Genomic DNA, 125,362 nt, shown 5'->3' with positions numbered 1-125,362 from the left:
GATCCCCTAAATCCACATTTGGGGTTTTTGGGGCTTTTAGGGTCGCAGCAGAGGTGTCGGCGTGGATTGGTTATTTTGGGGTTTTTGGGGTTTTTGGGGTTTTGTTATTTTGGGGGTTTTGGGGTTTTTGGAGTTTTTTAAAATGGGAAATGGCCCCAAAATTGGGTTGGGGATGGGAGACCCCAAAAGTCACATTTGGGGTGGGGGGGGACGGGACAGGGACCACAAAATTGGATTTGGGGTTTTGGGATCCCCTAAATCCCGCAGGGAAGCCCAAATCCACATTTGGGGTTTTGGGATCCCCTAAATCCTACAGGGAAATTTTGGGATCCCCTAAATCCACATTTGGGGTTTTCAGATCCTCTAAATCCTATAGGGAAGATTTGGGATCCCCTAAATCCACGTTTGGGGTTTTGGGGACCCCTAAATCCACATTGGGGCCTTTTGGGGCTTTTGGGGTCACCCCGAAACCTTTGGGGTCACCCCCGTTGTCCCTTTGTGCGCGCGGTGTCCCCAAAAGGGACTTTTTGTGTCCCTTTTTGTGTCCCTTTTTGGGTCCCTTTTTGGGTCCCTTTTTGTGTCCCTTCTTGGGTCCCTTTTTTGGGGACAAGGAACAAATGCGAGGTGGCAGCAGCAGCGGTGTCGGCGTGGATTTATTTTGGGGTTTGGTTATTTTGGGGTTTTGGGGTTTTTGGGGTTTGTTTTAATGGGAAATGGCCCCAAAATTGGGGTGGGGATGGGAGACCCCAAAAGTCACATTTGGAGTTGGGGGAACGGGACAGGGACCCCAAAATTGATTTGGGGTTTTGGGATCGCCTAAATCCTATAGGGAAAATTTGGGAACGCCTAAATCCTACAGGAAAGTTTTGGGATCCCCTAAATCCACATTTGGGGTTTTCGGATGCCCAAATCCACATTTGGGATTTTGGGAACCCCCAAATCCTACAGTGAAGTTTTAGGATCCCCTAAATCCACATTTGGGGTTTTGGGATCCCAAATCCACATTTGGGGCCTTTTGGGGCTTTTGGGGTCACCCCGAAACCTTTGGGGGCGCCCCCGTTGTCCCTTTGTGCGCGCGGTGTCCCCAAAAGGGACTTTTTGTGTCCCTTTTTGTGTCCCTTTTTGTGTCCCTTTTTGTGTCCCTTTTTGTGTCCCTTTTTGGGTCCCTTTTTGTGTCCCCGAGCGTTTGGGGACAAGGAACAAACGCGGGGTGGTGGCAGCAGTGGTGTCGGCGTGGATTTATTTTGGGGTTTGGTTATTTTGGGGTTTTTGGGGTTTTTGGGGTTTTTTAAATGGGAAATGGCCCCAAAATTGGGTTGGGGATGGGAGACCCCAAAAGTCACATTTGGGGTGGGGGGGGACAGGACATGGACCCCAAAATTGGATTTGGGGTTTTGGGATCCCCTAAATCCTATAGGGAAGCCTAAATCCACATTTGGGGTTTTGGGATCCTTGAAATCCACATTTGGGGTTTGGGAACCCCTAAATCCTACAGGGAATTTTTGGGGATCCCAAATCCACATTTGGGGTTTTGGGAACTTCCAAATTCCACATTTGGTGTTTTGACATCCCCCCAAATCCTACAGAGAAGATTTGGGATCCCCTAAATCCCACAGGGAACCCCTAAATCCACATTTGGGGTTTTGGGATGCCCCAAATCCTACAGGGAAGTTTTAGGATCCCCTAATTCCACATTTGGGGTATTGGGATCCCCTAATTCCACATTTGGGGTTTTGGGATCCCAAATCCACATTTGGGGCCTTTTGGGGCTTTTGGGGTCACCCCGAAACCTTTGGGGGCGCCCCCGTTGTCCCTTTGTGCGCGCGCGGTGTCCCCAAAAGGGACTTTTTGTGTCCCTTTTTGTGTCCCTTTTTGGGTCCCTTTTTGGGTCCCTTTTTGGGTCCCTTTTTGTGTCCCCGAGCGTTTGGGGACAAGGAACAAACGCGAGGTGGTGGCAGCAGCGGTGTCGGCGTGGATTTGTTAATTTGGGGTTTGGTTATTTTGGGGTTTTTGGGGTTTTTGGGGTTTTTTAAAATGGGAAATGGCCCCAAAATTGGGTTGGGGATGGGAGACCCCAAAGTCACATTTGGGGTGTGGGGGCCAGGGGGGGACGGGACAGGGACCCCAAAATTGGATTTGGGGTTTTGGGATCCCTAAATCCTATAGGGAAGATTTGGGGATCCCAAATCCACATTTAGGGTTGTGGGATCCCCTAAATCCACATTTGGGGTATTGGGAACCCCAAAATCCTACAGGGAAGTTTTGGGATCCCCTAAATTCACATTTGGGGTTTTCAGATCCTCTAAATCCTAAAGGGATGATTTGGGATCCCCTAAATCCACATTTGGGGTTTTCGGATGCCCAAATCCACATTTGGGATTTTGGGAACCCCTAAATCCTACAGGAAAGTTTTAGGATCCCCTAAATTCACATTTGGGGTTTTGGGATCCCAAATCCACATTTGGGCCTTTTGGGGCTTTTGGGGTCACCCCGAAACCTTTGGGGTCGCCCCCGTTGTCCCTTTGTGCGCGCGGTGTCCCCAAAAGGGACTTTTTGTGTCCCTTTTTGGGTCCCTTTTTGTGTCCCTTTTTGGGTCCCTTTTGTGTCCCTTTTTGGGTCCCTTTTTGTGTCCCTTTTTGGGTCCCTTTTTGGGTCCCTTTTTGGGTCCCTTTTTGGGTCCCTTTTTGGGTCCCCGAGCGTTTGGGGACGAGGAACAAACACGGGGTGGTGGCAGCAGCAGCGGTGTCAGCGTGGATTTGTTATTTTGGGGTTTGGTTATTTTGGGGTTTTTGGGGTTTTTGGGGTTTTTTTATTATGGGAAATAGCCCCAAAATTGGGTTGGGGATGGGAGACCCCAAAAGTCACATTTGGGGTGTGGGGGCCAGGGGGGGATGGGACAGGGACCCCAAAATTGGATTTGGGGTTTTGGGATCCCCAAATCCTACAGGGAAGTTTTGGGGTGCCCTAAATCCTATAGGGAAGATTTGGGATCCCCTAAATCCACGTTTGGGGTTTTGGGGTGCCCTAAATCCTACAGGAAAGTTTTAGGATCCCCTAAACTGAAATTTGGGGTTTTGGGATCCCAAATACACATTTGGGGTTTTGGGGACCCCTAAATCCTATCGGAAAGTTTTAGGACTCCCCCAAATTCCACATTCGGGGTTTTGGGATCCCCTAAATCCACATTTGGGGTATTGGGAACTTCCAAATCCCACAGGGAAGTTTTGGGAACCCCTAAATCCCACTGGGAACTTTTGGGGACCCCCAGATCCACATTTGAGGTTTGGAAACCCCTAAATCCTACAGGGAAGTTTTAGGATCCCCCAAATCCTATATGGGGTTTTAGGAACCCCTAAATCCACATTTGGGGTATTGGGATCCCAAATCCACATTTGGGGTTTTTGGGGTTTTTTAAAATGGGAAATGGCCCCAAAATGGTGTTGGGGGACCCCGAAGTGTGGGGTGGGGATGGGAGACCCCAAAAGTCACATTTGGGGTGGGAAAGGGACCCCAAAATTGGATTTGGGGTTTTGGGATCCCCTAAATCCTACACGGAAGTTCTGGGGTGCCCTCAATCCTATAGGGAAGATTTGGGATCCCCTAAATCCACGTTTGGGGTTTTGGGGTGCCCTAAATCCTACAGGAAAGTTTTAGGATCCCCTAAACTGAAATTTGGGGTTTTGGGATCCCAAATACACATTTGGGGTTTTGGGAACCCCTAAATCCTATAGGGAAGTTTTAGGATCCCCCAAATCCTCTATGGGGTTTTAGGAAGCCCTAAATCCATATTTGGCGTTTTGGGGTCCCCTAAATCCTACAGGGAAGTTTTAGGATCCCCTAAATTCACATTTGGGGTTTTGGGATCCCACAAATCCCACAGGGAACTTTTGGGGACCCCCAGATTCACATTTAGGGTTTTGGGATCCCCCAAATCCTACAGGAAAATTTAAGGAACCCCCAAATCCACATTTGGGGGTTTGGGATCCCAAATCCACATTTGGGGTTTTTGGGTTTTTTTTTTGTAATGGGAAATGGCCCCAAAATGGTGTTGGGGGACCCCAAAGTGTGGGGTGGGGATGGGAGACCCCAAAAGTCACATTTGGAGTTGGGGGAACGGGACAGGGACCCCAAAATTGATTTGGGGTTTTGGGATCGCCTAAATCCTATAGGGAAGATTTGGGATCCCCTAAATCCACATTTGGGGTTTTGGGATCCCCTAAATCCACATTTGGGGTTTTGGGAACTTCCAAATTCCACATTTGGGGTTTTGGGAACCCAAATCCACATTTGGGGCCTTTTGGGGCTTTTGGGGTCGCCCCGAAACCTTTGGGGTCACCCCCGTTGTCCCTTTGTGTGCGCGCGGTGTCCCCAAAAGGGACTTTTTGTGTCCCTTTTTGTGTCCCTTTTTGTGTCCCTTTTTGTGTCCCTTTTTGTGTCCCTTTTTGTGTCCCTTTTTTGGGTCCCTTTTTGGGTCCCTTTTTGGGTCCCTTTTTGGGTCCCCGAGCGTTTGGGGACGAGGAACAAACGCGAGGTGGCAGCAGCAGCGGTGTCGGCGTGGATTTATTTTGGGGTTTGGTTATTTTGGGGTTTTTGGGGTTTTTGGGGGTTTTTAAAATGGGAAATGGCCCCAAAATTGGGTTGGGGATGGGAGACCCCAAAAGTCACATTTGGGTTGTGGGGGCCAGGGGGGGATGGGACAGGGACCCCAAAATTGATTTGGGGTTTTGGGATCCCCTAAATCCTATAGGGAAGCCTAAATCCACATTTGGGGTATTGGGATCCCCTAAATCCTACAGGAAACTTTTAGGATCCCCTAAACTGAAATTTGGGGTTTTGGGATCCCAAATCCACATTTGGGGTTTTGGGGACCCCTAAATCCTATCGGGAAGTTTTAGGACTCCCCCAAATTCCACATTCGGGGTTTTGGGATCCCAAATCCACATTTGGGGTTTTGGGATGCCCAAAATCCTACAGGGAAGTTTTGGGATCCCCCAAATCCACATTTGGGGTATTGGGATCCCCTAAATCCACATTTGGGGTTTTGGGATCCCAAATCCACATTTGGGGCTTTTGGGGCTTTTGGGGTCGCCCCGAAACCTTTGGGGTCACCCCCGTTGTCCCTTTGTGTGCACGCGGTGTCCCCAAAAGGGACTTTTTGTGTCCCTTTTTGGGTCCCTTTTTGTGTCCCTTTTTGGGTCCCTTTTTGTGTCCCTTTTTGTGTCCCTTTTTGTGTCCCTTTTTGTGTCCCTTTTTGGGTCCCTTTTTGGGTCCCTTTTTGGGTCCCTTTTTGTGTCCCCGAGCGTTTGGGGACGAGGAACAAATGCGAGGAGGTGGCAGCAGCAGCGGTGTCGGCGTGGATTTATTTTGGGGTTTTTGGGTTTTTGGGGTTTTTTAAAATGGGAAATGGCCCCAAAATGGTGTTGGGGGACCCCGAAGTGTGGGTTGGGGATGGGAGACCCCAAAAGTCACATTTGGGGTGGGAAAGGGACCCCAAAATTGGATTTGGGGTTTTGGGATCCCCTAAATCCCGCAGGGAAGTTTTAGGATCCCCTAAATTCACATTTGGGGTTTTGGGATCCCCCAAATCCTATAGGGAAGATTTGGGATCCTTGAAATTCACATTTGGGGTTTTGGGAACCCCCTAAATCCTACAGGAAAGTTTTAGGATCCCCTATATCCACATTTGGGGTTGTTAGGACCCCCCAAATTTGACATTTGGGGTTTTGGGATCCCCTAAATCCACATTTGGGGTTTTTGGGGCTTTTAGGGTCGCAGCAGCGGTGTTGGCGTGGATTGGTTATTTTGGGGTTTTTGGGGTTTTTGGGGTTTTTTAAATGGGAAATGGCCCCAAAATTGGGTTGGGGATGGGAGATCCCAAAAGTCACATTTGGAGTTGGGGGAACGGGACAGGGACCCCAAAATTGATTTGGGGTTTTGGGATCCCCAGATCCACATTTGGGGTTTTGGGATCCCCCAAATCCCACTGGGAACTTCTGGGGACCCCCAGATTCACATTTGGGGTTTTGGGATGCCCCAAATCTTACAGGGAACTTTTGGGGATCCCAAATCCACATTTGGGGTATTGGGGTCCCCAGATCCACATTTGGGGTTTTGGGATCCCCCAAATCCTACAGGGAAGATTTAGGATCCCCCAGATCCTATAGGGAAAATTTGGGGATCCCAAATCCCACACTGGGAATTTTTGGGACCCCCCAAATCCTATTTGGGGTTTTGGGAACCCCCAAATCCCATTGGGAACTTTAGGAACCCCCAAATCCTGTATGGGGTTTTTAGGACCCCCCAAATTCCACATTTGGGGTTTTGGGATCCCAAATCCACATTTGGGGTTTTGGGAACCCCAAAATCCTTTAGGGAAAATTTGGGGATCCCAAATCCTATTTGGGGTTTCGGGAACCCCCTAAATCCACATTTGGGGTTTTAGGACCCCCCCTAAATCCACATTTGGGGTTTTGGGATCCCAAATCCACATTTGGGGTTTGGGAACCCCCAAATCCCATTGGGAACTTTAGGAACCCCCAAATCCTTTGTGGGGTTTTTAGGACCCCCCAAATTCCACATTTGGGGTTTTGGGAACCCTCTAAATCCTACAGGAAAGTTTTAGGATCCCCTAAATCCTACAGGGAAGTTTTGGGGATCCCAAATCCATATTTGGGGTTTTTAGCACCCCCAAATCCAATTTGGAACTTTTAGGAAACCCCAAATCCACATTTGGGGTTTTGGGAATCCCTAAATCCTATAGGAAACATTTTAGGACCCCCCAAATCCTTTTTAGGGGATTTTAGGATCCCCCCCAAACCCCACTGGGAACTTTTAGGATCTCCTCCCCCAAACCCCAAAATAAAAACCCCAAATCCCTTTTAGGAACCCCCCAAAATCCCAAATCCAACCCTAAAATTTGGGGGGTTTTGGGGGTTTTTTTGGGGGTTTTGGGTTTTTTTGGGGGGGTTTTTGGGGGTTTTTGGGGGTTTTTTGGGCTTTTTTTAGGTTTTTTTTGGTTTTGGGGTGGCCCTTTATGGGGGCGGGGCACCCCAAAATCCCAAATCCACCCCTAAAATTTGGGGGTTTTTCGGGGGGGTTTTTTGGGGTTTTTTTGGGGTCTTTTGGGGTTTTTTGGGGGGTTTTTTGGGGGGTTTTTTGGGGGGTTTTTTGGGGTTTTTTTTTAGGGTTTTTTTGTTTTTGGGGTGGCCCTTTATGGGGGCGGGGCACCCCAAAATCCCAAATCCACCCCTAAAATTTGGGGGGGTTTTGGAGTTTTTTGGGTTTTTTTTGGGGGGGTTTTTTGGGGTTTTTTTTGGGGTTTTTTGGAGGTTTTGGGGTTTTTTTGGGGGGTTTTTGGGGTTTTTTTTTGGGCTTTTTTTGGGCTTTTTTTGTTTTTGGGGTGGCCCTTTATGGGGGCGGGGCACCCCAAAATCCCAAATCCTCCCCTCCCCCCCCGGTCCCGATCCTATTTCGGGCCGCGGCAGCTGCAGGGAAAGGTCAGAGCTCGTGGGGTGACCCCAAAAAAGCCCCAAAAAACCCCAAAAAAACCCCAAAAAAAACCCGGGAAAGGGGGCGGTTATAGGGGAAGGGGCGGGGCCTTTTTGGGGTTTTTTTGGGGTTTTTTTGGGGTGCTGGAAGGGGCTGATAAGGGGCGGGGGTTGGGAAAGGGTGGGGCGGCCCTAAAAGGGGCCCGGGGAGAATTTGGGGGATCCTAAATGGGGAATTTGGGGGGTCCTAAATGGGGAATTTGGGGTGAAAATAGGGGAATTTGGGGGATCTTAAATGGGGAATTTTGGGGGAATTTGGGGGATCCTAAATGGGGAATTTTGGGGGAATTTGGGGGATCCTAAAAGGGAAATTTGGGGGAATTTGGGGGGAAAATGGGGGAATTTGGGGATCCTAAATGGGGAAATTGGGGGGAAATTTGGGAATTTGGGGGATCTTAAATGGGGAATTTTGGGGGAATTTGGGGGATCCTAAATGGGGAATTTGGGGGGGAATTTGGGGGATCCTAAATAGGGAATTTGGGGGAAAATGGGGGAATTTGGGGGGATCCTAAATGGGGGAAATTGGGGGAATTTGGGGGGATCCTAAATAGGGGAATTTGGGGGAAATTGGGGGATCCTAAATGGGGAATTTGGGGGGGAAATGGGGGAATTTGGGGGATCCTAAATGGGGGAATTTGGGGGGATCCTAAATGGGGGAATTTGGGGGGATCCTAAATGGGGAATTTGGGGGAATTTGGGGGAATTTGGGGGAATTTGGGGAATCCTAAATGGGGAATTTGGGGAAATTTGGGGGATCCTACATGGGGAATTTGGGGGATCCTAAATGGGGAATTTGGGGGGAAAAAGGGGGAATTTGGGGGATCCTAAATGGGGAATTTGGGGTGGAAATGGGGTTTGGGGTTTTGTCGTTTTAGGGGATCCTAAATGGGGAATTTCGGGGATCCTAAATGGGGAATTTGGGGGGAATTTGGGGGATCCTAAATAGGGAATTTGGGGGATCCTAAATGGGGAATTTGGGGGGAATTTGGGGGATCCTAAATAGGGAATTTGGGGGGATCCTAAATGGGGAATTTGGGGGGGCAATGGTGTAATTTGGGGGGATCCTAAATGGGGGAATTTGGGGGAATTTGGGGGATCTTAAATAGGGGAATTTGGGGGGGAAATGGGGAATTTGGGGAATCCTAAATGGGGAATATGGGGGGAAATGGGGTTTGGGGTTTTCTTATTTTGGGGGATCTTAAATGGGGGAATTTGGGGGATCCTAAATGGGGAATTTGGGTTGGAAATGGGATTTGGGGGAATCCTAAATAGGGGAATTTGGGGAAAATGGGGTTTGGGGTTTTCTCGATTTGGGGGATCCTAAATAGGGAATTTGGGGGGGAAATTGGGTTTGGGGTTTTGTCATTTTAGGGGATCCTAAATGGGGAATTTACAGGAAAATTTATGGGGTTTGGGGTTTTCTCATTTTGGGGGGAAAATGGGGTTTGGGGGATCCTAAATGGGGGAATTTGGGAGATCCTAAATGGGGGAATTTGGGGAAAATGGGGTTTGGGGTTTTCTCATTTTGGGGGATCCTAAATGGGGGAATTTGGGGGCGAAAATGGGATTTATGGGGTCTCTGATGGGGGATTTATGGGGTCCCAAATGGGGTGGGGTCTATGAGGTCCCTTAATTTTGGGGGGGGTCTGTAGGGACCCCCAATTATGGGGTCCATAGGATCCCTAAATTTAGGGGTGGTCTATGGGGTCCCTAATTTTGGGGGGGGTCTATGGGGTCCCTAATTTTGGGGGGGTTCTATGGGGTCCCCTAATTTTGGGGGGGTTCTATGGGGTCCCTAATTTTGGGGGGGGTCTATGGGGTCCCTGATTTTGGGGGTTCTGTGGGGTCCCTAATTTTGGGGTGTCTCTATGGGGTCCCTGATTTTGTGGTTTTGTGGAATCCCGAATTTTGGGGTTCCCTTTGGGGTCCCCCATTGGATCCCAAACGGGCGAATCCATCCGGACCCCCCAAAAAAGGGGGGGGGAGCGCGGTTCCCCCCCCCCCCGCCCCCGCCGCATTTTGGACTCTCCCGGCCACGCCCCTTGCGCCCTCATCCAATCAGCTCCGCGTGGGGCGTGGCATCCCCTGATTGACAGCTGGCGGGGGGGGCGTGGCCAGCGCGGGCGCGGCGGTTGGAGCCGCTGGGGGGCGATGTGAGCGGGGAATTGGGGACAATTGGGGACAATTTGGGGACAATTTGGGGACATTGGGGACCGGGGGGGGGGGTCTGGGGTCCCCAAATTCCTTCATGCCCCCCTCCCCGTGCCTCGCCACCCGCGTGTCCCCAACCCGGGCGGTGGCGCTGGCCCGGTGCCACCCCCGTGCCACTGTCACCAGTGCCCGGTGCCCGTTGTCACCAGTGCCACCCCCGTGCCCGGTGCCACCCCTGTCCCGCTGTCACCAGTGCCACCCCCTGTCCCGCTGTCCCCTGCCCTGTGCCCGTTGTCACCTGTGCCACCCCCGTGCCAGTTGTCCCCTGCCCCGTGCCACCCCTGTCCCACTGTCACCAGTGCCACCCCGCGATTCCCAGTGTCCCCAATGCCACCCCTGTGCCCTGTGCCCGTTGTCGCCGGTGCCACCCCTTTCCCAGTGTCCCGGTGCCACCCCCGTGCCCTCTGTCCCCGCTGCCACGTGCCCATTGCCGGTGCCACCCCTGTCCCCGTGCCCTCTGTCCCCGCTGTCCCCGCTGCCACGTGCCCATTGCCGGTGCCACCCCCGCTCACGGTGTCCCTGTCCCTGTGTCCCGGTGCCACCCCTGTCCCTGCTGTGCCCCTTGTCCCTGCTGTGCCACCCCTGTCCCTGTGTCCTGGTGTCCCTGTCCCTGTGTCCCGGTGCCACCCCTGTCCCTGCTGTGCCCCTTGTCCCTGTGTCCCTGTCCCTGTGTCCCGGTGCCACCCCTGTCCCTGTCCCTGCTGTGCCACTCCTGTCCCTGTGTCCCTGTCCCGGTGCCACCCCTGTCCCTGTCCCGGTGCCACCCCTGTCCCTGTCCCGGTGCCACCCCTGTCCCTGCTGTGCCACGTGCCCGGTCCCAGTGTCCCCTTCCCGGTGCCAGCCCCGTTCCCGGTGTCCCCATCCCGGTGTCCCCATCCCGGTGTCCCGTTCCCGGTGTCCCCGGTGCCGGTGCCAGTCCAGTTCCCAATGTCCCCATCCCTGTTTGTCCCCATCCCGGTGTCCCCTCCCCGTGCCAGCTGTCCCCGGTGCCAGTCCCGTTCCCGGTGCCCCATTCCCGGTGCCAGTCCCGTTCCCAGTGTCCCCATTCCCGGTGTCCCCATCCCGATGTCCCTTCCCTGTGCCCGCCCCGTGCCACCTGTCCCCGGTGCCGGTGCCAGTCCCATCCCTGTTTGTCCCATCCCTGTTTGTCCCCATTCCCGTGTCCCTTTCCCTGTGCCACCCCCTGCCCGGTCCCGGTGCCATCTGTCCCCGGTGCCGGTGCCAGTCCCGTTCCCGGTGTCCCATTCCCGGTGTCCCATCCCTGTTTGTCCCCATTCCTGTTTGTCCCCATTCCCGGTGTCCCTTTCCCTGTTTGTCCCCATCCCTGTTTGTCCCCATTCCCGTGTCCCTTTCCCTGTGCCATCCCCCTGCCCGGTCCCGGTGCCATCTGTCCCTGGTGCCGGTGCCGGTGCCACTCCCGGTGTCCCATTCCCTGTTTGTCCCCGCTCCCGGTGTCCCCGTCCTGGTGTCCCCTTCCCGGTGCCACCCCATTCCAGCTGTCCCCAGCCCCATTCCCGGTGTCCCCTTCCCTGTGCCACCCCCGTTCCCCGGTGCCGGTGCCACTCCCATTCCCTGTGTCCCATTCCCGGTGTCCCCATCCCTGTTTGTCCCCGTTCCCCGGTGCCACTCCCGTTCCCGGTGTCCCCATCCCCGTGTCCCCATTCCTGTGTGTCCCCATCCCGATATCCCCATTCCTGTTTGTCCCCATTCCCGGTGTCCTTTTCCCTGTTTGTCCCCGTTCTCCGGTGCCACTCCCATTCCCTGTGTCCCATTCCCTGTTTGTCCCCATTCCCGGTTCTCCCTTCCCTGTTTGTCCCCATCCCGGTGTCCCCATCCCTGTTTGTCCCCGTTCCCTGGTGCCGGTGCCACTCCCATTCCCGGTGTCCCATTCCCAGTGTCCCATCCCCGTTTGTCCCCGTTTGTCCCCGCTGTCCCCTCCCCCGGTGCCCATTGCCCCCGGTGCCCATTGCCCCCGGTGCCCATTGCCCCCCCGTGCCCATTGCCCCGTGCCCATTGTTGTCCCGTGCCCATTGCCCCGGTGCCCGTTGCCGCCCCGGGCCGGTTGCCGCTCGCTGTCCCGTGCGCGGTCCCGCCCCGGTGCCCGTTGCCCTTTGCCCGTTGCCGTTGCCGCCCGTTGCCGTCGCTGCCCCGGCCCAGGGAGCGCCCGGGGGGAACTTTCGGGGTTACCGGGGGCGGCCCCGGGGGTGCCGGGGCGGTGTCGCCCCCATCCCGTCCCTCCCCATTGCCCCGGGAGCGCTGTCGCGATTGTCCCGGGTTGTCCCGGTCCCTCCCCGTTGCCCCGGGAGCGCTGTCGCGATTGTCCCGGGGTGTCCCCCGCTCCCTCCCCGCTGCCCCGGGAGCGGTGTCGCGATTGTCCCGGGTTGTCCCGGTCCCTCCCCGATTGTCCCGGGTTGTCCGGGTCCCTCCCCGCTGCCCCGGGGGCGGTGTCGCGATTATCCCGGGCTGTCCCCCGGTCCCTCCCCGCTGCCCCGGGGGCGGTGTCGCGATTGTCCCGGGGTGTCCTGGTCCCACCCCGATTATCCCGAGTTGTCCCGGTCCCTCCCCGCTGCCCCGGGGGCGCTGTCGCGATTATCCCGGCTTGTCCCGGTCCCTCCCCGCTGCCCCGGGGGCGGTGTCGCGATTGTCCCGGCTTGTCCCGGTCCCTCCCCGCTGTCCCGGGGGCGGTGTCGCGATTGCCCCGGGCTGTCCCCCGGTCCCTCCCCGCTGTCCCGGGGGCGGTGTCGCGGCTGTCCCGCGGTGTCGCCGGGGGTGATGCGGGCGCTGAGGGCGCTGCGGCCCCGCAGGCTCCTGGCGATGGCGGCGGCGGCGGCGGCGGCGGCCGCGGGGTCGGCGGGGGCGCGGCGGGGCCCGGTGCTGACCCCCGAGTCCATGAACCCCGCGGTTCGGCGCGTGGAGTACGCGGTGCGCGGCCCCATCGTCATCCGCGCCATGGAGATCGAGCAGGAGCTGCGCAAGGTACCGGGACTAAAAGGAAAAAACTGCCCAGAAGTAGCCAAAAATTACCCGGGATAAAAACCCCAGCGGGGCAAAACACGAGGGGAGAGGGGCAAAAACCGGAGAGGGGCAAAACCCGAGGGGAGAGGGGCAAAACCCGAGGGGAGAGGGGCAAAAACCCGAGCGGGGCAAAAACTCGAGCGGAGAGGGGCAAAACCTGAACGGAGAGGGGCAAAAACCCGAGCGGGGCAAAAACCGAATGGAGAGGGGCAAAACCCGAGCGGGGCAAAACCTGAACGGAGAGGGGCAAAACCCGAGCGGGGCAAAACCGAGCGGGGCAAAAACCCGAGTGGAGTGGGGCAAAACCTGAACGGAGAGGGGCAAAACCCGAGCGGGCTGGGGTAAAAACCGAGGGGAGAGGGGCAAAATCCCGAGCGGAGAGGGGCAAAACCCGAGGGGAGAGGGGCAAAAACCCGAGCGGGGCAAAACCCAAGCGGGCTGGGGCAAAACCCGAGCGGAGAGGGGCAAAACCCGAGCGGAGAGGGGCAGAACACGAGTGGAGAGGGGCAAAAACCCGAGGGGGGCAAAGCCCGAGCGGGGTGGGATAAAAACCCGAGCGGAGAGGGGCAAAAACCGAGGGGAGAGGGGCAAAAACCCGAGCGGAGAGGGGCAAAAACCGAGGGGAGAGGGGCAAAAGCCGAGCGGGGCAAAACCCGAGGGGGCAAAACCCGAGGGGGCAAAACCCGAGCGGAGAGGGGCAAAACCTGAACGGAGCGGGGCAAAACCCGAGCGGGGCAAAACCGGAGCGGGGCGGGACAAGGCGGGGGGGAAATGGGGACGGAGCCCCGGGGAACGGGAGCGAGCAGAGCGGGAGAAGGGGACAGGGGAGCGGGAAATGCCCCAAAAACCGGGAAATGCCCCCAAAAACCGGGAAATGCCCCTAAAAACCGGGACAGGGGAGCGGGAATTGCCCCTAAAAACCGGGAAATGCCCCTAAAAACCGGGACAGGGGAGCGGGAAATGCCCCAAAAACCGGGACAGGGGAGCGGGAAATGCCCCCAAAACCGGGAAATGCCCCCAAAAACCGGGACAGGGGAGCGGGAAATGCCCCCAAAAACCGGGAAATGCCCCCAAAAACCGGGACAGGGGAGCGGGAAATGCCCCCAAAACCGGGAAATGCCCCCAAAAACCGGGACAGGGGAGCGGGAAATGTCCCCAAAAACCGGGAAATGCCCCCAAAACCGGGACAGGGGAGCGGGAAATGCCCCCAAAAACCGGGAAATGCCCCCAAAAACCGGGACAGGGGAGCGGGAAATGCCCCAAAAACCGGGAAATGCCCCCAAAAACCGGGAAATGCCCCAAAAACCAGGACAGGGGACCGGGAAATGCCCCCAAAAACCGGGACACTCAGTCCTGGAGCGGGAAATGCCCCCAAAAACCGGGACACTCAGTCCTAGACCGGGAAATGCCCCTAAAAACCGGGACAACCCGTCCCGAAGCGGGAAATGTCCCCAAGAACCGGGACAGCCCGTGCTGGACCAGGAAATGTCCCCAAGAACGGGGGCAGCCAGTCCGGGACCGGGAGATCCCGCCCCGGAACCGGGATAACCCCCCCGGAACCGGGATAACCCCCCCTAAAACCGGGATAACCACCCCTAAAACCGGGATATCCCGACCCAAACCGGGATAAGCCCCCCAAAACCGGGATAACCCCCCTAGAACCGGGATATCCCCCCTAAAACCGGGATAACCCCCCTAAAACCGGGATAACCCCCCCGAACCGGGATAACCCCCCCGGAACCGGGATAACCCCCCTAGAACCGGGATAACCCCCCCTAAACCGGGATATCCCCCCCTAAACCGGGATATCCCCCCCTAGAACCGGGATAAACCCCCCTAAAACCGGGATAACCCCCCCAGAACCGGGATAACCCCCCCTAAAACCGGGATATCCCGACCCCAAACCGGGATAAGCCCCCCAAAACCGGGATAACCCCCCCAGAACCGGGATATCCCGACCCCAAACCGGGATAAGCCCCCCAGAACCGGGATAACCCCCCTAAAACCGGGATAAGCCCCCCTAAACCGGGATATCCCGACCCCAAACCGGGATAACCCTCCCAGAACCGGGACCTCCTTCCCAAACCCGGGAATTCTCCCCAAAATGGAGAAAATTCCCCCAAAATCGGAACCCCCCCCCCCAAAATCGGGACCCCCCCCAAACCCCAAAATCGGGACCCCACCCCAAATTCGGGACCCCCCAAAATCGGGACCCTCCACCCCAAAATCGGGACCCTCCCAAACCCCAAAATCGGGACCCCCAAAAATCCCAAAATCGGGACTCCCCCAAACCCCAAAATCGGGACCCCCAAAATCGGGACCCTCCAACCCCAAAATCGGGACCCTCCCAAACCCCAAATTCGGGATCCCCCCCAAAAATCCCAAAATCGGGACCCCCCCTCAACCCCAAAATCGGGACCCCCCAAAATCGGGACCCCCCCCAAAATCGGGACCCCCAAAAATCGGGATCTTCCAACCCCAAATTCGGGACCTCCCAAAATCGGGACCCACCCCCCAAAATCGGGACCCCCCCAACCCCAAAATCGGGACGCCCCCAAACCCCAAATTCGGGACCCCCCAAAATCGGGATCTTCCAACCCCAAATTGGGACCTCCCAAATTCGGGACCCCCCAAATTCGGGACCCCCCAAACCCCAAAATCGGGACCCCCAAAAATCCCAAAATCGGGACCCCCCAAACCACAAAATCGGGACCCCCCCCCTCCCCAAAATCGGGACCCCCCAAACCCCAAAATCGGGACCCCCCAAACCCCAAATTCGGGACCCCCCAAAATCGGGATCTTCCAACCCCAAATTGGGACCCCCCCAAATTCGGGACCCTCCAACCCCAAATTCGGGACCCTCCCAAACCCCAAAATCGGGACCCCCCAAACCCCAAATTCGGGACCCCCAAAAATCCCAAAATCGGGACCCCCCAAACCCCAAAATCGGGACCCCCAAAAATCCCAAAATCGGGACCCCTCAAACCCCAAATTCGGGACCCCCCCCCCCCAAACCCCAAATTCGGGACCCCCCAATCCCGGGTTTCCCTTCCTGCCCCCGCCCCCGCCAAATGGGGCACCCCAAATTCGGCCCCTCCCGCCCCAAAAATGGGGGGTTCACCCCCAAAAAATGGGATTAAATCCCCCCCCAAAAATGGAGTTTTCCCTCAAAAAATGGGATTTTATCCCCCCCCAAAAATGTTTTCCCCCCAAAAAATGGAGTTTTCTCCCAAAAAAAGGGATTTTTTTCCCCAAAAAATGAGATTTTTTTTCCCAAAAAATGGAATTTTTATCTCCCCAAAAAAGGGGTTTTATCTCCCCAAAAATGGGATTTTTTCCCCAAAACAGGAATTTTTTCCCCCAAAAAAAAGTGGTTTTTTCCCCAAAAAAAGGGAATTTTTATCCCCCCAAAAATGGGATTTTTTTTCTACAAAAAAATGGATTTTTTTCCCAAAAAATGGAATTTTTCCCCCGAAAAAAGGGGTTTTATGCCCCCCCAAAAAAGGAATTTTTTCCCCCCAAAAAAAAGGATTTTCCCGCCAAAAAATGTTTGTTACCCTAAGGGCACCCCCAAAATCCCGGGACCCCCCTAAACCAGGGTGTCCCCACCCCCCCCCAATGTCCCCCAGTGTCCCCCCAGTGTCCCCCAATGTCCCCTCAATGTCCCCTCAGTGTCCCCTCAGTGTCCCCCAGTGTCCCCTCAATGTCCCCTCAATGTCCCCCAGTGTCCCCTCAGTGTCCCCTCAGTGTCCCCTCAATGTCCCCTCAATGTCCCCTCAGTGTCCCCCAGTGTCCCCCAATGTCCCCTCAATGTCCCCTCAATGTCCCCTCAATGTCCCCCCAATGTCCCCTCAATGTCCCCCAGTGTCCCCTCAGTGTCCCCTCAATGTCCCCTCAATGTCCCCTCAATGTCCCTCAATGTCCCCTCAATGTCCCCTCAGTGTCCCCTCAATGTCCCCTCAATGTCCCCTCAGTGTCCCCTCAGTGTCCCCTCAATGTCCCCCAATGTCCCCTCAGTGTCCCCTCAGTGTCCCCTCAATGTCCCTCAATGTCCCCCCAGTGTCCCCTCAATGTCCCCTCAGTGTCCCCTCAATGTCCCCCAATGTCCCCTCAGTGTCCCCCCAGTGTCCCCTCAGTGTCCCCCAATGTCCCCTCAGTGTCCCCCCAATGTCCCCTCAGTGTCCCCTCAGTGTCCCCCAATGTCCCCCAATGTCCCCTCAGTGTCCCCCAATGTCCCCCAATGTCCCCTCAATGTCCCCTCAGTGTCCCCTCAGTGTCCCCCAGTGTCCCCTCAATGTCCCCTCAATGTCCCCTCAGTGTCCCCCCAATGTCCCCTCAGTGTCCCCTCAATGTTCCCCCAGTGTCCCCTCAGTGTCCCCCCAGTGTCCCCTCAATGTCCCCTCTGTGTCCCCTCCCCCGATGACACTGGGCGGTGCCGGGGTCAGCCGGGGACACCGCGGGTGACACGGGTGACACAGGTGACACCACAGGTGACACTGCAGGTGACACTGCAGGTGACACTGCAGGTGACACTGCGGGTGACACCGCGGGTGACACGGGTGACACTGTGGGTGACACTGCAGGTGACACCGCGGGTGACGCAATCGGGGCGGTGCCACCCGGGGCAGAGTCCGCGGTGGCCAAAGTCCGGCCCGAGCGGGGGTGGGGACGTCACTGCCGCCCTGCCCCGTGTCCCCAATGTCCCCAATGTCCCCAATGTCCCCGGTGTCCCCAATGTCCCCGGTGTCCCCGAGGCTGCGGCCACTCCCAGGACAGGGGACATTACGGGGGTGGTGGCGCCACCGCCCTGGCGGTGACAGCGGGGGTGGCCCTGGGTGGGGACAAGAGCCCTGACCGGGTTTTGTCCCCATCCCTGTCCCCGTTCCTGTCCTTGTCCCTTGTCCCTGTCCCCATCCCTGTCCCCGTTCCTGTCCTTGTCCCTGTCCCTTGTCCCTGTTCCTGTCCCCTGTCCCTGTTCCTGTCCTTGTCCCTGTCCCCATCCCTGTCCCCGTTCCTGTCCCCTTTGTCCCTGTCCCCTGTCCCTGTCCCCGTTCCTGTCCCTGTCCCTGTCCCCGTCCCTGTCCCTTGTCCCTTGTCCCTGTTCCTGTCCCCTGTCCCTGTTCCTATTCCCATCCCTGTCCCCTTTGTCCCTGTCCCCATCCCTGTCCCCTGTCCCTGTCCTCATTCCTGTCCCTTGTCCCTGTCCCCATCCCCATCCCTGCTGTCCCTGTCCCCAGTTCCTGTTCCTGCTGTCCCCATCCCTGTCCCCTGTCCCTGTCCCTTTTCCCCATCCCTGTCCCCATCCCTGTCCCCGCTGTCCCCATCCCCATCCCTGTCCTCATCCCTGTCCCCATCCCTGTCCCCTTTGTCCCTGTTCCAATCCTGTGTCCCCATCCCCATCCCTGTCCCCGTCCTCGTCCCCATCCCCGTCCCTGTCCCCATCCCTGTCCCTGTCCCCCCATCCCTGTCCCCTCATCTCTTGTCCCCATCCCCATCCCTGTCCCCTTGTCCCCACCTGTGTCCCCACCGTCCCCTCCTCCCTGTCCCCAGGGTGTCCCCACTGTGTCCCCTCATCGCTGTCCCTTTGTCCCCATTGCCATCCCCTCATGGCTGTCCCTTTGTCCCCACCTGTGTCCCCACCTGTGTCCCCTCATTGCTGTCCCTTTGTCCCCACCTGTGTCCCCTCATCCCTGTCCCTTTGTCCCCAGGGTGTCCCCATCACCATCCCCTCATCCCTGTCCCTTTGTCCCCAGGGTGTCCCCTCATGGCTGTCCCCTTGTCCCCATGGTGTCCCCATCACTGTCCCCTCATCCCTGTCCCTTTGTCCCCAGGGTGTCCCCATTGCTGTCCCCTCATGGCTGTCCCTTTGTCCCCAGGGTGTCCCCACCTGTGTCCCCTCATTGCTGTCCCTTTGTCCCCAGGGTGTCCCCACCTGTGTCCCCTCATCCCTGTCCCTTTGTCCCCACCCATGTCCCCATTGCCATCCCCTCATGGCTGTCCCTTTGTCCCCACCTGTGTCCCCTCATCCCTGTCCCCTTTGTCCCCAGGGTGTCCCCACCTGTGTCCCCTCATCACTGTCCCTTTGTCCCCATGGTGTCCCCACCTGTGTCCCCTCATTGCTGTCCCTTTGTCCCCAGGGTGTCCCCACCTGTGTCCCCTCATTGCTGTCCCTTTGTCCCCACCTGTGTCCCCTCATGGCTGTCCCTTTGTCCCCAGGGTGTCCCCATTGCCGTCCCCTCATTGCTGTCCCCTTGTCCCCAGGGTGTCCCCACCTGTGTCCCCTCATGGCTGTCCCTTTGTCCCCAGGCTGTCCCTTCATTGCTGTCCCTTTGTCCCCATGGTGTCCCCACCTGTGTCCCCTCATGTCTGTCCCTTTGTCCCCAGGGTGTCCCCAAGCCCTTCTCGGAGGTGATCAAGGCCAACATCGGTGACGCCCACGCCATGGGCCAGCAGCCAATCACCTTCCTGCGCCAGGTGCGGCCCCGGGGTCACCGCGGGGTCACCCCCGGGGTGCCACCGCCACCTCCACGGCCCCGGTGTCCCCGCGTGTCCCCGGTGTCACCGCGGTGTCCCCGGGCAGGTGGCGGCGCTGTGCCTGTGCCCGGAGCTGATGAAGGACGAGTCCCTGCCCAGCGACGCCAAGGAGCGCGCGCAGCGCCTGCTGGGGGCCTGCGGGGGACAGAGCGTGGGTGGGTGACACCCCAAAAAACCCAAAAATCCCAAAATCCCAAACCAAACAAATCCCAAATCCCAAAATCCCAAAATCCCAATCCAAACAGACCCCAAAATCCCAAAATCCCAAATCCCAAAATCCCCAAATCCCAAGGAGCGCCCAGCGCCTGCTGGGGGCCTGCGGGGGACAGAGCGTGGGTGGGTGGCGCCCGAAAATCCCAAAATCCCCAAAATCCCAAAATCCCGATCCAAACAGACCCCAAAATCCCAAAACCCCAAATCCCCAAATCCCAAAATCCAACACACCCCAAAACCCCACAAAAATCCCCCAAATCCCAAGGAGCGCGCGCAGCGCCTGCTGGGGGCCTGCGGGGGACAGAGCGTGGGTGGGTGGCACCCCAAAAAATCCCAAAATCCCCAAAAAATCCCAAAATCCCTAAATCCCAAAATCCCAAAATCCCCAAATCCCAAGGAGCGCGCGCAGCGCCTGCTGGGGGCCTGCGGGGGACAGAGCGTGGGTGGGTGCCACCCCAAAAAACCCCAAAATCCCAAAATCCCAAAATCCCAATCCAAACAGACCCCAAAATCCCAAATCCCAAATCCCAAAATCCCCAAATCCCAAACCAAACAGAGCCCTAAATCCCAAAATCTCCAAATCCCAAAACGCCAAACCCCAAAATCCCAAAACCCCAAAATCCCAATCCCCAAATCCCAAAACCCCAAATCCCAAAATCCCAAACCCCAAAATCCCCAAAATCCCAAAATCCCAAACCCCAAAACCCCAAATCCCAAGGAGCGCCCAGCGCCTGCTGGGGGCCTGCGGGGGACAGAGCCTGGGTGGGTGGCACCCAAAAAACCCCAATATCCCAAAATCCCAAAATCCCAAAATCCCCAAATCCCAAATCCCAAACCAAACAAACCCCAAAATCCCAAATCCCTAAATCCCACAAGCCTCCAAGTCCCAAATCCCAAAATCCCACAAACCCCAAAACTCCAAATCCAACATCCCCAAACCCCAAAATCCCACAAACTCCAAAACCCCTAATCCCAAAATCCCAAATCCCAAATCCCAAAATCCCAAATCCCAAAATCCCCAAATCCCAAGGAGCGCGCGCAGCGCCTGCTGGGGGCCTGCGGGGGACAGAGCGTGGGTGGGTGCCACCCCAAAAAAATCCCTAAATCCCAAAATCCCAATCCAAACAGACCCCAAAATCCAAAAATCCCAATCCAAACAGACCCCAAAACCCCAAAATCCCAAATCCCAAGGAGCGTGCCCAGCGCCTGCTGGGGGCCTGCGGGGGACAGAGCGTGGGTGGGTGCCACCCCAAAAAACCCCAAAATCCCCAAAATCCCAAAATCCCAATCCAAACAGACCCCAAAATCCCAAAATCCCAAATCCCAAAATCCCAAACTCCAAAATCCCCAAATCCCAAGGAGCGCGCGCAGCGCCTGCTGGGGGCCTGCAGGGGACAGAGCGTGGGTGGGTGGCACCTGAAAATCCCAAAATCCCAAAGTCCCAAAAATCCCAAAATCCCGATCCAAACAGACCCCAAAATCCCAAATCCCAAAATCCCCAAATCCCAAAATCCCAAACCCCAAAATCCCAAATCCCAAAATCCCCAAATCCCAGCATCACAAAACCCCACAAAAATCCCCAAATCCCAAGGAGCGCCCAGCGCCTGCTGAGGGCCTGCGGGGGACAGAGCGTGGGTGGGTGGCACCCCAAAAAAACCCCAAAATCCCAAAAAAATCCCAAAATCCCAAAATCCCCAAAATCCCAAAATCCCAAACCAAACAGACCCCAAAATCCCCAAAACCCCAAAATCCCCAAATCCCAAACCCCAAAATCCCAAACCCCAAAATCCCAAATCCCCAAAATCCCAAACCCCAAAATCCCAAAACCCCAAAATGCCAAACCCCAAAATCCCAAAATCCCAAAACCCCAAAATCCCAAAACCCCAAACCCCAAAACCCCAAAACCCCAAAATCCCAAAATCCCAAAATCGCAAAATCCCAAAACCCCAAACCCCAAAATCCCCAAAATCCCAAACCCCAAAATCCCCAAAATCCCAAAATCCCAAACCCCAAAATCCCAATGCCCAAATCCCAAAACCCCAAAACCCAAAATCCCAAAATCCCAAAATCCCAAGCCCCAAAATCCCCAAAACCCCACAAAAATCCCCAAATCCCAAGGAGCGCCCAGCGCCTGCTGGGGGCCTGCGGGGGACAGAGGCTGGGTGGGTGCCACCCCTGAAAATCCCAAAATCCCCAAAATCCCAAAAATCCCAAAATCCCAATCCAAACAGACCCCAAAATCCCAAATCCCAAAATCCCCAAATCCCAAGGAGCGCGCCCAGCGCCTGCTGGGGGCCTGCGGGGGACAGAGCGTGGGTGGGTGCCACCCCAAAAAACCCCAAAATCCCCAAAATCCCAAAATCCCAATCCAAACAGACCCCAAAATCCCAAAATCCCAAATCCCAAAATCCCAAACTCCAAAATCCCCAAATCCCAAGGAGCGCGCCCAGCGCCTGCTGGGGGCCTGCAGGGGACAGAGCGTGGGTGGGTGGCACCTGAAAATCCCAAAATCCCAAAGTCCCAAAAATCCCAAAATCCCGATCCAAACAGACCCCAAAATCCCAAATCCCAAAATCCCCAAATCCCAAAATCCCAAACCCCAAAATCCCAAATCCCAAAATCCCCAAATCCCAGCATCACAAAACCCCACAAAAATCCCCAAATCCCAAGGAGCGCCCAGCGCCTGCTGAGGGCCTGCGGGGGACAGAGCGTGGGTGGGTGGCACCCCAAAAAAACCCCAAAATCCCAAAAAAATCCCAAAATCCCAAAATCCCCAAAATCCCAAAATCCCAAACCAAACAGACCCCAAAATCCCAAAATCCCAAATTCCCAACCCAAACAGACCCCAAAATCCCAAAATCCCAAATCCCAAAATCCCAAAATCTCAAGGGGCGCGCGCAGCGCCTGCTGGGGGCCTGCGGGGGACAGAGCGTGGGTGGGTGGCACCTGAAAATCCCAAATCCCCAAAATCCCAAAATCCCGATCCAAACAGACCCCAAAATCCCAAAATCCCAAATCCCAAAATCCCCAAATCCCAAACCAAACAGAGCCCTAAATCCCAAAATCTCCAAATCCCAAAACCCCAAAATCCCCAAAATCCCCAAAATCCCCAAAATCCCCAAAATCCCCAAATCCCAGCATCACAAAACTCCAAACCCCAAAATCCCAAAATCTCAAAATCCAAAAACCCCAAATCCCAAAACCCCAAAATCGCAAAATCTCAAAATCCCAAAACCCCAAACCCCAAAATCGCAAAATCCCCAAAATCCCAAATCCCAAAATCCCCAAATCCCAAAATCCCCAAATCCCAAAATCCAACACACCCCAAAATCCCAAAATCCCAAAATCCCCAAAACCCCACAAAAATCCCAAAACCCCAAAACCCCAAAAAAACCCCAAGTCCCAAAATCCCTAAATCCCAAATCCCTAAATCCCACAAACCCCAAAGCTCCAAATCCAACATCCCAAACCCCAAAATCCCACAAACTCCAAAACCCCTAATCCCAAAATCCCAAATCCCAAATCCCAAAATCCCAAACCCCAAAACCCCTAATCCCAAAATCCCCAAATCTCAAATTCCAAAATTCCAAAATCCCCAAAACCCCAAATCCCCAAATCCCAAAATCCCCAAATTCCAAAATCCCCAAAATCCCAAAATCCCCAAAATCCCAAACCCCAAAATCCCAAAATCCCAAAACCCCAAACTCCAAAATCCCCAAAATCCCCAAAACCCTACAAAAATCCCCAAATCCCAAGGAGCGCGCAGCGCCTGCTGGGGCCTGCAGGGGACAGAGCGTGGGTGGGTGGCACCCAAAAAACCCCAAAATCCCCAAAAAAACCCCAAACCCCAAAATCCCAAAATCCCAAACCCCAAAATCCCCAAATCCCAAAATCCCAAAACCCCAAAATCCCACAAAAATCCCAAAATCCCAAGGAGCGCGCGCAGCGCCGGCTGGGGGCCTGCGGGGGACAGAGCGTGGGTGGGTGGCACCCCAAAAAATCCCAAAATCCCCAAAAAATCCCCAAATCCCAAAATCCCAAACTCCAAAATCCCCAAAATCCCAAAATCCCAAACCCCAAAATCCCAAAATCCCAAAACCCCAAAACCCCAAAATCCCAAAACCCCAAACCCCAAAACCCCAAAATCCCAAAATCGCAAAATCTCAAAATCCCAAAACCCCAAACCCCAAAATCCCAAATTCCAAAATCCCAAAATCCCAAACCCCAAAATCCCCAAAATCCCAAATCCCAAAATCCCCAAATCCCAGCATCACAAAACCCCACAAAAATCCCAAAATCCCAAGGAGCGCGCCCAGCGCCTGCTGGGGGCCTGCGGGGGACAGAGCATGGGTGGGTGCCACCCCAAAAAATCCCAAAATCCCCAAAATCCCAAAACCCCAAAATCCCCAAAATCCCCAAAATCCCCAAATCCCAGCATCACAAAACTCCAAACCCCAAAATCCCAAAATCCCAAAACCCCAAAATCCCAAAATCCCAAAACCCCAAACCCCAAAATCCCAAAATCCCAAAATCGCAAAATCTCAAAATCCCAAAATCCCAAAACCCCAAATCCCAAAATCCCAAAACCAACAAATCCCAAAACCAACAAATCCCAAAACCCCAAAATCCCAAAAACCAACAAATCCCAAAACCAACAAATCCCAAAACCCCAAAACCCCAAAATCCCAAAATCCCAAAATCCCAAAATCCCAAAACCCCAAAATCCCCAAATCCCAAAATCCCAAAACCCCAAACCCCAAAATCCCAAATCCCAAAATCCCCAAAACCCCAAATCCCAAAATCCCCCAAGGACCAAATCCCCAAATCCAAGAAACCCCAAAATCCCCAAATTCCAAAATCCCGCAAGCCCCAAAATCCCAAATCCAGCGCCCAACTCCACCCATCCCCCACCCCTGGAATGTCCCCAATGTCCCCCCAATGTCCCCAATGTCCCCCAATGTCCCCAAATGTCCCCAAATGTCCCCAGTGCTCCCAATACCCCCCCAGTGTCCCCAATGTCCCCAATGTCCCCAGTGTCCCCGCAATGTCCCCAGTGCTCCCAATACCCCCCCAGTGTCCCCAATGTCCCCAGTGTCCCCATTTCCCAACATCCCCAATGTTCCCAATGTCCCCAAATGTCCCCACTGTCCCAAATATCCCCAATGTCCCAAATGTCCCCCAGTGCCCCCCAATGTCCCCAACATCCCCCCGATATCCCCACTATCCCAAATGTCCCCAAATGTCCCCAATGTTCCCCAATGTCCCCAATGCCCCCCAATGCCCCCCAATGGCCCCCAATGGCCCCCAATGCCCCCCCATGTCCCCAATGTCCCCAACGTCCCCCCGATATCCCCAATGTCCCCAATGTCCCCAACATCCCCCCGATATCCCAATGCCCCCCAATGTCCCCAACATCCCCAACGTCCCCAATGTCCCCAAATGTCCCCATCATCCCCCCGATATCCCCAATGTCCCCAACATCCCCAACATCCCCAATGTCCCCAACGTCCCCCTGATGTCCCCAATGTCCCCATTTCCCAACATCCCCAAATGTCCCTCCCCAAAAGTCCCCAACATCCCCCCGATATCCCCAATGTTCCCAATGTCCCCAACATCCCCCCAATGTCCCCAGTGCCCCCCAATGTCCCCAATGTCCCCAAATGTCCCCCAATGTCCCCAATGCCCCCCAATGTCCCCAACATCCCCCCGATATCCCCACTATCCCCCAATGCCCCAATGCCCCCAATGTCCCCAATGTCCCCAATGCCCCAAATGCCCCCCAATGTCCCCCAATGTCCCCAACATCCCCAATGCCCCCCAATGTCCCCAAATGTCCCCAACATCCCCAATGTCCCCAATGCCCACCAATGCCCCCAGTGTCCTCAACATCCCCCCGATATCCCCAATGTCCCCAGTGTCCCAATATCCCCAATGTTCCCAACGTCCCCCAATGTCCCCAAATGTCCCCAACATCCCCAACGTCCCCAATGCCCCCAGTGTCCTCAACATCCCCCCAGTGTCCCCAAAGTCCCCAATGTCCCCAACATCCCCCCGATATCCCAATGTCCCCGCAATGTCCCCGCAATGTCCCCAGTGCTCCCAATGCCCCCCAGTGTCCCCATTTCCCAACATCCCCAAATGTCCCCCGATGTCCCCAGTGTCCCCAATGTCCCCAAATGTCCCCAATGTCCCCAAAGTCCCCAATGCCCCCCAATGTCCCCCCAGTGTCCCCAGTGTCCCCAGTGTCCCCTCAACGATGTCCACACCACCTGCTGAGGTGCCACCACTCGGGGGGAGGTGACAGTGTGGCTGTCCCCAGTGTCCCCAATGTCCCAGACATCCCCCCAATATCCCAATGTCCCCCCAATGTCCCCCAATATCCCAATGTCCCCATTTCCCAATGTCCCCAATGTCCCCCAATGTCCCCAATGTCCCCGCAATGTCCCCAGTGCTCCCAATACCCCCCCAGTGTCCCCAATGTCCCCAGTGTCCCCATTTCCCAACATCCCCAAATGTCCCCAACGGCCCCCAATGGCCCCCAATGCCCCCCAATGTCCCAAATGTCCCCAAATGTCCCCAACATCTCCAATGTCCCCGATGCCCCCCAATGCCCCCCCAGTGTCCCCAACATCCCCAATGTCCCCCCAACATCCCAATGTCCCCAATGCCCCCAATGTCCCCACTGTCCCAAATATCCCCAATGTCCCAAATGTCCCCCAATGCCCCCCAATGTCCCCAACATCCCCAATGTCCCCAACATCCCCAATGCCCCCCAATGTCCCCAACATCCCCAATGTCCCCAACATCCCCAATGCCCCCCAATGTCCCCAACATCCCCGATGCCCCCCAATGTCCCCAACATCCCCAATGTCCCCGATGCCCCCCAATGCCCCCCCAATGTCCCCAACATCTCCAATGTCCCCAATCCCCCCCAATGCCCCCCAATGTCCCCACCCCCCCCGCTGTCCCCTGTCCCCTCCCCGCTGTCCCCATGTGCCCCCGCGCGGGGGAGGTGACATTGTCGCTGTCGCCAGGCGCGTACAGCGCCAGCCCCGGGGTGCAGCTGGTCCGCGAGGACGTCGCGCGTTACATCGAGCGCCGCGACGGCGTCCCCGCCCAGCCCGACAACATCTTCCTGTCCACGGGCGCCAGCGACGCCATCGTGGTACGGCCGCGACACGGGCGCGACATCGGGCGCGACATCGGGCACCACCCCCTGCCCCGCCCCGCCACGCCCCGGGGACACCGAGGGGACACCAGTCCCACCACCCCTGTCCCGCCCCGCCACGCCCCGGGGACACCGAGGGGACAGGGGCCACCACCCCTGTGACATTCCTGGGACACCGAGGGGACAGGGGCCACCACCCCCGTGACATCCCAGGGACACGGAGGGGACAGGGGCTACCACCCCCGTGACATCCCGGGGACACCGAGGGGACAGGGGCCGCCACCCCCGTGACATCCTGGGACACCGAGGGGACAGGGGCCACCACCCCCGTGACATCCCGGGGACACCAATGCCACCACCCCTGTCCCGCCCTGCCACATCCCGGGGACACCGAGCGCGGGGCCACCACCCCTGTGACATCCTGGGGACACTGGTGCCACCACCCCCGTGACATCCTGGGGATACCGAGGGGACAGGGGCCGCCACCCCTGTGACATCCCGGGGATACCGAGGGGACAGGGGCCACCACCCCCGTGACATCCTGGGGACACCAATGCCACCACCCCTGTGATATCCTGGGGACACCGATGCCACCACCCCCCCTGCCCCGCCACATCCTGGGGACACGGAGCGCGGTGCCACCACCCCTGTCCCATCACATCCCGGGGACACCAATGCCACCACCCCCGTGACATCCTGGGGACACCGAGCGCGGTGCCACCACCCCCCCTGCCCCTCCACATCCCGGGGACACCGAGGGGACAGGGGCCACCACCCCCGTGACATCCCGGGGACACCAATGCCACCACCCCCCTGCCCCGCCACATGCCAGGGACACTGGTGCCACCACCCCTGTGACATCCTGGGGACACCGAGCGCGGTGCCACCACCCCCGTGACATCCTGGGGACACTGGGCTCGGTGCCACCACCCCTGTCCCGCCATGTCCGGGGACACCGAGCGCGGTGCCACCACCCCCATCCCGGGGACACCGATGCCACCACCCCCGTGACATCCCTGGGACACCGATGCCACCATCCCCCTGTCCCGACACATCCCGGGGACACCGAGCGCGGGGCCACCACCCCTGTGACATCCTGGGGACACCGGGCTCGGTGCCACCATCCCTGTCCTGCCACATCCCGTGGACACCGATGCCACCAGCCCCTCATCCCGGGGACACGGAGCGCGGTGCCACCACCCCCATGACATCCCTGGGACACCGATGCCACCACCCCTATCCCGGGGACACGGAGCGCGGTGCCACCACCCCCATCCCGACACATCCCGGGGACACCGAGCGCGGGGCCACCACCCCTGTGACATTCTGGGGACACCGATGCCACCACCCCCATCCCGCGACATCCCGGGGACACCGGGCTCGGTGCCACCCCCCGGGCTCGGTGCCACCCCCGGGCCGTTCCCACGGCGGGCGGTGACAAAGGGACCTTTGTGTGGCTGGAGGAGGGGGCGGTGGCGCTCGGGGTGGTGGCGCTCGGTGTCCCCACGCCCGCCCTGGGGACAGCGCCAGCTCCCCGCGGTGTCGCCGGGGCCGCGTGGTTGCCGTGGCGATGGTGGCGCTGCCCTGGGGACAGCGCGGCCGTGTCACCTCCGTGTCCCTCGTGTGCCACCGCTGTGGCACCGTGTCACCTCCCTGTCCCTCGTGTGCCACCGTCCGGTTGTCCCCGGGCTGTGCCCCCTCCAAGCTCCTCTGTCCCCTCATTGTCCCCACCGTCCTGTCCGCTGTCCCTGCTGTCCCCTGTGCTCACTGTCCTGTCCCCTCATTGTCCCCATGGCCACCCCAACCCTGTCCCCATCCTGTCCCCTCATTGTCCCCATGGCCACCCCAACCCTGTCCCCGTGATGTCCCCTCATTGTCTCCACGTCACCCCAACCCTGTCCCCATCCTGTCCCCTCATTGTCCCCATGTCACCCCAACCCTGTCCCCATCCTGTCCCCTGATTGTCCCCATGGCCACCCCAACCCTGTCCCCATCCTGTCCCCTCATTGTCCCCATGCCACCCCATGTCCCCTCACTGTCCCCTCATTGTCCCCACCGTCCTGTCCGCTGTCCCCGCTGTCCCCTGTGCTCACTGTCCTGTCCCCTGATTGTCCCCATGTCACCCCAACCCTGTCCCCATCCTGTCCCCTCACTGTCCCCATGGCCACGCCAACCCTGTCCCCATCCTGTCCCCTCATTGTCCCCATGGCCACCTCATTGTCCCCATGTCACCCCAACCCTGTCCCCGTGATGTCCCCTCATTGTCCCCATGGCCACGCCAACTGTGTCCCCGTGATGCCCTCTCATTGTCCCCATGCCACCCCATGTCCCCTCACTGTCTCCTCAATGTCCCCACAATGTCCTGATCGCCACCGCAGCCATGTCCCCTCACTGTCCTCTCAATGTCATGACTGCCACCACAACCCATCCCCTGATTGTCCCCACAATGTCCCCTCTATGTCCTAATTCCCACCCCAGCCTGTCCCTTCACTGTCCCCTCAATGTCCCCTCAATGTCCTGACTGCCACCACAACCCATCCCCTGATTGTCCCTTCACTGTCCCCTCACTGTCCCCTGATTGTCCCCTCAATCTCCTGATCTCCACCCCAACCATGTCCCCTCAATGTCCCCTCATTGTCAGCACGACCACCCCGACCATGTCCCCACAATGTCCCCTCCATGTCCTGATTCCCACCCCACTCTGTCCCCTCATTGTCCCCTCACTGTCCCCTCCATGTCCACATCCCAGACCCTGACTGTCCCCTGATTGTCCCCTCCATGTCCCGATTCCCATCCCGTGATTGTCCCCTCCATGTCCCCCTCCATGTCCTCATTCCCACCCCACTCTGACCCCTCAATGTCCCCTCCATGTCCCGATCCCACTCACTGATTGTCCCCTGGCTGTCCCCTCCATGTCCCCTCCATGTCCTGATCCCCATCCTGTGATTGTCCCCTCTCTGTCCCCTCCATGTCCCGATTCCCACCTCAACCCATCCCCTCTCTGTCCCCTCTCCGTTCCCTCGCTTCCTCCTCCATGTCCCGATTCCCACCCCACTCTGACCCCTCAATGTTCCCTCTCTGTCCCCTCCTTGTCCCCCATCCTGCCCCCTGATTGTCCCTTCTCTGTCCCCTCCATGTCCCGATTCCCACCCCACTCTGACCCCTCAATGTCCCCTCAATGTCCCCTCCTTGTCCCAATCCCCACTCACTGACTGTCCCCCGATTGTCCCCTCCATGTCCCCATCCCTACCCCCTGGCTGTGCCCTGACTGTCCCCTGATTGTCCCCTCCATGTCCCGATCCCCCCCCCGACTGTCCCCTGGCTGTCCCCTCTATGTCCTGATCCCCACTCACTGACTGTGCCCTGATTGTCCCCTCCATGTCCTGATCCCCACCCCCTGGCTGTCCCCTGATTGTCCCCTCCATGTCCCCATCCCCACTCACTGACTGTCCCATCTATGTCCCCTCCATGTCCCGATCCCCATCCCATGATTGTCCCCTCTCTGTCCCCTCCATGTCTCAATTCCCACCTCAACCCATCCCCTCTGTTCCCTCGCTGTCCCCTCAATGTCCCGATTCCCACCTCACTCTGACCCCTCAATGTCCCCTCAATGTCCCCTCCTTGTCCCCCATCCCGCCCCCTGATTGTCCCCTCTCTGTCCCCTCCATGTCCTGATTCCCACCCCACTCTGACCCCTCAATGTCCCCTCTCCATCCCCTCCATGTCCCGATCCCCGTCCCCTCACTGTCCCCTGGCTGTGTCCTGACTGTCCCCCTGATTGTCCCCTCCATGTCCCGATCCCCACCCCGTGACTGTCCCCTGGCTGTCCCCTGGCTGTCCCCTGGCTGTCCCCTGGCTGTCCCCATCCCTACCCCCTGGCTGTCCCCTGGCTGTGCCCATCCCGCCCCCTGGCTGTCCCCTGATTGTCCCCTGGATGTCCCCTGGCTGTGCCCTCCATGTCCCGATCCCACTCACTGATTGTCCCCTGGCTGTCCCCTCCATGTCCCCTCCATGTCCCCATCCCTACCCCCTGGCTGTCCCCTGGCTGTCCCCTGGCTGTGCCCATCCCGCCCCCTGACTGTCCCCTGATTGTCCCCTGGATGTCCCCTGGCTGTCCCCTCCATGTCCCCTCCATGTCCCCATCCCACCCCCTGGCTGTCCCCTGGCTGTGCCCCTCCCGCCCCCTGACTGTCCCCTCCCTCCCAGAACATTCTGAAGCTGCTGGTGTGCGGCTCGGGCTCGTCGCGCACGGGGGTGCTGATCCCGATCCCGCAGTACCCGCTGTACTCGGCGGCGCTGGCCGAGCTGGAGGCGGCGCAGGTCAATTATTACCTGGCCGAGGAGCGCTGCTGGGCGCTGGACGTGGCCGAGCTGCGGCGGGCGCTGGCCGAGGGCCGCCGGCGCTGCAACCCCCGGGCGCTGTGCATCATCAACCCCGGCAACCCCACCGGTAACGCCGCGGGGACGCCGGCGCCGGGGGGCCGGGGGGCCGTGGGGTTTGTGGGGATGGGGGGATGTGGGGTTTGTGGGGTCTGTGGGGCTGTGGGACACGGGGGGTTCGGTCTGTGGGGCTGTGGGTTCTGTGGGGCTGTGGGACACGGGGGGTTCGGTCTGTGGGGCTGTGGGGCTGTGGGTTCTGTGGGGCTGTGGGGGATGTGGGGATGTGGGGCTGTGGGGATGTGGGGTCTGTGGGGCTGTGGGGCTGTGGGGGTTGTGGGGCTGTGGGGGCTGTGGGGTGTGTGGGGGCTGTGGGGATGTGGGGATGTGGGGCTGTGGGGGCTGTGGGGCCGTGGGACACGGGGGGTTCGGTCTGTGGGGCTGTGAGGCTGTGGGGATGTGGGGTCTGTGGGGTTTGTGGGGTTTGTGGGGTTTGTGGGATCGTGGGGCTGGGGGGCTGTGGGGGTTATGGGGCTGTGGGGTTGGACACGGAGGATGGGGTCTGTGGGGCTGTGGGGATGTGGGGATGTGGGGTCTGTGGGGCTGTGGGGGCTGTGGGGTGTGTGGGGGGCCATGGGGATGTGGGGTTTGTGGGGTCCGTGGGGCTGTGGGGCTGTGGGGTTTGTGGGGATGTGGGGTTTGTGGGGGCTGTGGGGCTGTGGGGCTGTGGGATGGGACATGGGGGGTGGGGTCTGTGGGTCTGTGGGGTTTGTGGGGTGGGATCCATGGGATCCATGGGGTGGCACCCATGGTGTATCTTGGGTGAGATCCATGGCACCCATGGTGTATCTCAGGTGGGATCCATGGGACCCATGGTGTATGTCGGGTGGGACCCATGGTGTATCTCGGGTGGCACCCATGGTGTATCTCAGGTGGGATCCCTGTGGTGGCACCCATGGTGTATCTCGGGTGGCACCCATGGTGTATCTCAGGTGGGATCCATGGGGTGGCACCCATGGTGTATCTCGGGTGGCACCCATGGTGTATCTCAGGTGGGATCCATGGAGTGGCACCCATGGTGTATGTCGGGTGGCACCCATGGTGTATCTCGGGTGGCACCCATGGTGTATGTCGGGTGGCACCCATGGTTTATCGCGGCTGTCCCAGGCCAGGTGCAGAGCCGCGAGTGCATCGAGCAGGTCATCAAGTTCGCCTACGAGGAGAAGCTCTTCCTGCTGGCCGATGAGGTGGGCGGGGCCGAGGCGACCTGGGTGCGTCCCCCATTCCCGGGAAAAGCCGGGAATTCCCGGTGACATCCCGGGATGTCCCCGCGCCAGGTGTACCAGGACAACGTCTACGCCGAGGGCTCGGCCTTCCACTCCTTCAAGAAGGTCCTGATGGAGCTGGGGCCGCCCTACGCGGACTCGGTGGAGCTGGCCTCCTTCCACTCCATCTCCAAGGGATTCATGGGAGAGTGAGTGCTGGGAACGCCGGGGGGATGGACGGGCCACCAGCACCCCATGGATCTGCTGGGGTGGGATTGGGGATGGAGAGGCCACCACCACCCCATGGATCTGCTGGGGTGGGACTGGGGTCATGGACTGGGGATGGATTGGGGATGGAGGTGCCACCATCACCCCACGGATCTGCTGGGGTTGGGGTCATGGATTTGGGATGGAGAGGCCACCAGCACCCCATGGACCTGCTGGTGTTGGGGTCATGGATTGGGGATGGAGGTGCCACCACCACCCCATGGATCTGCTGGGGTTGGGGTCATGGACTGGGGATGGAGAGGCCACCATCACCCCATGGATCTCCTGGGGGTGGGGTCAGAGTCATGGATTGCCATGGATGTCATGGATGGGAGATGGAGAGGCCACCACCCCATGGATCTCCTGGGGTTGGGGTCATGGACTGGGGATGGAGAGGCCACCACCCCATGGATCTGCAGGAATTGGGATTGGAGTCATGGATTGCCATGGATGTCATGGACTGGGGATGGAGAGGCCACCACCATCCCATGGATCTGCTGGGGTGGGACTGGGGTCATGGATTGGGGATGGATTTGGGATGGAGAGGCCACCATCACCCAATGGATCTGCTGGGGTGGGACTGGGGTCATGGATTGGGGATGGATTTGGGATGGAGAGGCCACCACCACCCCATGGACCTGCTGGGGTTGGGGTCATGGATTGGGGCTGCCACCACCACCCCACGGATCTGCTGGGGCAGGGATGGAGGCGATGTAGGGTGGAAGTGCCACCACCCCATGGATCCCCTGGACTGGGGTTGTGGGTGGCACTGGATGCAGATGTTGGATGGATGAGATTCCATGGATGACACGTTTGATCCATGGATTCCCATCCCAGACCCCCACCCATGGGTGGGTCCTGCTCCATAGGTTCCCATCCATGGGTCCCACCCATGGGTGCCTCTCCAATGGTTCCCATCCATGGATCCCATCCCTGGGTGCATCTCCAATGGTTCCCATCCATGGTTCCCATCCATGGGTCCCACCCATGGGTGCCTCTCCAATGGTTCCCATCCATGGATCCCATCCATGGGTCCTTCTCCATGGATTCCCATCCCAAACCCCATCCATGGGTGCCTCTCCATAGGTTCCCATCCATGGTGTATCTCAGGTGGATCCATGGTGTGGCACCCATGGTGTATCTCAGGTGGGATCCCATCCCAAACCTCCATCCATGGCTCTTCACCCATGGATCCTTCTCCATGGATCCCATCCCAAACCTCCATCCATGGATCCCATCCATGGGTGCCTCTCCATAGATTCCCACCCACATCTCCCATCCACGGGTGCCTCTCCATAGGTTCCCATCCATGGATCCCATCCATGGGTGCCTCTCCATAGGTTCCTATCCATGGATCCCATCCCAAACCCCATCCATGGCTCCCACCCCCATCTCCCACCGCCTGGTTCCCCGTCCCCATTCCCGGCATTCCCGGCGTGTGATCCCGCAGGTGCGGCCTGCGGGGCGGCTACATGGAGGTGGTGAACCTGCACCCCGAGGTGAAGGCCGAGCTCTCCAAGCTCGTGTCCGTCCGTCTGTGCCCGCCCGTGCTCGGACAGATGATCCTGGACACCATCGTGGACCCGCCCAAGCCCGGAGAGCCGTCCTACGAGCGCTTCCAGGCGGTATGGGGCCGCGGGACTGGGATCCATGGGATTGGGATTGGGATCCATGAGATTGGGATGGGAGCCGTCCTACGAGCGCTTCCAGGCGGTATGGGGCCGCGGGACTGGGATCCATGGGATTGGGATCCATGGGATGGGATCCATGGGATGGGATTGGGATCCTTGGGATTGGGATTGGGATTGGGATGGGATCCATGGGATTGGGATGGGATCCATGGGATTGGGATGGGATGCATGGGATGGGGATCCATGGTCATGGACCCGTCCAAGCCCGGAGAGCCATCCTACGAGCGCTTCCAGGCGGTACGGGGCCGCGGGATTGGGATCCTTGGGGTTGGGATCCATGGGGTTGGGATCCATGGGATTGGGTTTGGGATGGGATGGGATCCATGGGATTGGGATGGGAGCCGTCCTACGAGCGCTTCCAGGTGGTACGGGGCCGCGGGATTGGGATCCATGGGATTGGGATGGGATCCATGGGATTGGGATCCATGGGATTGGGTTTGGGATCCATGGGATTGGGATGGGATCCTTGGGATCCTTGGGATTGGGATTGGTGTTGGGATTGGGATTGGGTTTGGGATTGGGATGTGATCCATGGGGTGGGACTCATGGTCATGGATCTGCCCAAACTTGTCCTACAAGCACTTCCAGGTGGTATGGGGCTGCAGGATTGGGGTTGGGATTGGGATTGGGATTGTGATTGGGATGGCATTGGGATTGGGATGGGATGGGGTCCATGGGATGGGATCCATGGTCATGGATCTGCCCAAACCTGTCCTACGAGCGCTTCCAGGCGGTACGGGGCTGCGGGACTGGGATCCATGGGGTTGGGATCCTTGGGATTGGGGTTGGGATGGGATCCATGGGATTGGGATCCATGGGATTGGGATCAGAATCCTTGGGATCCTTGGGATTGGAGTTGGGGTTGGGATTGGGATGGGATCCATGGGATGGGATCCATGCCTGGATTGGGATTGGGATGGGATCCATGGGATGGGATCCATGGGATGGGATCCATGGTCATGGACCCGCCCAAGCCCGGAGAGCCGTCCTATGAGCGCTTCCAGGCGGTACGGGGCCGTGAGATTGGGATCCTTGGGATTGAGATGGGATCCATGGGATTGGGATGGGAGCCGTCCTACGAGCGCTTCCAGGTGGTACGGGGCCGCGGGACTGGGATCCATGGGATTGGGATTGGGGTCCATGGGATTGGGATCCATGGGATTGGGATCCATGGGATTGGGATCCATGGGGTGGGATCCATGGGGTGGGATCCATGGTCATGGGATCCACCCAAACCTGTCCTGTGAGCCCTTCCAGGTGGTATGGAGCAGTGGGACTGGGATTGGATTAGAATTGGGATAACGGGATAACGGGATAACGGGATAATGGGATAATGGGATAACGGGATAATGGGATGGGAAGGGATGGAATGGAATGGAATTGGGATGGGATAATGGGATAACAGGATAACGGGATAACAGGATAACGGGATAATGGGATAATGGGATAATGGGATAATGGGATAATGGGATAATGGGATGGGAAGGGATGGAATGGAATGGAATGGAATTGGGATGGGATAATGGGATAACAGGATAACGGGATAACAGTATAACAGGATAACGGGATAACAGGATAACGGGATAATGGGATAATGGGATAATGGGGTGGGATAACGGAATGGGGTGGAATGGAATTTATTTTGGGTGAGATAATGAGGTAATGGGATAATGAGATAATGGAATTGGGATGGGATAGTGGGATAATGAGGTAATGGGATAATGAGATAATGTGGTAATGGAATAATGGGATAATGGAATTGGGATGGGATGGGATAGTGGGATAATGAGGTAATGGGATAATGGGGTAATGGGATAATGCAACAATGGGGTGGGATAATGGGGTAATGGGATGGGATAATGGGATAATGGATAGGGACAATGGGATGGGATAATGGAATTGGGATGGGATAATGGGATAATGGGACAATGGGATGATGGGATGGGATGAGATAATGGGATAATGGGGTAATGGAATAATGCAACAATGGGGTGGGATAATGGGGTAATGGGATGGGATAATGGGATGGGACAATGGGATGGGGTAATGGAATTGGGATGGGATGGGATAATGGGACAATGGGATGATGGGATGGGATGAGATAATGGGAGAATGGGGTAATGGGATAATGCAACAATGGGATGGGATAATGGGGTAATGGGATGAGATACTGGGATAATGGATAGGGACAATGGGATGGGATAATGGAATTGGGATGGGATGAGATGGGATAATGGGATGGGATGAGATAATGGGATAATGGGGTAATGGAATAATGGAGTAATGGGATAATGGGACAATGGGATGGGATAATGGGATAATGAGTAGGGACAATGGGATGAGATGGGATAATGGGATGGGATGAGATAATGGTGTAATGGGGTTTTGGAATAATGGAATAATGGAGCAATGTGATAATGGGACAATGGGATGGGATAATGGAATTGGGATGGGATGGGATGATGGGATGGGATAATGGGGTAATGGGATAATGGGATAATGGGATATTAGGATAATGGAATTGGGATGGATGAGATGGGATGAGATGGGATAATGGGATAATGGGGTAATGGAATAATGGGGTAATGGGACAATGGGACAATGGGATAATGGGACAATGGGACAATGGGACAATGGGACAATGGGGTAATGGGACAATGGGACAATGGGGTAATGGGACAATGGGACAATGGGACAATGGGACAACGGGACAACGGGACAACGGGACAACGGGACAATGGGACAATGGGATAACGGGACAATGGGACATCCTGGATCAGACCTGGGTGCGTTTTTCCGGCTGCAGGAGAAGGAGGCGGTGCTGAGCGCGCTGGCGGAGAAGGCGCGGATGACGGAGGAGATCTTCAACCGCACGCCCGGGATCCACTGCAACCCCGTGCAGGGCGCCATGTACTCCTTCCCCCGCATCGACCTGCCGCCCCGCGCCGTGGCCGCCGCCAAGGTCCGGGAACCGCGCCGGGACACACACACCGGGAATGGGCGGGAGGCACACCGGGAACGGCAGGGAGACACAGCGGGAATGGGAGGGAGACACACTGGGAATGAGGGAATGGGAGGGAGACACCCCGGGAATGAGGGAATGGGAGGGAGGCACAGTGGGAATAGGAGGGAGACACGCCGGGAATGGGAGGGAGACATAGCGGGAATGAGGGAATGGGAGGGAGACACAGCAGGAACGGGAGGGAGACACCCCGGGAATGAGGAAATGGGAGGGAGACACAGCAGGAACGGGAGGGAGACACCCCGGGAATGAGGAAATGGGAGGGAGACACAGCGGGAATGCGGGAATGGGAGGGAGACACAGTGGGAACACAGGGATGGGCGGGAGACACCCCGGGAATGCGGGAATGGGCGGAAAACACACCAGGAATGTGGGAAGTGGAGGGAACCACAGCGGGAATGAGGGAACAGGCAGGAGACACCCCGGGAATGGGGGAATGGGAGGGAGACAGCGGGAACGGGGGAACGGGAGGGAGACACAGCGGGAATGAGGGAACGGGAGGGAGGCACAGTGGGAATGTGGGAATAGGAGGGAAACACCCTGGGAATGTGGGAATGGGAGGGAGACACAGCGGGAATGGGCAGGAGACACCCCGGGAATGAGGGAATGGGCGGGAGGCACCCCGGGAATGTGGGAATGGGAGAGAAACACCCTGGGAATGTGGGAATGGGAGGGAGACACAGCGGGAACACGGGGATGGGCGGGAGACACAGCAGGAATGGACGGGAGACACAACAGGAATGTGGGAACGGGAGGGAGACACCCCAGGAATGAGGGAACAGGCGGGAAACACACCAGGAATGTGGGAATGGGAGGGAGACACAGCGGGAATGAGGGAACAGGCAGGAGACACCCCGGGAATGCGTGAATGGGCGGGAGACACAGCGGGAGATGTTGGGATGGACGGGATCGCAACTGGGAGATGAGGGGATGGGAGGGATCCCAACTGGGATGGATGGGATCCCAGCCTGGAGATGTGGGAACAGACATGATACAAACTGGGAGATGTTGGGATGGACGGGATCCAAACTGGGATGGATGGGATCCCAACTGGGAGATGTTGGGATGGACGGGATCCCAACTGGGAGATGTGGGGATGGGCAGGATCCCAACTGGGAGATGTGGGAATGGATGGGATCCGAACTGGGAGATGTGGGAATGGATGGGATCCAAACTGGGAGATGTTGGGATGGACGGGATCCAGACTGGGAGATGTTGGGGATGGGCGGGATCCAAACTGGGAGATGTTGGGATGGATGGGATCACAACCAGGAGATGTGGGAATGGATGGGATCCCAACTGGGAGATGTTGGGACGGACGGGATCCCAACTGGGATGGATGGGATGCGCACCAGGAGATACGGGGATGGGCGGGATCCAAACCAGGAATGTGGGGGTGGGCGGGATCCCAACTGGGACGGACGGGATCCAGACTGGGAGATGTTGGGATGGACGGGATCCCAACTGGAATGGATGGGATCCCAACCAGGAACACGGGAAAGGGCGGGATCCAAACTGGGATGGATGAGATCCCAACTGGGAGATGTGGGAATGGATGGGATCCAAACTGGGAGATGTTGGGGATGGATGGGATCAATCCCGATCCATGTGGGACTCATTGGGATCAATCCTGATCCATGTGGGACTCATTGGGATCAATCCCGATCCATGTGGGACTCATTGGGATCAATCCCGATCCATGTGGGACTCATTGGGATCGATCCCGATCCATGTGGGGCTCGTGGAGACCAATCCTGATCCATGTGGGACTCATTGGGATCGATCCCGATCCATGTGAGATTCATTGGGATCAATCCCGATCCATGTGAGATTCATTGGGATCAATCCTGATCCATGTGGGACTCATTGGGATCAATCCTGATCCATGTGGGACTCATTGGGATCAATCCTGATCCATGTGGGACTCATTGGGATCAATCCCGATCCATGTGGGACTCATTGGGATCAATCCCGATCCATGTGAGATTCATTGGGATCAATCCCGATCCACGTGGGACCCATTGGGATCAATCCCGATCCATGTGGGACTCATTGGGATCAATCCCGATCCATGTGAGATTCATTGGGATCAATCCCAGGAGTTGTGGGATCCATGGGGATCGATCCTGATCCACGTGGGACTCATTGGGATCGATCCCGATCCATGTGGGACTCATTGGGATCAATCCTGATCCATGTGGGACTCATTGGGATCGATCCTGATCCACGTGGGACTCATTGGGATCGATCCTGATCCACGTGGGACTCATTGGGATCAATCCCGATCCATGTGGGACTCATTGGGATCAATCCTGATCCATGTGGGACTCACTGGGATCGATCCCGATCCATGTGGGGCTCATGGGGATCAATCCCGATCCATGTGGGACTCATTGGGATCAATCCCAATCCATGTGGGACTCATTGGGATCGATCCTGATCCATGTGGGACTCACTGGGATCAATCCTGATCCATGTGAGATTCATTGGGATCAATCCCGATCCATGTGGGACTCATTGGGATCGATCCTGATCCATGTGGGACTCATTGGGATCGATCCTGATCCATGTGGGACTCACTGGGATCAATCCTGATCCATGTGAGATTCATTGGGATCAATCCTGATCCATGTGGGACTCGTGGGGATGGATCCCGATCCACGTGAGATTCATTGGGATCAATCCTGATCCATGTGGGACCCATGGGGATCAATCCCAGGAGTTGTGGGACTCATTGGGATCAATCCCGATCCATGTGGGACTCGTGGGGACCAATCCTGATCCATGTGGGACTCATTAGGATCAATCCCGTTCCATGTGAGATTCATTGGGATCGATCCTGATCCATGTGGGACTCGTGGGGATCAATCCTGATCCATGTGGGACTCATGGGGATCAATCCCGATCCATGTGGGACTCATTAGGATCAATCCCGATCCATGTGAGATTCATTGGGATCAATCCTGATCCATGTGAGATTCATTGGGATCGATCCTGATCCATGTGAGATTCATTGGGATCAATCCCAGGAGTTGTGGGACCCATGGGGATCAATCCCGATCCATGTGGGACTCATGGGGATCAATCCCGATCCATGTGGGACTCATGGGGATCAATCCCGATCCATGTGGGACTCATTGGGATCAATCCTGATCCATGTGGGACTCATTGGGATCGATCCCGATCCACGTGAGATTCATTGGGATCAATCCTGATCCATGTGGGACTCACTGGGATCGATCCCGATCCATGTGGGGCTCATGGGGATCAATCCCGATCCATGTGGGACTCATTGGGATCAATCCCAATCCATGTGGGACTCATTGGGATCGATCCTGATCCATGTGGGACTCATTGGGATCAATCCTGATCCATGTGAGATTCATTGGGATCAATCCCGATCCATGTGGGACTCATTGGGATCGATCCTGATCCATGTGGGACTCATTGGGATCGATCCTGATCCATGTGGGACTCATTGGGATCAATCCTGATCCATGTGAGATTCATTGGGATCAATCCCGATCCATGTGGGACTCATTGGGATCGATCCTGATCCATGTGGGACTCATTGGGATCAATCCCGATCCATGTGAGATTCATTGGGATCAATCCTGATCCATGTGAGATTCATTGGGATCGATCCTGATCCATGTGAGATTCATTGGGATCGATCCTGATCCATGTGAGATTCATTGGGATCAATCCCAGGAGTTGTGGGACCCATGGGGATCAATCCCGATCCATGTGGGACTCATGGGGATCAATCCCGATCCATGTGGGACTCATTGGGATCAATCCTGATCCATGTGAGATTCATTGGGATCAATCCCGATCCATGTGGGACCCATGGGGATCAATCCTGATCCATGTGGGACCCATGGGGATCAATCCTGATCCATGTGGGACTCACTGGGATCAATCCCGATCCATGTGGGATTCATTGGGATCAATCCTGATCCATGTGGGACTCACTGGGATCGATCCCGATCCACGTGGGACCCATGGGGATCAATCCCGATCCATGTGGGACTCGTGGGGATCAATCCCGATCCACGTGGGACCCATTGGGATCAATCCCAGGAGTTGTGGGACCCATGGGGATCAATCCCGATCCATGTGTTACCCATGGGGATCAATCCTGATCCATGTGGGACTCATGGGGATGGATCCCAATCCATGTGAGATTCCTTGGGATCAATCCCGATCCATGTGGGGCTCATGGGGATCAATCCTGATCCATGTGGGACTCATTGGGATCAATCCCAGGAGTTGTGGGATCCATGGGGATCGATCCCGATCCATGTGGGACTCATTGGGATCGATCCCGATCCATGTGGGACTCATGGGGATCAATCCCGATCCATGTGAGATTCATTGGGATCGATCCCAATCCATGTGGGACTCATTGGGATCAATCCTGATCCATGTGGGACTCACTGGGATCAATCCTGATCCATGTGGGACTCATTGGGATCAATCCTGATCCATGTGGGACTCATTGGGATCAATCCCAGGAGTTGTGGGATTCATTGGGATCGATCCCAATCCATGTGGGACTCATGGGGATGGATCCCGATCCATGTGGGACTCATTGGGATCAATCCCAGGAGTTGTGGGATTCATTGGGATCGATCCCGATCCATGTGGGGCTCATTGGGATCAATCCCAATCCATGTGAGATTCATTGGGATCAATCCCGATCCATGTGGGACTCATTGGGATCGATCCCGATCCATGTGGGACTCATTGAGATCAATCCCAGGAGTTGTGGGATTCATTGGGATCGATCCCAATCCATGTGGGACTCATTGGGATCAATCCCAATCCATGTGGGACTCATTGGGATCAATCCCGATCCATGTGGGACTCATTGGGATCAATCCCAATCCATGTGGGGCTCATTGGGATCAATCCCAATCCATGTGGGACTCATTGGGATCAATCCCGATCCATGTGGGACTCATTGGGATCAATCCTGATCCATGTGGGCCTCATTGGGGATGGATCCCGATCCCCGTGGGGTGTGTGGGACGAGCCCTGCGGGGCTGGATCCCCGTTTTTCCGACCCTGGGATTGCGTCCCGAATTCCCAGGAGAAGAAGCAGAGCCCGGACATGTTCTTCTGCATGCGGCTCCTGGAGGAAACCGGGATCTGCGTCGTCCCCGGCAGCGGCTTCGGACAGAAGGAGGGCACCTACCACTTCCGGTGGGTCCCGGGAGATCCCCCGCCCCAAATTCCCTGTTCCTGATAAATCCCACCCCGAATTCCCTGTTCCCGATAAATCCCATCCCAAATTCCCTGTTCCTGGGACCCCCATCCCAAATTCCCTGTTCCCAGCAGATCCCACCCCAAATTCCCTGTTCCCGATAAATCCCACCCCGAATTCCCTGTTCTTGGGGAGGATCCCACCCCGAATTCCCTGTTCCCAACAAATCCCACCCCGAATTCCCTCTTCCTGATAAATCCCGCCCCAAATTCCCTGTTCTTGGCAGATCCCACCCCGAATTCCCTGTTCCTGGCAGATCCCACCCCAAATTCCCTGTTCCTGACAAAATCCCACCCCAAATTCCCTGTTCCCGATAAATCCCACCCCGAATTCCCTGTTCCTGGCAGATCCCACCCCGAATTCCCTGTTCTTGGGACCCTCATCCCAAATTCCCTGTTCCTGACAAATCCCACCCCGAATTCCCTGTTCCCAACAAATCCCACCCCAAATTCCCTGTTCCTGGGGAGGATCCAATCCCAAATTCCCTGGTTTTGGCAGATCCCACCCCAAATTCCCTGTTCTTCGGATCTCTCATCCCAAATTCCCTGTTCCTGACAAATCCCACCCCGAATTCCTTGTTCCTGGCAAATCCCATCCCAAATTCCCTGTTCCTGGCAGATCCCATCCCAAATTCCCTGTTCTTGGAGAGATCCCATCCCAAATTCCCTGTTCTTCGGATCCCTCATCCCAAATTCCTGTTCCTGGCAGATCCCATCCCAAATTCCCTGTTCCTGGGAAATCCCACCCCAAATTCCCTGTTCCCGGGAAATCCCACCCCGAATTCCCTGTTCCTGGGATCCCTCATCCCGAATTCCCTGTTCTTGGGACCCTCATCCCGAATTCCCTGTTCTTGAGAGATCCCCACCCCAAATTCCCCATTTCTGGGAGATCCCACCCCGAATTCCCCGTTCCCCACAAATCCCACCCCAAATTCCCTGTTCCTGGCAGATCCCATCCCAAATTCCCTGTTCTTGGGACCCTCATCCCAATTTCCCTGTTCTTGGCAGATCCCATCCCAAATTCCCTGTTCCCGGCAGATCCCACCCCAAATTCCCTGTTCCCGGGGAGGATCCCACCCCAAATTCCCTGTTCCTGGGATCCCCCATCCCAAATTCCCTGTTCCCAGGGAGAATCCCATCCCAAATTCCCTGTTCCTGACAAATCCCATCCCGAATTCCCTGTTCCCGGCAGATCCCATCCCAAATTCCCCGTTCCTGGGAAATCCAATCCCAAATTCCCTGTTCCTGACAAATCCCACCCCAAATTCCCTGTTCTTGGGACCCTCATCCCAAATTCCCTGTTCTTGAGAGATCCCCACCCCAAATTCCCCATTTGTGGGGGATCCCATCCCAAATTCCCTGTTCCTGGGATCCCACCCCAAATTCCCTGTTCCCGGGAGATCCCATCCCAAATCCCCAAATCCTCCCACCCCAAATCCCCAAATCTCCCATCCCAAATCCCCAAATCTTTAAATTTCCAAATTCCCAAATCCCCCCATCCCAAATCCCCAAACTCCCTGTTCCCCCATCCCAAATCCCCCCATCCCAAAATCCCAAATCCCCAAATCCCCCATCCCAAATCCCCAAATTTTTAAATTTCCAAATTCCCAAATCCCCATACCCCAAATCCTCAAATCTCCAAATCCCCAAATCCTCCCACCCCAAATCCCCAAATCCCCCAAATCTCCAAATTTTTAAATTTCCAAATTCCCAAATCCCCAAATCCCCCATCCCAAATCCCGAAATTTTTAGATTTCCAAATTGCCAAATCCCCCCATCCCAAATCCCCAAATCCCCAAATTTTAAAATTTCCAAATTCCCAAATCCCCAAATTTTAAAATTTCCAAATTCCCAAATCCCCCCATCCAAATTCCCTGTTCCCCCATCCCAAATCCCCAAATTTTAAAATTTCCAAATTCCCAAATCCCCCCATCCCAAATCCCCAAATCCCCAAATTTTTAAATTCCCAAATTCCCAAATCCCCAAATTTTTAAATCCCCAAACCTCCAAATTTTAAAATTTCCAAATTCCCAAATCCCCAAATTTTAAAATTTCCAAATTCCCAAATCCCCCCATCCAAATTCCCTGTTCCCCCATCCCAAATCCCCAAATTTTAAAATTTCCAAATTCCCAAATCCCCCCTTCCCAAATCCCCAAATCCCCAAATTTTTAAATTTCCAAATCCCCAAATCCCCAAACCCCCCCAAATCCCCAAACCCCCCCAAATCCCCTCCCTTTCCCTCGGCCCCAACTTTTGCCGATTCCTGCGCAAAACCGGGGGCGGGAAAAAAAATTTGAATTTTTGTTTTGGGAATTTTTTTTAATTATTTTTTTTGCCTCCTGCCGGAATTTTCGAGGGCGGGAATTTTGTGAATCGTTTCCCCAAATTTTCACAAATTTTCGCCAAATTTCCCCAATTTTTTCCTGAATTTTCCGAAATTTCCCCAAATTTCCCCCAAATTTCCCCAAATTTCCCCAAATTTTCCCGAATTTCCCAAAATTTTCCCATTTTCCCCAAATTTCCCCCAAATTTCCCCAAATTTTCCCAAATTTTCTGAAATTTCCCCAAATTTTTCCGCAAATTTTCCCCAAATTTCCCCCAAATTTTCCCGAATTTCCCCCAAATTTTCGCCAAGTTTTCCCAAATTTTCCCGAATTTCCCCAAATTTTTCCCGAATTTTCCCAAATTTCCCCAAATTTTCGCCAAATTTCCCCAATTTTTTCCCAAATTTACCCAAATTTCCACCAAATTTTCCCAAATTTTCCCGAATGTCCACCAAATTTTCCGAATTTTCCCCAAATTTTCCCATTTTTTGCCAAATTTTCCCATTTTTTCGCCAAATTTCCCAAAATTCCCCAAAATTTTTCCCGAATTTTCCCAAATTTTCCCAAAGTTCCCCAAATTTTCCCAAATTTCCCCGAATTTCCCCCAAATTTTCTGAAATTTCCCGAAATTTCCCCGAATTTCCCCAAATTTTCCGAAATTTCCCCAAGTTTTCCCAAATTTTCCCCAAAGTTCCCCAAATTTTCCCAAGTTTTCCTGAATTTTCCCGAATTTTCCCAATTTTTTCAAAAATTTTCCCAAATTTCCCGAAATTTCCCCAAATTTCCCCAAATTTCCCCCAATTTTTCCCAAATTTTCTGAAATTTCCCCAAATTTCCCCAAATTTCCCGAAATTTCCCCAAATTTTCCCCCAAATTTTCCGAAAATTCCCCAAATTTTTCCCGAATTTTCCGAAATTTCCCCAAATTTCCCCAAATTTTCTGAAACTTCCCCAAATTTCCCCGAATTTTCCCAAATTTCCCCCAATTTTTCCCAAATTTTCTGAAATTTCCCCAAATTTTCCCCAAATTTTCCCCAAATTTTTCCCGAATTTTCACCAAATTTCCCCAAGTTTTCCCAAATTTTCCCCAAATTTCCTCGAATTTCCCCAAATTTCCCCAAATTTCCCCAAATTATCCTGAATTTCTCCAAATTTTCCCAAATTTTCCGTGAATTTCCCCAAATTTCCCCAATTTCCCCCCAAATTTCCCCAATTTTTTCCAAATTTTCCCGAATTTTCCCAAATTTCCCCAAATTTTCTGCAAATTTCCCAGAATTTTCCCAAATTTTCCGGAATTTTCCCAAATTTCCCCAAATTTTCTCAAATTTCCGAAATTTTCCCAAATTTTCGCCAAATTTTCCCCAAATTTCCCCAAATTTCCTGAAACTTCCCCAAATTTCCCCAAATTTTTCCCAAATTTTCCCCAATTTCCCCGAATTTTCCCAAATTTCCCCAAATTTCCCCAAGTTTTCCCAAATTTCCCCAAATTTTCGCCAAATTTCCCCAAATTTTCCCAAATTTCCCCAAGTTTTCGCCAAATCTTCCCCAAATTTTTGCCAAATTTCCCCAAATTTTCCCCAAATTTCCCCAAATTTTCTGCAAATTTCCCCAAATTTTCCCCAAATTTCCCGCAAATTTTCCCAAGTTTTCCCCAAATTTCCCCAAATTTTCCTGAATTTTCCGCAAATTTTCCCAAGTTTTCCCCAAATTTTCGCCAAATTTTCCCGAATTTTCCGAAATTTCCCCAAATTTCCCCAAATTTTCCGAAATTTCCCCGAATTTCCCCAAATTTTCCCCAAATTTTCCCCGAATTTTCCCCCAAATTTCCCCAAATTTTCTGCGAATTTTCCCAAATTTCCCCCAAATTTCCCCCAAATTTCCTGAAAATTTTCCCAAATTTCCCCCAAAATTTTCCCAAAATTTTCGCCAAATTTCCCCAAATTTTCCCCAAATTTCCCCAAATTTTCGGCGAATTTTCCCAAATTTCCCCCAAGTTTCTCCAAATTTTCTGCAAATTTTCCCAAATTTCTCCCAAAATTTTCGCCAAATTTCCCCAAATTTTGCCAAATTTCCCCAAATTTTCCCCGAATTTTCCCCAAATTTTCCCCGAATTTTCCCCAAATTTCCCCCAAATTTCCCCAAATTTTTCCTGAATTTTCCCAAATTTCTACAAATTTTCCCCAATTTTCCCAAATTTCCCCAAGTTTTCGCCAAATCTTCCCCAAATTTTTGCCAAATTTCCCCAAATTTTCCCCGAATTTTCCCCAAATTTCCCCAAATTTCCATTTTTTCCATCGTCCCCCCCTGCCCCTGCCCAGGATGACGATCCTGCCGCCCCCGGAGAAGCTGCGGATCCTTCTGGACAAGCTCAGCTCCTTCTACACCAAATTCGTCCAGGAATTCTCTTAACCGGGGGGGGGGGCGGTGGCCACGCCCCCTTTGTCCCCTCCCTTTGTCCCCTCCCTGTCCCCTCCCTGTCCCCTCCCTGTCCCCTCCCGTGTCCCCCGGGCGCCTTTTTCCGTTTTTTGGGAATGGCGGGGCAGGTCCCCCGCCCCTCCCGTGTCCCCAAATAAAGGACAGTGACCGGCGGTGGTGGCACCCGTGGGGGGGGTGGTGGATTTTGGGGGGATTTTGGGGAGTTTTGGGGGATTTTGGGGGATTTTGGGGGAGTTTGGGGGGATTTTGGGGGAGTTTTGGGGGATTTTGGGGGGATTTTGGGGAATTTGGAGCGGGGGGAGAATTCCGGCGGGTGTTGGGTGTGGAGCAGCGGCGGGGGCAGCCTGGGGGTAAAGCCCAAATCCTGGAATGCCAAAGTCCCCAAATCCAAGAGGATCCTGAAATCCCAGGGTGCTGAAATGCCCAAATCCTGAAATGCCCAAAGTCTGAAATCCCAAAGTCCCGAAATCCCCAAATCCGGAAATCCCCAAATCCGGAAATCCCAAATCTTCCAAATCCCAGCATCCCCAAATTCAAGAATATCCTGAAATCCCAGTGTCCCAAAATCCCCAAATCTCCAAATCCCCAAATCCCCAAGTCCTGAAATCCCCAAATCCTGAAATCCCAAATCTTCCAAATCCCAAATCCCCAAATCCCAGCGTCCCCAAATTCAAGAATATCCTGAAATCCCAGGGTCCTGAAATGCCCAAAGTCTGAAATCCCAAGGTCCCGAAATCCCCAAATCCTGAAATCCCAAATCCCGAAACCCCAAATCTTCCAAATCCCAGCATCCCCAAATTCAAGAATATCCTGAAATCCCAGTGTCCCAAAATCTCCAAATCCCAAATCCCCAAATCTCCAAATCCCCAAGTCCTGAAATCCCCAAATCCTGAAATCCCAAATCCCAAAACCCCAAATCCCAGCGTATCCTGAAATCCCAGTGTCCCAAAATCCCCAAATCTCCAAATCCCCAAATGCAAAAATCCCCAAATTCTGAAATCCCAAATCCCGAAACTCCAAATCCCAACATTCCAAAATCCCAGCGTATCCTGAAATCCCAGTGTCCCACAATCCCCAAATCCCCAAATCTCCAAATCCCAAAGTCCCCAAATCCTGAAATCCCAAATCCCAAAGTCCCAAATCCCAGCATCCCCAAAATCAAGAGTATCCTGAAATCCCAGGGTCCTGAAATCCCCAAATCTCCAAATCCCTAAATCCTGAAATCCCCAAATTCTGAAATCCCTAAATCCCGAAATCCCCAAATCCTGAAATCCCAAATCTCCAAAGTCCCAAATCCCAGCATCCCCAAATTCAAGAGTATCCTGAAATCCCAGGGTCTTGAAATCCCCAAATCCCCAAATATCCAAAGTCCCAAAATCCCCAAATTCTGAAATTCCAAATTTTCCAAATCCCAAATCCCAGCATCCCCAAATTCAAGAGTATCCTGAAATCTCAGTGTCCCCAAATCCCCAAATCCCCAAATCCCCAAATATCCAAATCCCAAAGTCCCAAAATGCCCAAATTCTGTAATCCCAAATCTCCAAATCCCCAAATCCTGAAATCCCAAATCCCCAAATCCCAAATCCCGAAACCCCAAATCTCCAAAGTCCCAAATCCCAGCATCCTCAAATCCAAGAGTATCCTGAAATCCCAGGATCCCAAAATCCCCAAATCTCCAAATCCCCAAATCTCCAAATCCCTAAATCCTGAAATCTCCAAATCTCCAAGTCCCCAAATCCCAAAATCCCAAAGTCCCAGAATCCCCAAATTCTGAAATCCCAAATCCCTAAATCCTGAAATCCCCAAATCCTGAAACCCCAAATCCCAGCATTTCAAAATCTCAGCGAATCCTGAAATCCCAGGGTCCCAAATCCCCAAATCCCCAAATCCCCAAAAAGTCCCAAAATCCCAACATCCAACAAGCCCAAAACCCAAAATCCAACAGGCCCAAAATTCCAGCACTCAACATCCCAAAACCCCACAATCCCAAAATTCCAACACTCAACATCCCAAACCCCAAAATCCCAACATCCCAATTCCCAACATCCCAAAATTCAAACACAACCCAACACCCCAAAATCCCAAAATCCAACATCCCAAAATTCCAGCACTCAACATCCCAAACCCCAAAATCCCAAAATCTCAACATCCCAAAATCCCAAAATCCCGAAATCCAACATTCCAAATCCAACATCCCCAACATCCAAAAATCCCAACATCCCAGAATTCCAGCACCCAACATCCCAAAACCCCACAATCCCAAAATTCCAGCGCTCAACATCCCAAAATCTCAAAATCCCAAAATCCAACATTCCAAATCCAACATCGCCAACATCCAAAAATCCCAACATCCCAGAATTCCAGCGCTCAGCATCCCAAAATCCCCAAATCCCAAAATCCAACATTCCCAACATCCCAAAATCCAACATCCCCAACATCCAAAGATCCCAGCATCCCAAAATTCCAGCACTCAACATCCCAAAATCTCAAAACCCCACAATCCCAAAATCCAACATCCCAAAATTCCAGCGCTCAGCATCCCAAATCCCAAAATCCCAAAATCCCAACACCCCAAAATCCCAACATCCCAGAATTCCAGCACTCAACACCCAAACCCCAAAATCCCAACATCCCAAAATCCCAAAATCCAACATCCCAAAATTCCAGCTCTCAACACCCAAAATCCCACATCAATCTACACCCGGTGTCTCACCCTGAGCCCTAATTACCCTAATTAGCCCCTCCCACTCAGAACCACGCCCACAATCCCATCGCCCAGGTCTAATTACCCTAATTAGCCCCGCCCACATCAAAGCCACACCCACTATCCCATCCCCAGCCCTCTCTTCCCTAATTACCCACGTCCACCATAACCCAGCCAATCCCAGCCCTCTCTGCCCTAATAGCCACGCCCACCCGTAACCCAGCCAATCCCAGCCCTCTCTGCCCTAATAGCCACGCCCACCCGTAACCCAGCCAATCCCAGCCCTCTCTGCCCTAATTAGCCCCGCCCACCATAACTCAGCCAATCCCCAGCCCTCTCTGCCTTCATTAGCCACGCCCACCCATAACCCAGCCAATCCCCAGCCCTCTCTACCCTAATTAGCCACGCCCACACCAAGCCACGCCCACACAATGTTCCCACCGCCCCTAGCCCCGCCCACCGCGGCTCGATGCCCGTATATGGCTCGTCAGCCCCGCCCAGCAGAGCTCTCAGCCAATCAGAAATTGGCTACGCCCCTGTAGGGCTCTCAGCCAACCAGCGCGCTCGGTCGCGCCCCCGTAGGGCTCTCAGCCAATCAGCGCGCTCGGCCACGCCCCCGGCCCCGCGCGCGCTCCGGGCTCGCGGCCGCTGCCGGAAGTGGCGGTACCGGGGGGGGGACACGGGGACACAGGGGGGGACAGGGGGGACAGGGGGGGATTGGGGACATCTGGGGGACACCGGGACAGGGGTGGGGACACGGGGGGGGACTGGGGACATCTGGGGGACAGGGGGGACAGGGGTGGGGACACGGGGACACCGGGACAGGGGGGACAGGAGGGGATTGGGGACATCTGGGGGACATCTGGGAGACATGGGGACACCGGGACAGGAGGGGATTGGGGGGATTGGGGACATCTGGGGGACACCGGGACAGGGGGGACAGGGGGGGATTGGGGACATCTGGGGGACATGGGGGTCACCGGGGCAGGGGTGGGGACACGGGGTCATCTGGGGGGGTTGGGGACAGCAGGAGGGGGTCGGGACATGGGGACAGGGGAGGGGACCTGGGGACAGGAGGGGACACCGGGATAGGGGAGGGGACAGATGGGACAAGGTGGGATTGGGGACAATGGCCGGGGGACACGGGGACAGGGGGACAGGAGAGGACAAGGGGGACACGGGGGGGTTGGGGACATTGAGGGGGTTGGGGACACCGGGGACAGTGGGACAGGGGAGGGGACAGGGGGACATCTGGGGGGGCTTGGGGACATCTGGGGGGACAGGGGACATTGTGGGGGTGCTTGGGGGACACCGGAGGGACAGCGGGACAGGGGCGGGACAGGGGCGGGACAGGGGCGGGACAGGGGGACACCGGGACAAGGGAAGGGACACGGGGACAGGGGGGCCTTGGGGACATCTTGTGGGGGGCTTGGGGACACTTGGGGACATTGGGGACACTGGGACAGGGGGGGCTTGGGGACACCTGGAGGATTTGGGGACACCTGGGGGTCCTGGGGACACCGAGGGGGAAAGCGGGAAAGGGGAGGGGACAGGGGGACATCAGGACAGGGGGACACTGGGGGGACTTGGGGACACATGAGGGGCTTGGGGACACTGGGGGGGCTTGGGGACACTGGGACAGGGGGACATCAGGACAGGGGGGCACTGGGGGGGCTTGGGGACAGCAGGACAGGGGGACACTGGGGGGACTTGGGGACACCGGGACAGGGGTGACACAGGGACAGGGGGACACTGGGGGGGCTTGGGGACATCCGGGGGGCTTGTGGACATCCGGACAAGAGCGGGACACAGGGACAGAGGGACACTGGGACAGGGGAGGGGACACTGGGAGGGCTTGGGGACATTGGGGACATTGGGGACACCGGGAGGGGACACCGGGGGGGCTTGGGGACACCTGGAGGATTTGGGGACACCGGGACAGGGATGGGACACCCGGGAGGGGCATGGGGACATTGGAGGGGCTTGGGGACAGGGGAGGGGACAGGGGGACACCTTGGGGACATGGAGGGGACAGCTGGGGGGCTTGGGGACACCTTGGGGACATGGAGGGGACACTGGGAGGGCTTGGGGACACCTGGGGGACACTGAGGGGGCTTGGGGACACCTTGGGGACATGGAGGGGACACTGAGGGGGCTTGGGGACACTTTGGGGACATGGAGGGGACAGCTGGGGGGCTTGGGGACACTTTGGGGACATGGAGGGGACACCGGTGGGGCTTGGGGACACCTTGGGGCCATGGAGGGGACACTGAGAGGGCTTGGGGACACCTTGGGGACATGGAGGGGACACTGAGAGGGCTTGGGGACACCTTGGGGACACTGAGGGGGCTTGGGGACACCTTGGGGACACTGGGGAGGGCTTGGGGACACTGTGGGGGTTGGGGCCACCTTGGGGCCACCTTGGGGACACTGAGGGTGGTGTCAGTGTGGGAGGGGAGGGGACCCCGTGACCTCGCGCTGTCCCCGCAGGTCCCCCTGGAGCCATGGGGGACACCGGGGTGGCCTTGGCACACGCCCTGCTCTGTGTCACCAGCCTGGGCTGCGCCCTCGCCGCCAGACAGGTGGGGACACCCTGGGGACACCCTGGGGACACCTTGGGGACACCCTGGGGACACCTTGGGGACACACTGGGGACACACTGGGGACACCCTGGGGACACACTGGGGACACACTGGGGACACCTTGAGGACACCGGGGACACCTTGGGGACACCCTGGGGACACCTTGGGGACACCTTGGGGACACACTGGGGACACACTGGGGACACCTTGGGGACACACTGGGGACACCTTGGGGACATTGGGGACACCTTGGGGACACCTTGGGGACACCTGGGGACACCCTGGGGACACCTTGGGGACACTGCGGGGACACCCTGGGGACACCCTGGGGACACCTTGGGGACACCTTGGGGATACCAGGGACACCTTGGGGACACTGCGGGGACACCCTGGGGACACCTTGGGGACACCTTGGGGACACCCTGGGGACACCCTGGGGACATTGGGGACACCAGGGACATCCTGGGGACACCCTGGGGACACCCTGGGGACACCCTGGGGACACCTCGGGGATACCGGGGACACCTTGGGGACACCTTGGGGACACTCTGGGGACACCCTGGGGACACCCTGGGGACACCTTGGGGACACCTTGGGGACATTGGGGACACCTTGGGGACACCTCGGGGACACCTTGGGGACAGCTTGGGGACACTGGGGACACCTTGGGGACACACTGGGGACACCTTGGGGACACCTTGGGGACACCCTGGGGACACCTCGGGGACACACTGGGGACACCTTGGGGACACCTCGGGGACATTGGGGACACCTTGGGGACACCTTGGGGACATTGGGGACACCGGGGACACCCTGGGGACACCGGGGACACCCTGGGGACACCTTGGGGACACCCTGAGGACAGTGGGGACACCGGGGACACCCTGGGGACAGCCTGGGGACATTGGGGACACTCTGGGGACACTGGGGACACCCTGGGGACACCTTGGGGACACCTTGGGGACACCTTGGGGACACCCTGGGGACACCTTGGGGACACTGGGGACACCCTGGGGACACCCTGGGGACATCTTGGGGACACCTTGGGGACACCTTGGGGACACCTCAGGGACACCCTGGGGACACTTTGGGGACACCTTGGGGATACCAGGGACACCTTGGGGACACTGGGGACACCTTGGGGACACCCTGGGGACACCCTGGGGACACCCTGGGGACACCTTGGGGACACCTCAGGGACACCTCGGGGACACCCTGGGGACACCCTGGGGACACCTTGGGGACACCTCAGGGACACCTCGGGGACACCCTGGGGACACCCTGGGGACACCTTGGGGACACCTCAGGGACACCTCGGGGACACCCTGGGGACACCTCGGGGACACTTTGGGGACACCCTGGGGACACCTCGGGGACACCCTGGGGACACCCGGGGGACACCTTGGGGACACCCTGGGGACACCAGGGACAGGGGGGAGTGGGGATGGCAGGGGCAGGGGGGACAGTGTCACCTGTGTCACCTGTGCCACCTGTGCCACCTGTGTCACCCGTGCCGTGCCCTGACCCCTGGCCCCCCAATGTCCCCTCAATGTCCCCATGATGTCCCCAGAGGTGACAGGCCCGGCCACCACCCCATCCCCATGATGTCCCCACAATGTCCCCGCCATGTCTCCACAATGTCCCCACCATGTCCCCCCTGTGCTGTCCCCTGCTGTCCCCATGTCCCCCCCATGCCCTGCGATGACAGTGGTGGTGGTGGCACTGCTGGTGCTGATGGTGACACTGGGGTGGCACTGGGGTGACAGTGGTGGTGGCACTGGTGGGACATTGGTGGTAGCATTGGGGTGGCACCCTGGGATGTCCCTGTGACGTCCCCACCGTGTCCCCCCTGTGCTGTCCCCTGCTGTCCCCATGACGTCCCCATGTCCCCCCGTCATGTCCCCACCATGTTCTCCTGATGTCCCCACCATGTCCCCACCATGTCTCTGTGATGTCCCCCTGATGTCCCCTGATGTCCCCTCTGTCCCCCTGCTGTCCCCTGATGTCCCCTGCTGTCCCCATGATGTCCCATGATGTCCCCCTGCTGTCCCCATGTCCCTGTGATGTCCCCTGCTGTCCCCTGCTGTCCCCATGATGTCCCCTGATGTCCCCTCTGTCCCCTGATGTCCCCATGACATCCCCATAATGTCCCTACAATGTCCCCACCATGTCCCCACAATGTGTGCCCATGACATCCCCACCATGTCCCCCCTGTGATGTCCCCATGATGTCCCCACCATGTCCCCCCTGCTGTCCCCTGCTGTCCCCATGACATCCCCATGTCCCCCCTGTGATGTCCCCACCATGTCCCCTGATGTCCCCATGACATCCCCACAATGTCCCCCTGATGTCCCCACAATGTGCCCATGACATCCCCACCATGTCCCCGCTGTGATGTCCCCATGCTGTCCCCATGATGTCCCCTCTGTCCCCATGGCACCCCCATGTCCCTGTGATGTCCCCTGATGTCCCCTGCTGTCCCCATGTCCCTGTGATGTCCCCCTGCTGTCCCCATGATACCCCCATGCTGTCCCCTGCTGTCCCCTGATATCCCCTCTGTCCCCTCTGTCCCCTGCTGTCCCCCATGCTGTCCCCCCTGTGCTGTCCCCATGCTGTCCCCTGATGTCCCCATGTCCCTGCTGTCCCCATGTCCCCCCTGTGATGTCCCCATGCTGTCCCCTGCTGTCCCCGCTGATGTCCCTGCTGTCCCCCATGCTGTCCCCTGATGTCCCCTCTGTCCCCGCTGTCCCCATGCTGTCCCCAGCTGTCCCCTGATGTCCCCCATGCTGTCCCCTGATGTCCCCTGCTGTCCCCCTGCTGTCCCCATGCTGTCCCCATGCTGTCCCCTGATGTCCCCATGATACCCCCATGCTGTCCCCATGACACCTCCATGTCCCTGTGATGTCCCCTCTGTCCCCCTGCTGTCCCCTGCTGTCCCCTGCTGTCCCCATGTCCCCCCTGTGATGTCCCCATGACACCCCCATGTCCCCCCTGTGATGTCCCCCTGCTGTCCCCTGCTGTCCCCCTGCTGTCCCCGCTGATGTCCCTACTGTCCCCTGCTGTCCCCTGATGTCCCCTCTGTCCCCGCTGTCCCCGCAGGTGACCCCTGGCCCGGCCGCCGGTTTCCTGCTGCAGGCCCTGGTGGCCGCCAGCTCCGCGCTGTCCCCTCCGTGTCCCCCCCGCGCTGTCCCCGAGGTGCCGCCATTGTCCCCGCCGGGCTCCTGGATCTGCTCGGTGCTGTCCCAGCCCTTGGTGGCCTTCGGGTGCCACCGCCTGAGCGGTGACGGCGCCACCGCCGGGCTCCTGCTGGCCTCGGGCACCGCGGTGGCCGCGCTGGCCGCGGGGTGGCCGCGCTTCCTCACCCAGGGCCACTTTGTCCCCGCGGGTCACTTTGTCACCGCGCTGACGGCGGCCTCGCTGCTGGCGCTGGCGCTGCTCACCGGGAGCGGCCCCGGGGCGGTGGCGGCGGCGCTGGTGGCGCTCGGGGACGCGGTGGCACCGGGGGCCGTGCCCTGGGTCAGGGTGGCCGCCAGCGTGGCACTGCTGGGGACACTGCGGGAGCGGGGCAGGGGACATTGGGGACAGCACTGAGGGGACACTGGGGACAGCACTGAGGGGACACTGCAGGGGCACTGCTGGGGACACTGAGGGAGCGGGGCAGGGGACACTGCTGGGGACACCACTGAGGGGACAACAGAGGGACACAGGGGTGGTGGCACTGCTGGGGACACTGCGGGAGCAGGGCAGGGGACACTGGGGACAGCACTGAGGGGACAACAGAGGGGACACTGCTGGGGACACTGCGGGAGCGGGGCAGGGGACACTGCTGGGGACACTGCGGGAGCGGGGCAGGGGACACTGCTGGGGACACCACTGAGGGGACACTGCTGGGGACACTGGGGACACTGCGGGAGCGGGGCAGGGGACATTGCTGGGGACAGCACTGAGGGGACACTGCTGGGGACACTGCTGGGGACACTGCGGGAGCGGGGCAGGGGACACTGCTGGGGACACCACTGAGGGGACACAAGGGGGGCACCGCGGCGGGGACACCGTTAAAGGCAGGGTGGCACCCAGCTGGTGGCACTGGGGTGCTGGCACTCTGGGGACACCTGTGAAGGACATCAGGGTGGCACTGGGGTGGGTGACACTGTGGGGACACGATTAAAGGCAGGGTGGCACCCAGCTGGTGGCACTGTGGTGGCTTTGGGTGGCACTGGGGTGGTGGCACTGGGGTGATGACACTGAGGTGGCACTGGGGTGGTGACACTGGGGACACCCGTGAAGGACATCAGGGTGGCACCGGTGTGGTGACACTGCAGGGACACCATTAAAGGCAGGGTGGCACTGCTGGTGGCACTGGGGTGACAGTGGTGGTGGCACTGCTGGTGGGACATTGGTGGTAGCATTGGGGTGGCACCCACCAGGTGGCACTGGGGTGGCTTTGGGGGGCACTGGGCTGGTGGCACTGACGTGGTGGCACTGCGATGACAGTGGTGGCACTGGTGGGACATTGGTGGTGGCACTGGGGTGACACTGGGTGGTGACACTGTGGGGACACCAGTGAGGGACACCAGGGGGGCACTGGGGTGGCTTTGGGTGACACTGGGGTGGCACTGGAGTGACACTGAGGTGGTGCCACTGGGGGGACACCATTAAAGGCAGGGTGGCACTGCTGGTGGCACTGGAGTGGCTTTGGGGGGCACCGGGGTGGTGACACTGTGGTGATAGTGAGGCGGTGACAGACACTGTGGTGACAGACACTGTGGTGACAGACACTGTGCTGGCTTTGGGTGGCACTGGGATGCTGACACTGGGGTGACACTGATGGTGGCACTGATGGTGGCACAGGGCTGATGGCGGTGGTGGCACTGGTGTGACGCTGACAGTGACACTGCTGCTGGTGGCACTGCTGCTGCTGTCACCCTGCTGCTGGTGGCACTGCTGGTGGCACTGCTGGTGGCACTGCTGCTGCTGCTGTCACCCTGCTGCTGGTGGCACTGCTGGTGGCACTGCTGCTGCTGTCACCCTGCTGCTGGTGGCACTGCTGGTGGCACTGCTGCTGCTGTCACCCTGCTGCTGGTGGCACTGTCGGCGTCCCCGGGGCGGTGGCGGCGGCGCTGGTGGCACTGGGGGACGCGGTGGCACCGGGGGCCGTGCCCTGGGTCAGGGCGGCCGCCAGCGTGGCACTGCTGGGGACACTGCGGGAGCGGGGCAGGGGACATTGGGGACAGCACTGAGGGGACACTGCAGGGACACTGCGGGAGCGGGGCAGGGGACACTGGGGACAGCTCTGAGGGGACACTGGGGACACCGGGGCGGGGGACACTGGGGACACTGTGGGAGCGGGGCAGGGGACACTGGGGACAGCACTGAGGGGACACCAGGGGGGAAACAGGGTGGGGACACTGTGGGGACACCATTAAAGGCAGGGTGGCACTGGGCTGGTGGCACTGGGGTGGTGGCACTGGTGGGACATTGGTGGTGGCACTGGGGTGACACTGGGATGGCTCTGCTGGTGGTGACACTGGGGGGACACCATTAAAGGCTGGGTTGGCATCCAGGTGGTGACACTGTGGTGGCTTTGGGTGGCACTGGGGTGGTGGCTTTGGGTGGCACCCAGCTGGTGACACTGGGGTGGTGGCACTGAGATGACAGTGGTGGCACAGGGGTGACAGTGATGGTGGCACTGGTGAGACATTGGTGGTGGCACTGGGGTGGTGGCACTGGGGTGGCACCCAGGTGATGGCACTGTGGGGGACACCGGTGAAGGACATCAGGGTGGCACTGAGATGACAGTGGTGGCACAGGGGTGACAGTGATGGTGGCACTGGTGGGACATTGGTGGTGGCCCTGGGGTGGCCCTGGGGTGGCAGTGGTGGTGGAGGTGGTGGCACTGGGGTCACACTGGGATGGCACTGCTGGTGGTGACACTGGGTGGTGGCACTGGGTGGTGGCACTGGGGTGACAGTGAGGTGGTGACAGACACTGTGCTGGCTTTGGGTGGCACTGGGGTGGTGACACTGGGGTGGCGCCCAGGTGATGGCACTGGGGTGGCTTTGGGTGACAGCAGGGTGGCACTGGGGTGATGGCACTGAGATGACAGTGGTGGCACAGGCGTGACAGTAATGGTGGCACTGGTGGGACATTGGTGGTGGCCCTGGGGTGGCAGTGGTGGTGGAGGTGGTGGCACTGGGGTCACACTGGAGTGGTGGCACTTCAGGGACACCAGTGAGGGACACCAGGGGGGCACCGGGGTGGTGGCACTGGGGTGGCTTTGGATGGCACTGGGCTGGTGGCACTGGGGTGGTGGCACTCTGGGGACACCCATGAAGGACATCAGGGTGGCACCAGGGTGGTGGCACTGCAGGGACACCATTAAAGGCAGGGTGGCACCCAGGTGGTGGCACTGGGGTGGCTTTGGGTGGCACCGGGGTGGTGGCACTGGGGTGGTGGCACTGGTGGCACCATTGGTGGCACTGGGATGCTGGCACTGGGGTGACACTGATGGTGGCATTGGGGTGGCACTGGAGTGACACTGGATGCTGGCACTGTGGGGACACCGTTAAAGGCAGGGTGGCACTGCTGGTGGCACTGGGGTGGCTTTGGGTGGCACTGGGGTGGTGGCACTGGGGTGACAGTGAGTTGGTGACAGACACTGTGCTGGCTTTGGGTGCACTGGGGTGGTGGCACTGGGGTGGTGGCACTGGGGTGGTGGCACTGGGGTGACACTGATGGTGGCATTGGTGGTGGCACAGGGCTGATGGCAGTGGTGGCACTGGTGTGACGCTGACAGTGACACTGCTGCTGGTGGCACTGCTGCTGCTGCTGGTGGCACTGCTGCTGCTGTCACCCTGCTGCTGGTGGCACCGTCGGTGTCCCCGGGGCGGTGGCAGCGGCGCTGGTGGCACCGGGGGCCGTGCCCTGGGTCAGGGTGGCCCCAGCGTGGGGACACTGCGGGAGCGGGGCAGGGGACACTGGGGACAGCACTGAGGGGACAACAGAGGGGCACCGGGGTGGTGGCACTGTGGGGACACCATTAAAGGCAGGGTGGCACCCAGCTGGTGGCACTGTGGTGGCTTTGGGTGACACTCGGGTGACACTGGGGTGGTGGCACTGCGGTGGTGACACTGGGGTGGCATTGGGTGGCACTGGGGTGGTGGCACAGGGGTGGCACTGCAGGGACACCATTAAAGGCAGGGTGGCACCCAGCTGGTGGCACTGGGGTGGCTTTGGGTGACACTGAGGTCACACTGGGCTGGTGGCACTCTGGGGACACCCGTGAAGGACATCAGGGTGGCACCAGGGTGGTGGCACTGGGGGGACACCGTTAAAGGCAGGGTGGCACCCAGGTGGTGGCACTGGGGTGGCTTTGGGTGGCACCGGGGTGGTGGCACTGGGGTGGTGGCACTGGGGTGGTGGCACTGAGATGACCGTGGTGGTGGCACTGCTGGTGGTGATGGTGGCACTGGGGTGACAGTGCTGGTGACACTGACAGTGGCACCGTTGGTGGCTCTGGGCAGGGCTCTGTCCCAACACCCTGAGGTGGCACTGGGGTGGCTTTGGGTGGCACTGGGGTGGTGACACTGGGGTGGTGACACTGGGGTGGCCCTGGTGGCAGCATTGGTGACACTGGGGTGGTGGCACTGGGGTGGTGGCACTGGGGTGGTGACACTGGGGTGGCCCTGGTGGCCCTGGTGTCCCTGGGGTGGTGACACTGGGGTGGTGGCCCCGGTGGCACCATTGGTGGCCCTGGGGTGGTGTCCCTGGGGTGGTGACACTGAGGTGGTGGCACTGGGGTGGCCCTGGTGGCACCATTGATGGCCCTGGGGTGGTGGCTCTGGGGTGGTGGCACTGTGGTGGCTTTGGGTGGCACTGGGATGGTGGCTCTGGGGTGGTGGCTCTGGGGTGGTGGCACTGGGGTGGCTTTGGGTGGCCCTGGGGTGGTGACACCGGGGTGGCCCTGGTGGCACCATTGGTGACACTGGGGTGGTGGCCCTGGTGGCTTTGGGTGGCACTGGGGTGGCTCTGGGGTGGTGTCCCTGGGGTGGTGACGCCGGTGGCACCCTCGGTGGCTCTGGGCAGGGCACCCTGAGGTGACACTTTGGGGTCCCTGCGGGGACAACCGGGGCTGGGGCAGGCCCCACACTGGCCCTGACTGGTTTGTACTGGCCCAGACTGGTTTGTACTGGTTTATACTGGCCCAGACTGGTTTGTACTGGCCCAGACTGGTTTGTACTGGTTTATACTGGCCCAGACTGGTTTGTACTGGTTTATACTGGCCCAGACTGGTTTGTACTGGCCCAGACTGGTTTGTACTGGCCCAGACTGGGCTAAACTGCTTTGTACTGGCCCAGACTGGTTTGTACTGGCCCAGACTGGTTTGTACTGGCCCAGACTGGTTTGTACTGGTTTATACTGGCCCAGACTGGTTTATACTGGTCCATGCCCATCCAGACTGGTTTGTACTGGTTTATACTGGTTTATACTGGTCCAGACTGGTCCCATACTGGTTTATACTGGTCTATACTGGCCCAGACTGGTTTGTACTGGCCCAGACTGGTTTGTACTGGTTTATACTGGCCCAGACTGGGCTAAACTGGTTTGTACTGGCCCAGACTGGGCTAAACTGGTTTGTACTGGCCCAGACTGGTTTATACTGGCCCAGACTGGCCCAGACTGGTTTGTACTGGCCCAGACTGGTTTGTACTGGCCCAGACTGGTTTGTACTGGTTTGTACTGGCCCAGACTGGTTTGTACTGGTTTATACTGGCCCAGACTGGTTTGTACTGGCCCAGACTGGGCTAAACTGGTTTATACTGGCCCAGACTGGTTTGTACTGGTTTGTACTGGCCCAGACTGGTTTATACTGGCCCAGACTGGTTTGTACTGGTTTGTACTGGCCCAGACTGGTTTGTACTGGTTTGTACTGGCCCAGACTGGTTTGTACTGGCCCAGACTGGTTTATACTGGTTTGTACTGGCCCAGACTGGTTTATACTGGTTTATACTGGCCCAGACTGGTTTGTACTGGCCCAGACTGGTTTGTACTGGCCCAGACTGGGCTAAACTGGTTTATACTGGCCCAGACTGGTTTGTACTGGTTTGTACTGGCCCAGACTGGTTTGTACTGGTCCAGACTGGGCTAAACTGGTTTGTACTGGCCCAGACTGGTTTGTACTGGCCCAGACTGGGCTAAACTGGTTTATACTGGCCCAGACTGGGCTAAACTGGTTTATACTGGTCCATGCCCATCCATACTGGTCCAGACTGGTCCCATACTGGTTTATACTGGTCCAGACGGGTCTATACTGTCCTTACTGGTCCATACTGGTTTATACTGGTCCATGCCCATCCATACTGGTCCCATACTGGTTTATACTGGTCCCATACTGGTCCATACTGGTCTGTAGTGGTTCAAACTGGTCCTTACTGGTTTATACTGGTCTATGCTGGATTACACTGGTCCCATACTGGTCCATACTGGTCTATACTGGTCCACACCAGTCCATACTGGTCTATACTGGTCCATACCGGTCCATACCAGTCCATACTGGTTTATACTGGTCCCATACTGGTTCGTAATGGTCCAAGCTGGTTTATACTGGTCCCATACTGGTTCGTAATGGTCCAAGCTGGTTTATACTGGTCCATACTGGTTCAAACTAGTCCAGACTGGTTCATACTGGTCTATACTGGTCCTTACTGGTTCAAACTGGTCCATACTGGTTTATTCTGGTTCAAACTGGTCCATACTGCTCCATACTGGTCTGTACTGGTCCGTACTGGTCCATACTGGTCCGTACTTCTTCAAACTGGTCCATACTGGTCCATACTGCTTCAAACTGGTCCTTACTGGTTTATACTGGTCCATGCCCACCCATACTGGTCCAGACTGGTTTATACAGGTCCTTACTGGCCCATACTGGTTTATACTGGTCTGTACTGCTCCAAACTGGTCCTTACTGGTTTATACTGGTCCCAAACTGGTCCATACTGGTCCCATACAGTTTACACTGGTCCAGACTGGTTTACACTGGTCCATACTGGTCCCATACTGTCCACACTGGTCCATACTGGTTTATACTGGTTCATAATGGTCCAAGCTGGTTTATACTGGTCCATACTGGTTCAAACTAGTTCCAAACTGGTTCAAACTGGTCCAGACTGGTTTATTCTGGTTCAAACTGGTCCATACTGCTCCATACTTCTTCAAACTGGCCCATACTGGTTTAGACTGGTCCATACTAGTCGAAACTGGTTTATACTGGTCTGTACTGGTACTTACTGGTTTATACTGGTTCAAATTGGTCCTTACTGGTTTATACTGGTTCAAACTGGTCCTTACTGGTTTATACTGGTCCATACCGATCCTTACTGGTCCCATACTGGTCTATACTGGATTATACTGGTGTATACTGGTTCAAACTGGTCCCATACTCATCCCATACTGGTTTATACTGGTCCATACTGGTTTGTGCTGGTCCATACTGGTCCAGACTCATCCAGACTGGTCCCATACTGGTCCATACTGGTCCATAGCAGCCCATACTGGTCCTTACTGGTTCATACTGGTCTGTACTGGTTTATACTGGTCCAGACTGGTCCCGTACTGGTTTTTACTGGGTTATACTGGTTTATACTGGTCCAGACTGGTCCAAACTGGTCCTTACTGGTTTATACTGGTCCCAAACTGGTCCCATACGGGTCCATACTGGTTTATTCTGGTCCTTACTGGTTTATGCTGCTCCCAAACTGGTCCTTACTGGTTTATAATGATCCACACTGGTCCAGACTGGTTTATACTGGATTATACGGGTCCATACTGGTCCACACTGGTTTATACTGGTCCCATACTGGTCCATACTGGTTTATACTGGTCCATATTGGTTTATACTGGTGTATACTGGTTCAAACTGGTCCCATACTCATCCCATACTGGTCCATAGTGGTCCATACTGGTCCATACTGGTTTATACTGGTCCATACTGGTTTATAATGATCCACACTGGTCCAGACTGGTTTATACTGGTCCATACTGGTTTATACTGGATCATACTGGTCCATACTGGTCCCATAGTGGTTTAAACTGGTCCTTACAGGTTTATACTGGTCCCATACTGGTCCTTACTGGTTTATAACGATCCACACTGATCCAGACTGGTTTATACTGGTCCATACTGGTCCATACTGGTTTATGATGATCCACACTCATCCACACTGATCCATACTGGTCCATACTGGTTTATACTGGTCCATACCGGTTTATAATGATCCACACTGGTCCAGGCTGGTTTATACTGGTTTATACTGGTCCGTACTGGTCCTTACTGGATTATACTGGTCCAGACTGGTTTATACTGGATTATACTGGTTTACACTGGTTTATAATGATCCACACTGATCCATACTGGTTTATACTGGTTTATACTGGTGGCCCCCAGCGCGCCCCCCCCCCCCGCGCGCTCCCGCCACAAGCCCCGCCCCCAAACCCCGCCTTCTCCCCACTCCCCTCTCCCATTGGCCCACCCCTAATGACGTCACCAAACCCCGCCCCTCTACCGGCAGCCGCCGACCCTACCGTTGAAATCCCCGCCCCCGACCCCAAGTCTCGCCCTCCCATTGGCCGCCTCACCCTTCGCTCCTCCCTCCTCGCCCTCCCATTGGCTCCCTCACTTCCCGCCCCGCCTCTCCCTCCCTCCCATTGGCTCCACCCCTGAGGGGAAGCCGTGAGGGCGGCCAAGATGGCGGCGGGGTGAGGCGGCGGCGATGGCGGCGATGTCCGGGCCGGAGGAGCGCGATGCCGGCGGCGGCCCCGCCGCTCCCTCCGCTCCTTCCGCGGCCGCTCCCGGTGCCGCAGCCGCGGCCGCTTTGGGAGGAGGCGAAAGCGGCGGCGCGGAAGAAGCGGCGGCGGCGGCGGCGCTGCTGTTGGAGGCGGGCGCCGATCCCGACGCGCCGCCCAAGAAGCGGCTGAGGGCGGCCGGGAGCGGCGGCGGCGGCGCGGAGGGGGCGGCGGGCAGCGTGAAGCTGGAGGAGCGCCTCTACTCCGTGCTCTGCTGCACCGTGTGCCTCGACCTGCCCAAGGCTTCCGTCTACCAGGTCAGGCGACACTTTGGGGACATGGGGACAGCGGTGGGACATCCCCCGGTGGCACCGGGATGAGGCTGAGGGGGCAGCGGGAGGGGTCGTGAGGGGATTTGGGACAGGGACACCCCCTTGGGGACACCCCCTTGGGGACACTCTCAGGGGACAGGGACACCCCCTTGGGGACACTGGGACACCCCCTTGGGGACACCCTCTTGGGGACACTCTCAGGGGACAGGGACACCCCCTTGGGGACACTGGGAGACCCCCTTGGGGACAGGGGGACAGGCGGTGGTGGCACCGGGATGAGGCTGAGGGGGCAGCGGGAGGGGTCGTGAGGGGATTGGGGACGGTCCTGAGGGGTTTGGGGACAGCGTTACCCCCTTGGGGACACTCTCAGGGGACAGGGATGCCCCCTTGGGGACAGGGACACCCCTTGGGGACACTCTCAGGGACAGGGACACCCTTTGGGGACACAGGGACACCCTCTTGGGGACACAGGGACACCCTCTTGGGGACATAGGGACACCCCCTTGGGGACACTCTCAGGGACAGGGACACCCTTTGGGGACACAGGGACACCCCCTTGGGGACAGGGACACTGCCTTGGGGACAGGGACACCCCCTTAGGGACACAGGGACACCCCTTGGGGACACCCCTTGGGGACACAGGGACACCCCCAGGGGACAGGGACACCCCCTTGGGGACATGGGGACAAGCCCTGGTGGCCCTGTCACCCCCCTGGTGGCCCTGTCTCAACCCCCATGGTGGCACTGTCACCCCCCATGGTGGCCCTGTCACCCCCCCCAGTGGCCCTGTCACCTTATGGTGGCACTGTCACCCCCCCTTGTGCCATTGTCACCCCCCCCTTATGGCATTGTCACGCCCCCTTATGGCACTGTCACCCCCCCCTTGTGCCATTGTCACCCCCCCTTGTGGCCCTGTCACCCCCCCTTGTAGCACTGTCACCCTATGGTGGCACTGTCACCCCCCCTTGTGGCATTGTCACCCCCCTTGTGGCATTGACACCCCCCTGGTGGCCCTGTCACCCCCACCTTGGGGACAGCCGGTGTCACCTCCAGGGTTTTTGTCACCCCCTGTCCCTTCAGGGCTCATCAAGGGCCACCAAAGTCCCCTCAGGGCCACCAAAGTCCCCTCAGGGTCACCAAGGCCTGGGGCCACCCAAGGCTCCCCCTGGGCCACCAAGGGCTCCTTTGTCCCCCCCTGGGCCACCAAAGCCTCCAGGGGCCACCAAAAATGTCCCAGGGGCCACCAAAGTCCCCTCAGGGCCACCAAAACCATCCCAGGGTGTCCCTGTCCCCTCCAGGGCCACCAAACCTGCCCAGGGGCCACCAACACCTGGGGCCACCAAACACCCCCAGGGCCCCCAAACTGTCCCAGGGGTCACCAAAGTGTCCCAGGGGCCACCAAAGTCCCCTCCAGGGCCACCAAACCCTGCCAGGGCCAACAAGGCCTCCAGGAGCCACCAAAACCATCCCAGGGCCACGAAAGTCCCCTCAGGGCCACCAAGGTCCCCTCAGGGCCACCAAACCCCCCTGGGGTGTCCCTGTCCTCTCAGGGCCACTAAAGTGTCCCCAGAGGTCACCAAAGTGTCCCAGGGCCACCAAAAGCAGGGTCCCAGAGTGACCCTGTCCCCTCCTGGGCCACCAAAGTGCCCCCAGGGCCACCAAACCATCCCAGGGCCACCAAGGTCCCCTCAGGGCCACCAAGACTATCCCAGGGTGTCCCTGTCCCCTCCAGGGCCACCAAAGTCCCCTCAGGGCCACCAAGGCCTGGGGCCACCAAATGCTTCCCTGGGCCACCAAGATCCCCTCAGGGCCACCAAAGTGTCCCAGGGCCACCAAACCATCCCAGGGCCACCAAAGCTGCCCAGGGTGTCCCTGTCCCCTCAAGGGCCACCAAAGACCTTGAAGGGGCCACCAAAGTGTCCCAGGGGTCACCAAACCCTGCCAGGGCCACCAAAGTCCCCTCAGGGCCACCAAAGTGTCCCAGGGCCACCAAAACCATTCCAGGGTGTCCCTGTCCCCTCCAGGCCACCAAACTGTCCCAGGGGCCACCAACACCTGGGGCCACCAAACACCCCCAGGGCCACCAAACTGTCCCAGGGGTCACCAAAGTCTCCTCAAGGGCCACCAAAGTGTCCCAGGAGTCACCAAACCTCCCCAGGGCCACCAAAGTCCCCTCAGGGCCACCAACTTCCCCCAGGATGTCCCTGTCCCTTTATGGGCCACTAAATGTCCCCCAGGGGCCACCAAAGTGTCCCAGGGTGTCCCTGTCTGCCCCAGGGCCACCAAAGTGTCCCCAGGGGCCACCAAACCATCCCAGGGCCACCAAGGTCCCCTCAAGAGCCACCAAACTCCCTCAGGGTGTCCCTGTCCCCTCCTGGGCCACCAAGGTCCCCTCAGGGCCACCAAGGTCCCCTCATGGGCCACCAAACCCTGCCAAGGGCCATCAAGGTCCCCTCAGGGGCCACCAAAGTGTCCCAGGGCCACCAAATGTCCCCCAGGGGCCACCAAAAGTGTCCCAGGGTGTCCCTGTCCCCTCCTGGGCCACTGAATCCTCCCCAGGGCCACCAAACCTTTCCCAGGGCCACCAGGGGCCACCAGAGTCCCCTCAGGGTGGCCCTGACCCCTCCTGGGCCACCAAAACCATCCCAGGGCCACCAAAACCATCCCAGGGCCACCAAGGTCCCCTCAGGGCCACCAAAACCATCCCAGGGTGTCCCTGTCCCCTCCTGGGCCACCAAAGTTTCCCCAGGGGCCACCAAGGTGTCCCAGGGGTCACCAAACCTCCCCTGGGCCACCAAGATCCCCTCAGGGCCACCAAAGTGTCCCAGGGCCACCAAACCATCCCAGGGCCACCAAAGCTGCCCAGGGTGTCCCTGTCCCCTCAAGGGCCACCAAAGACCTTGAAGGGGCCACCAAAGTGTCCCAGGGGTCACCAAACCCGCCCAGGGGTCACCAAACACCCCCAGGGCCACCAAAGTGTCCCAGGGGTCACCAAAGTGTCCCAGGGGTCACCAAACCCTGCCAGGGCCACCAAAGTCCCCTCAGGGCCACCAAAGTGTCCCAGGGCCACCAAAACCATTCCAGGGTGTCCCTGTCCCCTCAGGGCCACCAAAGTGTCCCAGGGGCCACCAAAGTCCCCTCAGGGCCACCATGGTCCTCTCCTGGGCCACCAATACCATCCCAGAGTGGCCTTGTCCCCTCCTGGGCCACCAAAACCCCCTGGGGCCACCAAACCCTTCCCAGGGTGTCCCTGTCCCCTCCTGGGCCACCAAAGTGTCCTGGTGCCCACCAAAGCCTCCAGGGGCCACCAAAGTCACTTCAGGGCCACCAAAGTGTCCCCAGGGGTCACCAATTCACCCCAGGGCCACCAAAGTCCCCTCAGGGCCACCAAACCTCCCCTCAGGATGGCCCTGTCCCCTCCTGGGCCACCAAAGTGTCCCCAGAGGCCACCAAAGTGTCCCAGGGGCCACCAAAGTCCCCTCAGGGTGTCCCTGTCCCTTTATGGGCCACCAAATGTCCCCCAGGTGCCACCAAAAGTGTCCCAGGGTGTCCCTGTCCCCTCCTGGGCCACTGAATCCTCGCCAGGGCCACCAAAACTTTCCCAGGGCCACCAGGGGCCACCAGAGTCCCCTCAGGGTGGCCCTGACCCCTCCTGGGCCACCAAAACCATCCCAGGGCCACCAAGGTCCCCTCAGGGCCACCAAAACCATCCCAGGGTGTCCCTGTCCCCTCCACAGGCACCAAACGTCACCAGGGGCCACCAAGGCCTCACTTTGTCCCCTCCTGGGCCACTGAATCCTCCCCAGGGCCACCAAAGTGTCCCCAGGGCCACCAAGGTCCCCTCAAGGTCCCCCTCAAAGTGTCCCAGGGCCACCAAACCCCCCTGGGGTGTCCCTGTCCCCTCCAGGGCCACCCAAGGCTCCCCCAGGGCCACCAAGGGCTCCTTTGTCACCCCCTGGGCCACCAAAGTCCCCAAGATGTCCCTGTCCCTTCCTGGGCCACCAGTGTCCCCTTGAGGGCCACCAACACCTGGGGCCAGCAAATCTCTGCCAGGGCCACCAAGGTCCCCTCATGGGCCACCAAACCCCCCCAGGGCCACCAAAGTCCCCTCAGGGTGTCCCTGTCCCCTCCAGGGCCACCAAACTGTCCCAGTGGCCACCAATTCACCCCAGGGCCACCAAGGTCCCCTCATGGGCCACCAAAGTGTCCCCAGGAGCCACCAAACCCACCCAGGGTGTCCCTGTCCCCTCCAGGGCCACCAAACCGTCCTGGTGGCCACCAAAGCCTCCAGGGGCCACCAAAGTGTCCCAGGGCCACCAAGGTCCCCTCAGGGCCACCAAAGTGTCCCCAGGGTGTCCCTGTCCCCTTCAGGGCCACCAAAGTCCCCTCAGGGCCACCAAAACCATCCCAGGGTGTCCCTGTCCCCTCCTGGGCCACCAAAGTGTCCCCAGAGCCACCAAGGTGTCCCAGGGGTCACCAAAGTGTCCCCAGGGTGTCCCTGTCCCCTCAGGGCCACCAAGGCCCGGGGCCACCAAAGTGTCCCAGGGCCACCAAGGCCAGGCTGGATGGAGGCGTTAATTAATGAGGAGTTAATTAGTGTGGGGTAATTAATGGGGGGAATTAAGGGGGAGTTAATTAATGTGGGGTAATTAATGTGGGGGAATTAATAGGGGGGAATTAATGAGGGAGAATTAATGGGGTGTAATTAATGGGGTGTAATTAATGGGGGTAATTAATGGGTAATTAATGTGGGGGAATTAATGGGGTGTAATTAATGTGGGGTAATTAATGGGGGTTAATTAATGTGGGGTAATTAATGGGGTAATTAATGAGGGGTAATTAATGGGGGTAATGAATGTGGGGTAATGAATGTGGGGTAATAAATATGGGGTTAATTAATGTGGGGTAATTAATGGAGTTTAATGTGGGCTAATTAATGAGGACTTAATTAATGTGGGGTAATTAATGCTGGGGTTAATTAATGAGGAATTAATGTGGGGTAATTAATGTAGGGGTGATTAATGTGGGATAATGAATGTGGGGGTAATTAATGTGGGGGAATTAATGGGGTTAATTAATGGGGGTAAATAATGAGGAGTTAATTAATGTGGGGTAATTAATGCTGGGGTTAATTAATGAGGAGTTAATGTGGGGTAATTAATGGGGGGTAATTAATGGGTAATTAATGTGGGGTAATTAATGTGGAGTTAATTAATGGGGGTAATGAATGGGGGGTAAATAATGAGGAGTGAATTAATGTGGAGTAATTAATGCTGGGGTTAATTAATGAGGAGTTAATGTGGGGTTAATTAATGGGGGGTAATTAATGAGAAGTTAATTTATGTGGGGTAATTAATGTGGGGTAATTAATGAGGAGTAAATTAATGGGGGTCATTATTGTGGGGTAATTAATGGGGGTAGTTAATGAGGGGTAATTAATGGGGGTAATTAATAGGGGTTAATTAATGTGGGGGAATTAATGGGGGGGAATTAATGTGGAGTAATTAATGGGGGGTAATTAATGTGGGTAATTATTGGGGGTTTATTAATGTGGGGGTAATTAATGTGGGTAATTAATGGGGGTAATTAATGGGGGGTAATTAATGGGGGGTAATTAATGTGGGTAATTAATGGGGGGTAATTAATGGGGGGTAATTAATGTGGGGTAATGAATGTAGGGGTTAATTAATGTGGGGGTAATTAATGCCAGGGTGGGATTTATGTAATTGGTATTGCTTGATTAATTAATTGATTGATTAATTGGTTGATTATTAAATAAATTATATAATTGATTAATTGGTTGATTAGTTATTTAATGGATTAATTAATTAATTGATTAATTGGTTGATTAGTTATTTAATTGATTAATTAATTGATTAATTGGTTGATTAGTCATTTAATTGATTGATTAATTTGTTGATTCGTTATTTAATTGATTAATTAATTGATTAATTGTGGGCTTGATTGAGGAATTAATTAATTCAGGGATTGATGAATTAATTAATTCAGGGATTAATTTAATCTGGGGTTAATTAATTCCAAGATGGGATCCAATGAATTGGGGAGTGATTGATTAATTAATTGATTAATTGATTGAATGATTGGTTAATTAATTGATTAATTGATTAATTATTTGATTAATTGATTACTAGAGGGATGGATGGATTGCTTGATTAATTCAGGGATTAATTAAATCTGGGGTTAATTAATGCCAAGATGGGATCTATTTAATTGGTTAATTGATTGATTAATTGCTTGATTAATTAATTGATGAATTCAGGGATTGATTGATTGATTAATTGTGGGATTAATTAAATCTGGGCTTAATTAATGCCCGGTTTGGATCCAATGAATTGGGGATTGATTGATTAATGAATTAATTGATTTTGCAATTAATTCTAGGATTAATTAATTTGGGATAATTAATACCAGGGTGGGATCCCATGCATTGATTAATTGATTGATTGATTACTTAATTTAGAAATGGATTAATTGATTGATTAATTGATTGATTAATTGATTGATTAATTAACTGATTGATTACTTAATTGAGAAATGGATTAATTGATTGATTAATTGATTGATTGATTAATTCAGGGATTCATTGATGAATTAATTGTGGCATTAATTAAAACTGGGCTTAATTAATGCCAGGATGGGAACAAATTAATTGGGGATTGATTGATTAATTAATTGATTGATTGAATAATTACTCAACTGTTTAATTAATTGGTTGATTAATTAGTTGATTGATTGGTTAATTAATTGATTAATTATTTAATTAATTGTTTGATTAATTGGTTGGTTAATTGATTGATTAATTAGCTGATGAATTATTTGATTAATTGATTAATTAATTCAGGGATGGATTGATTGATTGATTGATTAATTAATTAATTGTGGCATTAATTAAATCTGGGGTTAATTAATGCCAGGGTGGGCTCCAATAAATCTGTTATTAATTGATTGATTAATTGGTTGATTAATTGATTAATTGAGGGATTGATTGAATAATTAAATCTGGAATTAATTAACTCTGGGGTTAATTAATGCCAGGAGAGGCTCCAATGAATGGATTGATTGATTAATGGATTAATTGATTGATTAATTGATTGAATAATTGATTGATTAATTCAGGGATGGATTGATGAATTAATTCTGGGATTAATTAAATCTTGGGTTAATTAATGCCAGGGTGGGATCCAATTAATTGGGGATTGATTGATTAATTAATTGATTGATTGATTGAATAACTGCTCAACTATTTAATTAATTGGTTGATTAATTGATCGATTAATTAGTTGATTAATTATTTGATTAATTGCTTGATTAATTCAGGGATGGATGGATTGATTGATTAATTGTGGCATTAATTAAATCTGGGGTTAATTAATGCCAGGATAGGCTCCAATAAATCTGTTATTAATTGTTTGATTAATTGGTTGAGTAATTGATTAATTGCGGGATTGATTGAATAATTAAATCTGGGATTAATTAAATCTGGGGTTAATTAATGCCAGGATGGGCACCAATGAATTGGGGATTGATTGAGTAATGGATTAATTGATTGATACATGGATTGATTGATTGATTAATTAATTCTGGGATTAATTAAATCTGGGGTTAATTAATGCCAAGATGGGAACCAATGAATTGGTTGTTGATTAATTGATTGATTGGTCATTTAATTGATTAATTAATTGATTAAATCAGGGATTGATTGAGGAATTCATTCTGGGATTAATTAAATCTGGGCTTAATTAACGAATTGGGGATTGATCGATTAATGGATTAATGGATTGATTAATGGATTAATTAATTGATTGATACATGGATTGATTGATTAATGAATTAATTCTGGGATTAATTAATGCAAGCATAGGAACCAACTAATTGGTTAATTGATTGATTAGTTAATTGATTAATTGATTAATTGGCTGAATAATTGATTAATTAATTGATTGATTGATTGGTTATTAATTGATTGCTTAACCCAGGGATTGATTGATGAATAAATTCTAGGATTAATTAATTAAATCTGGGATTAATTAATGCCAGGATTGGATTTAATTAACTGATTAATCAATTGAGCCCTTAATTAATTAATAGCTGGATTAATTAATTAATTCAGGGATTGAACAATTGATTGATTAATTGTGGGATTAATTAAATCTGGGGTTAATTAATGAATTGGGGATTGATTGATTAATGGATTTAATGATTGATTAATGGATTAATTGATTGATTAATGGATTAATTGATTGATTAATGGATTAATTGATTGAGTAATTCAGGGATTGATTGATTGATTAATTGTGGGGTTAATTAAATCTGGGATTAATTAATGCCACGGTGGGATCCAATCAATTGGGGATTGATTATTTAATTAATTGATTAATTGATTAATTGATTGATTAAGGAATTAATTATGGGGTTAATTACTGCCAGGATGGGATCCAATGAATTATTTATTGATAGATTAATTAATTGATTAATTATTAATTGATTCTTAATTGATTGCTGATTTATTAACTCAATCTGGCATTAATTTAATATGGGATAAATGAATTGATTAATTAATTAATTTTTAATTGATTATTAATTGATTAATCGATCTATTAACTCAATCTGGGATTAATCCAAGAATCAGATCTAATTAACTGATTAATTGATTAATTAATTGATTAATAAATGGGGAATATTGGGATTAATTAATAGGGGAAATATTGATTAATTAATTGGGAATAATTAATGGGGAAATATTGATTAATAAATGGGGAATATTGGGAATAATTAATGAGGAAATATTGATTAATAAATGGGGAATATTGGGATTAATTAATGGGGAAATATTGATTAATAAATGGGGAATATTGAGAATTAATAATGGGAAAATATTGATTAATAAATGGGGAATATTGGGAATAAATAATTAATAAATATTGATTAATAAATGGGGAATATTGGGAATTAATAATGGGGAAATATTGATTAATAAATGGGGAATATTGGGAATAATTAATGAGGAAATATTGATTAATAAATGGGGAATATTAGGATTAATTAATGGGGAAATATTGATTAATAAATTGGGAATATTGGGAATTAATAATGGGGAAATATTGATTGATAAATGGGGAATATTGGGAATAATTAATGGGGAAATATTGATTAATAAATGGGGAATATTAGGAATAATTAATTAATAAATATTGATTAATAAATGGGAAATATTGGGAATAATTAGTGGGGAAATATTGATTAATAAATGGGGAATATTGGGAATTAATAATTAATAAATATTGATTAATAAATGGGGAATATTGGGAATTAATAATGGGGAAATATTGATTAATAAATGGGGAATATTGGGAATTAATAATTAATAAATATTGATTAATAAATGGGGAATATTGGGAATTAATAATGGGGAAATATTGATTAATAAATGGGGAATATTGGGAATTAATAATGGGGAAATATTGATTAATAAATGGGGAATATTGGTAATATAAATTAGAAAATATTGATTAATAAATGGGGAATATTGGGAATAATTAATTAATAAATATTGATTAATAAATGGGGAATATTGGGAATAATTAATGGGGAAATATTGATTAATAAATGGGGAATATTGGGAATAAATAATTAATAAATATTGATTAATTAATTGGAAATATTTGGGATAATTAATGGGGAAATATTGATTAATTAATTGGCAATAATTAATGGGGAAATATTGATTAATAAATGGGGAATATTGGGAATAAATAATTAATAAATATTGATTAATAAATGGGGAATATTGGGAATAATTAATGGGGAAATATTGATTAATAAATGGGGAATATTGGGAATTAATAATGGGGAAATATTGATTAATAAATGGGGAATATTGGGAATAATTAATTGAGAAATATTGATTAATAAATTGGAAATATTTGGGATAATTAATGGGGAAATATTGATTAATAAATGGGGAATATTGGGAATTAATAATTAATAAATATTGATTAATAAATGGGGAATATTGGGAATTAATAATGGGGAAATATTGATTAATAAATGGGGAATATTGGGAATAATTAATTAATAAATATTGATTAATTAATGGGGAATATTTGGGATAATTAATGGGGAAATATTGATTAATAAATGGGGAATATTGGGAATAATTAATTAATTAATTAATATTGATTAATAAATGGGGAATATTGGGAATAATTAATGGAAAAATATTGATTAATAAATGGGGAATATTGGGAATTAATTAATAAATATTGATTAATAAATGGGGAATATTGGGAATAATTAATGGGGAAATATTGATTAATAAATGGGGAATATTGGGAATAATTAATGGGGAAATATTGATTAATAAATGGGGAATATTGGGAATTAATAATTAATAAATATTGATTAATAAATGGGGAATATTGGGATTAATTAATGGGGAAATATTGATTAATAAATGTGAGAAATGAGGAATGAAATGGTAAAAATGAGAATTAAAAATAGGAAAAAATTGGAATTAAAAAGGTGGAAAAATGAGAAATTAAATGGAAAAATAAGAATAAAAAATGGGAAAAAATTGAAATTAAAACCATTTAAAATATTTGAAATTAAATAGAAAAATAAGAATAAAAAATGGATAAAAATTGCAATTAAAATGGTGAAAAAATGAGAAATTAAATGGAAAAAGAAGAATAAAAAATGGGGAAAATTTGGAATTAAAATGGCGGAAAAAAGAGAAATTACATGGAAAAAATCCAATAAAAAATGGAAAAAAATGAAATTAAAAACATTTTAAAAATTCGAAATTAAATAGAAAAATAAGAATAAAAATGGGGAAAAATTGCAATTAAAAATGGTTAAAAAATTCGAAATTTAATGGAAAAATAAAAATAAAAAATGGGGAAAATTGGAATTAAAAATGATTAAAATATTTGAAATTAATTGGAAAAAATCCAATAAAAATGGGGAAAAATTGAAATAAAAAATCTTTAAAAAATTCGAAATTTAATGGAAAAATAAAATTTAAAAATAGGAAAAAATTGGAATTAAAAAGGTGGGAAAATGAGAAATTGAATGGAAAAAATTCAATAAAAATTCAATAAAAAATGGGGAAAAATTGAAATTAAAAGGTGGAAAAATAAGAATAAAAAATGAGAAAAATTGCAATTAAAATGGTGAAAAAATGAGAAATTGAGTGGAAAAATACCAATAAAAATGGGAAAAATTGGAATTAAAAATGTTTAAAAAATGAGAAATTAAATGGAAAAATAAGAATAAAAAATGGGAAAAAAAATGGAATTAAAATAGCGTAAAAATTCGAAATTAAATGGAAAAAAATCAATAAAAAATGGAAAAAATTGAAATTAAAAAGGTAAAAAAAAGAGAAATTGGATGGAAAAATACCAATAAAAAATGGAAAAAAAATTTAAATTAAAAATCTTTAAAAAATTCGAAATTTAAGGGAAAAATAAAATTTAAAAATAGGAAAAAATTGAAATTAAAAAGGTGGGAAAATGAGAAATTGAATGGAAAAAATTCAATAAAAAATTCAATAAAAAATGGGGAAAAATTGAAATTAAAAGGTGGGAAAATAAGAATAAAAAGTGGGAAAAATTGCAATTAAAATGGTGAAAAAATGAGAAATTAGATGGAAAAATACCAATAAAAATGTGGAAAAATTGAAATTAAATTAATTTAAAAATTCGAAATTGAATAGAAAAATAAGAATTAAAAATGGGGAAAAAATGGAATTAAAAGGGTGAAAAAATAAGAATAAAAATGGGAAAAAAATCAATTTAAAAGGTGGAAAATGAGAAATTCAATGGAAAAATACCAATAAAAATGGGGGAAAAATGGAGTTAAAAAGGTGAATAAATGAGAAATTATTGGAAAAATACCAATAAAAATGGGAAAAAATTGGAATTAAAATATGGAAAAAGGAGAATAAAAGTGGGACAAAAATTTGAAAAAATTGGAATTAAAATGGTGGAAAAATGAGAAATTAAATGGAAAAACACCAACAAAAATGGAGAAAAATTCAAATTAAAACCATTTAAAAAATTCGAAATTAAATGGAAAAATAAGGATTAAAAATAGGAAAAAATTGGAATAAAAAGGTGGAAAAATGAGAAATTCAGTGGGAAAAATCCAATAAAAAATGGAAAAAAATTGAAATTAAAATGGTGAAAAATGAGAAATTAAATGGAAAAATAAGAATAAAAAATGGGAAAAAATTGAAATGAAAAGGTGGAAAAATAAGAATAAAATATGAGAAAAACTGCAATTAAAAAGGTGGAAAATTGGATTAAAAAGGTGAAAAAATAAAAATAAAAAATGGGAAAAATTGAATTAAAAATGCGTAAAAAATTGGAAATTAAATGGAAAAAATCCAACAAAAAATTGGAAAAAAATTCAAATTAAAACCATTTAAAAAGTTCAAAATTTAATGGAAAAACAAAATTTAAAAATAGATAAAAAATGCAATTAAGAAGGTGGAAAAATGAGAAACTCAGTGGGAAAAATCCAATAAAAAATGGAAAAAATGGAATTAAAAATGTGAAAAAAAGAGAAATTAAATGGAAAAATAAGAATAAAAAATGGGAAAAAATTGGAATTAAAATGGCGGAAAAATGAGAAATTACATGGAAAAAATCCAATTAAAAATGGGAAAAAATGGAATTAAAAATGCGTAAAAAATTCGAAATTAAATGGAAAAAAATCCAATAAAAAATGGAAAAAATTCAAATTAAAACCATTTAAAAATTCGAAATTAAATAGAAAAATAAGAATAAAAAATGGATAAAATTGCAATTAAAAAGGTGGAAAAATGGGAAACTGAATGGGAAAATAGCAATAAAAATGTGGAAAAAATGCAATTAAAAAGGTGAAAAAATGAGAATAAAAATAGGACAAAAATCGGAAAAAATTGGAATTAAAATGGCGGAAAAATGAGAAATTACATGGAAAAAATCCAACAAAAAATGGAAAAAATTGAATTAAAAATGTTTAAAAAATTCGAAATTAAAGGGAAAAATAAGGATTAAAAATGGGAAAAAATTGGAATTAAAATGGCGTAAAAATGAGAAATTACATGGAAAAAATCCAATTAAAAATATGGAAAAAATTGAATTAAAAATGCGTAAAAATTCGAAATTAAATGGAAAAATAAGAATAAAAAATGGGAAAAAATTGGAATTAAAAAGGTGGAAAAATGAGAAATTAAATGGAAAAAATCCAATAAAAAATGGGAAAAAAATGGAATTAAAAAGGTGAAAAATGAGAAATTAAATGGAAAAATAAAAATAAAAAATGGATAAAAATTGGAATTAAAATGGCAGAAAAATGAGAAATTATTGGAAAAATACCAATAAAAATGGGAAAAAATTGAAATTAAAATGGCGGAAAAATGAGAAATTAATTGGAAGAAATCCAATAAAAAATGGGAAAAAATTGGAATTAAAAATGTGGAAAAATGGGAAAGTGAATGGGAAAATACCAATAAAAAATGGGAAAATACCAATAAAAATGGGAAAAAATTGCAATTAAAAAGGTGGAAAAATAAGAATAAAAATGCGAAAAATTGCAATTAAAAGTGTTGAAAAAATGAGAAATTAAATGGAAAAATAAGTATAAAAATAGGAAAAAATTATGATTTAAAAAACTGGAAAATGAGAAATTTACTGGAAAAAATTCCATAAAAAATGGGAAAAAATTGGAATTAAAATGGCGTAAAAATTCGAAATTAAATGGAAAAAATCCAATAAAAAATGGAAAAAAATTGGAATTAAAAAGGTGGAAAAATGGGAAAGTGAATGGGAAAATACCAATAAAAAATGGGGAAAAATTGGAATTAAAAAGGTGGAAAAATAAGAATAAAAATGGGAAAATTTTCAATTAAAAAGGTGGAAAATTGGAATTAAAATGGCGTAAAAACTCAAAATTAAATGAAAAAAATCAACAAAAAATATGGAAAAAATTGCAATTAAAAACATTTTAAAAATTCAAAATTCAGCAGAAAAAAAAACTAAAAATGGGAAAAAATTGCAATTAAAAAGGTGGAAAAATGAGAAATTGAGTGGAAAAAATCCAATAAAAAATGGGAAAAAATTGAATTAAAATGGCGTAAAAATTTGAAATTAAATGAAAAAAAATCCAAAAAAAATCCAAAAAAAATCAAATTAAAACCATTTAAAAAATTCGAAATTTAATGGAAAAATAAAATTTAAAAATAAATAAAAATTGCAATTAAAAAGGTGGAAAAATGGGAAATTAAATGGAAAAAATCCAATTAAAAATGGGAAAAAATGGAATTAAAAAGGTGAAAAAATAAGAATAAAAAATGGAAAAAAATGAGATTAAAAAGGTGGAAAAAAGACAAATTAATTGGAAAAAATCCAATTAAAAATATGGAAAAAATTCAATTAAAATGGCGTAAAAATTCAAAATTAAATGGAAAAAATCCAACAAAAAATTGGAAAAAAATTCAAATTAAAACCATTTAAAAAATTCAAAATTCACCAGAAAAACAAAATTTAAAAATAGATAAAAATTGCAATTAAGAAGGTGGAAAAATTCGAGATTAAATGGAAAATAGGAATAAAAAATGGGAATAAAGTGGAATTAGAAGGGTGAAAAAATGAGAAATTAATTGGAAAAATAAGAACAAAAAATGGGGAAAAATTGAAATTAAAAGGATGGAAAAATGAGAAATTACATGGAAAAAATTCAATAAAAAATGGGAAAAATTGAAATTAAAAGGGTGGAAAAATGAGAAATAAAATGGAAAAATAAGAATAAAAAATGGGAAAAAATGGAATTAAAAAGGTGGAAAAATGAGAAATTAAATGGAAAAATAAGTATAAAAATAGGAAAAAATTATGATTTAAAAAATTGGAAAATGAGAAATTTAGTGGGAAAAATTTCAATTAAAAATGGGAAAAATTGAATTAAAAATGTGTAAAAATTCGAAATTAAATGGAAAAAATCCAATAAAAAATGGAAAAAAATTGGAATTAAAAAGGTGGAAAAATGGGAAAGTGAATGGGAAAATACCAATAAAAAATGGGAAAAAAATGCAATTAAAAAGGTGGAAAAATAAGAATAAAAATGGGGAAAATTTCAATCAAAAATGTGGAAAAATTGCAATTAAAAAGGTGGAAAAATGAGAAATTAATTGGAAAAATAAGAATAAAAAATGAGAAAAATTGAAATTAAAATGGCGTAAAAAATTCGAAATTAAATGGAAAAAATAAAAAAAAATGGAAAAAAATTCAAATTAAAACCATTTAAAAATTCGAAATTAAATAGAAAAATAAGAATAAAAAATGAGAAAAAATTGGAATTAAAAATGTTTAAAAAATTCAAAATTCAACAGAAAAATAAAAATAAAAAAGGGGAAAATATGAAATTAAAAATGTTTAGAAAGTGAGAAATTAAATGGAAAAAGAAGAATAAAAATGGGAAAAATTGGAATTAAAAAGGTGAAAAAATAAGAATAAAAAGGGGAAAAATTGCAATTAAAATGGCGGAAAAATGAGAAATTAATTGGAAGAAATCCAATTAAAAATGGGAAAAAATTGGAATTAAAAGGTGGAAAAATAAGAATAAAAAATGGAAAAAATTAGATTAAAAAGGTGAAAAAAATGACAAATTATTGGAAAAATACCAATAAAAAATGGGAAAAAATTGGAATTAAAATGGCGTAAAAAATTCAAAATTAAATGGAAAAAAACCAACAAAAAATCCAAAAAAATTCAAATTAAAACCATTTAAAAAACCCAAAATTCACCAGAAAAACAAAATTTAAAAATAGATAAAAATTGCAATTAAGAAGGTGGAAAAATGGGAAACTGAATGGGAAAATACCAATAAAAATGGGAAAAATTGCAATTAAAATGGCAGAAAAATGAGAGATTACATGGAAAAAATTCAATAAAAAATGGGGAAAAAATAGAATTAAAAATGCTTTAAAAACTCGAAATTGAGTGGAAAAATTCCAATAAAAATTGGTAAAAAGTGCAATTAAAAAGGTGGAAAAATGAGAAATTGAATGGAAAAATACCAATAAAAAATGGGAAAAAATGGAATTAAAAGGTGAAAAAATAAGAATAAAAAATGAGAAAAATGGAATTAAAAGGATGGAAAAATAAAAATAAAAATGGGAAAAATTGAGATTTAAAAGGTGGAAAAATTTGAAATTAAATGGAAAATAAGAATAAAAAATGGGAAAAAATTGGAATTAAAATGGCAGAAAAATGAGAAGTTAAATGGAAAAATTTCAATTAAAAATGAGAAAAAATTGAATTAAAAATGTGTAAAAATTCGAAATTAAATGGAAAAAATCCAATAAAAAATTGGAAAAAATTGGAATTAAAAAGGTGGGAAAATGGGAAAGTGAATGGGAAAATACCAATAAAAAATGGGAAAAAATTGGAATTAAAAAGGTGGAAAAGTAAGAATAAAAATGGGAAAAATTGTAATTAAAATGGTGAAAAAATGAGAAATTAGATGGAAAAATACCAATAAAAATGGGAAAAATTGGAAATTAAATTCATTTAAAAATTCGAAATTAAAGGGAAAAATAAGAATAAAAAATGGGGGAAAATGGAATTAAAAAGGTGGAAAAATAGGAATAAAAATAGGAAAAATTGAATTAAAAATGCGTAAAAAATTTGAAATTAAATGGAAAAAAACCGACAAAAAATGGGAAAAAAATCAAATTAAATACATTTTAAAAATTGGAAATTTAACAGAAAAATAAGAATAAAAAATGGAAAAAAATTGGAATTTAAAAGGTGAAAAATGAGAAATTATATGGAAAAATAAGAATAAAAAATGGGAAAAAATTGGAATTAAAAAGGTGAAAAAATGAGAAATTACATGGAAAAATATCACCAAAAATATGGAAAAAATTACAATTAAAAATGTTTAAAAAATTCGAAATTAAGTGGAAAAATAAGAATAAAAAATAGGAAAAAATGGAATTAAAAAGGTGAAAAAATAAGAATAAAAATGGGAAAAATTTCAATTAAAAAGGTGGAAAATTGGAATTAAAATGGCGTAAAAATTCGAAATTAAATGAAAAAAAATCCAAAAAAAATCCCAAAAAATTCAAATTAAAACCATTTTAAAAATTCAAAATTCAGCAGAAAAACAAAACTAAAAATGGGAAAAAATTGCAATTAAAAAGGTGGAAAAATGAGAAATTGAGTGGAAAAAATCCAACAAAAAATGGGAAAAATTGAATTAAAAATGCTTAAAAAATTCGAAATTTAACAGAAAAATAAGAATAAAAAATGGGAAAAAATCAATTAAAAAGGTGGAAAATGAGAAATTCAATGGAAAATACCAATGAAAATGGGGTTAAAAAGGTGAAAAAATGAGAAATTATTGGAAAAATGCCAATTAAAAATGGGAAAAAATTGGAATTAAAAATGGGAAAAATTTCAATCAAAAATGTGGAAAATTGGAATTAAAAAGGTGGAAAAATGAGAAATTGAGTGGAAAAAAATTTAATAAAAAATGGAAAAAAATTGAATTAAAAATGTTAAAAAATTCGAAATTAAATGGAAAAAGAAAAATTAAAAATGGGAAAAAATTGGAATTAAAATGGCGTAAAAAATTCGAAATTAAATGGAAAAAATCCAATTAAAAACGGGAAAAAATGGAATTAAAATGGCGGAAAAATGAGAAATTAAATGGAAAAATGCCAATAAAAATGGGGGGAAAATGGAGTTAAAAAGGTGAAAAATGAGAAATTGTATGGAAAAATTGAAATTAAAAATAGTTTAAAAATTTGAAATTAAATGGAAAAATACAAATAAAAAATGGGAAAATTTGGAATTAAAAACATTTAAAATATTTGAAATTAAATGAAAAAATAAGAATAAAAAGTGGGAAAAAATTGCAATTAAAATGGCGGAAAAATGAGAAATTCAGTGGGAAAAATCCAATAAAAAATGGGAAAAAATGCAATTAAAATGGCGTAAAAATTCGAAATTACATGGAAAAAATCCAATTAAAAATATGGAAAAAATTCAATTAAAATGGCGGAAAAATTCGAAATTAAATGGAAAAAAATCCAACAAAAAATCCCAAAAAATTCAAATTGAAACCATTTAAAAAATTCGAAATTAAATGGAAAAATAAGAATAAAAAATGGATAAAAATTGCAATTAAAAAGGTGGAAAAATGAGAAATTGAGTGGAAAAAATCCAATAAAAAATGGGAAAAAATTGGAATTAAAAAGGTAGAAAAATGAGAAATTAAATGGAAAAATAAGAATAAAAAATGGGAAAAAAATTGAATTAAAATGGCGTAAAAATGAGAAATTAATTGGAAAAATAAGAATAAAAAATGGATAAAAATTGGAATTAAAAAGGTGGAAAAATGAGAAATTAATTGGAAAAATTCCAATAAAAATGGGGAATATTGAAATAAAAAATGTTTAAAAAATTCGAAATTAAAGGGAAAAATAAGGATTAAAAATGGGAAAAAATTGGAATTAAAAAGGTGGAAAAATTCGAAATTAGATGGAAAAATACCAATAAAAAATGGGAAAAAATTGAATTAAAAATGTTTAAAAATTCGAAATTAAATGGAAAAAGAAAAATTAAAAATGGGAAAAAATTGGAATTAAAATGGCAGAAAAATGAGAAATTAAATGGAAAAAATCCACCAAAAAATGGGAAAAACTTCAATTAAAATGGCGTAAAAATGAGAAATTATATGGAAAAATAAGTATAAAAATAGGAAAAAATTATGATTTAAAAAATTGGAAAATGAGAAATTTAGTGGGAAAAATTTCAATTAAAAATGGGGAAAAAATGGAATTAAAATGGCGGAAAAATGAGAAATTACATGGAAAAAATCCAATTAAAAATATGGAAAAAATTCAATTAAAAATGCGTAAAAATTCAAAATTAAATGGAAAAAAAATCCAAAAAAAATCCAAAAAAATTGCAATTAAAACCATTTAAAAAACTCCAAATTTAATGAAAAAACAAAATTTAAAAATGGGAAAAAAATTCAATTAAAAAGGTGGAAAAATGGGAAACTGAATGGGAAAATAAGAATAAAAAATGGGGAAAAATGACAAATAAAATGGAAAATAAGAATAAAAAATGGGAAAAAATTGCAATTAAAATGGCGTAAAAATGAGAAATTACATGGAAAAAATCCAATTAAAAATATGGAAAAAATTGAATTAAAAATGTTTAAAAATTCGAAATTAAATGGAAAAAGAAAAATTAAAAATGGGAAAAAATTGGAATTAAAATGGCGGAAAAATGAGAAATTAAATGGAAAAAATCCACCAAAAAATGGAAAAAAATGGAATTAAAATGGCGTAAAAATGAGAAATTATATGGAAAAATAAGAATAAAAAATTGAGAAAAATTAGAAATAAAAGAGTGGAAAAATGAGAAATTAATTGGAAAAATAAGAACAAAAAATGGGGAAAAATTGGAATTAAAAGGGTGAAAAAAATGACAAATTATTGGAAAAATACCAATAAAAAATGGGAAAAATTGCAATTAAAATGGCATAAAAATTCGAAATTAAATTGAAAAAATCCAATTAAAAATATGGAAAAAATTGAATTAAAATGGCGTAAAAAATTCGAAATTAAATGGAAAAAATCCAACAAAAAATGGAAAAAAATTGCAATTAAAACCATTTTAAAAAATTCGAAATTAAATGGAAAAATAAGAATAAAAAATGGGAAAAAAATGCAATTAAAATGGCGGAAAAATGAGAAATTAAATGGAAAAATAAGAACAAAAAATGGATAAAAATTGCAATTAAAAAGGTGGAAAAATGAGAAATTAATTGGAAAAATTCCAATAAAAATGTGGAAAATTGCAATTAAAAATGTTTAAAATATTTTAAATTAAATGGAAAAGTAAGGATTAAAAATAGGAAAAAATTGGAATTAAAATGGCGGAAAAATGAGAAATTGAATGGAAAAATAAGAATAAAAAATGGGAAAAAATTGGAATTAAAAAGGTGGAAAATGAGAAATTCAATGGAAAAATACCAATAAAAAATGGGAAAAAATTGAAATGAAAAGGTGGAAAAATAAGAATAAAATATGAGAAAAATTGCAATTAAAAAGGTGGAAAAATTGGATTAAAAAGGTGAAAAAATAAGAATAAAAAATAGGAAAAATTTGAATTAAAAATGTTTAAAAATTCGAAATTAAATGGAAAAAATCCAACAAAAATTGAAAAAAAATTCAAATTAAAACCATTTAAAAAATTCGAAATTAAATAGAAAAATAAGAATAAAAAATGAGAAAAAATTGGAATTAAAAATGTTTAAAAAATTCAAAATTCAACAGAAAAATAAAAATAAAAAAGGGGAAAATATGAAATTAAAAATGTTTAGAAAGTGAGAAATTAAATGGAAAAAGAAGAATAAAAATGGGAAAAATTGGAATTAAAAAGGTGAAAAAATAAGAATAAAAAGGGGAAAAATTGCAATTAAAATGGCGGAAAAATGAGAAATTAATTGGAAGAAATCCAATTAAAAATGGGAAAACATGGAATTAAAAAGGTGGAAAAATACCAATAAAAAATAGGAAAAATTGAATTAAAAATGCGTAAAAAATTGGAAATTAAATGGAAAAAATCCAACAAAAAATTGGAAAAAAATTCAAATTAAAACCATTTAAAAAGTTCAAAATTTAATGGAAAAACAAAATTTAAAAATAGATAAAAAATGCAATTAAGAAGGTGGAAAAATTCGAGATTAAATGGAAAAAATCCAATAAAAAATGGGAAAAAATTGGAATTAAAAAGGTGGAAAAATGAGAAATTAAATGGAAAAATAAAAATAAAAAATGGAAAAAAATTGAATTAAAAAGGTGGAAAAATGAGAAATTGAGTGGAAAAATACCAATAAAAATGGGAAAAAATTGGAATTAAAATGGTGAAAAATGAGAAATTAAATGAAAAAATTGAAATTAAAAATGTTGAAAAAATAAGAAATTAGATAGAAAAACACCAATAAAAAATGGGAAAAAATATGATTAAATACGTGAAAAAATAGGAATAAAAAATAGGAAAAATTTGAATTAAAATGGCGAAAAAATGAGAAATTAAATGGAAAAATACCAATAAAAAATGGGAAAAAATTGGAATTAAAAGGTGAAAAAATAAGAATAAAAATGGATAAAAATTGGAATTAAAATGGCGGAAAAATGAGAAATTAAATGGAAAAATAAAAATAAAAAATGGATAAAAATTGGAATTAAAATGGCGTAAAAAATTCGAAATTAAATTGAAAAAATCCAATAAAAAATGGGAAAAAATTGGAATTAAAAAGGTGAAAAATGAGAAATTATTGGAAAAATACCAATAAAAATGGGAAGAAATTGAAATGAAAAGGTGGAAAAATAAGAATAAAATATGAGAAAAACTGCAATTAAAAAGGTGGAAAAATTGGATTAAAAAGGTGAAAAAATAAGAATAAAAAATGAGAAAAATTTGAATTAAAAATGTTTAAAAAATTCGAAATTTAATGGAAAAAGAAGAATAAAAAATGAGAAAAATTGCAATTAAAATGGCGTAAAAAATTCGAAATTAAATGGAAAAAATCCAATTAAAAATATGGAAAAAATTCAATTAAAATGGTGTAAAAATTCGAAATTCAATGAAAAAAAACCCCAAAAAAATCCAAAAAATTGCAATTAAAACCATTAAAAAATTCGAAATTAAATGGAAAAATAAGAATAAAAAATGGATAAAAATTGCAATTAAAAAGGTGGAAAAATGAGAAATTAAATGGAAAAATAAGAATAAAAAATGGGGAAAAATGAGAAATAAAATGGAAAATAAGAATAAAAAATGGGAAAAAATTGCAATTAAAAAGGTGGAAAAATACCAATAAAAAATGGGAAAAAATTGGAATTAAAAAGGTGGAAAAATGGGAAATTAAATGGAAAAATAAAAATAAAAAATGGGGAAAAAATTGGAATAAAAAATGGGGAAAAATGAGAAATAAAATGGAAAATAAGAATAAAAAATGGGAAAAAATTGCAATTAAAATGGCGTAAAAATGAGAAATTACATGGAAAAAATCCAATTAAAAATATGGAAAAAATTGAATTAAAAATGCGTAAAAATTCGAAATTAAACAGAAAAATAAGAATAAAAAATGGAAAAAAATTGGAATTAAAAAGGCGGAAAAATGAGAAATTACATGGAAAAAATCCATTAAAAAATGGGAAAAAATTGAATTAAAAATGTTTAAAAAATTCGAAATTAAATGGAAAAATAAAAATGAAAATTGGGAAAAATTTGAAATTAAAATGGCAGAAAAATGAGAAATTAATTGGAAAAAATGGAATTAAAATGGCGGAAAAATGAGAAATTAAATGGAAAAATGCCAATAAAAATGGGGGGAAAATGGAGTTAAAAAGGTGAAAAATGAGAAATTGTATGGAAAAATTGAAATTAAAAATAGTTAAAAAATTTGAAATTAAATGGAAAAATACGAATAAAAAGTGGGAAAATTTGGAATTAAAAACATTTAAAATATTTGAAATTAAATGAAAAAATAAGAATAAAAAGTGGGAAAAAATTGCAATTAAAATGGCGGAAAAATGAGAAATTCAGTGGGAAAAATCCAATAAAAAATGGGAAAAAATGGAATTAAAATGGCATAAAAATTCGAAATTAAATGGAAAAAATCCAATTAAAAATATGGAAAAAATTCAATTAAAATGGCGGAAAAATGAGAAATTCAGTGGGAAAAATCCAATAAAAAATGGGAAAAAATGGAATTAAAATGGCATAAAAATTCGAAATTAAATGGAAAAAATCCAATTAAAAATATGGAAAAAATTCAATTAAAATGGTGTAAAAATTCGAAATTAAATGAAAAAAAATCCAAAAAAAAATCCCAAAAAATTCAAATTAAAACCATTAAAAAAATTCAAAATTTAATGGAAAACCAAAATTTAAAAATAAATAAAAATTCCAATTAAAATGCTAAAAAATTCCCATTTTTTTGTCGTTCCTCAGTGCACCAACGGGCACCTGATGTGCGCCGGCTGCTTCATCCACCTGCTGGCCGACTCTCGGCTGAAGGAGGAGCAGGCCACGTGTCCCAACTGCCGCTGCGAGATCTCCAAGAGCCTCTGCTGCCGCAACCTGGCCGTGGAGAAGGCGGTCAGCGAGCTGCCGGCCGAGTGCGGCTTCTGCGCCCGCCAGTTCCCCCGCTCGCTCCTCGAGCGCCACCAGAAGGACGAGTGCCAGGACAGGTCTGGGAGAAAATTTTTTGGGGTTTTTTGGAGGTTTTATGGAGTCTCCAGGTGTTGTTTGGTGGAGTCCAGGTGGTTTGGGGTGGTTCCGTGGTGGTTTGGGGTGGTTTTGGGTGGTGGGACACCAGGAACATCTCGAGATCTTCATTGGATCCACAGCAGAACCAGTGTCAGGATGGGTGAAGGATTTTATGGAGTCTCCAGGTGTTGTTTGGTGGAGTCCAGGTGGTTTGGGGTGGTTTGGAGATGGTTTGGGGTAGTTTTGGGTGGTGGGACACCAGGAACATCTCGAGATCTTCATTGGATCCACAGCAGAAGGAGTGTGAGGAGAGGTGAAGGATGTTATGGAGTCTGCAGGTGTTGTTTGGTGGAGTCCAGGTGGTTTTTGGAGGTTCCGTGGTGGTTTGGGGTGGTTTTGGGTGGTGGGACACCTCAAAGTTCTTGAGATCTTCATTGGATCCATAGCAGAACAAGTCTGAGGAGAGGTGAAAGATTTTATGGATTCTCCAGGTGTTGTTTGGTGGAGTCCAGGTGGTTTGGGGTGGTTCCGTGGTGGTTTGGGGTGGTTTTGGGGTGGTGGGACACCAGGAACATCTCAAGATCTTCATTGGATCTACAGCACAAGGAGTGTGAGGAGAGGTGAAGGATTTTATGGGGTTTTCTAATGATGTTTTAGGGTTCTGGGGTGGTTTTGGGTCTATTCAAGGTGGTTTTGGTGGTTTGGGGTGGTGGGACACCTCAAAGTTCTCGAGATCTTCACTGGATCCACAGCAGAACCAGTGTCAGGATGGGTGAAGGATTCTATGGGGTTTCTAAGGGGTTTTTGGTGGTTCTGGGGTGGTTCCAGGGTGGTTTTTGGTGGTTTTTGGCTGGTGGGACACCTCAAAGTTCTCGAGATCTTCATTGGATCACCCCCAGTAGGACCATCAAGGTGACCGATGGATGGGAATGGTCCTGGCTGGGAATTCTCCAATTTTTTGGGGGATTTTTGGGGATTTTGGGGCCGGTTTGGTGCTGGTGGGATGTGGCCGTGGAGAAGGCGGTCAGCGAGCTGCCGGCCGAGTGCGGCTTCTGCGCCCGCCAGTTCCCCCGGTCACTGCTCGAGCGCCACCAGAAGGACGAGTGCCAGGACAGGTCCGGGAGAATTTGGGATTTGGGTTTTTGGAGGTGTTATGGAGTCTCCAGGTGTTGTTTGGTGGAGTCCAGGTGGTTTGGGGTGGTTCTGTGGTGGTTTGGGGTGGTTTTGGGTGGTGGGACACCAGGAACATCTCGAGATCTTCATTGGATCTACAGCAGAACCAGTGTCAAGATGGGTGAAGGATGTTATGGAGTCTCCAGGTGTTGTTTGGTGGAGTCCAGGTGGTTTGGGGTGGTTTGGAGATGGTTTGGGGTGGTTTTGGGTGGTGGGACACCAGGAACATCTCAAGATCTTTGGAGCTCCACCAGAAGGAGGTGAGGGATGATGGGAGAAGAAGTTTTGGAGTTTTCTAAGGATGTTTTAGGGTTCTGGAGTGGTTTTGGGTGGTTTCAAGGCGGTTTTGGTGGTTTTTGGGTGGTGGGACACCAGGAACATCTCGAGATCTTCACTGGATCCACAGCAGAACCAGTGTCAGGAAAGCTGAAAGATTTTATGGGGTTTCTTAAGGATTTTTGGTGGTTCCAGGGTGGTTTTTGGTGGTTTTTGGGTGGTGGGACACCTCAAAGTTCTGGAGATCTTCACTGGATCACCCCCAGTAGGACCATCAGGGTGGCCGATGGATGAGAATGGTCCTGGCTCTGAATTCTCCGATTTTTTGGGGGATTTTTGGGGATTTTGGGGCCGGTTTGGTGCTGGTGGGATGTGGCCGTGGAGAAGGCGGTCAGCGAGCTGCCGGCCGAGTGCGGCTTCTGCGCCCGCCAGTTCCCCCGGTCACTGCTCGAGCGCCACCAGAAGGACGAGTGCCAGGACAGGTCTTGAAGAAATTTTTTTGGGGTTTTTTGGAGGTGTTATGGAGTCTCCGGGTGTTGTTTGGTGGAGTCCAGGTGGTTTGGGGTGGTTTGGAGATGGTTTGGGGTGGGTTTGGGTGGTGGGACACCAGGAACATCTCGAGATCTTCATTGGATCCACAGCAGAACAAGTCTGAGGAGAGGTGAAAGATTTTATGGAGTCTCCAGGTGTTGTTTGGTGGAGTCCAGGTGGTTTGGGGTGGTTTGGAGCTGGTTTGGGGTGGTTTTGGGTGGTGGGACACCAGGAACATCTCGAGATGTTTGGAGCACCATCAGAAGCAGGTATGGCTTGACAGGAGAAGAAGTTTTGGGGTTTTCTAAGGATGTTTTAGGGTTCTGGAGTGGTTTTGGGTGGTTTCAAGGCGGTTTTGGTGGTTTTTGGGTGGTGGGACACCAGGAACATCTCGAGATCTTCATTGGATCCACAGCACAAGGAGTGTGAGGAGACTTGAAAGATTTTATGGGGTTTTTAAGGGATTTTTGGTGGTTTTGGGGTCATTTTTGGTGGTTTTGGGGCGGTGGGACACCTCCAAGTTCTTGAGATCTTTGGAGCTCCAGCAGAAGGACGAGTGCCAGGACAGGTCTGGGATTTGGGAATTTTGGGAATTTTTTTTGAAGTTTTTAGGAGGTGTTATGGAGTCTCCAGGTGTTGTTTGGTGGAGTCCAGGTGGTTTTTGGAGGTTCCGTGGTGGTTTGGGGTGGTTTTGGGTGGTGGGACACCAGGAACATCTCGAGATCTTCATTGGATCCACAGCAGAAGCAGTGTGAGGAGAAGTGAAGGATGTTATGGAGTCTCCAGGTGTTGTTTGGTGGAGTCCAGGTGGTTTGGGGTGGTTTGGAGGTGATTTTTGTTGGTTTTGGGTGGTGGGACACCAGGAACATCTCGAGATCTTTGGAGCACCATGAGAAGGAGGTGTGGCTTAACAGGAGAAGAAGTTTTGGGGTTTTCTAAGGATGTTTTAGGGTTCTGGGGTGGTTTTGGGTCTATTCAAGGTGGTTTTTGGTGGTTTTTGGGTGGTGGGACACCAGGAACATCTCGAGATCTTCATTGGATCCGCAGCAGAATAAGTGTGAGGAGAGCTGAAAGATTTTATGGGGTTTTTAAGGGATTTTTGGTGGTTCTGAGGTGGTTTTGGGTCTATTCAAGGTGGTTTGGGGTGGTTTCATGGTGGTGGGACACCTCAAAGTTCTTGAGATCTTTGGAGCTCCACCAGAAGGACGAGTGCCAGGACAGGTCTGGGAGAAAATTTTTTGGGGTTTTTTGGAGGTGTTATGGAGTCTCCAGGTGTTGTTTGGTGGAGTCCAGGTGGTTTTTGGTGGTTCCATGGTGGTTTGGGGTGGTTTTGGGTGGTGGGACACCAGGAACATCTCGAGATCTTTGGAGAACCATCAGAAGCAGGTGTGGGATGATGGGAGAAGGAGTTTTGGAGATTTTGGGGAATTTTGTGAGGTTCTGGGGTGGTTTTTGGGTGGTTCCGTGGTGGTTTGGGGTGGTTTTGGGTGGTGGGACACCAGGAACATCTCGAGATCTTCATTGGACCCACAGCAGAATAAGTGTGAGGAGAGGTGAAGGATTTTATGGGGTTTCTAAGGGGTTTTGGTGGATTCCTGGTTGTTTGGGGTGGTTCCATGGTGGTTTGGGGTGGTTTTGGGTGGTGGGACACCTCAAAGTTCTCGAGATGTTCCTTGGAGCACCACCAGAAGGATATTGGGGACTTTTTAGGACTTTTGGGAATTTTTTGGGGAATTTTTTTGGATTTTTATGGAATTTTTGGTGCTTTTGGGGTTATTTTTGGTGGTTCCGGGGTGGTGGGACACCTCAAAGTTCTCCAGATCTTCCTTGGTCCACCACCAGAAGAAACACGAGAACATCTGAGAGCTTTGGAACAATCCTGGTTTGGATTTTTACCAATTTCTGGGACTTTTGGCCCATTTTTCTCCTCAATTTCTCCAAAACCTCCACAATTGTCCCCATCCATAGAATTGTCCCCAAACCTGGAATTGTCCCCAAACCTGGAATTGTCCCCAAGATGTCCCCAATTCTCCTTTCTCCAGGGTGACCCAGTGCAAGTACAAACGCATCGGGTGTCCCTGGCAGGGCCCCTTCCACGAGCTCTCGGTGCACGAGGCCGAGTGCTCCCACCCCACCAAGACGGGCAACGAGCTCATGGACATCCTGGACGAGATGGACCAAACGCGCAAGAAGGAGATGCAGCTCTACAACAGCATCTTCAGCCTGCTCAGCTTCGAGAAGATCGGCTACACCGGTATGGAGGACCACCACCATTCCAAAGAGGTCCCAACTCTTTGGGGCTTTCTAGAAGGTTCTATGGGGTCTCCAAGGGGTCTCAGAAGGTTCCCAGAAGGTTTTTAGCAGTTGTCCAAGGGTTTTCCGTGGTTTCCAGAAGGTTCTGTGGGTTCTCCAAGGGTTCCCAGAAGGTTTCCAGAAGGTCCTATGGGTTCTCCAAGGGTTCCCAGAAGGTTTCCAGAAGGTTCTATGGGGTCTTCAAGGGGTCTCAGAAGGTTCCCAGAAGGTTTTATGGAGTCTTCAAAGGGTTTCCCATGATCTCCAGAAGGTTCTATGGAGTTCCTCAAGTGTTTCCCATGGTTCCCAGAAGGTCCTATGGGTTCTCCAAGGGGTCTCCAAGGGTTCTCAGGAGGTTTTATGGAGTTCCTCAAGGGTTCTCCATGGTTTCCAGAAGGTTCTATGGAGTCCTCAAAGGGTTCTCCATGGTTTCCAGAAGGTCCTATGGGTTCTCCAAGGGTTCTCACAAAGTTCCCAGAAGGTTCTATGGGTTCTCCAAGGGTTCTCCAAGGGTTCTCAGAAGGTTCCCAGAAGGTTTTTAGTGGTTGTCCAAGGGCTCTCCATGGTTCCCAGAAGGTTTTATGGAGTCCCTCAAGGGCTCTCCATGGTTCCCAGGAGATGCAGCTCTACAACAGCATCTTCAGCCTGCTCAGCTTCGAGAAGATCGGCTACACCGCTATGGAGGACCACCACCGGTCCTAGGAGGTCTCAATTTTTTGGGGCTTTCTAGAAGGTCCTATGGGGTCTCCAAGGGGTCTCAGAAGGTTCCCAGAAGGTTTTATGGAGTTGTCCAAGGGTTTTGCGTGGTTTCCAGAAGGTTCCTAGAAGGTTCTATGGGTTCTCCAAGGGTTCCTCATGGTTTCCAGAAGGTCCTATGGGTTCTCCAAGGGGTCTCAGAAGGTTCCCAGGAGGTTTTATGGAGTTGTCCAAGTGTTTCCCATGGTTTCCAGAAGGTTCTATGGGTTCTCCAAGGGTTCCCAGAAGGTTCCCAGAAGGTTTTTAGTGGTTGTCCAAGGGTTCTCCATGGTTCCCCGGAGATGCAGCTCCACAACAGCATCTTCAGCCTGCTCAGCTTCGAGAAGATCAGCTACACCAGTATGGAGGACCACCACCGGTCCCAGGAGGTCTCAATTTTTTGGGGCTTTCTAGAAGGTCCTATGGGGTCTCCAAGGGGTCTCAGAAGGTTCCCAGATGGTTTTATGGTGTCCTCAAAGGGTTCTCCATGGTTCCTAGAAGGTTTCCAGAAGGTTCTGTGGGTTCTCCAAGGGTTCTCAGAAGGTTCCTAGAAGGTTTTATGGAGTTCCTCAAGGGTTTTCCATGGTTTCCAGAAGGTTCTGTGGGTTCTCCAAGGGTTCTCACAAAGTTCCCAGAAGGTTCTATGGAGTTCCTCAAGGGTTACCAGAAGGTTTTATGGAGTCCTCAAAGGGTTCTCCATGGTTCCTAGAAGGTTCTTAGAAGGTCCTATGGGTTCTCCCAGGGATCTCATAAGGTTCCCAGAAGGTCCTATGAGTTAGCCAAGGATTCTCCATGGTTTCCAGAAGGTTCTATGGGGTCTCCAAGGGTTCTCCAAGGGTTCTCAGGAGGTTTCATGGAGTTCCTCAAGGGTTCTCTATGGTTTCCAGAAGGTTCTATGGAGTTCTCAAAGGGTTCTCCATGGTTTCTAGAAGGTTCTATGGGTTCTCCAAGGGTTCTCAGAAGGTTTCTAGAAGGTTCTATGGAGTTCCTCAAGCGTTCTCCATGGTTTTCAGAAGGTCCCATGGGGTTCTCCAAGGGTTCTCAGAAGGTTCCCAGAAGGTTTTATGGAGTTTCTCAAAGGTTTTCTGTGGTTTTTAGAAGGTCCTATGGGTTCTCCAAGGGGTCTCCAAGGGTTCTCAGGAGGTTTTATGCGGTTGGCCAAGGGTTTCCCATGGTTTCCAGAAGGTTCTATGGGTTCTTCAAGGGTTCTCCAAGGGTTCTCAGGAGGTTTTATGGAGTTGTGCAAGGGTTTTCTGTGGTTTCCAGAAGGTTCTATGGGGTTCTCTGAAGGTTCCCAGAAGGTCCTATGGGTTCTCCAAGGGTTCTCACAAAGTTCCCAGAAGGTTCTATGGAGTCCTCAAAGGGTTTTCCATGATCTCCAGAAGGTTCTATGGGGTTCCTAAATGGTTTCCCATGGTTTCCAGAAGGTCCTATGGGGTCTCCAAGGGCTTTTCATGGTTTCCAGAAGGTTTCCAGAAGATTCTATGGGTTCTCCAAGGGTTCTCACAAAGTTCCCAGAAGGTTCTATGGAGTTCCTCAAGGGTTCTCCATGGTTTCCAGAAGGTTCTATGGAGTTCCCCAGGGCTTTCCCATGCTTTCCAGAAGGTTCCATGGGTTCTCCAAGGGTTCCCAGAAGGTTCCCAGAAGGTTTTTAGTGGTTGTCCAAGGGCTCTCCATGGTTCCCAGGAGATGCAGCTCTACAACAGCATCTTCAGCCTGCTCAGCTTCGAGAAGATCGGCTACACCGCTATGGAGGACCACCACCGGTCCCACCCAATTCCATGCGGTTTGGGGTTTTTCCAGAAGGTCCTATGGGGTCTCCAAGGGGTCTCCAAGGATTCTCAGAAGGTTTTATGGGGTTGTCCAAGGGTTTTCAGTGGTTTCCAGAAGGTTCCCAGAAGGTTCTATGGGGTTCTTCAAGGGTTCTCCATGGTCTCTAGAAGGTTCTATGGGTTCTCCAAGGGTTCTCAGAAAGTTCCTAGAAGGTTTTATGGAGTCCTCAAGGGGTTCTCCATGGTTTCCAGAAGGTTCTATGGAGTTCCTCAAGCGTTTCCCATGGTTCCCAGAAGGTTCTATGGGTTCTCCAAGGGGTCTCAGAAGGTTCCCAGATGGTTTTATGGAGTCCTCAAAGGGTTCTCCATGGTTTCCAGAAGGTTTTAGGAGGTTCTCCACGGGTTCTCCATGATCTCCAGAAGGTTCTATGGAGTTTCTCAAGTGTTTCCCATGGTTTCCAGAAGGTCCTATGGGTTCTCCAAGGGTTCTCCAAGGGTTCCCAGAAGGTTTTATGGAGTTTCTCAAGGGTTTTCTGTGGTTTCTAGAAGGTTCTGTGGGTTCTCCAAGGGGTCTCAGAAGGTTCCCAGGAGGTTTTATGGAGTTCCTCAAGGGTTTCCCATGGTTTCCAGAAGGTTCCATGGGTTCTCCAAGGGTTCTCCAAGAGTTCTCCATGGTTTCCAGAAGGTTCTATGGCTTCTCCAAGGGTTCCTAGAAGGTTCCCAGAAGGTTCCTAGAAGGTTCTATGGGTTCTCCAAGGGATCTCAGAAGATTCTGAGAAGGTTCTATGGAGTTCCTCAAGCATTTCCCATGGTTTCCAGAAGGTTCTATAGGTTCTCCAAGGATTCTCTGAAGGTCCTATGGAGTTCTCCAAGTGTTCTCCCTGGTTTCCAGAAGGTTCTATGGGGTTCTTCAAAGGTTTGCCATGGTTTCCAGAAGGTCCTATGGGTTCTTCTAGGGTTCTCAGAAGGTTTTTAGTGGTTGTCCAAGGGTTTCCCATGGTTTCCAGAAGGTTCTATGGGTTCTCCAAGGGTTCTCAGAAGGTTTCTAGAAGGTTCTATGGGGTTCTCAGAAGGTTTCCCATGGTTTCCAGAAGGTTCTATGGGTTCTTCAAGGGTTTCCAGAAGCTTCTATGGAGGTCCTCAAGGGTTCTCTGTGATTCCCAGAAGGTCCTATGGGTTCTCCAAGAGTGCTCAGAAGGTTCCCAGAAGGTTTTTAGTGGTTGTCCAAGTGTTTCCCATGGTTTCCAGAAGGTTCTATGGGTTCTCCAAGGGTTCTCCAAGGGTTCTCAGGAGGTTTCATGGAGTTGTCCAAGGGTTCTCCATGATCTTCAGAAGGTTCTATGGGTTCTCCAAGGGTTCTCCATGAGTTCCCAGAAGGTTCCATGGGTTCTCCAAGGGTTTCCAGAAGGTTCTGTTGGTTCTCCAAGGGTTCTCTATGGTTTCCAGAAGGTCCTATGGAGTCCTCAAAGGGTTTTCCATGGTTTCTAGAAGGTCCTATAGGTTCTCCAAGGGGTGTCCAAGGGTTCCCAGAAGGTTTATAGTGGTTGCCCAAGGGTTCTCCATGGTTTCCAGAAGGTCCTATGGGTTCTCCAAGGGTTCTCACAAAGTTCCCAGAAGCTTCTATGGAGTTCCCCTGGGCTTTCCCATGGTTTCCAGAAGGTCCTATGGGTTCTCCAAGGGGCCTCAGAAGGTTCCCAGAAGGTTCTGTGGAGTTCCTCAAGCGTTTCCCATGGTTTCCAGAAGGTTCCATGGGTTCTCCAAGGGTTCTCAGAAGGTTCCCAGAAGGTTTTATGGAGTCCTTAAAGGGTTTCCAGAAGGTCCTATGGGGTCTCCAAGGGGTCTCCAAGGGTTCTCAGGAGGTTTTATGGGGTTGTCCAAGGGTTTTCCATGGTTTCCAGAAGGTTCCATGGGTTCTTCAAGAGTTTCCAGAAGGTCCTATGGGGTTCTCAGAAGGTTTTCCATGGTTTCCAGAAGGTTCCATGGATTTTCCACCGTTTCCCCCAAAGTTTCCGCGTTTTTTTCAGCCGTGCAAAGGAAATTTTGGGATTTCTCCTGCAATTCCAGAAGAGTTTGGGCTTGGGGGAGGAAATTTGGGAATTTTGTGGGATCCCGGTGAATCCTTTTAGGATCCATTGATAATTTTGGGAATTTTTTAGGATCCTTTTGGAATCTGATCAGAATTTTGGGAATTTTGTGGGATCCCAATGAATCCTTTTAGGATCCTGGTGATAATTCCAGGAATTTTGTAGGATCCTGAAGATTCCCTTTGGGATCTGATCAGAAATTTGGGAATTTTGTGGGATCCCGGTGAAGCCATTTGGAAACCTGGGATCATTTTTGGAATTTTTGTAGGACCCTGAGCAATTCTTGTAGGATCCCATGAAAATTCCGGGAATTCTGTAGGATCCTGGTGAATCCCTTTGGGATCTGGTGAAAATGTTGGGAATTTTGTAGGATTTTGGTGAGAATTTTGGGAATGTTTTAGGATCTTGACAAATCCTTGTAGCATCCAATGAAAATTCTGGGAATTTTGTAGGATCCCGGTGAATCCTTGTAGGATTTGAGGATATTTTTGGGAATTTTTTAGGATTTCGTGAATCCTTGTAGGATCCATTGATAATTTTGGGAATTTTATAGGATCCTGATGAGGCCCCTTGGAAACCCGGGATCATTTGGGGAATTTTGTGGGATCCTGGTGAATCCTTTTAGGATCTGATCAGAATTTTGGGAATTTTGTGGGATCCTGGTGAATCCTTTTAGCATCCGGTGAGAATTTTGGGAATTTTGTAGGATCTGATGATAAGTTCAGGAATTTTGTAGGATCCAGGTGAATCCTTTTAGGATCCATTGATAATTCCGGGAATTTTGTAGGATCCTGGAGAAGCCCCTTGGAGACTTGGGATGATTTGGGGAATTTTGTGGGATAACCATGGATCCTTGTAGGATCCAATGAAAATTCCGGGAATTCTGTAGGATCCTGGTGAATCCCTTTTAGGATCAGATCAGAATTTTGGGAATTTTGTAGGATCCCAGTGAGGCCCCTTGGAACCCTGGGATCATTTTGGGGAATTTTGTGGGATCCTGGTGAATCCTTTTAGGATCCTGGTGATAATTTTGGGAATTTTGTAGGATCCTGGTGAATCCTTTTAGGATCCATTGATAATTCTGGGAGTTTTGTAGGATCCCGGTGAAACCACGTGGAAACTTGGGATCGTTTTTGGAATTTTGTGGGATCTGAGGAGAATTTTGGGAATTTTGTGGGATCTTGGTGAATCCTTGTAGGATCCATTGACAATTCCGGGAATTTTGTAGGATCCTGGTGAATCCTTTTAGGATCAGATCAGAATTTTGGGAATTTTGTAGGATCCTGGGGAATCCTTGTAGGATCCATTGATAATTCCAGGAATTTTGTAGGATCTGAGGAGAAATTTGGGAATTTTTTAGGATCTTGACAAATCCTTGTAGCATCCAATGAAAATTCTGGGAATTTTGTAGGATCCTGGTGATGATTCCGGGAATTTTGTAGGATCCTGGTGAATCCCTTTGGGATCTGATCAGAATTTTGTAGGATTTCAATGAATCCCTTTAGGATCACGGTGAGAATTTTGGGAATTTTGTAGGATCCTGGTGAGGCCCCTTGGAAACCTGGGATCATTTGGGGAATTTTGTGGGATCCTGGTGGATCCTTTTGGGATCTGATCAGAATTTTGGGAATTTTGTAGAATCCCGGTGAATCCTTGTAGGATCCAATGAAAATTCTGGGAATTTTGTAGGATCCCGGTGAATCCTTTTAGGATCATGGTGATAATTTTGGGAATTTTGTAGGATCCTGGCAAATCTTTGTAGGATCCATTGATAATTCCAGGCATTTTGTAGGATCCTGGGGAATCCTTTTAGGATGTGAGGAGAATTTTGGGAATTTTGTAGGATCTGGTTGAAAATTTGGGAATTTTGTAGGATCCCGGTGAAGCCCCTTGGAAACCTGGGATCAATCTGGGAATTTTGTGGGATAACGATGGATCCTTTTAGGATCTGGTGAAAATGTTGGGAATTTTGTAGGATCCTGGTGAATCCTTGTAGGATCTGAGGATATTTTTGGGAATTTTTTTAGGATCCTGAAAAATCCTTTTAGGATCTGGTGAGAATTCCAGGAATTTTGTAGCATCCTGGTGAATCCTTTGGGGATCTGATCAGAATTTGGGAATTTTGTGGGATCCTGGTGAAGCCCCTTGGAAACTTCTGGGAATTTTTGTAGGACCCTGAGCAATTCTTGTAGCATCCAATGAAAATTCCAGGAATTTTGTGGGATCGTGGTGAATCCTTTTGGGATCTGATCAGAATTCTGGGAATTTTGTGGGATCCTGGTGAGAATTTGTGGGAATTTTGTGGGATCCTGGTGAATCCTTCTGGGATCTGTTGATAATTCCAGGAATTTTGTAGGATCTGAGGAGAATTTTGGGAATGTTTTAGGATCTTGACAAATCCTTGTAGCATCCAATGAAAATTCCGGGAATTTTGTGGGATCCTGGTGAATCCTTTTGGGATCTGATCAGAATTTTGTAGGATTTCAATGAATCCCTTTAGGATCACGGTGATAATTTTGGGAATTTTGTAGGATCTGGTTGAAAATTTGGGAATTTTGTAGGATCCTGGTGAGGCCCCTTGGAAACCTGGGATCACTTGGGGAATTTTGTGGGATCCTGGGGAATCCTTTTGGGATCTGATCAGAATTTTGGGAATTTTGTGGAATCCCGGTGAATCATTTTAGGATCCAGTGAGAATTTTGGGAATTTTGTAGGATCTGATGATAAGTTCAGGAATTTTGTAGGATCCTGGTGAATCCTTGTAGCATCCATTGATAATTCCAGGAATTTTTTAGGATCTTGGTCAATCCTTGTAGGATCCTGGTGATAATCTTGGGAATTTTGTAGGATCTGGTGAGAATTTTGGGAATTTTGTAGGATCCTGGTGATAATTCCAGGAATTTTTTAGGATCCTGGTGGTTCCTGTTAGGATCTGATCAGAAATTCAGGAATTTTGTGGGATCCCGGTGAGGCCTCTTGGAAACCTGGGATCATTTTGGGAATTTGCTGGATCCTTTTGGGATCTGATCAGAATTTTGGGAATTTTGTAGGATCCTGGTGAATCCTTTTAGGATCATGGTGAGAACTTCGGGAATTTTGTGGGATCCCGGTGAAGCCCCTTGGAAACCTGGGATCATTTGGGGAATTTGCTGGATCCTTTTGGGATCTGATCAGAATTTTGGGAATTTTGTGGGATCATGACAAATCCTTTTGGGATCCATTGATAATTTTGGGAATTTTGTAGGATCCCAGTGAGGCCCCTTGGAAACCTGGGATCGTTTTGGGAATTTTGTGGGATCTGAGGAGAATTTTGGGAATTTTGTGGGATCCTGGTGAATCCTTGTAGGATCCAATGAAAATTCCGGGAATTTTGTAGGATCCTGGTGGCTCCTTTTGGGATCTGATCAGAATTTTGGGAATTTTATAGGATCCCGGTGAATCCTTGTAGGATCCATTGATAATTCCAGGAATTTTGTAGGATCCTGGTGAAGCCCCTTGGAGACTTGGGATCATTTGGGGAATTTTGTGGGATAACGATGAATCCTTGTAGGATCCATTGATAATTTTGGGAATTTTGTAGGATCCTGAGGAGAATTTTGGGAATCTTTTAGGATCTTGACAAATCCTTGTAGCATCCAATGAAAATTCCGGGAATTTTGTAGGATCCGGGGGAATCCTTTTAGGATCATGGTGAGAATTTTGGGAATTTTGTGGGATCCTGGTAAATCCCTTTGGGATCCGTTGATAATTCCAGGAATTTTTGTAGGATCCTGGGGAATCCTTGTAGGATCTGATCAGAATTTTGGGAATTTTGTGGAATCCCGGTGAATCCTTGTAGGATCCGTTGATAATTCCGGGATTTTTGTAGGATCCTGGTGAATCCTTTTAGGATCCATTGATAATTTCTGGAATCTTGTAGGATCCTGGTGAAGCCCCTTGGAAACCTGGGATCATTTTGGGATCCTGGTAGGATCCATTGATAATTCTGGGAATTTTGTGGGATCCTGGTGAAGCCCCTTGGAAACTTGGGATCATTTGGGGAATTTTGTGGGATCCTGGGGAATCCTTGTAGGATCCATTGATAATTCCAGGAATTTTGTAGGATCCTGGTGAATCCCTTTAGGATCTGATCAGAATTTTGGGAATTTTGTGGGACCCTGAGGAATCCCTGTAGCCCCCAGTGACCCCTCCTGGACCCTTCCCCTCCCCCTCTGACCCCACCTGACCCCTCCTGACCCTCCCTGACCCCTCCCTGACCCTCCCTGACCCCTCCCTGACCCCTCCCTGACCCCTCCTGACCCCTCCCTGACCCCCCTCCCCCTGACCCCTCCCTGACCCCCTCCCCCTGACCCCCCTGACCCCCTCCCTGACCCCTCCCCTGACCCTCCCTGACCCCCCCTGACCCCCTCCCTGACCCCTCTGACCCCTCCCTGACCCCTCCCTGACCCCCCCTGACCCCCTCCCTGACCCCCTCCCTGACCTTTCCTGACCCTCCCAGACCCCCTCCCTGACCCCTCCCTGACCCCTCCCTGACCCTCCCTGACCCCACCCTGACCCCTCCCTGACCCCTCCCTGACCTTTCCTGACCCTCCCTGACCCCTCCCTGACCCCTCCCTGACCCCTCCCTGACCCCTCCTGACCCCCCCTGACCCTCCCTGACCCCCTCCCTGACCCCCCCTGACCCCTCCTGGACCCTTCCCCTCCCCCTCTGACCCCTCCCTGACCCTCCCTGACCCCTCCCTGACCCCTCCCTGACCCCCTCCCTGACCCCTCTGACCCTCCCTGACCCCTCCCTGACCCCTCCCTGACCCTCCCTGACCCCTCCCTGACCCCTCCCTGACCCCTCCCTGACCCCTCTGACCCCTCCCTGACCCCTCCCTGACCCCTCCCTGACCCTCCCTGACCCCTCCCTGACCCCTCCCTGACCCCACCCTGACCCCTCCCTGACCCCTCCCTGACCCCTCCTGACCCCCCTGACCCCTCCCTGACCCTCCCTGACCCCTCCCTGACCCTCCCTGACCCTCCCTGACCCCCTCCCTGACCCTCCCTGACCCCTCCCTGACCCCTCCTGACCCCCTCCTGACCCCCTGACACCCTCCTGACCCCTCCTGACCCCTCCTGACCCTCCTGACCCCTCCCTGACCCTCCCTGACCCTCCCTGACCCCCCCTGACCCCCCTGACCCCTCCTGACCCCTCCTGACCCCTCCTGACCCCCTCCTGACCCCTCCCTGACCCCCCCTGACCCCTCCTGACCCCCTCCTGACCCCTCCCTGACCCCCCCTGACCCCTCCCTGACCCCTCCCTGACCCCCCCCAATTTTTTCCTGATTTTTCCCCCAATTTTCCCCCAATTTTTTCCCGATTTTTCCCCGATTTTTTCCCAATTTTTTCCCCGATTTTTTCCCAATTTTTCCCGATTTTTCCCCAGATTTTTTCCCAATTTTTCCTCGATTTTTTCCCCCGATTTTCCCCCTATTTTTCCCCGATTTTTCCCCAATTTTTCCCCGATTGTTCCCCAAATTTTTCCCCCAATTTTTTTCCCAATTTTTCCCTGATTTTCCCCCAATTTTCCCCTGATTTTTCCCCAATTATTCCACAATTTTTTCTCAATTTTTTTTCCGATTTCCCCCAATTTTCCCTGCATTTTTTCCTGATTTTTTCCCGATTTTTCCCCAAATTTTCCCCCGATTTTTCCCTATTTTTTCTCCAATTTTTCCCAAATTTTTTCTCAATTTTTTTCCCGATTTTCCCCCGATTTTCCCCTGATTTTTGCCCTGATTTTTTCCCCCTGATTTTTCCCCCAATTTCCCCCCAATTTTTTCCCCGATTTTTCCCCCATTTTTTCCCCATTTTTACCCGATTTCTTCCCCAATTTTTTCCCTATTTTCCCCCAATTTTCCCCCAATTTCCCCCCAATTTTTCCCCCCAATTTTCCCCAAATTTCCCCCAATTTTTCCCCCGATTTTTTCCCTATTTTTTCCCTATTTTTCCCGATTTCTTTCCTGATTTTTCCCCCCGATTTTTCCCGATTTTTCCCCGATTTTTTTCCGATTTTCCCCAATTTTTTTCCTCAATTTTCCCCCATTTTTCCCCAATTTTTTTCCAATTTTCCCCCGATTTTTCCTCGATTTTTTCCTGATTTTTCCCCAATTTTTTCCCAATTTTTCCCCGATTTTTTCCCCAATTTTTTCCTGCTTTTTCCCCAACTTTTTCCCGATATTTTCCCCGATTTTTCTCCGATTTTTCCCCGATTTTTCCCCTATTTTTTCCCCAATTTTTTCCCGATTTTTTCCCGATTTTCCCCCGATTTTTTCCCAATTTTTCCCTGATTTTCCCCCAATTTTTCCCCGATTTTCCCCCTGATTTTTTCCTGATTTTTCCCCCAATTTTTCCCCGATTTTTCCCCAATTTTTCCCAATTTTTTCTTGATTTTTCCCTGATTTTTCCCCGATTTTTCCCCAATTTTCCCCCGAATTTCCCCCAATTTTTCCTCAATTTTCCCCCAATTTTCCCCCAATTCCCCCCCCAATTTTTTTCCCTATTTTTCCCCGATTTTTTTCCCAATTTTTTCCTGATTTTTTCCTGATTTTTCCCTGATTTCCCCTGATTTTTCCTGAAATTTTCCTCAATTTTTCCCCCGATTTTTCCCCGATTTTTTCCCAATTTTTCACCAAATTTTTCCCAATTTTCCCCCGAATTTTTCCCGATTTTTTCTCGATTTTCCACCAATTTTTTCCTGATTTTTCCCTGATTTTTCTGGAATTTTCCCTGATTTTTTCCCCCAATTTTTTCCCAATTTTTTTGCCCGATTTTTTTCCGGATTTTTCCCCGATTTTCCCCCGATTTTTTTCCCAATTTTTCCCTGATTTTCCCCCAATTTTTTCCCGATTTCTCCCCAATTTTTTCCCGATATTTTCTCGATTTTTCCCCCAAATTTTCTGTAATTTTTTCCCGATTTTCCCCCTATTTTTCCCCGATCTTCCCCCAATTTTTTTCCTGATTTTTCCCCAATTTTTTCCCCCGATTTCCCCCCAATTTTTTTCCCATTTTTCCCCGATTTTTCCCCGATTTTTTCCCAGATTTTTCCCCGATTTTTCCCCGATTTTTCCCCCAAATTTTCCTCAATTTTCCCCGATTTTTTCCCCGATTTTTCCCCGATTTTTTCCCCAATTTTCCCCCAATTTTTCCCAATTTTTTCCCGATTTTTTCCTGATTTTTCCCCGATTTTTCCCTGATTTTCCCCCGATTTTTCCCCAAATTTTCCTCAATTTCCCCCCGATTTTTCCCCGATTTTTTCCTCAAATTTTTCCCGATTTTCCCCAATTTTTCCCCCGATTTTTCCCCGACTTTTTCCCCGATTTTTCCCCAATTTTTTCCCTATTTTTTCCCGATTTTTCCCCAAATTTTCCCGATTTTTCCCCCGATTTTTTCCCCAATTTTTTCCCCCAATTTCTCCTGATTTTTCCCCCAATTTTTCCCCTATTTTTTCCTCAATTTTTGCCCTGATGTTTCCCCACTTTTTCCCTGATTTTCCCCAATTTTCTCCTGATTTTTCCCCAATTTTTCCCCTATTTTTTCCTCAATTTTTGCCCTGATTTTCCTGATTTTTCCCCTGATTTTTCCCCAATTTTTCCACAATTTTCCCCAATTTTTCCCTGATTTTCCCCCCGATTTTTTCCCGATTTTCCCCTGATTTTTCCCCAATTTTTCCCCAATTTTTCCCCGATTTTTCCCCAATTTTTTCCCAATTTTTCCCCCAAATTTTCCCCAATTTTTCCCCGATTTTTCCCCAATTTTCCCCCGATTTTTTCCCTATTTTCCCCCATTTTTTCCCCTAATTCCCCCAATTCTTCCCCCAATTTTTCCCCAATTTCCCCCCAATTTTTTCCCAATTTTTCCCCAATTTCCCCCCGATTTTTCCCCAATTTTTTCCCAATTTTTCCCCAAAATTTTCCCCAATTTTTCCCCGATTTTTCCCCAATTTTCCCCCGATTTTTTCCCTATTTTCCCCCATTTTTTTCCCCATAATTCCCCCAATTCTTCCCCCAATTTTTCCCCAATTTCCCCCCAATTTTTTCCCAATTTTTCCCCAATTTCCCCCCAATTTTTTCCCAATTTTTCCCCCAATTTTTCCCTGATTTTTCCCCGATTTTTTCCTGATTTTCCCCCAATTTTTTCCCCGATTTTTTTTCCTGATTTTTCCTCAATTATTCCACAATTTTTTTCAATTTTTTCCCGATTTTTCCCCTGATTTTCCCCCTATTTTCCCCTAATTTTCCCCCAATTTTTTCCCCAATTTCCCCCCAATTTCCCCCAATTTTTCCCTATTTTCCCCCAATTTCCCCCAATTTGCCCCCGATTTTTCCCCAATTATTCCTCAATTTTTTTCCCCGATTTTTCCCACAATTTTCCTCCAATTTTCCCCTAATTTTCCCCGATTTTCCCCCAATTTTCCTCAATTTTTCCCCAATTTTTCCCCGATTTTCCCCTGATTTTCCCCCCGATTTTTTCCCACAATTTTTCTCCAATTTTCCCCTGATTTTTTTCCAATTTTCCCCCAATTTTCCCCCGATTTTTCCCTGATTTTTTCCCAATTTTTCCCCAATTTTTCCCCAATTTTTTCCCGGATTTTCCCCCCGATTTTTCCCCGATTTTTTCCCTGATTTTTTCCCGATTTTCCCCCAATTTTCCCCGATTTTCCCCCGATTTTTTCCCAATTTTCCCCTGATTTTCCCCCAATTTTCCCCCGATTTTTTCCCCGATTTCCCCCAATTTTTCCCCCGATTTTTTCCGAATATTTTACCAATTTTCCCCCAATTTTTTCCCTGATTTTCCCCCAATTTCCCCCCAATTTTCCCCCAATTTCCCCCAATTATTCCACAATTTTTTCTCAATTTTTTTCCTGATTTTTCCCCAATTTTCCCCCAATTTCCCCCCAATTTCCCCCCAATTTTCCCCCAATTTTCCCCCCAATTTTCCCCCGATTTTCCCCTAATTTTCCCCCGATTTTCCCCTGATTTTTCCCCAATTTTCCCCCGATTTTTCCCCAATTTTCCCCGATTTTTCTCCAATTTTTTTCCCAATTTTTTCCTGATTTTCCCCAATTTTCCCCCAATTTTTTTCCCGATTTTCCCCAATTTTCCCCCAATTTTTCCCTGATTTTCCCTTAATTTTCCCCCGATTTTTCCCAATTATTCCACAATTTTTTCTCAATTTTTCCCCGATTTTCCCCCGATTTTCCCCCAATTTTCCCCCCATTTCCCCCCATTTCCCCCCAATTTTCCCTGAATTTCCCCCAATTTTTCCCCAATTTTTTTTCCCAATTTTTCCCCGATTTTCCCCCATTTCCCCCCAATTTTTTCCCAATTTTCCCCCGATTTTTCCCCAATTTTTTCCCAATTTTTTCCCGATTTTCCCCTGATTTTTCCCCAATTTTTTCCCCAATTATTCCACAATTTTTCCTTGATTTTTTCCCCTGATTTTCCCCCTATTTTCCCCCGATTTTCCCCCAATTTTTTTCCCAATTTCCCCCCAATTTCCCCCAATTTTTCCCCAATTTTCCCCCAATTTCCCCCCAATTTTCCCCCAATTTTCCCCCAATTTCCCCCAATTATTCCACAATTTTTTCTCAATTTTTTTCCCGATTTTCCGCCGATTTTCCCCCGATTTTTCCCAATTTTTCCCCAATTTTTCCCTGATTTTTTCCCAATTTCCCCCCAATTTACCCCCTATTTTTCCCCAATTTTTCCCAAATTTTCCCCTGATTTTTCCCCAATTATTCCACAATTTTTTCTCAATTTTTCCCCCAATTTTCCCCCAATTTTTCCCCAATATTTTCCCAATTTTCCCCCAAATTTCCCCCGATTTTCCCACAATTCTCCTGCAACTTTTCCCCGATTTTTCCCTGATTTTCCCCGATTTTCCCCCAATTTTCCCCCCATTTCCCCCCAATTTCCCCCAATTTCCCCCAATTTTCCCCCAATTTTTCCCAATTTCCCCCCAATTTTCCCCCAAATTTTCCCCCGATTTTCCCCCAATTTTTTTCCAATTTTCCCCCTATTTTTCCCCCAATTTCCCCCCAATTTCCCCCCAATTTTTTCCCTATTTTTCCCCGATTTTCCCCCAATTTTTCCTCAATTTTCCCCCAATTTTCCCCCAATTTTCCCCCGATTTTCCCCTGATTTTCCCCAATTTTCCCCCAATTTTTCCCAATTATTCCACAATTTTCCCCAATTTTTTCCACCAATTTCCCCCCAATTTCCCCCAATTTTTCCCCCGATTTTCCCCAATTTTCCCCTGATTTTCCTCGATTTTTCCCCAATTTTCCCCTGATTTTTCCCTATTTTTCCTCAATTTTCCCAATTTTTCTCCTGATTTTCACCTGATTTTCCCCCAATTTTTTTCCCAATTTTTCCCCGATTTTTTCCTGATTTTTCCTCGTTTTCTTCCCGATTTTTTCTGAATTTTTTCTCGATTTTTCCCCTATTTTTCCCCAATTTTCCCCCGATTTTTCCCCAATTTTTTCCTCAATTTTTCCCCTATTTTTCCCGATTTTTCCTTGATTTTTCCCTGAAATTTTCCCGATTTTTCCCTGAAATTTTCCCAATTTTTTCCCAATTTTCCCCTGATTTTTCCCCAATTTTTCCTCGATTTTTCCTGTGATTTTTTTCCAATTTTCCCCCAATTTTCCCTCAATTTTCCCCCAATTTTCCCCCGATTTTTCCCCAATTTTTCCCAATTTTTTCCTCGTTTTTTTCCCTATTTTTCCTTGATTTTTCCCCTGATTTTTCCTTGATTTTTCCCCAATTTTCCCCCGATTTTCCCTGATTTTCCCCTGATTTTTTCCCAATTATTCCACAATTTTGTCTTTATTTTTTCCCGATTTTCCCCTGATTGTTCCCCAATTTTTCCCAATTTTTCCCCAATTATTCCACAATTTTTTCTCAATTTTTTTCCCGATTTCCCCCCGATTTTCCCCCCAATTTCCCCCCAATTTTTTCCCGATTTTCCCCTGATTTTCCCCCGATTTTTCCTTAATTTTCCCCCGATTTTTCCCAATTATTCCACAATTTTTTCTCAATTTTTCCCCGATTTTCCCCCGATTTTTGCCAATATTTTCCCAATTTTCCCCGCAATTTCCCCCCAATTTTTCCCCGATTTTCCCTTAATTTTCCCCCGATTTTTCCCAATTATTCCACAATTTTTTCTCAATTTTTCCCCGATTTTCCCCCGATTTTTGCCAATATTTTCCCAATTTTCCCCGCAATTTCCCCCCAATTTTTCCCCGATTTTCCCCCAATTTTTCCCCAATTTTCCTCCGATTTTTCCCTATTTTTTCCCGATTTTTCCCCGATTTTTCCCCAATTGTTTTCCCGATTTTTCCCAATTATTTCTCAATTTCCCCCCAATTTTTCCCCCTCTCCGCAGAGGTCCAGTTCCGCCCGTACCGCACCGACGACTTCATCACGCGCCTGTACTACGAGACGCCGCGCCTCACCGTGCTCAACCAGACCTGGGTGCTGAAGGCGCGCGTCAACGACTCCGAGCGCAACCCCAACCTCTCGTGCAAGCGCACGCTGAGCTTCCAGCTGATCCTCAAGAGCAAGGTCAACTCGCCCATGGAGTGCTCCTTCCTCCTCCTCGAGGGGCCCTACGACGACGTCAAGATCCGCCCCGTCATCTACCACTTCGTCTTCAGCAACGAGAGCAACGAGACCGACTACATGGCGCTGCCCATCGTCGACTCGGTGGAGTGCAACAAACTGCTGGCGGCCAAGAACATCAACCTGCGCCTTTTTATATTCCAGATCCAAAAATAAAGCGCCCGCCTGACTTTGGCTTTTTCTCCCCCAAGGGATGGGACTGGAGGGTGGGGTTTTGGGGTTTGTTTTTTTTTGGGGTTTTTTTTGGGGGAGGGTGAGGGTGGAAAGAGGATGATGATGATGATGATGATGGTGATGGTGAAGAGTTTTAGCGGTGTTGGCGTTGTCGGTGTCGATGGCGTCGCACGCGGCCGGGAAGGCGGCGGAAGCATTAAAGGAAGCGGAGTTGACGTGGTTGAGAGTGGGTTGGGAGAGGGGAGAAAATGGGGTGGGAATGGGTTGGGAAAGGAGAAAAAATGGGTGGAAATTGGTGAGGATGGGTTGGAATTGAGAAAAATTGGTGGTGAGTGAATGAAGTTGGCTTGGGACCATCAAAAATGGGTGGAAATTGGTGGGAATGGGTTGGAAGCACCGAAAATTGGTGGTGAGCGAATGAAATTCCATTGGAACCATCAAAAATGGGTTGGAAAAGACAAAAATGGGGTGGAAAAGACAAAAATGGGTTGGAAGTGACAAAGTTGGTGGTGAGTGAATGAAATTGGATTGGGACCATCAAAAATGGGGTGAAATTGGTAAAAATTGGTTTGAAGCAACAAAAGTTGCTGGTGAGGAAATGGAGTTGGCTTGGGACCATCAAAAATGGGTTGGAATTGGTAGAAATGGGTTGGAAGAGGCAAAAATGGGTGGAAATTGGTAAAAATGGGTTGGAAAGGAAAAAAAATGGGTGTTGAGCGAATGGAGTTGACTTGGAACCATCAAAAATGGGCTGGAAGTGACTGAAAATTGGTTTAAAGTGGCAAAAATTGGTGGTGAGTGAATGGAGTTTTGGCTTGGGACCATCATAAATGGGTGGAAATTGGTAAAAAATGGGTTGGAAAAGAGAAAAAATGGTGGTGAGCAAATGGAATGGCCTGGGAAGCATCAAAAATGGGTTGGAAGTGACAAAAATTGGTTTAAAGTGGCAAAAGTTGGTGGTGAACGAATGGAATTGGATTGGAACAGCAAAAATGGGTGGAAAGTGGTGGAAATGGGTTGGAAAAGACAAAAATGGGTGGAAATTGGTGACAATCGGTTGGGAGAGGGAAGAAATGGGTGGAAATTGGTGAGAAATGGGTTGGAAAAGAGAAAAGTTGGTGGGAGAGCGAATGGAACTGCCTTGGAACCATCAAAAAATGGGTTGGAAGTGACAAAAATGGGTGGAAATTGCTGGAAATGGGTTGGAAAAGTGAAAAAAATGGTGGTGAGCGAATGGAACTGCCTGGGAACCATCAAAAATGGGTTGGAATTGGTGAAAATGGGTTGGAAGAGAGAAAAATGGGTTGGAAGCAGCAAAAATTGGTGGTGAGTGAATGGAATTATGTTGGAACCATCAAAAATGGGTTGGAAGTGACAAAAATGGGTTGGAAAAGACAAAATTTGGTGGTGAGTGAATGGAATTGGCTTGGGACCATCAAAAATGGGTTGGAATTGGTAAAAATGGATTGGAAGAAACAAAAATGGGTGGAAATTGGTAAAAATGGGTTGGAAAAGAGAAAAGTTGGTGGTGAGTGAATGGAGTTGGCTTGGGACCATCAAAAATGGGTGGAAATTGCTGAAAATGGGTTGGAAGCACCAAAAATCGGTGGTGAGTGAATGGAATGGCCTTAAAACATCAAAAAATGGGTTGGAAGAGACAAAAATGGGTTGGAAGAGACAAAAATGGGTTGGAAAAGACAAAATTTGGTGGTGAGCAAATGGAATTGGCTTGGGACCATCAAAAATGGGTGGGAATTGGTAAAAATGGGTTGGAAGAGAGAAAAAATTGGTTGGAAGTGACAAAAATTGGTTTAAAGAGGAAAAAAGTTGGTGGTGAGTGAATGGAATTGGCTTGTGACCATCAAAAATGGGTGGAAATTGTTTAAAATGGGTTGGAAGCACCAAAAATTGGTGGTGAGTGAGTGGAATTACATTGGAACCATCAAAAATGGGTTGGAAGTCCCAAAAGTTGGTTTAAAGAGGAAAAAATTTGTGGTGAGCGAATGGAGTTGGCTTGGGACCATCAAAAATGGGTTGGAAAAGACAAAAATGTGTGGAAATTGGTGAAAATGGGTTGGAAAGGAGAAAAAATGGTGGTGAGCAAATGGAGTTGACTTGGAACCATCAAAAATGGTTTGGAATTGGTGAGAATGGGTTGGAAAAGACAAAAATTGGTGGAAATTGGTGGAAATCGGTTGGGAGAGGGAAGAAATGGGTGGAAATTGGTGAAAATGGGTTGGAAGCAACGAAAGTGGGTGGTGAGTAAATGGAACTGCCTTGGAACCATCAAAAAATGGGTTGGAAGTGACAAAAATGGGTGGAAATTGCTGAAAATGGGTTGGAAAAGACAAAAATTGGTGGTGAGCAAATGGAATTGGTTTGGAACCGTCAAAAATGGGTTGGAAAAGACAAAAAATGGGTTGGAAAAGACAAAAGTTGGTGGTGAGAAAATGGAGTTGGCTTGGGACCACCAAAAATGGGTTGGAATTGGTGAAATTTGGTTTAAAGCAACAAAAGTTGGTGGTGAGGGAATGGAATGGCCTGGGAAGCATCAGAAATGGGTGGAAATTGGTAAAAATGGGTTGGAAGAGACAGAAATTTGTGGAAATTGGTGAAAATGGGTTGGAAGAGACAAAAATGGGTGGAAATTGGTGAAAATGGGTTGGAAGAGAGAAAAAATGGGTGGAAATTGGTGACAATCGGTTGGAAAAGTCAAAAATTGGTGCTGAGCGAACGGAGTTGGCTTGGAACCGCCAAAAATGGGTTGGAATTGGTAGAAATGGGTTGGAAGAGACAAAAATGGGTTGGAAGCACCAAAAGTTGGTGGTGAGCGAATGAAATTACATTGGAACCATCAAAAATGGGTTGGAAATTGGTGAAATTGGGTTGGAAGAGACAAAAATGGGTGGGAATTGGTGAAAATGGGTTGGAAGAGAGAAAAAATGGTGGTGAGTGAATGAAGTTACATTGGAACCATCAAAAATGGGTTGGAAGTGACAAAAATTGGTTTAAAGAGGCAGAAGTTGGTGGTGAGCGAATGGAATTGGTTTGGGAGCATCAAAAATGGGTGGAAATTGGTGAAAATGGGTTGGAAAAGAGAAAAAATGGGTGGGAAATTGGTAAAAATGGGTTTAAAGCGGCAAAACTTGGTGGTGAGCGAATGGAGTTGGCTGGGGACCATCAAAAATGGGCTGGAATTGGTGAAATTTGGTTTAAAGCAACAAAAGTTGGTGGTGAGCAAATGGAATGGCCTGGGAAGCATCAGAAATGGGTGGAAATTGGTGAAAATGGGTTGGAAAAGAGAAAAAATGGTGGGAAAGCGACAAAAATTGGTGGTGAGCGAATGGAGTTGGCTTGGAACCATCAAAAATGGGTTGGAAGTCACAGAAATTGGTTTAAAGTGGCAAAAATTGGTGGTGAGTGAATGAAATTACATTGGAACCATCAAAAATGGGTTGGAATTGGTGGAAATGGGTTGGAAAAGAGAAAAACTGGTTGGAAGTGACAAAAATGGGTTGGAAAAGACAAAAGTTGGTGGGAGAGAGAATGGAATTGGATTGGAACCATCAAAAATGGGTTGGAAAAGACAAAAATGGGTGGAAATTGGTGAAAATGGGTTGGAAGAGAAAAAGAATGGGTTGGAAGCACCAAAAATTGGTGGTGAGTGAATGGAATTGGCTTGGAACCATCAAAAATGGGTTGGAATTGGCAAAAATTGGAGGTGAGTGAATGAAATTATATTGGAACCATCAAAAATGGGTTGGAAGAGACAAAAATGGGTGGAAATTGGTAAAAATGGGTTGGAAAAGAGAAAAGTTGGTGGTGAGCGAATGGAATCGGCTTGGAACCATCAAAAATGGGTTGGAATTGGTGAGAATGGGTTGGAAGCAGCAAAAATCGGTGGTGAGTGAGTGGAATTACATTGGAACCATCAAAAATGGGTTGGAAGAGACAAAAATGGGTTGGAAGTGACAAAAGTTGGGGGTGAGTGAATGGAGTTGGCTTGGGACCATCAAAAATGGGTGGAAATTGGTGAAATTGGGTTGGAAGAGACAAAAATGGGTTGGAAGCACCAACAATTGGTGGTGAGGGAGTGAAATAACCTTGGAACCATCAAAAATGGGTTGGAAATTGGTGAAATTGGGTTGGAAAAGAGAAAAAAGGGGTTGGAAAACACAAAAGTTGGTGGTGAGCGAATGGAATGGCCTGGGAAGCATCAAAAATGGGTTGGAATTGGTAGAAATGGGTTGGAAAAGACAAAAATGGGTGGAAATTGGTGAAAATGGGTTGGAAGGGAGAAAAACTGGTGGGAAAGCGACAAAAGTTGGTGGTGAGTGAATGGAATTACCTTAAAACATCAGAAATGGGTTGGAAATGACAAAAATGGGTTGGAAAAGACAAAAGTTGGTGGTGAGAGAATGGAATTGGATTGGAACCACCAAAAATGGGTTGGAATTGGTGAGAATGGGTTGGAAGTGACAAAAATTGGTTGAAATTGGTAAAAATGGGTTTAAACCAATGAAAATTGGTGGTGAGTGAATGGAATTGGCTTGGGGCCCATCAAAAATGGGTTGGAATTGGTAAAAATGGGTTGGAAAAGAGAAAAACTGGTTGGAAGTGACAAAAGTTGGTGGTGAGTGAATGGAATTGGCTTGGGATCATGAAAAATGGGTTGGAATTGGTGAGAATGGGTTGGAAAAGACAAAAATGGGTGGAAATTGGTGAAAATGGGTTGGAAGGGAGAAAAAATGGTGGGAGAGCGACAAAAATGAGTTGGAGGAGCGAAAAAATGGTGGTGAGTGAATGGAATGGCCTTAAAACATCAAAAAAATGGGTTGGAAGAGACAAAAATGGGTTGGAAAACACAAAAATTGGTGGTGAGCAAATGGAATGGCTTGGAACCATCAAAAATGGGTGGAAATGGGTAAAAATGGGTTGGAAGAGACAAAAATGGGTGGAAATTGGTGAGAATGGGTTGGAAAAGTCAAAAATTGGTGCTGAGCGAACGGAGTTGGCTTGGAACCGCCAAAAATGGGTTGGAAAAGACAAAAATGGGTTGGAGGAGACAAAAATGGGTGGAAATTGGTGAGAATGGGTTGGAAGAGAGAAAAATTGGTTGGAAGCAGCAAAAATTGGTGGTGAGGGAATGAAATTATGTTGGAACCATCAAAAATGGGCTGGAAGTGACAAAAATGGGTGGAAATTGGTAAAAATGAGTTGGAAGAGACAAAAATGGGTTGGAAATTGGTGAGGATGGGTTGGAAAGGAGAAAAAATGGGTTGGAAGTGACAAAAATTGGTTTAAAGAGGAAAAAATTCGTGGTGAGTGAATGGAATTGGCTTGGGACCATCAAAAATGGGTGGAAATTGTTGAGAATGGGTCAGAAAAGAGACAAAAATGGGTGGAAATTGGTGGAAATGGGTTGGAAAAGAGAAAAATGGGTTGGAAAAGAGAAAATTTGGTGGTGAGTGAATGGAACTGCCTGGGAACCATCGAAAATGGGTTGGAAGAGACAAAAATGGGTTGGAAAAGACAAAATCAGTGGTGAGCAAATGGAGTTGGCTTGGAACTGTCAAAAATGGGTTGGAAGTCACAGAAATTGGTTTAAAGTGGGAAAAATTGGTGGTGAGTGAATGGAATGGGCTTGGGACCACCAAAAATGGGTGGAAATTGGTGAGAATGGGTTGGAAGTGACAAAAATTGGTTGAAATTGGTAAAAATGGGTTTAAACCAATGAAAATTGGTGGTGAGTGAATGGAATTGGCTTGGGGCCATCAAAAATGGGTTGGAATTGGTAAAAATGGGTTTGAGGAGAGAAAAACTGAGTTGGAAGAGACAAAAGTTGGTGGTGAGTGAATGGAATTTGCCTGAAACAGCCAAAAATGGGCTGGAATTGGTAAAAACGAGTTGGAAGAGACAAAAGTTGGTGGAAAAGCGATCAAAAGGGTTTGAAAGCACCAAAAATGGTCTGAAAGCACCAAAAATGGTTTGAAAGCACCAAAAATGGTTTGAAAGCACCAAAATTTGGTCGAAACCCAACAGAAAAGTTTTGAAATCGTCCAAAATTGGGCGAAACCGTCAAGAATCGGTCGAAACTCAAGGGAAAGGTTTGGAAATCGTCTGAAATGGGGGGAAAGCACCAAAAATATCTCAAAATTCAACAGAAACGTCCTGAAATCATCAAAAATGGGGGGAAACCTTCAGGAATCGGTCAAAACAGCACAGAAAGGTCTTGAAACCATCAAAAATTGACCCAAACCCAGCAAAAATGGTTTGAAACCATCAAGATTTGGTGAAAATTCAACAGAAAGGGCTTGAAACCATCAAAAATTAGGTTGAAAACCCCAAAAATGGTTTGAAACCATCAAAATTTGGTTAAAACTCTATGGAAAGGTCTTGAAACCATCAAAAATTGATCTAAACTCACCAAAATTGTCCTAAACCCACCCAAATTGGCTTGAAAATGCCAAAAATTGGTGTAAACCCAATTGAAAGGTTTTGAAAGCACCAAAAATGGTTTGAAACCACCAAAATTTGGTCCAAACCCAACGGAAAGGTCTTGAAACCACCAAAAATGGTTTGAGACAACCAAAAATGGTTTGAAACCATCGAAAATTTGGTCAAAACTCAACGGAAAGGTCTTGAAAACATCAAAAATTGACCCAAACCCACCAAAAATGGTTTGAAACCATCAAGAATTGGTCAAAACTCAATGGAAAGGTCTTGAAACCACCAAAAATTGACCCAAACCCACCAAAAATGGTTTGAAACCATCAAGAATTGGTCAAAACTCAATGGAAAGGTCTTGAAACCACCAAAAATTGACCCAAAGCCACCAAAAATGGTTTGAAACCACCAAAAATGGTAAAAACACAATGGAAAGGTCTTGAAACCATCAAAAGTTGACCTAAACCAAACAAAAATGGTTTGAAACCACCAAAAAATGGTCAAAACTCATCAGAAGGGTCTTGAAACCATCAAAAATTGGTTAAAACCACCAAAATTTTGTCCAAACCCAACAGAAAGGTCCGGAAACCACCAAAAATGGTTTGAGACCATCAAGAAATGGGTTTGAAACCATCAAATTTGGTCAAAACTCAACGGAAAGGTCTTGAAACCATCAAAAATTGACCCAAACCCACCAAAAATGGTCTGAAACCATCAAAATTTGGTGCAAACCCAACAGAAAGGTCCTGAAAGCACCAAAAATGGTTTGAAACCACCAAAATTTGACCCAAACCCACCAAAAATGGGTTGAAACCATCAAAAATTGGTCAAAACCCACCAAAAATGGTTTGAAAATGGCAACAATTGGTGCAAACCTGGTGGAAAGGTCTTGAAACCATCAAAAATTGACCCAAACCCACCAAAAATGGTTTGAAACCATCAAAAAATAGTCAAAACTCAACAGAAGGGTCTTGAAACCATCAAAAATTGGTTAAAACCACCAAAATTTGGTCGAAACCCAACAGAAAGGTCCTGAAACATCAAAAATGGTTTGAAACCATCAAAAAATGGTCAAAACTCAATGGAAAGGTCCTGAAACCACCAAAAATGGTCAAAACTCAAGAGAGAGGTCTTGAAACGATCAAAAATTGGGGTAAAGCATCAAAAATTGACCCAAACCAAACAGAAAGGTCCTGAAACCACCAAAAATGGGTTGAAACCATCAAGAATTGGTCAAAACTCAATGGAAAGTTCTTGAAACCATCAAAAATTGACCTAAACACACCACAAAATGGTTTGAAACCATCAAAAATTGGTCCAAAGCCAACAGAAAGATCCTGAAACCACCAAAAATGGTTTGAAACCATCAAGAAATGGTCAAAACCCAACGGAAAGGTCTTGAAACCATCAAAAATTGACCTAAACACACCACAAAATGGTTTGAAACCATCAAAATTTGGTCCAAAGCCAACAGAATGGTCTTGAAACCACCAAAAATGGTTTGAAACCATCCAAAATCGGTCAAAACTCAACGGAAAGGTCTTGAAACCATCAAAAATTGGTTTGGAACCATCAAAAATTGGTTGAAATCACCAAAAATTGTTTGAAACCATCCAAAAATGGTCAAAACTCAACAGAAAGGCCTTGAAACCACCAAAACTGGTTTGAAACCATCAAGAATTGGTCAAAACTCTACGGAAAGGTCTTGAAACCATCAAAAATTGGTTTGAAACCACCAAAAATGGTTTGAAACCATCAAAAAACAGTCAAAACTCAATGGAAAGGTCTTGAAACCATCAAAAATTGGTTGAAACCACCAAAATTTAGAATTGGTCCTAAACCCACCAAAAATGACTTGAAAATGCCAAAAATTGGTATAGACCCAACAGAAAGGTCCTGAAACCACCAAAAATGGTTTGAAACCATCAAAATTTAGCCCCAAACCAGTGGGAAGGTCCTGAAACCTCACAAACTTGGTTGAAAGCACCAAAAATGGTTTGAAACCATTAAAAATTGGTCAAAACTCAATGGAAAGGTCTTGAAACCATCAAAAACTGGTTGAAACCACCAAAATTTGGTCAAAACCCAACAGAAAGGTCAGGAAACATCAAAAATTGGTCAAAACCACCAAAAATTGGTTGAAATCACCAAAAATGGTTTGAAACCATCCAAAATTGGTCAAAACTCAACAGAGAGGTCGTGAAACCACCAAAAATGGTTTGAAACCATCCAAAATTGGTCAAAACTCAACGCAAAGGTCTTGAAACCATCAAAAATTGACCCAAACCCACCAAAAATGGTTTGAAACCACCAAAAATGGTCAAAACTCAACGCAAAGGTCTTGAAACCACCAAAAATTGACCCAAACCCACCAAAAATGGTTTGAAACCATCAAAAATGGTCAAAACTCAACAGAAAGTTCTTAAAACATCAAAAATTGGTCAAGACCTACCAAAAATGGTTTCAAACCATCAAAAATTGGTCAAAACACAACAGAAAGGTCCTGAAACACCAAAAATTGACCCAAACCCACCAAAAATGGTTTGAAACCATCAAAATTTGGTGCAAACCCAACAGAAAGGTCCTGAAACCACCGAAAATGGGTTGAAACCATCAAGAAATGGTCAAAAGTCAACAGAAGGGTCTTGAAACCACCAAAATTTGGTCAAAACCAAACAGAAAGGTCTTGAAACATCAAAAATTGGATAAAACTCACCAAAAATGATTTGAAACCACCAAAATTTGGGCTAAACCTGACAGAAAGGTCCTGAAACCACCAAAAATGGTTTGAAACCATCAAAAATTGGTCAAAACCCAACAGAAAGGTCTTGAAACATCAAAAATTGGTCAAAACCCACCAAAAATGGCTTGGAAATGGCAACAATTTGTGTAAACCTGGTGGAAAGGTCTTGAAACCATCAAAAATGGGTTTGTTACCACCAAAAATTGGTCAAAACTCAATGGAAAGGTCTTGAAACCATCAAAAATTGGTTAAAACCACCAAAATTTTGTCCAAATCCAACAGAAAGGTCTTGAAACCACCAAAAATGGTTCGAAACCACCAAAATTGGTTTGAAACCATCCAAAATTGGTCAAAACTCAACAGAAAGGTCTTGAAACCATCAAAAATTGGTGGAAATGACCAAAAATGGTTTGAAACCATCCAAAAATGGTCAAAACTCAACAGAAAGGTCTTGAAACCATCAAAAATTGACCCAAACCCACCAAAAATGGTTTAAAACCATCAAAAATCGGTCAAAACTCAATGGAAGGGTCTTGAAACATCAAAAATTGATCAAAACCCACCAAAAATGGGTTGAAAATGGCAACAATTGGTGTAAACCTGGTGGAAAGGTCTTGAAACCATCAAAAATTGTTTGAAACCATCAAGAAATGGTCAAAAGTCAACAGAAGGGTCTTGAAACCACCAAAATTTGGTCAAAACCCAACGGAAAGGTCTTGAAACCACCAAAAATTGACCCAAACCCACCAAAAATGGTTTGAAACCATCAAGAAATGGTCAAAACTCAATGGAAGGGTCTTGAAACCATCAAAAATTGGTTAAAACCACCAAAATTTGGTCCAAACCCAACGGAAAGGTCCTGAAAGCACCAAAAATGGTTTGAAACCATCAAAATTTGGTCAAAACTCAACGGAAAGGTCTTGAAACCATCAAAAATTGACCCAAACCCACCAAAAATGGTTTGAAACCATCAAAAAATTGTCAAAACTCAACAGAGAGGGCTTGAAACCATCAAAAGTTGATCAAAACCCAACAGAAAAGTCTTGAAACCACCAAAAATGGTTTGAAACCATCAAAATTTGGTCAAAACTCAACAGAAAGGTCTTGAAAGCACCAAAAATTGACCCAAACCCACCAAAAATGGTTTGAAACCATCAAAATTTGGTGCAAACCCAACAGAAAGGTCCTGAAACCACCAAAAATGGGTTGAAACCATCAAGAAATGGTCAAAAGTCAACAGAAGGGTCTTGAAACCACCAAAATTTGGTCAAAACCCAACGGAAAGGTCTTGAAACCATCAAAAATTGACCCAAACTCACCAAAAATGGTTTAAAACCATCAAGAAATGGTCAAGCTCAATGGAAAGGTCTGGAAACCATCGAAAATGGTTTGAAACCACCAAAATTTGGTCCAAATCCAACAGAAAGGTCTTAAAACATCAAAAATGGTTTGAAACCATCCAAAAATGGTCAAAACTCAACGGAAAGGTCTTGAAACCACCAAAAATTGACCCAAACTCATGAAAAATGGTTTGAAACTCATCCAAAATTGGTCGAAACCCACCAAAAATGGGTTGAAAATGGCAACAATTGGTGTAAACCTGGTGGAAAGGTCTTGAAACCACCAAAAATTGGTTTGGAACCACCAAGAATGGTTTGAAACCATCAAAAATTGGTCAAAACTCAACAGAAAGGTCTTAAAACCACCAAAAATGGTTTGAAACCATCAAGAATTGGTCAAAACCCAACGGAAAGGTCTTGAAAGCATCAAAAATTGATCTAAACCCACCAAAATTGTCCTAAACCCGCCAAAATTGGGTTGAAAATGCCAAAAATTGGTGTAAACCCAATGGAAAGGTTTTGAAAGCACCAAAAATGGTTTGAAACCATCAAAAATTGGTTAAAACCACCAAAATTTGGTCCAAACCCAACAGAAAGGTCCTGAAAGCACCAAAAATGGTTTGAAACCATCAAAATTGGTCAAAACTCAACGGAAAGGTCTTAAAACCATCAAAAATTGACCCAAATCCACCAAAAATGGCTTGAAACCATCAAAATTTGGTCCAAAGCCAACAGAAAAGTCTTAAAACATCAAAAATTGGTCGAAAGCCACCAAAAACGGTTTGAAACCATCCAAAATCGGTCAAAACTCAATGGAAAGTTCTGGAAACCACCAAAATTATCCTAAACCCACCAAAAATTACTCAAAAATGCCAAAAATTGGTATAGACCCAACACAAATGTCCTGAAACCAACAAAAATGGTTTGAAACCATCAAGAAATGGTCAAAACTCAATGGAAAGGTCTTGAAACCATCAAAAATTGGTTTGGAACCGCCAAAATTGGTTTGAAACCATCCAAAATCGGTCAAAACTCAACGGAAAAGTCTTAAAACCACCAAAAATGGTTTGAAACCATCAAGAAATGGTCAAAACTCAACAGAAAGGTCTGGAAATATCAAAAATTGGTTGAAATCACCAAAAATGGTTTGAAACCATCCAAAATTGGTCAAAACCCAACGGAAAGGTCCTGAAACCACCAAAAATGGTTTGAAACCACAAAAATTTGGTCAAAACTCAATGGAAAGGTCTTGAAACCACCAAAAATTGACCCAAACCCACCAAAAATGGTTTGAAACCATCAAAATTTGGTGCAAACCCAATGGAAAGGTCTTGAAACCACCAAAAATGGTTTGAAACCATCAAGAAATGGTCAAAAGTCAACAGAAGAGTCTTGAAACCATCAAAAATTGGTCAAAAGCCAACGGAAAGGTCTTGAAACCATCAAAATTTGGACCTAAACCAAACAAAAATGGTTTGAAACCATCAAAAATTGGTCAAAACCACCAAAATTTGTTCAAAACCCGACAGAAATGTCTTGAAACATCAAAAATTGGTTGAAACCACCAAAATTTGGTCAAAACTTAAGAGAGAGGTCTTGAAACCATCAAAAATTGGTTGAAACCACCAAAATTTAGAATTGGTCCTAAACCCACCAAAAATGACTTGAAAATGCCAAAAATTGGTATAGACCCAACAGAGAGGTCCTGAAACCACCAAAAATGGTTTGAAACCATCAAGAATTGGTCAAAACTCAATGGAAAGGTCTTGAAACCATCAAAAATTGACCCAAACCCACCAAAAATGGTTCAAAACCACCAAAATTTAGCCCAAAACCAGTGGGAAGGTCCTGAAACATCACAAACTTGGTTGAAAGCACCAAAAATGGTTTGAAACGTCAAAAATCGGTCAAAACCCACCAAAAATGGGTCGAAACCACCAAAATTTAGTCCAACCCAATAGAAATGTCCTGAAACCATCAAAAATGGTTTGAAACCATCAAGAATTGGTCAAAACTCAATGGAAAGGTCTTGAAACCATCAAAAATTGACCCAAACCCACCAAAAATGGTTTGAAACCATCAAAATTTGGTCCAAACCCAACAGAAAGGTCCTGAAACCACCCAAAAAGTTTTGAAACCATCAAGAATTGGTCAAAACTCAACAGAAGGGTCTTGAAACCATCAAAAATTGGTTAAAACCACCAAAATTTGGTCAAAACCCAACAGAAAGGTCTTAAAACATCAAAAATTGGTCAAAACCACCAAAAATTGTTTGAAACCATCAAGAATTGGTCAAAACTCAACGGAAAGGTCTTGAAACCATCAAAAATTGGTTTGGAACCATCAAAAATTGGTTGAAATCACCAAAAATTGGTTTGAAACCGTCCAAAATTGGTCAAAACTCAACGGAAAGGTCCGGAAACCACCAAAAATTGACCCAAACCCACCAAAAATGGTTTGAAACCACCAAAATCGAGCGAATCCCACCCAAAATCGGCTCCAAACCCACCCGAAAGGTCCCGACCCCAAACCCCAAAATCCCCAAAAATCGGCGGCGAAACCTCGGGAACGACGGAAAAAATCCCGGAAACGACGGAAAAATTCCCGGAAACGACGGAAATTCGGCAAAATCGGCGGCGCCCGAGAGGATTTGGGGAAATTTTGGAGAATTTTGGGGAATTTTGGGGAATTTTGGGGAATTTTGGGAAAATTTTGAGGAATTTTGGGGGTTTTGGGGCAGGGGCGGTGCGGCCGCCCTCGTTTTATTGGAGAATAAAAATTTGGGGAGTTTTCCAATTTTTGGGGGTTTTTGGGGCGGTTTCACCAAAATCGGAGAATTTTGACCCAAAATTGGGGAGGTTTGGGGTGTAGTTGGTCAAAATTTGGGGTTTTGGGGTTGTTTTGATGAAACTTTGAAGTTTTGGGGCGGTTTTGGTCCAAATTTAGGAGTTTTGGGTTGGTTTTGATAAAAATTTGAGGTTTTTGGGATGAATTTGATCCAAATTTGAAGATTTTGACCCAATCTTGCTCATTTTGGTGCAAATTTTGGGGATTTGGGGTGGTTTTGATAAAATTTGCTGCGTTTTAACCAAAATTTGAGAATTTGGGGTGGCTTGGACCAAAATTGGAAATTTTGGGGTGGTTTGGACCAAAATTTGCCGATTTTCACCCAAATTTTGACGGATTCAGGGAAATTTTGGCCCAAATTTAAATTTTTTGGTGGTTTGGGGTCATTTTTTAAAGATTTCTGGGTTTTTGGTGAAAATTTGAAGTTCTTGGGGTGGTTTGGACCAAAATTTGCTGATTTTGACCCAAATTTGCTGCATTTGACAAAAATTTGAGGATTTGGGGTGATTTAGGTCCAAATTTGAAGATTTTGGGTGGTTTTGATGGAAATTGTTGAGATTTGACCCAAAATTGGAGAGTTTGGGGTGGTTTGGGTGAAAATTTGGGGATTTTGACCAAAATTTGGGGGTTTTGGTGAAAATTTGAAGTTTTTGGAGTTTTTTGGACCAAAATTGGAAATTTTGGGGTGGTTTTGACCCAAATTTAGGAGTTTTGGGTGGTTTTGGTGAAAATTTGAGGTTCTTGGGGTGGTTTTGACCAAATTTTGCTGATTTTGACCCAAATTTGCTGCGTTTGACCAAAATTTGAGGATTTGGGGTGGTTTAGGTCCAAATTTGAAGATTTTGGGTGATTTTGATGGAAATTGTTGGGATTTGACCCAAAATTGGAAAGTTTGGGGTGGTTTGGGTGAAAATTTGGGGGTTTTGACCAAAATTTGAAGTTTTTGGAGGGTTTTGAACCAAAATTGGAAATTTTGGGTGGTTTTGACCCAAATTTAGGAGTTTTGGGTTGGTTTTGATGAAAATTTGAGGTTCTTGGGGTGGTTTGGACCAAAATTTGCTGATTTTGACCCAAATTTTGACGGATTCAGGGAAATTTTGACCCAAATTTCAAATTTTTTGGTGGTTTGGGGTCGTTTTTTAAAGATTTCTGGGGTTTTGGTGAAAATTTGAAGTTCTTGGGTTGGTTTGGACCAAAATTTGTTGATTTTGACCCAAATTTGCTGCGTTTGACCAAAATTTGAGGATTTGGGGTGATTTAGGTCCAAATTTGAAGATTTTGGGTGATTTTGATGGAAATTGTTGAGATTTGACCCAAAATTGGAGATTTTGGGGTGGTTTGGGTGAAAATTTGGGGATTTTGGTGAAAAATTGGGGATTTTGACCAAAATTTGAACTTATTTGAGTTTTTTGGACCAAAATTGGAAATTTTGGGTGGTTTTGACCCAAATTTAGGAGTTTTGGGTTGGTTTTGATGAAAATTTGAGGTTCTTGGGGTGGTTTGGACCAAAATTTGCTGATTTTGCCCCAAATTTTGAGGATTCAGGGAAGTTTTGACCCAAAATTCAAATTTTTGTGGAGGTTTGGGGTCGTTTTTTAAAGATTTTTTGGGTTTGGGTGGTTTGGGTGAAAATTTGGGGGTTTTGGTGAAAATTTGAAGTTTTTGGAGTTTTTTGAACCAAAATTTGGAAATTTTGGGTGGTTTTGACCCAAATTTAGGAGTTTTGGGTTGGTTTTGATGAAAATTTGGGGTTCTTGGAGTGGTTTGGACCAAAATTTGCTGATTTTGACCCAAATTTGCTGCGTTTGACCAAAATTTGAGGATTTGGGGTGGTTTAGGTCCAAATTTGAAGATTTTGGGTGATTTTGATGGAAATTGTTGGGGTTTGACCCAAAATTGGAGAGTTTGGGGTGGTTTGGGTGAAAATTTGGGGATTTTGGTGAAAATTTGGGGATTTTGGTGAAAATTTGAAGTTCTTGGAGGGGTTTGAACCAAAATTGAGAGTTTTGGGGTGGTTTTGACCAAATTTTGTTGATTTTGACCCAAATTTTGAGGGATTCAGGGAAGTTTTGACCCAAATTTCAAATTTTTGTGGCGGTTTTGGGTCGTTTTTTAAAGATTTCTGGATTTTTGGTGAAAATTTGAAGTTCTTGCAGTTTTTGGGCCAAAATTGGAAATTTTGGGGTGATTTTGACCCAAATTTGCTGATTTTGATCCAAATTTGAGGATTTGGGGTGGTTTAGGTCCAAATTTGAAGATTTTGGGTGATTTTGATGGAAATTGTTGGGGTTTGACCCAAAATTGGAGAAGTTTGGGGTGGTTTGGGTGAAAATTTGGGGATTTTGGTGAAAATTTGAAGTTTTTGGAGTAGTTTGGACCAAAACTGGAAATTTTGAGGTGGTTTTGACCAAAATTTGCTGATTTTGACCCAAATTTTGGGGAATTCAGGGAAGTTTTGACCCAAATTCAAATTTTTTGGTGGTTTGGGGTCGTTTTTTAAACATTTGTGGGGTTTTGGTGGTGTGGGTGAAAATTTGGGGATTTTGGTGAAAATTTGAAGTTTTTGGACTTTTTTGGACCAAAATTGGAAATTTTGGGGTGGTTTTGACCCAAATTTGCTGCATTTTGACCAAAATTTGAGAATTTGGGGTGATTTAGGTCCAAATTTGAAGATTTTGGGTGATTTTGATGGAAATTGTTGGGGTTTGACCCAAAATTGGAGAAGTTTGGGGTGGTTTGGGTGAAAATTTGGGGATTTTGGTGAAAATTTGGGGGTTTTGACCAAAATTTGAAGTTTTTGGAGGGGTTTGGACCAAAATTGGAAATTTGGGGTGGTTTTGACCCAAATTTAGGAGTTTTGGGTGATTTTGGTGAAAATTTGAGGTTCTTGGGGTGAATTTGACCAAAATTTGCTGATTTTGACCCAAATTTTAGGGAATTCAGGGAAGTTTTGACCCAAATTTCAAATTTTTGTGGTGGTTTGGGGTCGTTTTTTGAAGATTTGTGGGTTTTGGGTCATTTTAGTGAAAATTTGAGGTTCTTGGGGTGGTTTTGACCAAAATTTGCTGATTTTGACCCAAATTTGCTGCGTTTTACCAAAATTTGAGGATTTGGGGTGATTTAGCTCCAAATTTGAAGATTTTGGGTGATTTTGATGGAAATTGTTGGGGTTTGACCCAAAACTGGAGAGGTTTGGGGTGGTTTGGGAGAAAATTTGGGGATTTTGGTGAAAATTTGAAGTTATTTGA

The 125,362-nt window shown here is 48.2% G+C and overlaps 3 protein-coding genes across 3 annotated transcripts; all 3 read left to right on the top strand.

The window, feature by feature from the left end:
* Positions 1–12,474: 12,474 nt before the first annotated feature.
* On the top strand, positions 12,475–47,490 carry GPT (glutamic--pyruvic transaminase). Its single transcript, XM_054653764.2, has 11 exons — positions 12,475–12,734; positions 19,158–19,247; positions 19,354–19,462; positions 26,555–26,685; positions 30,895–31,138; positions 32,233–32,312; positions 32,403–32,539; positions 34,048–34,222; positions 37,095–37,250; positions 42,406–42,518; positions 47,221–47,490. The coding sequence occupies exons 1-11, from the start codon at positions 12,531–12,533 to the stop codon at positions 47,309–47,311; spliced, it is 1,530 nt and encodes a 509-aa protein (XP_054509739.1). The 5' UTR covers positions 12,475–12,530; the 3' UTR covers positions 47,312–47,490.
* Positions 47,491–50,649: 3,159 nt separating this feature from the next.
* On the top strand, positions 50,650–56,376 carry TMEM276 (transmembrane protein 276). Its single transcript, XM_054653768.2, has 3 exons — positions 50,650–50,705; positions 52,533–52,624; positions 55,724–56,376. Exons 2-3 carry the CDS (start codon positions 52,547–52,549, stop codon positions 56,213–56,215), a joined length of 570 nt encoding a protein of 189 aa, XP_054509743.2. The 5' UTR covers positions 50,650–50,705; positions 52,533–52,546; the 3' UTR covers positions 56,216–56,376.
* A 7,952-nt stretch (positions 56,377–64,328) lies between these two features.
* ZFTRAF1 (zinc finger TRAF-type containing 1) lies at positions 64,329–108,737 on the top strand. The gene is made up of 4 exons (XM_054653763.2): positions 64,329–64,722; positions 87,780–88,018; positions 92,060–92,271; positions 108,328–108,737. Exons 1-4 carry the CDS (start codon positions 64,393–64,395, stop codon positions 108,717–108,719), a joined length of 1,173 nt encoding a protein of 390 aa, XP_054509738.1. The 5' UTR covers positions 64,329–64,392; the 3' UTR covers positions 108,720–108,737.
* Positions 108,738–125,362: the final 16,625 nt, after the last annotated feature.

The sequence above is a fragment of the Agelaius phoeniceus genome, chromosome 1 (assembly GCF_051311805.1).
Source record: "Agelaius phoeniceus isolate bAgePho1 chromosome 1, bAgePho1.hap1, whole genome shotgun sequence".
NCBI classification, from domain to species: Eukaryota; Metazoa; Chordata; class Aves; order Passeriformes; family Icteridae; genus Agelaius; species Agelaius phoeniceus.
This window is presented reverse-complemented; position numbering and strand designations above follow the sequence as displayed.

Bases quoted from the DNA above. Each gene is read 5' to 3' on its own strand.
- GPT (XM_054653764.2), top strand. From the start codon at position 12,531: ATGCGGGCGCTGAGGGCGCTGCGGCCCCGCAGGCTCCTGGCGATGGCG. The intron at 34,223-37,094 runs GTATGGGGCCGC...TTCCGGCTGCAG, and splicing joins CCTACGAGCGCTTCCAGGCG to GAGAAGGAGGCGGTGCTGAG. The intron at 37,251-42,405 runs GTCCGGGAACCG...CCGAATTCCCAG, and splicing joins GCGCCGTGGCCGCCGCCAAG to GAGAAGAAGCAGAGCCCGGA.
- TMEM276 (XM_054653768.2), top strand. From the start codon at position 52,547: ATGGGGGACACCGGGGTGGCCTTGGCACACGCCCTGCTCTGTGTCACC. The intron at 52,625-55,723 runs GTGGGGACACCC...CTGTCCCCGCAG, and splicing joins GCGCCCTCGCCGCCAGACAG to GTGACCCCTGGCCCGGCCGC.
- ZFTRAF1 (XM_054653763.2), top strand. From the start codon at position 64,393: ATGGCGGCGATGTCCGGGCCGGAGGAGCGCGATGCCGGCGGCGGCCCC. The intron at 64,723-87,779 runs GTCAGGCGACAC...GTCGTTCCTCAG, and splicing joins CCAAGGCTTCCGTCTACCAG to TGCACCAACGGGCACCTGAT. The intron at 88,019-92,059 runs GTCTGGGAGAAA...TCCTTTCTCCAG, and splicing joins AAGGACGAGTGCCAGGACAG to GGTGACCCAGTGCAAGTACA.